The 144,179-nt window shown below is 30.7% G+C and overlaps 10 protein-coding genes across 13 annotated transcripts in view; 5 read left to right on the forward strand and 5 right to left on the reverse strand.

Annotated features, from left to right (window-relative positions):
* Nucleotides 1-3,432: 3,432 nt before the first annotated feature.
* Nucleotides 3,433-8,285, reverse strand: LOC119679563 (alpha-mannosidase 2-like). Of its 2 annotated transcripts, none has more exons than XM_038091990.1 (11): nt 8,052-8,285; nt 7,546-7,776; nt 7,331-7,478; nt 7,105-7,276; nt 6,745-7,046; nt 6,497-6,683; nt 5,846-6,431; nt 5,402-5,784; nt 4,785-5,298; nt 4,136-4,717; nt 3,433-3,766 (listed from the first exon to the last, which is right to left on the reverse strand). In XM_038091990.1, the coding sequence occupies exons 1-11, from the start codon at nt 8,160-8,162 to the stop codon at nt 3,611-3,613; spliced, it is 3,372 nt and encodes a 1,123-aa protein (XP_037947918.1). In that variant the 5' UTR covers nt 8,163-8,285; the 3' UTR covers nt 3,433-3,610. The 2 variants fall into 2 exon arrangements, with proteins under 2 accessions (XP_037947918.1, XP_037947919.1); XM_038091991.1 differs by having other exon boundaries at nt 7,546-7,743; nt 8,052-8,284.
* Nucleotides 8,286-10,001: 1,716 nt separating this feature from the next.
* LOC119678963 (transcription factor Sp4) lies at nt 10,002-13,608 on the forward strand. Of its 2 annotated transcripts, XM_038091096.1 has the most exons (3): nt 10,002-10,842; nt 10,910-13,028; nt 13,119-13,608. In XM_038091096.1, the coding sequence occupies exons 1-3, from the start codon at nt 10,195-10,197 to the stop codon at nt 13,418-13,420; spliced, it is 3,069 nt and encodes a 1,022-aa protein (XP_037947024.1). In that variant the 5' UTR covers nt 10,002-10,194; the 3' UTR covers nt 13,421-13,608. The 2 variants fall into 2 exon arrangements, with proteins under 2 accessions (XP_037947024.1, XP_037947023.1); XM_038091095.1 differs by having other exon boundaries at nt 10,910-13,608.
* Nucleotides 13,609-17,828: 4,220 nt separating this feature from the next.
* Nucleotides 17,829-52,910, forward strand: LOC119677752 (CCR4-NOT transcription complex subunit 6-like). Of its 2 annotated transcripts, none has more exons than XM_038089233.1 (8): nt 17,829-18,229; nt 19,296-19,327; nt 19,549-19,677; nt 19,743-19,929; nt 20,001-20,176; nt 50,482-50,550; nt 50,623-50,935; nt 52,061-52,910. In XM_038089233.1, the coding sequence occupies exons 2-8, from the start codon at nt 19,321-19,323 to the stop codon at nt 52,836-52,838; spliced, it is 1,659 nt and encodes a 552-aa protein (XP_037945161.1). In that variant the 5' UTR covers nt 17,829-18,229; nt 19,296-19,320; the 3' UTR covers nt 52,839-52,910. The 2 variants fall into 2 exon arrangements, with proteins under 2 accessions (XP_037945161.1, XP_037945162.1); XM_038089234.1 differs by having other exon boundaries at nt 18,120-18,213.
* Nucleotides 52,911-57,354: 4,444 nt separating this feature from the next.
* LOC119679781 (NFX1-type zinc finger-containing protein 1) lies at nt 57,355-60,995 on the reverse strand. Its single transcript, XM_038092320.1, has 10 exons — nt 60,767-60,995; nt 60,494-60,712; nt 60,033-60,427; nt 59,901-59,972; nt 59,384-59,833; nt 59,156-59,323; nt 58,391-59,039; nt 57,955-58,298; nt 57,744-57,893; nt 57,355-57,694 (listed from the first exon to the last, which is right to left on the reverse strand). Exons 1-10 carry the CDS (start codon nt 60,897-60,899, stop codon nt 57,407-57,409), a joined length of 2,868 nt encoding a protein of 955 aa, XP_037948248.1. The 5' UTR covers nt 60,900-60,995; the 3' UTR covers nt 57,355-57,406.
* Nucleotides 60,996-63,005: 2,010 nt separating this feature from the next.
* Nucleotides 63,006-64,368, forward strand: LOC119680925 (GDP-fucose transporter 1). The gene is made up of 4 exons (XM_038093949.1): nt 63,006-63,151; nt 63,242-63,446; nt 63,507-64,025; nt 64,090-64,368. Exons 1-4 carry the CDS (start codon nt 63,075-63,077, stop codon nt 64,297-64,299), a joined length of 1,011 nt encoding a protein of 336 aa, XP_037949877.1. The 5' UTR covers nt 63,006-63,074; the 3' UTR covers nt 64,300-64,368.
* Nucleotides 64,369-65,244: 876 nt separating this feature from the next.
* Nucleotides 65,245-66,581, reverse strand: LOC119683746 (50S ribosomal protein L1). Its single transcript, XM_038097577.1, has 3 exons — nt 66,293-66,581; nt 65,929-66,238; nt 65,245-65,872 (listed from the first exon to the last, which is right to left on the reverse strand). The coding sequence occupies exons 1-3, from the start codon at nt 66,457-66,459 to the stop codon at nt 65,306-65,308; spliced, it is 1,044 nt and encodes a 347-aa protein (XP_037953505.1). The 5' UTR covers nt 66,460-66,581; the 3' UTR covers nt 65,245-65,305.
* Nucleotides 66,582-68,764: 2,183 nt separating this feature from the next.
* Nucleotides 68,765-81,147, forward strand: LOC119680645. Its single transcript, XM_038093569.1, has 15 exons — nt 68,765-68,935; nt 73,703-74,287; nt 74,341-74,471; nt 75,397-75,639; nt 75,941-76,104; nt 76,165-76,460; nt 76,518-76,674; nt 76,751-76,933; nt 76,994-77,305; nt 77,615-77,780; nt 77,840-78,066; nt 78,122-78,443; nt 78,532-78,793; nt 78,850-78,970; nt 79,028-81,147. The coding sequence occupies exons 2-15, from the start codon at nt 73,730-73,732 to the stop codon at nt 81,070-81,072; spliced, it is 5,187 nt and encodes a 1,728-aa protein (XP_037949497.1). The 5' UTR covers nt 68,765-68,935; nt 73,703-73,729; the 3' UTR covers nt 81,073-81,147.
* An 18,383-nt stretch (nt 81,148-99,530) lies between these two features.
* Nucleotides 99,531-100,821, reverse strand: LOC119684822 (protein atonal-like). The gene has a single exon (XM_038098953.1). It carries the CDS (start codon nt 100,722-100,724, stop codon nt 99,756-99,758), a length of 969 nt encoding a protein of 322 aa, XP_037954881.1. The 5' UTR covers nt 100,725-100,821; the 3' UTR covers nt 99,531-99,755.
* A 24,016-nt stretch (nt 100,822-124,837) lies between these two features.
* On the forward strand, nt 124,838-126,986 carry LOC119681060 (phenylalanine--tRNA ligase beta subunit). The gene is made up of 5 exons (XM_038094127.1): nt 124,838-124,951; nt 125,009-125,064; nt 125,129-125,286; nt 125,346-126,694; nt 126,750-126,986. The coding sequence occupies exons 1-5, from the start codon at nt 124,894-124,896 to the stop codon at nt 126,899-126,901; spliced, it is 1,773 nt and encodes a 590-aa protein (XP_037950055.1). The 5' UTR covers nt 124,838-124,893; the 3' UTR covers nt 126,902-126,986.
* A 2,498-nt stretch (nt 126,987-129,484) lies between these two features.
* The window catches only part of LOC119676834 (ankyrin repeat and KH domain-containing protein mask), a 27,862-nt gene continuing 13,167 nt past the window's right edge, over nt 129,485-144,179 (reverse strand). The window contains exons 4-19 of the mRNA XM_038088093.1: nt 144,049-144,179; nt 143,588-143,690; nt 143,163-143,322; nt 142,781-143,080; nt 140,552-142,483; nt 140,381-140,492; nt 140,008-140,325; nt 139,399-139,813; nt 138,348-139,333; nt 138,028-138,278; nt 137,688-137,960; nt 136,898-137,632; nt 136,481-136,826; nt 131,349-136,357; nt 131,112-131,273; nt 129,485-130,289 (exon numbers count right to left, since the gene is read on the reverse strand). The exon at nt 144,049-144,179 is cut by the window's right edge and continues 224 nt beyond it. Of these exons, the coding sequence (XP_037944021.1) occupies nt 130,263-130,289; nt 131,112-131,273; nt 131,349-136,357; nt 136,481-136,826; nt 136,898-137,632; nt 137,688-137,960; nt 138,028-138,278; nt 138,348-139,333; nt 139,399-139,813; nt 140,008-140,325; nt 140,381-140,492; nt 140,552-142,483; nt 142,781-143,080; nt 143,163-143,322; nt 143,588-143,690; nt 144,049-144,179 (11,260 nt within the window). The 3' untranslated portion in view covers nt 129,485-130,262. The remainder of the gene's footprint in view (nt 130,290-131,111; nt 131,274-131,348; nt 136,358-136,480; nt 136,827-136,897; nt 137,633-137,687; nt 137,961-138,027; nt 138,279-138,347; nt 139,334-139,398; nt 139,814-140,007; nt 140,326-140,380; nt 140,493-140,551; nt 142,484-142,780; nt 143,081-143,162; nt 143,323-143,587; nt 143,691-144,048) is intronic.

Below are 144,179 nucleotides of genomic sequence, written 5' to 3' on the forward strand. Positions count from 1 at the left end.
TTGTATTAACAAATTTTGGAATCCAGACTGCTTGAGTATGTAAGGCAATGTAGGACTGTGACCGAATGGATCAATAGACCAGGAATTAATAGGTGTAATATTAAAGTTTTGCTTTAACCAACTTTGTCCTTCAGTAAGTTGTATTAATAAACTTATCCAATGTGTATTAGCTTCATCTGGCATTACCCAACCGCCAGTGACAAATTCCAACTGCCCATTATGTACGAGTCTGTAATATAAATTCCCATTATAGAACACAACATGTAAAAAAGTTTTTTATTAATTACTTTTTAATTCTCTCTTTTGTGATAAGGTCTTGAGTATCATAAAATCTGGAAAAATAACAAATTTCAGCCCAAATAAATTTCAAATCCGGAAAGGTGAACAAATTTTGAATAATGTTTTCCAAAAGTGGTTTCGTCTTGTGGTGGTAATAGTCATTAAAAGTTCTCAGCCATCCTATGAATTGTTAAATCATTGTTAAAAATTTTCTAGGAATTCATTCTTATTTATAATAATTAATAATTACTCTAAACAAAAAAATTAATTAACTACCGAACACGTCCTTTGTTAATTAGATGGAATCATATCCTTTTAAAATTTTCGTAGACACGTGATTCTAAACACACTTTTAAATCATAAATATGAGAAATGAGATAAATAAAAAATGATGATAAACTGACCATGTATAATTAGCGGATCATTAGAAACCATTATTAGTAGAAACTTGTGACTAAGTCCACAAAATGAGAACTATGATCATACATGCTTTATAGGGAAGATTGACAAATATACCTAACCTATGGCAATGTATAAAATTATATACAATTGTCATATGGAACAACTGCAAACACATATATAGCTCCATATATAGATACCAGCATATGACATGCTTCACTACGACATAAGCAGGCCTGTGAACTGTTTCAGAAACCGACAGGTTTAGAAATCTAGTAGAGCTCTAGTATGAAATCTGGGTTGAAATCAAACCCATGATTCGAGGTACAAATTCAACTAGTTCAAATTCAGTAATGTATGCGATTCACAGTTGTCAATACATGTACTTCTATTTATATAATTATATTCTGAATATGCAATTATGTAAAAAATACCCGGATCATTATGAGAATGTGGAACCACAAAAACTTCAAGTTTATTTTTTTCATTAAATCGTTGTGGATCATATTGTATATTCCAGCCTTTGTCCCAGAGAAAGCGTTCGTCTTTCGGAAATGATAGATTTTTATAGAAATCCAGTAACTGTAAAGAAAAATAAAAATACGTTTTTATTCAAACTTCTAAATACGTATCAGTAACCCACTTGTATATATGTCTTTGGTGGCTTTTCAAAATTAAAACAACAGTTTTCAGTATAATTTTCATTATCTATAAGTACATTATGTAGGTCACGTCCGCGACTTTTAGAAAACAGTCCCTCAAAATCGTCTTCGTATCTGTCTTCATTTTGTTGCAGTTTATGGGAACAAGCTTTCAACAATAAAACCTTTTATTGACGAAACATATTACGATATATTTTATATTATATTATATAAATGGCATTGTGTATATAAATGGTTCACCTGATCTTCATCCGTATTGTAGAAGAGTTCATTATACATAACAAAATATAAACAAAAAAATATCAGAACGCTAATACAGCTGTAATACCACATGGTTCAGAGAGCTAATATACTGGAAACGGATTAGTTGACATAAATTTATTTTTTCACAAATATAACAATTTATTTAGATTTCAATTAATTTTGATTGTTAACTCTTTATACATGATTAAAAGTAGCTTGCTTTGCTGGTGATTAAATATTTGAACTGAAGTAGTCAATTATGCAGAATATCACTAAATTGCATATATTTAATGTTAAATATGATAACTTAAGCCTTTAAACTTCCAAATATTATTAATATTTGTACAAAAAATTGGTTTGTATAACATAATTCGATACCCTATCTTATCTACCCTATACTTTGGATTATCAAAAAGTATTCAACGATTTGTGTTAATAGATAACTTAATAGATAACTAAAAATGCACAAAAGTAATAATAACATAACAACATGAATTTACCTTATTTACCTCAATCAAATTCATGTAAAAATTGACACTCCCAGTGAGGGTTCCAAGAACGACCGGATCTACGTACCGAACCACTCGTCGATTCAGACGACTAAGTGCCGTTGGTTTCAAAAACAGCCGGATCTACGTCATAGAGTGCCGTAGTGATATTCTTATTGTTGTAGCCAGGACTTGTGACCTTTCTATCTGAGAAATTTCTAATCCGATTACTCTCTCACTCTTGTAGTGAGAAAGTGTCTTTTTTTTATTTATACAATTAGTCTTTAATCAATATAAGACATTAAAGAAAAACTTTATGATCAATGTTACGATAAAATGTGAATATGACTGATTTCAAACCGGAATATCTGACTATTCAGTGTGGGTTCCAAGAACGGCCGGGTCTACGTACCAAACCACTCGTCGATTCAGACGACTAAGTGCCGTTGGTTTCAAGAACGGCCGAGTGTACGTCTCGGAACCACTCGTCGAATGCAGTTCAACACTTGCCAAAGAAACTGCATAAGCAGGTCCCAGCGGGTTACTACAACAACAAGTGCCGTTCAACAACCCCCAAAGGGATCACACAAGCAGATCCAAACCACAATCAGAATTTACAAATTCTTTCTGAAACCACAGATGCAAAAGCTAGTTCAACTGGCGTTTGTATTTAATCAGTAATTCAGAGTTTCAAATCATTGTACTGAACCACTTCAAAAATATATGCGATTATACTTCTAAATAATGAAATTGGAAATTTATATTTTATTTTATTTTTATTATTTTATTTTATTATTTATATAATATATTATTTTTTATAGGAATCATATAATTAAATAATGAATAATATTGAAATGTAAACAAAACTAGAAAATTTGTCACATAATGTTTGTTCCCATATTTACTCTTTGTGCATTAGGTGCAGAATACTTGAATTAACAACTGTTTATAAATTATAAGTGGTTATAACACATAGTGGTTATAACTCACTTCCAACACATATTCGCTAGTATAAAGATTAATAATTCTTTGCAAAGGAAAATATTTTTTCGTTTCAGCTTGAAGGGAAAGATTTCTATATTCATACTCGTGATTTTAATTATTTATTTAATTTTAAATATTTTTGATATATTAAATCTCAACAGATAATAAAAGACAAACAGCATTTTGGAATATAAAAGCTGAAATTTTATTGCTTATGTTACATTAAAATATTTTTAGTCTAGTTTATTAACCAAAAACAATTTATCATATATGTATATATATATATATATTTATATATCATATTAAGTAAACAAATTTATTTCATATATATTTAAAATAATAATTTTAAAGAATATCTGTTACATTATCACAAAAATAAAAAGATCATTCAAACAAATCACACAAAAAATGTATGCAATTGTAGTTACAAGTACGAAGGAACGGCATAAAGTGCTTTTAAAACAAAACAATTCGAAAAGTAACTTAAAATTAATAAATTCTAAATATCAATTCGGGAGATTACTGTAACAATTATTATTATTTTACTCAGTCAAGTCAACTGCGATGGTGTACAATAAAAGCTTTTGCGTCCATTGGACACAAAGGCAACTCATTTGCTTCTAGATTTTGCAGATGATGTAGGAATGTTAGTGTTGTGATATCGATTGATGTTATATTCTGACCAAATTGTAAGAGATTCCGCAGATTCAGCTGAAATAAATATAAAAAAATGTGTTAAATATATTTATAAAACAATAGAAATTTTCTTATACTTTTAATTAATCAACGAGGTATAAAACTGTCTTTATCTTTTTTCTAGAGCAAGAGTCATAAACTTTCGGATTTTGCTTGTCTACATTACATTAAAAATGGTATTAAGCTCTACTAATAATAACTCTACTCATAGCAAAGACTCTTCTTTATATAAGCTGATTAATCCTTTTCTACATATAATCCTATTCTTATAATTTAATGCCCACGCACAGTCAATCTCAATAATATGTGTGGAAATACACACGAACAAAGGTTTTAAGCAAACGTTGAAAAAATACATTAAATATTTTTTTGTACAAATCTTACCACTCCCGATCGATGTCCATCTCCTGGGCATGCTAAGAGATTAGTACGATGAACTACAATTCCTGTATGAAGCAATACTTTTCCCTTTCTATCTCTCGGTATGGGTACACTAGTATTTGCTGATAAAGTACGCATGGTCACCACCTCAACATCATCTTCAGCAGCTATATGATCGGCTCCAAAATCTCTCTGTACACCTAACCAATCGTTTTCAGTATATATAAATTTGTTAATGGGATTTAAAATTATTTTTGAAGCATAGTATGCAGCTGTAGTTAAAGCACCGGAGGGATGTGTTTCTACTAATCTTTTACAACCTTTAATTTGTTCTAAAATTATACGGAAAATATGTAGTACAGGCTGATTATCTAAAACTCCTTGACCAAGACCACGTTCATCGTCACGTGCTAAACGACGATCTTGCATTATTTCTAATTCTCCTTCTGCTAAGGAAGTTCCGCCTAAAGGTTGTGCGCTAACTACAGTTAAACGTGTTTCATCATCCTCAATGTACATGGCAGTCGGCATTGGGTAGTAATTTGCTTGTAGTGGTAATTTAGAGAATCGTTTACGTTTAATCATCTTAAAACAAAAATTTTAAATAAATATATTTATAATACTGACTCTCAACTCTCAACTCGCAACTTACTTGCAAACCATTTAAATCGGTGTAGAAAACATCCGCATTTTTGATGCGTGTGGAAAACCGCATAGCAATTTCAATATCATCCATATCACCAATATCCACGAGATTACGTATTTCTGGTGCTTCACCTCGTAACACAGTCTGGTGAATCACAAATGGAAGGCCTGTAGTAACACTGGCTTCTAGTGGACCTTCCGTAATTAATACAACTGGTGGCTGTACATTAAGAAAAGGTGTAGCTGGACCATTTGGTATAAAGAGATAAGCACCAGAGCGATCACCATTAATTCGAGTGCCATATTTGTAGAATTTTAAGTGTATTGGAGTATTCGATACGAGTTCATCAATTTGTATAGATTTCATTAGACCATCAGCACTAAAAGTAACTTTAGGTCCATCACCTACTCGCAGTGAGATTTCGCGATGTTCACCAAATTTGACTTCATGCTGATAGTCTCCGAGATTCACAGATATTGGATTAGTATTCAATATGAGATTCGTAGCTAAGGTAGTATAACTAATATAAAAACAAAATAAAAACAAAAATATATCCACTATACTTCGAATAGCTGAATTAATGGCTCAAAGTGAGCCACAATTCATATTTTCAGTATACTTACGTTAATTTTGCGTCTGGAGACTTAATATTTATTATATACGTTGCCAGACCAAGAGGTGGTACTTTCACTTTAAAAATTAAACGGTATTTTGTGGTTGATGCCTGAGGAGTTATTATGTTTGTTTGTATATGTCGGTGCCAAGTCCATACGGGGCTAACTTGAGCATGCACAGGGTTATTGTCAAAATCCATAACAGTCATAAATGGGCTAGAAACGTAAAAATCAACAAGTTCCTCCTTCCATTGCGGAAGAGAATTATGAAACACAACATGTTTACTAGGCAATTCGTCACCAAGTATAATTGTTGTTCGACTGTCATCTGGGCCGGGCCAGCGGGAATCGTCCATGTGAAAGTAAGTGAATTTGTAATCAACATTATAAATCTAAATAGATTTTTAATATATTACTATGACAATATAGAATATTTATATAGAAGTTACTTACAGCTGGTTTAGTCAATAACTTATAAACGGCTTGCTGCATTACAAATCGGCATGCTTTTATGCCATTCATTAATCGTAGCGCATAATCGGCTACTACGTGATTTTTTGCGGTTCCAGTTATTCCATCATGATGCTGAAACAAAGATAATTCTCTTCGCGCATCAAGCAACTTTTCTTTAAAATTACTTTCATCATCCCATGCACTCCATGCAGTTAACATTTCTGCTGATCGAACATAGTGCAATAATACACGATCCATGCGTTTATGATATGGTCTAGAGGTATAATACCCACTCCAGTAGTTATCAGCTCTGTCAGCATATGTAAAGAAATCACCACTTAATGTAGGAAAATCACGTTTTTCCTGCTGCACCATATCAAAATATTCTTGCAACGTGCCAAATTTTGCTTCCACAAAAAGATTTCGCTCAGCGTTTATATACTCAAAAAGTGATTCATAATTAATACGTTGCACTTCCCATTCTGTACTCTGACTATAACGAAAATCATCACCCAGTGGAATTAGTACAACATTTGTGCGATATAGTTCGGCTTTCTTTTTCCATTGATCAACGATCATTTCAGCTCTACATACGATAGATATTCATTAGAAAAATAAATCTGAATAAAAAACAGTTTCCACAATATATACCTTTGTGCTACATTTTGTTCAGAAATCGGCTGAGGTGGTACACGCCAAGGACATGAAAGACCGAATCCCTGGATGCGCTTAAAATCAAATTGGCAACAAATTTTAGGATCAGGTCCGCAAGTATGTGGTATATCATAAGAATAAAATGGCATCATATGAGTGAACAATTCCGTATCACCTGTGTCATCTGTAAGTTATATATTACGAGTATGTTACAAGTCAGCAACACTGTTATGTTTAATTATTACCCCATAGCTGTCTCCAGTTAAATTCAAGATTTTTATTTGAAGCTAATTCTTTTTTTACTGAGTAATGAGTACGTTGTATTAATAAATTTTTGAAACCAGATTTTTTTAATACATAAGGCAAAGTGGGACTATGGCCAAATGGATCAATGGACCAAGAAGATGAAGGAGTTATATTGAATGTATTTTTTAACCAAGTTTGTCCTTCTGTTAACTGCAACAAAATACTAATCCAATGGGAATTGGCTTCATCTGGCATAACCCAACCACCAGTAACAAATTCAAACTGTGCACCTTGTACCAATCTAGTAAATGAATACATAAAATTTTAAAGCAAAATTTTTTATTAAGAGTATTATATACTTTTTAAATTCTTCTCGATTTTTGTGTCCCAAATCCTCAAAAAAACGTGAAAAATATGAAATTTCCGCCCAAATAAATTTCATATCCGGATTTTGGCGTAAATGGCGTAGTGCGTTGGAGAGAATATGCTTGGTATCGTGTTCATAATAATCTTCAAATGTTTTTATCCAGCCTAAAAGCAGATAAATATTAAATCATTTTTTAAGTGCTAGTTGGAAAATAATACCAGGATCGTTATGAGAATGTGGCACTACAAAAACTTTTAACTTATGATGTTCATTAAATTGTAATGGATCATATTTAATATTCCAGCCCTGCTTCCAAACACCTCCATCAATATCGGTAAACGTCATCTTTTCGTAAAGATCTAACATCTAAAGCAAAAAAAAATATATAATAGATTTTATATTATAATATGTAAAGATTAAATTTTAATATTACCTGCACATCTGGCTGCGGCGCTAATTGTGTATCAAACGCGCATTCTGGAGGTGAAGTTCTCCCTGTTTTTGCAGCCACATCAATATATTTCTGGAAGTTTTCGTCTTTTACAATCATGTTGTCTTGGAGATTACGTTCAATCTTGTTTTTAAGATGACGCATTTCTTGTCCATGACGCTTTAGACCCGTTTCCAATTCCTGCAATTTTAATTCAATTGCGCCAAAATTCGACTAAATGTAATATTATTTTTGGAATCAATTTTAGCATTTGAATTGAACATAAAACATTATGTAAAAATTTAATTTAGATATTATTAATATTTTAAGACTCTATTCCAAAGCACACGTTTGGTAAAAAGGTAAATATTAGATCACTTATTCGCAAACATTAAATTAGTTTATTGTAGGATACAAATGATCTTACTAAGCAAGCCACGTTTCACAGTTGGTGGTCAATCAATATGGAAAGCAGAAGAACTATTCTTTTAGGCCGAAGCCAAATTTACCTGTTTTTCTTCCGTCGGCGCTGCATAATTAATAAAAAAGTAAAAACTTAAAAATAATAAGATACAAGTAGCACAAACTATTATCGCGATACGTCTTCGAATCCTAAACATTTCATCAAATTCTTTTAACAAAATTTTGTGTTGTTTACTAATTATGCATCCTCTAAGCAAGCCGATTTTGGTAAGAACAAATCGACAAAGTGAAATAGATAAAAATCAGCTGTAAACATTTTGCGAGGGTTACCATATATATATATCATCTATACCAATGACATTTCATATATATTAGGTGTATTTTTTGCTCCAATGCCCCAATGATGATCAAGAATAACTTGGCATCACTGCATAAACCAGTAAACATATAACAAATAAAAAACATTCAAACAAATTTGCGTTTGAATTTTATATAAAAGTTTTTTGTATAAGTATATATATAGCCAATACGAAGTCGTGAATAAATTCGTTAATATACATTTCAACCTTCTAACATCACTAGTTAATGCTAAATTAGCGTTATTTAAAACTGTTTTTTCTTAAAATTGTCTTATAACTTTATATTTTTATTTTAAAGATTTCATTTTATATTTATTCATGCACTTTTTAATGAACACAGAAATGAAAAATTCCTTAATAAATAATTAACTTCTTCACAATTACTAACCTGTCAATAATTTTCACAAATTTTATTAAAAAATTACTGTTGTAAACAATAAACAGCTAACTGTTTATTTTCATTTTCTTCCAAAAATCATTCAAAATAGATCAATTTTAAATTTGGCACCATTGTAGTGGGAGAGGCTTATTTGTTAAGCACTTTTAGCAAAGAAGGCGAATTTAGTTTTTGCTTTGCATGTTAATTTTTAAGCAACACATGTAATAGTGAAGTATTCATGCCTAAAGAATACACCTATTACAACGTTACAACCTATTATAAAGTGCTTTCGGTAGCTTTTAAGTGTGGCAAAAAATAGCAAGTTACTATAAGCGTTAAGCGAATGTTGTGTTTACGCAAAAAGCAAATCTTATATATGCGCACATAATGCAAGCAAACTACATTTTGTATGATAATAAATAATAAAGCTAAAATTAAAAATTAAAATGAATAATGAATTAAAAGCAATGTTCAGAACGCAGGAAATTTTGAAATTTCCTTTTATAACAAAATTAAAAATAGTTTAGAATATTTATTCATTAATAAGAGTAAACTTGTTAGCAACTATTGAGTTAAAAATTTTAAACCGCGTTTTAATTATACGTTCTTTAAGTACTCGTAAAAAATTTGATATATATATATATTTAAAATATTTATTTTCTAATTTTGCATATTTTAGATGTTCTTTTCTTTATAAACGATGAAATGGTTTACAAATATTGTGAACACCTATTTTAGTATTGTCATTGAATATACACATATTTTTATGAGTGGTCTTATACTACAATATATAATGTATATTAAAACGACGCTTTTAATTAAGAATTATAATCGATAAATAAAAGAAAATTAAACAGTACTGATTTTTCTTTAATTACCAACACATAACATATTTGACGCCAAATATAACATGTTAAAATTTCAATTTTTATATTTAAAACTTATTTAAGCTGTTAGTATTTATTATTTAGTAGCAGCTATAGATTTTGAAAATTATTTTCATCATCATTCATTCTTAAAAATTAGTAACGAATTGTTAAACTTTGTTGTATTGAATACGTGTATAAGAGACGATGCAAAACACACACGATGTGAGTGATGATACAGACTAACCATGTACGGGAGGTTTAACAAATGTTATGTGTTGGGTAGCACTGGTACGTATTTGACAATTAAGTGTATGGCACCACTATTCCAATAAAAGTTTTTCCATAATGGCCGACCAAAAACTGTAAACAATTTATTGGAGTAAAAATTGTGTTTTTAAATATTAAAATAAATATTGCAACGATAAATGTGTTAAAAAATATAGAAGACGTATTTGTTTGGTGACTTAAAAAAAACATTTCTTGTGTAGAGTACGTTAATATATGTTTACTATCAAATGGTGATAATACTGTAGGTGTATAGAAAAAAATTTCATGGAATATGAAAAAAAAGTTCAGCCATAATTCAAAGTCAATTAAGTGCAGTTATAATTTGTAAATTAATATGATACAATATAAAACGAATGCTTTAGGAGTTAATAGCTCAGCGAATAATGGAAACCATACTACTCAAGCGACTCCGACGACGGCCACGCCTACTGCACAAGTTAAGGCCACCTTTGTAAATGCGGGTGGTGTGCCTACTACTGGAGTCAGTTCAGGCGGAGCACCATTACAACAAATAATTAACTTACAACAGTTACCACAGAATTTTGTTCAAGCGACTGCACCACAAGCAGCACAAACCACACAAGGTATGCCACAAAATATGTTTCAAATTGTTCAGCCTATGCAAACAGTAACGATTGATGGTCAAGAAGCAATATTTATACCAAATTTAAATGCGCAAGCAGTTAATTTTAATGGGCAACAAGCTTTTATTACTCCAACGGGACAAATAGTACGTGCTCCAACTGCGACACCTGCTCCTACTGCCGTTCAATTACAGCCTGCACCACAGTTCATACAAGGCATAGGGCAAGCAGTTCAACTGCCAGTTGGTCTTGGTGGTGCTGAGCAAACGCTCCTTACAATCCCAGGCACAAATATTCAAATACCTGTAGCAAATGTTGCAAATGCGCACCAACAACAGTTACAACAAGTTTTGCAACAGCAACAACAACAACAGCACGCTCATCAACAACAAAACCAAGTATAACATTTATACATTAAAATTTTATTAAGCTAAGCTACATTTATCAATATTAATATTATTTTAGGCATCTAATACTAATTCAAATCAGTCCTCAAATACCGGAACAACAACATCTCAGCAACAGCAGCAGCAAACAGCTTCACAAGCTACAAACACCTCGACTACATTACCGAGCACAATAACGATTCCTGGTACAAATCTCCAAATACCAACAACTGTTGCAGCTGCGAATGGGTTATTGGGCAACTTAAATAACATTTTAAGTGGAGGAAACACTATTAAACTGGAAAATGGTCAAACATTACAAAATATTCAAATACGCCCTGCAAACGCTGGTAGTTCAGTACCACAGCTTATTCAATTTCCTCCAACACTACAACAACAAGCGCCAGCTTTACAGCAAACAGTTGCGGTTCAAATACCAATACAAACAGGTGGTGGCCAAACAATATATCAAACTGTCCACGTACCTATTCAATCTTTAGGGTCTGGTGCCTTACCGAATATACTACCCCCACAAGCACTGCCTATGCCTGCTACACTTCCAGCATCAACGCAAATGCAAATAATTCCGCAATTTACACAAATAGCACAAATTGTAACACCCAACGGACAAATACAGCAAGTTCAGTTAGCGCCACTTAATACTTTATCATATCCGCAACTGCCACCGAATGCTAATATAATACACATACAGAATCCTAATCAAAACAGTAATAATCAGCAACAGCAGCAACAACAAGCTGCCGTTGTGGCAGCCGCGCAGCAACAACATCAACAACAACAGGCTGCTCAACAACAAGCGCAGCAACAACAGCAAATGCAAATACAACAACAGCAGATCATAAATGCCATTAATTCGGCAAATGAGTCGGGAGCACAAATACCAACAAATCAGCCAATAACAATTACCAACGCTCAAGGACAGCAGTTAACAGTAATTCCTGCTCAGCAATTACAACAACTACGAACACAACCGACCACATCAGTTCAAACTGCTGCTACTCCTACTGCAGTTAGTCAGGTAGCACCTAACTTAATACAATTGCAACAGTTACCAGGTTTGCAGGCGTTACCAATACAAAATATACCCGGAATAGGACAGGTTCAAATAATACAAGCACAGCAATTGCCTCAGAATATGCAAAATAATCTTCAGCAAGTAATTACTGCCACACCAATAACACAAACACAACATCAGGCACAGAATTCTATACAAATGCAAGGAACAGCACCTACAAATCCACAAGTTCCACAACCAGCAAACGTTGGACAGATCAGCGCTACTGTACAACCGAAACAGGAGCCAACAAGTCCATCACAAATTACTCAAAATTTAATTACTAACATTAAACAAGAACCGGTTGAAGCTGTAAGTAATGGATCTAATCAAACTACACAAAATATTAAATGGGTAGTTCCACAAAGTATTGCAGGAAACCTAAATCAACAACAAATTCAACAATTACAGCAAATTTCACAGCAAACACAGCAACATCAACACCAACACCAACAATCTAATGATGCAGTGTCCATACCAGTTTCTATTCCACCGTCAATACAAATAACTGCCGTCTCCCAACCACATAGTTTTACAATAACTCCAACCAGCACCAGTATAGCAAACACACCACGTAGTTTACTCAAATCCGAATTCGCTAACAGTGCAAATTTAACTACTCCCAATACAACAGCCCAAATCACTATAGCAACAACTCCCAATACAAATATCTCACAATCGACTACACAGCAAACGCAGCAACCAACCTCAGCCACATCTACAACTGGTCCACAGACTTCGGTAAATGTCAATATAAACGTGAATGATACGGGTGGTTTAGATATAAAACCTCGAGTTAAGCGTGTGGCATGCACCTGCCCAAACTGTACGGAGGGTGAGAAGCATGCCGATCGTAAACGACAACATAGCTGCCATATACCAGGTTGCAACAAAGTATATGGTAAAACATCTCATCTTCGAGCCCATCTACGTTGGCATACTGGCGAACGTCCATTTGTTTGCTCATGGATGTTTTGCGGAAAACGCTTTACTCGATCTGATGAACTGCAAAGGCATCGTAGAACACATACTGGAGAAAAACGTTTCCAGTGCCGTGAATGTAATAAAAAATTCATGCGAAGCGATCATCTTTCGAAACACATTAAAACTCATTACAAAGTCCGTTCATCAATTGATGGCTTTGAAGTACGTTCTCCAATCGAAGTGATGGATATGCTTAAGCAGGAAAAATTAGAACACGAATCTGGTGCAGAAAGTGATAGTAAAGGGACTGAAAACACCAGCACACCAAAAAGTATTACAACAGCAAATGGCATTGTCACTATTGAAATACCAAGCGGCGTAACAACCGGTACAGCGGCAACGGTTGCAGGTTCAACTGCTATTACGGGTGCTTCTGCGCAAATGTCTAGTGCTAATAGCATGACAGATGTAGGTGATGAAGGCTCTTCAGATAGTTTCATTGATGATGATGAGGATGACGTTGATGATGACAGTGCTGACGATGAAAAAATGACTATCAATGTCAGTGAGTTCTTGGAAAATTCTAACTAACATTCGGAGACCCTGTTCATGGAACAGTTATTATTTAATCAGTTTTAAAGCCTGGTGTGTACATAATTTTAAAAGTCAAAATAAACAATTTTAAATTTAAGAATATTATTTTTAATTAAACTACTTTAATATTTAGTCTATTCAAACTACATTTTGTCTGTATATATTTATTTGTTGTATGTAATTTATTGTAGCCTGTTTTGCATATATATATAATTGGAATGTATTTGCAGAATAATAATTTTAAAAATATGATTGTATTTAGGCATTTTACGTATTCGTTATTTTTTAATTGTACATACATTTTAAATAAATTTTAAATGTTTACAATTCTTTTATATATTAATTTGATAAACATATTTGTAACAGAAATAAATTTTTTTATAAAATATAAAAATTGTCTGTATTAAACCATATCAGTCCAGCGCTTCAAGCGTGCTTTAAATAAAACACAAGTTCTTTTATTTTTAGAGACAAAAATTATTTGAAATATTATTTCTTATTTGTTTCGGAGACCCCATGCCCTTTAATTTTATAATATCTTAATATCTATAGAAAAAAGTACTTTCTTTCAGGGAAAGTGTATATATTTTTATGTTAATTTGTGTATTGTTATTAATTTAATGTTAATGTACGTATGTAAATAAAAAAGTAGGTTTCTTCAATTTCAGGCTTTAATAAAATGCTTGAATTACAAACGTTATTTGTTGCAAATTTATTTATGTATTTATTTTTTTTCTACACGTGGTCGAACATAAATTGGCATATCTTATAAACCCATTATTTTCTTACATCTCTCACTTTAGCCCTTCAGGTCGAATTTGCATAGTTTTTTTTTTTAAACATAAATATTTTGGATTTGTATATTAATTCTCTAGACTAATAAAGCTTCGAACCTTGTGCCATTTCCGCATTCAGCTCAATATTTTTTCAAGCAGATCCACAGCTGTTAATTTTGATAAATTATAATAACCGTATTGTTTAATTTATTTTAAGTTCTTGTTAGCTTCATTCTTTATACCAGGGCTGTCCAGAGTAGATGCGATCGCGGGCCAATACAAATTACTGTGCAGCTTGGAGGGCAGCAGAAACAAATACATCCGTTCATAGTTGTTATTATACATACATTATAACATTATAAATACGGTTATAAATTCAATTTAAAAATAATGTAGTAATATAATGTAATAATAATAATGCGAAATTATAATAGATTAAAAACATGTTGCGGGCCGCACAAACATAAGCCGCGGGCCGTACTTTGGATAGCCCTAATTATACGATCCAATATTATACAAAATTATTAAATCCGGTACAAACCAATTAAATCCAACACAAAGAAATTAGTTCCGATATATACTAATTGGATCCAACAAAATCAGGTTCGCTTTATTATGTTATGGAATACGTTAAGTACAAAATTCAAATACAACTCGATGTTTCCAGTGTAATAAATCTATCATTATTATTCGAATGCAATAACAATAGCACTACGTTTATTATATATTATAATTCAAATTGTAATAAAGATAAAATACTTGCGGCTCCTAAATGGAAGATTGTTACTTGTAGTTTTCGGAGCCATTCAGCACAAGTTTTGTTCATGATTTATTTAATGTGGACAAATTAAATATGTAATATTATATCAATATCTTGAAGCTGCCCAGATAACTCATATTACCTATAATTAAAATTAGAACCAAAGTAGTTAATAATCTAAAAGTTAATTTTGATTCCGTTAAATATAGAATACCTCGCAAACTAGATCATAAAACTTTTGACTACTTATTCTATATTGAAAATTTAATCAATTGGGACAAGTTATCAATGTAAAGAGGGAAAGTGAGAAAGAGCCAACATGAACCGGGTAGACTAGGTACATAGAAGCGTTACTTCTGAAAAATTTAAAACTGATTGAAAAACATTAAATGTGGCAAAATGTAATTGAAGTATTGTTTAATGTACAGGGCAATTCTGGCGAAGATCAGTCAAATACTCTAGAATGCTACATTATCTAAAATCACATCAAATAACTTAAGGTAGTATTGCTAGAAGTGCTCTGGTAAGTGATTAATTTTATTGTCAATCAATTACTCTAGAGTGAAACATCTAAAATCACCTCAAATAACTTAAGGTAGTATTACATATTATTTATATATTAAGTTTACATTAGATTCGTTCCTTAACATATTTGTATCTTTATCTGAATTTCAATAACTTACGTTTTCTTACTTAATAATGAAACACAGTTGTAAGTTCATAGCTATAATTAAAGCTAAAACTAAAAATATATATATACATATATTAGTTTTATTAAACATTGTTTCTACATTCAAACAAAGTAGTCATTAAAAACGAAAACATTTGATTAATTAGATTTATACTTGAAGAGATTTTTATACTCTGTGCTTAAAGTCCTTCCTCAGAATGGAGGTATAATTCTATTCCATATAATGGCTGTTAAGCCACACACTGAATATTTTACTTCTTTTGCTACTAGCTTTAATAATATTCAAAGACAATATTCAAAAATTGTTTTTAAAAAAACCAAAAATATAGAAATCCGACCATCATCAACCGTCAATATCAATGATGTAGTTTTAAAATTTTGAATTATATAATATAAATGGAAATTCTTGTAAATAAATAACCATTTATCTGTATATTTATATATATTATAATATATGTTATTTTTTTTAATAATAGTTTGTTCTGCTATAGAGAATTTGAACTAAATCCGTTTGATTAAGAAAAGATTAGCTAATTGGTCGATTAATATCAATATGGACAAAAATTTTGATGATTATAAATTTACAAACTTTCAAATAACATATGAGAAACTTACAATTTTGTCTTACTTGTTTCTATATATATTTAGGCTGTGTGCGAGGTCGAGGAAATTGATGGTAAAATGAGGGAAATAGTAAATTTTGTCGGTATGGCAACGAATGTTGGTATTTACGAAGTAAATTAGGTATTACCATTGTAAAAATTTTAAAAGATGTTTATTAAGGTCGTATGCGAGTTAGGCTAAGTTGCGTTCTAAATAAGGGAAATTCTAAGTTGTGTCGATAATGTATTGATGTGTCGATACGTGTTGATAAATGGCAAAATGTGTGCAGTACAAAAAATCCCAAAAAATCTCCCATTTGGTTTAGCATCAACTTAGCCTAACTCGCACACAACCTAAATAAATAAATAAATTTAAAAACTTTTAACCAAAAATAATAAATAAGTGCATTAAATCAATAAATAAATATTTACATAAGTGCAGTGCAAAAAGTTCTTAGGAAATTTCAATTTAAACTTAAAATATGATAGTATTCGGCTAACTATATTATGAAGTTAATGAAGGACTTAATGTTTATTTATATTAGATTCACACGAGAGCTTTGTTTGTAATTTTCGCTGTAATAAGTTTTCATTTTGCATGGAAAGCAACCACAATTGACAGCTAAAAATGTAAACATGACAGCTTAAATCACAATCAAAACTCTGGTGTGAATCCAGTATAGTACATTCACACTGTCTCATTTAGGTACTTTCTCATTTATATTAATGATTGAATGTTCACATTATACTGAGCTCATTTATGCAATTGAGAACTTTTGTAAACTTAATAATATATCACGCAAAACAATTAAGGTCGTGTTCCAGTTCTAGTAAATTGAGGTAAAGTTAATTAAAGTTTCCTAGGGATTTTTTGCACTGCACTTATTTACACTTATTTATTAAAGTTTTCAAATTTATTTATTTATTTATTAAACATCTTATAAAATTTTTATAAGGGTAATACCTAATTTATATAATTTTTATCTAATTTACCCTACTCAAAATTATTGTAAATACCAACATTCGCTGCCATATCGACATAATTTACAATTTTCCTTAATTTACTATAAATTTACTCGAACTCGCACACGGCCTAAATACACTATTGATATATTAAGTCATTTACATACATTTTATATATCATTTAATAATAACAAAGATGTTATTAAATTCTTACTTCCTTAGTGCCTTGTTTACATCTCAGCTGCTGTTTGTTCACATTTTACATATAAAACAAATGACACACTTCAAATTTTAATAATTTTATTTTTAAGAATCGCATTCGAAATTTTTCGCCTTAAATTTATATTTAAATAAATTTTTCGCTGATTTATTAATAACGAGCTCATTTATGTGAAAATTTTCATAGTAAATCATTCTTGTTAGTGGCTATAATGAGCAAAACCGCCTAAATGAGACAGTAGGATTGTGCTATAAAGCTGTGTGCTGCATAATTAACGTTTGCTTAATAATTTGAACTGTCATTTCGCTACTGAATTTTACCAATAACAATATATTAATTTTAACGTTGTACAACACTATTATATTGAAGTGAAAATTTTAAGAAACAGAGGAGGGAAAGCAAAGTGTGGTTAAGTTAAACGCGAAAAAGTGTAATCGTCCAATAATATACATATAAATGAATTAATTCAAGTTTAAATTATTCCATCAAAAATTTAAAAAAAAATATAGTAAACAAATTTAATGTGATTTACTAAATTGAATGTTCTTAAGAAAATTATTTAAATTAAAGGAAGAGAAAAAATTTAGTGGAAAAGAATAAAGAAAATTTGCTGTTACTGCTGCTGCTGCTGTACCTATACAAAAAAATTGGAGTGGCGTTGCTAAATAAAGGGATTATAAATAAATCTTGCATATATTCTGAAGATTGTATTCCTAATCAAAACTTCAAGACGTTTGCGGCGGCGATTTCTAAGCTCGCAATTTACTTGGAACATTGGGTAAAATTAAATGCAGGCAGGTTTGCAAGCATATTTTGTGTGTTTTGTTGATTGACGCCAATCCGAATTTTTGTTTTACTGCGCACTGCTTGAATTTGGGGTCATTTTTCGCCATTCACTGCATCGAAACGAGGGTTCGCTCATAAAGTTTGTTGAACTTAAAATCAAACAAATAAATTCAAAATCTTTTATTGTTTTTACTAACGTCATAAGAACCGCGAACTTTTCAATATCATAAACAAAACAAATAATTTCCAGTTTCTAGTGTATCTCAAGCAATTTTCATACACTTTAATAGAATGCCATATGTTTCACGTTGCTTTTAAAAAATAAGTTCAACCTTTCCATATAGAATATTAATATCTAGCAAGTGAGTTAGCGAATATATATTATATTTTAAGTCAAAATATTGCAATTTTCTCTTTTATATTTATAAACGCATTAGTAATCAATTAAACTACCTTCAATATATGCGACTAAATCGCATCTTTTAAAGTGTAACGATATAATATAGAAACTATAACACAATGTGTCAAGAGGTCTAAGTGGATCTTTAAGATCACCATAATAACTTAATTATATAGAGGTTATAGAAGTGTTTTTTATATCGGTTACAGCTGTTTGTTAAGCAAGTAATTTGCTATAATATTCAATTAAAGTCATTTGCAATAGAATTGTTAATTTTTTTATATTAAAAATCACTTTTGTTTACTTACCAAAAAAACTTGCCTCTGATTAAAAAGTTGATTCTGTGTTCAATCGATTCATAATATATCCATGTCCAATTGTTGGACTGCTGCTGTCCTATAGCTTTAGCAGTAATATTTTGCATTTGGTAGATTCATTTATAATATAATATATCTGCTTAAAGATAGCATATAGCATAAGTATGTACTATATATTATACTCCATACATTTGCTTATAGTTTTGTAAGAAGACTTAGTATGTGCACGATTGTTTCATGATTGTTTGCGTTCATTTGGTTTTGTTTGTCTTCGGTTTATTTGTAAAAAATTTGTGTTTGCTTAAAATTATTTTCATTGTTTACTAATAATAAAACAACTTTATTAATATTTTGCAGAGACGCTTACCATCAGGCTGTTATTATGAAAGGTTATAATTTATTTAATAAAATAATAAAAAAATAATTAAATAATAGCATTTTGTCAAAACTAAATCATATATATAATAATTGAGCACTTTTTGAAATGGGGTTTTGTCTCTAACACGAGCCTAACTGCCTAATTTTTAAGATTAATAAGTTAATAACACAAATACAATTAACAAATGTTAGTTAACAATACTAATTACTTAAAACAATATTATATCTTTAGGAAATTTGTACAAAATGTCTCGTAATAAGGACAAATACGAGAGTGCAAACAGAAGGCAACAGGTTTTTATGAGTCCAGAAGATGTAGCTGCTGGTAAGAAATCAAATTGGACGGGCATAGAAATAACTGGTACAAATTGAAATCTGTGAATATATAAGTAATTTTATAAATGATATATTGTTTTTTTTCTTAAGGTTCTGTGAGGAATATTAGTCCTTCTCTTTGGGAATTTGATCACCTAACTGCTCTTTATCTTAATGACAACCAATTATTGCGATTACCTGCCGATGTAGGTTTACTAGTTAATTTACGGACCTTAGATATATCTAGTAACAAATTAAGAAGTCTGCCAGCTGAGTTAGGTGAACTTATACAACTCAGGTAAATGAACGAAATCTAATCTCTTGAATATCTGATGTCTGATATTTTATCTATATTTTTTCATTTTACAGAGAACTATTACTCAATAACAATTTTTTAAGAGTTTTACCATATGAAATAGGTAAACTTTTTCATTTAATTCATCTCGGACTCTTAGGAAATCCCTTACAAAAAGAGTTTCTATCAATTTACAATGAACCAAATGGCACCCAAAAGCTGTTGTCATACATGTTAGATAATTTATCAAGTAAGTTAAAATACAATTTTCTAAAAATACTAAACTATAAAACGCTCACTCAGTATAAATGTACCATAAAGTGTGATCCAAAAAATTTTTGTGTCTATAATAGTGCAACCATTTAGTTCTCTAATGGTTTCTCAGTCATTGATCCCAAATCGTTTGAAATCAGTTCTCACCCTAATTGTAGCATTTAGTTATATATTAAGTAACAGTAGTAACTTTCGGTAATCAGTACCATAGTATCCTACATAATTGAATCGTCTCTAAGTCTATATCAACCTAATTTATAGAATGAATAAAATAACTAAAATATTTTAAATATATAAAAAGTTATTACATAACTTTGCTGTAAAGCAAGTAATATACATGGGCTAGGATGTAGGAAATGGTAATGTGAGAAGGGGGGGATTATTTAGGAGTAAAAATGGATAGAAGATGGGTCGGATTTAAATTGAAGTCAACCAGGATAAAAATAAAGGAATCAGGCCAGATCGATACACTGAAATTTGTGTGTGCGTTGGGCAGAAAAACAGAAGAACAACATAATGGGATGTAGAGCGGCAATTGGGGCATGTATTTGGAATTGAAATATCAATGCGTGACAAAAATATATTTAATACATGGCTTTATTCTGAACTAAATTGAGTTACGATAATTCGGTTTTCGGAATGTCAACGTTTTCTTGGGATATGTTAGACGCGTGCTTATTGGTTACTGTGTGGATTGTGCATCTGTGTGGTCTTCAATAGGTGTCGATATATGCATTATATAAAACAGGAACCAACGAATGTATCTTAAAGGCAGGTTGGGCAGCATCCAATATAAACTATACTCTTCTATGTGTTTTTATTTTTTTAATATCTAAAGCAACATCATCGATAAAAATATAACTGAGAAATATTTATTTGAATAGTTAATGATAAAGATAAAAATTGTTGAAATGTTATTCTGATCAAATTTGGTTCTTCAATGACTGAACTTATAATATATAGTGAAATTAACACTCGTAACATAAAGTATTTTGTAATACCAAATATTGTACAGGGCTAACAAATCTTTCAGTTTTAGTAATTTAAATAAGTCAATTATATTCCTTTTGGGTTATTTACGTTTTCCAGATTGCATTGTATATTATTGAAAAAAATTCTTAGTAACAATTACTTGTACATTCAATTTTTGTATGTATAAACATAAAAGTTGCTTTAAAATATTTTTTTTTTTAAAATACAAAAATGAATATCAGTAAGCGATTATAAATTGTTTTTGTTCAAACATAAATAAGTCTGTGATTTTGATTTTGTTGAAACTCTCTTACTTCAGTTTGATTTAAATACTTTATCATTGCGTTTTAATTTGCTTCAAAAGATTAATATTCTTCAGAACCATCTTAGACCTTTGAATGTAAAATTATTCCTACCTGAATTTTACATGTCCACTTTAAAATTTTAATTCAGAGCAATACAGCAAGGTTTCAGGTATTTCTTTTCTTTCATTTTTTCTCTGCCATTTCTTTCTTTTTTTTGTCCAAAAAGTTGTAACTACAAAACCTCGACTTGTACGATAAATGTGTTATAGTCGGTTAAACTGTACGTTAAGTATTATCAGAGTATATGTATCTACTCTTTGTTATAAAAAGTAGTTAGATGCAAAAAATCCTTTGATTTTTGTTCCTTTTATGGCCTTTAAAGTATAGATATCACAAGTTCTTTAAGGGTTTGTTACAAATCTTCATCTAGTAGGGTTTCTAGGTTCCGATTTTTAAGCAAGTTTAAAAGTATTAGTTGTTTGCAATAAAATAGCTGCTTATACGTTGCATGATAGCCACTACAATAGTAAGAACAAAAACAAGACAAACAATTTTGTCTTTCAATATGGTTATTAAACTTGCTTTTAGATTCAATCAATCACTCATTCTAAATCTATTCGTTTGCTTGCTATTCACAGATCATTCAGTGTGTTTTAAAAATTGTGTATTATATTTAATTCACACTTACCGAGTTAATATTCATTAACTCGGATTTTACTGTGTGTTTGTTGTTTTCAGAGCAAAACTATAACAGAAATTCTCACATTATCACAGAAATTGCTTTATTATTTCGTTATTCGTTTGCACACTCTAGACTCCTTCCGTAAGAAACCTTAAATATGAATCGTGAAGATCATAATAGTTATACAATAATAATGAGCTTTATTTAACTAGCAAATAAATTAATTTATTAGGTATTTAAGGTTTGGTCCGCATGTTCAAACAATGCACAATTTGTTGTGTTCTTATCTTTTTCTTTGAGCGTTCCAAAGTTTTTTTAAAAACATTTATACACTATATCGAATAACCCATATCTATAAAATAATATGAAATAGTCTAATAGATAGATTAGGTATTTCCAAGACCGGACGGGTGTAAGTTCCGGAGCTTCTCGTCGAGTTCGACGACCAAATGTCGTTTTACACTCCCAAAAGGAACTACACAAACAAATTCTTGCGAGCTACAACAATAAAAAAGTAGATCTGAAGTACTTTTTCCTTACTAATCTAAAATTTTGGATTAATTTATTTATTTTATCTAACGTAAATTAATAAAATGGATTGTAATAAAATCAGATTAGATTACTAGTATTTGGGATGAATTTTGTATAGTATGTCTCTTGACTTGCAGAGAGCAATTACCTTTTCCACATTACTCTCTACAAAATGGATTGGAACGTTGAGTGTAAATATTTTATGACTTTTTATTAAAACGCCTTGCTCTCGCTCGTTATTTAAGCCGAACTTTGAGCTTTGTAAGTTTTTGTGCAGACAGGCAGACAAAAAACAACACTTACGATGTCGTTTGTTTCATGCTTGTTTGCTCTTTTTCTTCTTGCTTCTTTTCCACATTGTAATTTGGTAAGACCACAAGCTCAGTACTTGGCTTGGCTTAAACTAAAATTGATTTTTTAGTCTGCAACAAGTCTGGCTTCAAAGCAGTTGTCTACAGTGGTGAACGGTAAATGGCAACATTGACGCGCGCGTATTATTCGTCGTTAGATCGTTGCCTCTCCTCTTATAAACTCTACTTTAGTCGAGCGCGACGCTTTAAAGAACCTGAAAGAATTATTGGCTAAAGATTACGATTTCGTAGTTGAAACATTAAGTTAAAATTATTAATTTCTGTAATAGATTTTACAAAATATGCGAATTGGCAATTATAATCAACACCTGTACGATTAAATAGTACGCGATATTTTTTGAGTGTTTCACAATTGTGGTAATAATGCAAGTTTTCTTAACATATTAATTACTTTGGATTTCGAACTCCGGATTTTTACTCTCGATATCTGCAGAAATTGTATGAAAAAATGTTTGCAATTTAAAAAAAAATGAACAAAGAACAGTGAATAGTGAATAGTTAAAAAATTTTATATTAAGTTTGGTTTAAAAGTGTGTTAATTATTTAATATTGATTGATAAATAAACTAATTTAGACATAATACTTCTTATGAGTTATGTACCTGCCATTAGACAAGTTTATTCCGCCAGCGTATATTAAGGATTATGAGACCCAATGTTACTGGTTACTGCGTACTGGACAACAGTTTACACAACACAACGAATTCAATTAGAAATTTAACATCATATCCGAACGCACACATATTGCAGCAACCGCAACCTTCACAGCAGTTTGGTAATTGTCATCCAACACCAAGCTGGACGCAACATGGTTGCTTTAATAACTCACCACATCAACAGCAAACAAAAAATATTGCACCATGCCATGGTCAACCAACGAAATATGCACCATTACAGGCAACAACGCCGCAGCCAGTAAGCTATATTCCTTCACATTCACAATTTCCTACGCGACCGCATAGTTTACACTCTAATCATCCGCACAATCCTCATTCTCAAGAAAACATATTCCATCCTGGCAACAATAATTATATGTTTCAACGTCAACAATCAGCACACTCAGTACATGAGTTGACCCATAATTATGCTAAATTACCTCCAAATGTTATTAATCAACAACGCATTAGCGAATGTGCAGGTATACCACTCATATCCAGTTCCACCTCACATCTAACACCTTCGCAAAGACAACGTATTTATAAAAAAACAACCCGTCCCGGGTCACAACCAACACAAACGAAAAGTATAAACGATTCAAATCTCATATACAAAAGCAACAGCTTCAATCATCATGGTAGTAATACGTCTTATGTCAATAATGGAAACTGCATGTCCCAGCTTGCGGTGCACGCTCAGGGCTTACCACTGCTATTAAATAAACATCAAAAACAACAACATATTACGCACAATTCTGGTAATTCTGGTAATTGCATAAATTGGAACTCTTCTACTTCAGGAGGAAACCTCAATAAGAACATTACACAGCAACAATACGGCCAACTATATAAACCAGAAAAATCACGTCTGCTACGCTATCAAAATTCGGCACCCGCTGCAATTAACACACGTCCCAAGGATACTGTTGCATATACCCAAAAGGATTCTGTGAAGACTGCACTGTCATCAACTTGCACGGACTCAAAGGAATTAAATGAAACATGCTTGCCACGTATTATTAAACCGCGTAAGAGGCGCAAAAAGGATCGTAAGCCGCCAAATGGTGTATTTTTAAAATTGGAGACAGACATAGAACGAAATATACCACAAATACCCATAGAAGCACAACATGTAAAGTTACACAAATCTACAGAAAATTTACTTAGTGCTTTAACTTTTTATAACAATAATTTGACATATATGTCCCTAAACAAAGGCGTTCGCACAGCTAATGATACAATACAGCATTTGCACAATTCCGAGGCAAATCCAAAACCGTTATGCTTGAGTAAAAACAAAAAATCCCAACATGCCTCCTACGGTGTATGCTTTTGTGCAGAATGCGATCCTATTCGTTCGCTATGGGACTACCCACTTAGACGTTCCCTGTCTGACTCATCAGCAACATCAACTAGTGAAAAATCTTCCACAACTACATCGGATACATCTTCGTCATGCTCGTCTACAAACACATCCGATATCGATAGTTTCTCCCCTATTACTACAAAAGATTCGCGTGCAGATATTGTAGGCGTTATCGGTTCAAATCGTCTCAGTCACGATATCAATCACAGCAATTCTCATAAGCCCACAATCACCACTTTCCAAACTGCAACGCACAACTGCTTTAGTGATTCGAACGATTCCGGTTACGGTGACATATTAAGTGGCATAAATATTGCAGATGATTTCTTCAATCACAATAGCAACTCCTCTGTCACAAACGCGGACACACACAACTTATTGTTGACACACGAAACAATGCCGATAGGCACTTCAGCATTGTTATTGCTGCCAGAAACGGCAGAAACTCTATTGAACGAAAGCATTAACGAGATTTCGCGTAAATTGATTGAAACATGCGGCAATGATTTACCAGAACTGCCAATGACTGCCTCGTCCTCCATGAGTTCCTTCTCCGCATGCAGTGATTTCTCCGACAGCGGCATCGATAGCGCTGGCAGCCGTGGCAGCCGTGGCAGCGGTGTTGGCAACATAAATTGTGATGAACTTGTCTTTAATTTTGATCACTTGAATATCTCCGCAAGCGACTCTTTAGCGACATCGCCTACATCAACTGGTTTGTCTTATGGAAACGAAATCGTTAATGGCAATCGAAGTGAAAATGCAGCAGCGATTATGAAAAAAGTGCATGCAACAATAACAACAACAACAACAGCAACAACAATAAGAGCAGCTCAACCATCAAATTTTCTTATTTCGCCCACACTTGATTTATGCCTGGATTTAAATAATAACCATAAGGGACCTATGAAGCTAAACAATCATTTTCATTTGGAACAAAAGCAGAAAGATTCAGTTGAGCTACAAAATCAACAATTTCTCATTAATTGTTTTGATTTGATGTGGCAAAATGCACATGGAAACAACAATAAACATGCAGGCAACTACAACACAAACAATAATAGTGACAGCATCAACAACAACGAAGAAACTGCAATGATATTCAATCCTCTAGGAAAGTTGAAAGAAACATTTTCAACAATTTCTTGAGGTACTTGAACCCTGTTAGCTGTTCGTTTTCTACCCACACGAAAGTCTTTTGGAGAAAAAGAGATTATGGTTATGGGGATTATAGACTATGCTGTCCAACACGTTTGAAGCAAGTTAAATAAAGTTTTAATTTATGTACCGATTAAATTAAGTTGGAGAACAATGAATCCACCTACTAAAATAAGACAAATATGCTAATAAGCCCCAAAACACCTTCAAAAACACTGAGAAGTGTAACGAAAGTTTAATTATTAAAAAAAAAATTAAACAGGAATAATATTTTAATATAAAGTAAAATATTTAAAATTCAATTAATAATAAAAAAAAATCCGAAATATAAATTCCGAATTTCGGAGTGAAATATTTTAATACATAAAATAAAAAATTTAATAACGACAACTATGATTAAATCTGAAAAGTACTAAATTAATATTATCAAATAGTAAAATTAATATTAACTTATAAGAGACAGTTAATGGTTACCGTTAAATTTGGTGAAAATATATCATACAAATATCCGGTTAAATTGTATGTAAAATGTTACGGAGTATTTCGTCGGAGTTGAATGATTAATAAAGGAGTTTTGTCAACGACAACTGGATAAAAATCCTTCGAAATTTAAAATTCAGCAAAGATACAATGTTCCAACGTGTTCAAAGTTTTCGACATAAATCAACAGTTGCAAAAAAATAATATAGAAATATTCAATTAAAAAATATATGTAAAATAAAATATTATTCCTAATGATTAAGTGAAAACATTTAAGTCCGAAAAGTTTTATGTTTCATATATTAAACTTAAATATTATTCCATAATAAAATAAAAACTATAAATGGAATAACAATTCGGACAAACTTAAGATTACGGTATAGTAAATCACTTCCATTTGTTCAATTGCTATAAACACTTCCAAATAATCAACAACTACTACTACTACTATTTTTTAATCCATAAATCCAGAATCCAGAATGATCAAAAATTTCTCCGATTATCAGAATCTGATTAAAAAATAAAAATCACTAAAAAAAATATTATGGATAAGATATATTATGAGAAAATAAAATAATAATAATATCAACATTACATTAAAATTACGTTAAAAAAATATATTCAAATTTTTTCGAATAAATACAAATAAACGATTTCTTTATTTTAAATAGAAATAACATACTCTTATTTAAATAAATTACATAAAGTTCTAACAATAACATCTTTATGTGAAAAATCTAAAATTTAACTAATAAACTTATTATGTTATAAAAATTATAAGAAAACTTAATGAAATTGTGATACCGTTAATTTTAAGAAACAATTTGATATTTTCGGAGTAAAATGCATAATATGAAAATAGTGAATTTCAGAATGGTGTATATTGGATATACATAAAAAATTTTAATAATGTATTATTATTATATTAAAAACAAATTGATAATACATCAATTTAGTTCAATTCAATTTAGTTCGGTTTCGGTTTATTTCGGTATTTTCAAATTTGGAGTTAGAAATATCTAAAAATGATTGATCAGCCTTTGTCGGAATGAAATAAATATAATTAATCAAGTATTCCTGGAGTAAAATATATATATTAAAAGAAATGATAACATTAGAAAATGTACGGATAGTTATCTTCATCATTATTGGTATTGGGAATTACTAAACAAACACATCAATAAATTTTCGGAGTATTTTTTTCATCAGTATCGGTATTGAGAATTATTAAAGAAATATTTTCGAAAAATAATATATACATTTAAATGAATGAAATGTATATATTTATAACACTTAATATTTCAACATTATCAATTTTAATGATGTATCTGGAATAATTGTGAAATTAAGTATTGTTGCAGTGAAAAAGCAAAAATCTCATCAGATATCAATATATAAGATTTTTGGTACTAGAACTTTTAAGTATTTTCGAAATGAAATATATATATATATCAAATATATGGATGTCAAATATATCAGACATGCAGTATACAACATATTCGGAGTACGCATCCATTGAATTTGTATTTCATCATTATTTGTTTCAAAGATGTAACTGGAATAATTAAATTGAACTTATATCTACAATATATTTCAGACTGGTACATGTTAATAAAAAAAAGTGAAATTAATAAAATCGAACCAATTCGCACAATTCGGAAAACAATTGAACATTTTCGGAATAAATTATATGAATAAAATACAACTAAATAAAATTGTTATCAGAAATCATATTAGAAAAAAAACTTAATTAAGAAATATAAAGTAAGCTTTGCTTAAATTTCGCAAAGAATTGATTGCTAAAAAAAGGGTTCGAGAAAAGTTTTCAAAAAACAAAAAAAAATAAAAAATAAAAAAAATAATCTCTTCTGTTACGCTTTAAAAATAATAAACAAAACAATACAACAGTAATGGAAACGATTTAAACAAAACAATAAACAAAATCCATAACATTAAAATTCAAATAATAGCCAACAAAAGAGAAACAAAGAAATTGTAGGCCCGTAGGGAATGTTAACAATACATGACAACAACAGCAGCACCAACAACTACATCGGCACATAACATGACAACCACAACCACAACTACAACCACAATAACAACAACAACAACGACGATGTAAAAAAAAAATCAAAATCCAACTGCAAACTTTCACTTTCACTTATTACGGCAGTGACGTCTACTAAAAACGTTTCAAATTCACAATCTTTTTGTTTTCAATTCATCGAGCAGCAAATCCAGCAAATCCAGCCAAGCTAAGCACTGACGCTAACTCATCCATTCCGGCATCGGTTACAGCGAAGCACCTAAATTACCATAACAGAGCGAAGCAGTCGTAGCGATGTGTACGAAGTTCTACACTTAGAAAATATTCAAATGTTCATTTATATGTTAATTTATATGTTAATTTATATGTTAATTTGTACGTGTATCTTTTGAATTTGATTGAACAGTTACAAAAGAAATTGACGGCTTGAACTTTAGGAACTAATACAATTATAGGCACCTATTACAATAGTTTATTTATATATATGTATATATAAATACGTTTAAAATTCTTTTTACTTTTATTTCTATGCGAAACGATTGAACGTTTTGTGATTGTTGTTTGTGCATAAAAGTAAATTTTTTAGAAAATTAGAAATCATTTCTTTATTTCACAACTTAATCATATTAATTAATTACTACACATACATACATGAATCACATATGTTAGTTAAATTTTATATTATTTTTTATCATTTCAATATGTAATTAATACTTAATATTTATGCATATCATATATTTACTGAGAGAAATATTATTAATTTTTTATTATGCACATTAATACATAAATTATTGGGTGTTTACTGGAAAAAATAGTAGCAGGTTTTTAAATCAATAAGTATTTATTGTAGATAATATTCAAATATAGATTTTTATTATATGTTAAAATTAAGAAAGTTTTCATTAATTTGCCTATGGTACTTTGGGGGACAGTTGTATCAAAACATGGTGTTCTATAATTTCCCTCACAAATATATATTTTCAAAGTTAACTAGACTCTAATTTAATAATTTGCTTACTAAGTATTAGTAATGAATAATATGTCGCAATTGCAACAAGTTACTATAAAAATAGTATCTTATCTAATATTGTTAAATGTAATTAAGTTCAATAGGTGTGTCCATTTGCATTGAATCGAATTTGCGTTGACTATTTGTAGAGAATAGAATTTTTTAGAATACATGTATATGTAGAAAATCCATTTCAAAGGCAAATTTTTAACATTTTCATAATAATTTTTGTTTGATGTAGATTACAAGGACTTCGTTAAATATGAAAAAATTGAGATTTCAATAGTTTTATTTAATTTAATAATAATTTTGTTATTAATTTTAATAAAAACATAGACTAGGCAAAATAGAAGGGGTACTTATCTTCAACTTATAAATGCCTTATAAACCTTATAGACATATAAATTTATCTGCTTGATAAATGAAGTGTCAAACTTTGTACGAATAATAGTTTCCATAAAGTTGATAGATTTACACTAAAATTTTACCGATTAAATTTATATCGAATATATTTATATCGTATAAATTTATTCGTCATTCACAAAAATAGGTATTTTATTTTATAATTTATTGATAGCGACATAGCTGATCAATAAAGTTTGCATAAGTATTTAAAATTGCATTGATATTATGATAATACAATATAATGATAATTATTGCTGATACAAATAGTGCTATTATACAGCAGATTTATAAATTTACACAAATATTTCACTGTGTTCAAATAACCATGCACGTTAACGCATAAAATTATACGTTTGATAAATATTTACTTAGATGAGTACCCCTAGTAATTTAATTTGTGGTGACCAACTAAAAGGCCTGATGAAACACAGGTTTTATTAAATGATGACGAGTAGTTTGCTTCTAGAAAAATCAATTCTTAAAAATATGATAAACTCTTAAAATTATTTTTGTTTCTTCATAATTAATTGTTAGTTATTTATTATCATTTGTCTGTAGCGTCAATATAAGAAAATGCTTTACACTGCCAATGTTGTCTATTACTTAACTTTTCAAAATGAAACGTTTTGAAAATCACGTAAAAATAAAATCTGTCCGTTCACATGAAAACGTCAGTGTATTCCTTTTCACTCAATAATTTCTTTAGGTTTTGGGGTCTATTGCTTATGAATAGTTTGGTTTTTTTTGCCTTCGAACTGTTGTTTAGTATATAAAATAAAATGGGTTTGGTGAATGAAGTAAGGACTATGTAAATAGTTCTAACCAAGTTAATAATATATATTATGAATTGAAATACGTTATCACATGTTTAAGATGATAAATTTTAAATTATGATATATATATACTAACATATTATATGTTATTATTTTATTTAAAAAAGGGTTATTATAATTATATTATATTTTATTTAACTATATATGATAACTATCGTATTATTTTTTAATTGATATAGATATTTATATAGTGAATTTTGTTTGGTTTATAATATGCTACGATTGTATGTAATAGATTATAATTATAAAAGTCTGTTATGACATATATATATATATATAGATTATATTTCTATATATATATATGTTTTATAGGATAAAAAAAATTTTCATAAAATTAAACTATTTCTGGAAATATATTAAATTTTTTGTGTATTTTTTTTTATTAATTTTTAATTTAGCATAATTATTTATTATATACTATAACTGTTTGTATACGGTTAGCTTATATCATACTACATGAATCACACAAAGTACTCTTTGTACTTTAATGGATTTAAAAACAAATTTTTTATTGGAAAAGTCTATTCTTAAAGTTTATCAAATAATAATTTTAATTTAATATGTTTACTTTTATATTATTAGTAGCATTTTTTTAGATTTTTTGCTCTTACTTTACTGTCGTACTTCATATTTCACATTTTACGATTTTTATCAGTACATCTAAATATATATTATTATATATATATATCTAATATTATTTCGTTATTAATTAGTAACTATTTACCTAAAATAATTTATACATATTTTTCGAATAGTTTGGTTTGGAGATTACTTTTACTTTTACTTTAACTATTTTAACGTATCTGCACCACACTCTGTAGTTTACTCATTAGAGTGCATTTATACTATAATAAGAAAAAAATTAGTGTTTAAAAAGAAAGTTCTTAGTCCTTAAATAATAATTAAAAATTTAAAATTTAGAATGTCATAAGAAAAAATATATTGTGTGAATACTTTGCCTGCCTGCCTGTCTGTCGTATGTGACCACGAACTTTTCTTTCAGTTTTCATTTTAGTTTGAAAAGTTTCATCACTTTCACGTTTTCTATTTTGAGTGGTATTTAACCATTTTTTCAATGGAAGTGTTTTATCAATGTAGGATTTCTATTTAATAATAATTTTTAGATTTTACCGGAAAATCTGCCAACACAATGCAGCTTGCAATAGCTCCAACGTGAGAATTTTTCACAGCCTCACAATGAACTCGAGTAATTCATTAAATTGGGTCACAGGCGGTGGCAAAAGTATTCACACGATTTTACTCATATTTACATTGCTTAAGAATTTTATAATTAAAAATTTTTAAAGAAACTGAAAACTTAATTTAATATTATTTATTGCATTATTTTGAAAAAAAAAAAAAATAATTTATTGGTTGGTTCTGTCATTTAATATACTTTTATGCACAAAAAAGAATAAAAATAACAAAATAAACTAATATTCATATATTTAAAATTTACAAATATTATTTAGTTTATAGTGAAATTTAACTTTATTTGTATAATTAAGTTTTTATTTAATCAATAATTTTCAAAAAAATGATCTTGTACAAATTTATTTTACTTTTGTTAAACATATACATATATACTGATTGTATCAGAAAAAAAAACAATGAAAGAGTATTTATTGAAAATAATAAAATTCAACATTTTTAAAAGCAAAATTTGTTTAATTAAATTTATTTATTGTATATATTTTTTTATTATTTTAACCTCAAAAACTTTTGCACTGAAGTCTTAATTTTGTTTTGATAACATCGATTTCGAATGAAGTCTTACAAATTCGTCTTAAAAATCCATTGAATTGGACTTCGACATACGAAAACCGTAAGAAAGTGTATTTTTTTAACGAAGTAATTTTTTTCTTTCACACAATAGACTTTTTTCTTAGTATTATTCTTTATAGTTCTGTTTTCTATCAATATGAACTTTTTACAATGTTAATATATCGGCAGTAAAATACTTTTCTCGCACCAATTCTTATTATGGAAGACATAACAACATGCTGAAAAGGTATTTTAAATCAAACTTAAAGAAAGGTTAATATATTTTAAGATTCTGAATTTCCATGGGGTCAATAAGATTTACAAGAAGGTGATAGATTTATTCCTGCCTTCCAATTCCGAGACACGATCAATGTAAATTGTTTTATCATCGTTACAAAATGGATATACGTTAGAATATTTTAGTACTAGTTTAGAAAAGTAGTACATATATTAAATCCTTTAACTACTGGCAGGACCATTAACAAAGATCTTCCACTCGGTAAGCTTGTTGGCTAGTAGCTTCAATTCTCCTCAGCTTTTCCGCATGTGTGACATTTCCATGTAAATTTGCCTTCTCCAAGTGTGTGCAGGTCGGCCCTGCTTCTGCTACCCATCGAGTTCCACGCAATCGCTATTCTAAAAGTAGTACATACTATAGTTAAATTATTTATGTCGTTAAACTATTTTATTTCGGTCTTTTTGTTATTGACTTAAATAAGCCACATAGGGTTACCTACACTATTGGCGTTTTCCCTGACTCTGCAAAAACAATTTGTGTTTGCTATTGGATAAGAAGTCTATAAAACTGTTGTGGTTATAAGTTTCAAGAACCTTTCAAATATAATATACATAAACACTCATTTATGAAAAAATACCTATAGTAAGTATGAAGCACTGGTGTTATGATTTAAACTGCTTTAATCTAGGCGTGTTTTGCTTTATGGTATATTTGTAATTAATTCTAGATCTGGATTGTTGTACTATAGTAAATAATTATAATACATACATACATTTTTTTTTGTGACTACATTTGTTTCTAAGTTATTTATATAATTTAGTTGATCCTACCGTAACTGGGTATATTTCTAGCTTCTAGCTTCGCATTTAACTAACCTTTAATCTATTTGTTTTTAGAAGGATAGATGTAATTTTTTATAATTTATTTTATTTTTTTAATTTTTTACAAACTTCTTGACTACAGATTGTTGTTTTGTAAGTTATAGATTAATGTGATATGCACAACATAAACATATAAATATAGCATATCATTTCATTCCTTCAATTTTTTAAAATTCTATACAACTTGGTAAATGTAAATTTAACTTTTTTAGACTGGAATAAAATATTTAACTTTAAGATCAAACTAGTTCAGTTTATAAAATAAAAAATAAAAAAATAACTAAAATACTGGGCTCTATTTTAATATATCTCACATTACTTTTGATTTTTATTCGAATAATAATAATATTCTAATTTATGTCTGATAGCTCCTTTCAGATTACAGCAATCACTTTTAGAATGAGTAATAAAAAAAAATTCTTTAGTATAAGAAAAATGAATAAAAACATTTTTTAAAATTTTATATAAATAAATTTTTCACAAAAATGAAAATTAAACAAATCACTATAAATTCCGATCCATTTAAGTATAAAAATAAATTGAAGGACTGAAAATCGATAGTATAGCTTAAGATATTTGCTTAAAAAAATTTTGAGATTAGAACCTTTTTTTATTTTTCGTTAAACGTTAATTTAAACCCCTTTATTTCGGTTAGTACTGAAAATTTTTAGCATTTATACTAAGAATGGCTAAATAAGTAAGAAATATCTTGAACATACCCTATCTAAAAAAAACTGTTCATATTTCATAGACAGAATTTTAAAAATTTCCAAAAGTAGAAAGCATATTTTTTTTCATATTTCTCCTAAGGCTTATCTTAAGAAACGTTTCGTGATATTATTAGAAGTCAAATAGGGTCAACTATGCGTTTGATTAGAAATCTTAAGATTCAATTAATTGCCGTGACCACCAATTTATCTCAATCATACTTAAATTTTAATTACGAGCCGCTTAACTAATTAATGTCTTCATTTATTACGTCTCCCGTCTGCTTTTCCTAACAGCAGCTCCACTATATGAAGACCTCTTAATATTGTCGACTGCTCTTCGTATGCGTTGATTTCGAGATTGAGCAATGCTGTGCATTTTATTTTATGGAAACACAGTTTAGATACTTAGACTTAGAGATTGGAACCTGTTGATAGTAGACGATTTGTTGTTGTGTCTTTTGTATTATTAATACCCACTTAAACGTTTGTTTTTCTTTTATTTGTTCTTTAATCTCGGTTATTCAATTACTTAGCTACAACCGGCTATTGTATAGAGCGAACGAAGAATGGAAGAAGTTGATGGCCAATAGCTTCAACTGCTTCAACTGCTCCAACTATGGTCAACAACTGCTTACTTTGTGTGTTTGTTGCGCTTTGAGCACTCTTTGTTTTGTTCGTTGTTCTATGTGCTCTGTGTTCCGTGCTCCGTGCTCCCTATTCCGTATTCCGTACTCCGGCTCCGTGTCTGTTTAGTCTTCACAGACAATGAGTATTGTAGTTGTTGGGAGTGGGTCACTAGACAATTGGGTCAGTTACAATGTTTGCGCCATTGAATATACTGACGAAGCCGGCTAAGCAACTTGACTAGTAGTTAGCATTGCAGAACTTACTTACGCATACAGGTGTGTTATGAAGTTGTGCTGAGTGCAGAGTGCTGAGTGCTGACTGCCGAGTTGTGGTAAAATAAAATCATTTTGCTTTACTACATCTTTTTGTTTCTTCGTTGTTGGTTTCGAGTTAATCATCTTCAACTGTATTTCTTTGGTAGATAAATTGCGTGTATTTAACTCTTTGCTGCTGGTGTTTTTCTTAATAGTTCTCACTGGATTCGTATGTCTGTCTGGGTGTCGTATGTTTTGTCTGATTATCTCTTGGTCTGTTGGTCTGTTGGTCTATCATGTGATTTGTTGTCGATTGTTTAGTCAAATGTTTTGCCAACACTTTTTCTGGTTAAATATTGAAATGGAAATTTTTGTGGCTTTTTTTCTTGTTAAACTTCTTTTTATCATATTTTAGTAATGAAAAATCTACGTGGAAATCGTAGGTAAAAAAGAAAATGGAAAAAAATCAGTACAATCATGAGGCATGAAGTTGTTAAGTATCTTGGCGCAATGCAATTTTCTTGTTCAATGGCGTTTTCTTGTTAGCTTCTGTTTCGCTTTTTTCCTTTAAGAAATTGAAAGTTTTTTTCATATCTTTGGATGCGCACTAAAAAATTTTTATTTGCGAGGCAATTTGCATTTAATTACAATAAATAAAAAACAAATTTTTTTTAAATAAATCTGTATTTTGTATATTTTCCATGGTGTTAAATTGAAAGTAGTAAAAATATTTCAAGTCTACTTGCACTAGTTAGATTTGTATGATATAGAAAATATGGTGAAAATTATAAAAAGAAAAACATAGGAATATTAACATGTGAAATAGTTAGTTTCTGGTTTCAAAATCGGGAAATAATTCATCTCATATCATTTGGTGTGATAGTTTAGGAAAATTTTTATTGCTCACACACACAAAATTCATAAAATTTTCTTATTACCTTCGATTATCAACTCAACAATAGATATATATTAATATATATTATATGTTTATATTTTTCCTTTGTGTACGATCATGCTACAGTGTCCTAATAAGTAGGACTAATAAGCTACTTATTCCTTAGGTTTTGTTCCAAATTGACTAGTAATTTCAACATAAATAGGTAGATGCAGTTGGTAGTCAATACATAAGGTTTAGGTTTAGTGTCTGTATATGTGAGTCGGTTGTAATAACATGGAGAATTATTAAGGTACGCTAGCTGTCTGAAACCATGCTAAAGATAAGTAGCTTATAAGTCCTAAACTGTGCGATTGAAGACTTTTTGGATGGAGGTACTTCTGTTTTGGATGAAAAACCCACGTGTCGTTTTAAAAAAACAAGCACTGTATTAAAGATGTCGAATAGACATTTATAAAATTTGATATTAATAGTGGATAATAAAAGAGAAGAATATGTTCCTCTTTTAATTTCTTAAAAGACAACCTTAAAAGGAACTGTTATTAGTCAGCATACACCTATTAGAGAATGCATTGCTAAAACTACATCGTACAGTGGAAGTTTAAATCTTTGTTTTTACGTAATTGTTAGCGGACATTATTATATGTGTGGTTTGGCTTGGCTGTTTTACATATTACCTACGGTCCGCCATTTTAAGGATTTCTGTTCTATTAAGGATTTCTATTTCTGTTTTAACAAGGTTTGTTTTTTATTCGGTAGTCATTCAATACTATTTATTACACTTTTTCGAAGTTTTCGTCAGTGGCAATAGTTTCTGGTCATCAAGAACAGTCTAATCTAATAAGATCAAGTTTAGATGTCGGATGTCGAAATTTACACACAACCTTCGTAGAATTAAGAACTAATTCAACGAATGTTGCTTATAGTTCAACCAATTTGGACGAATTTGTAAAACGACTTTTGTTAATGTAATTAAATCCTAAAATCTATTGTTCCTTTTTAAAATTCTAAAGGAGCAGATGGAATAAATAAGAATCTATTTTGTTTGTTCAATCTAAACAATTTTAGAGTAAAACTCAACAGTAAAATTCAACAATTCATACTTTGTATTTTTTTTAACCGGACAAACTTTCCGTATTCGGTACCGGTTGTATCTTAAACAAAATAAATATTGCTTTTTGTGCATAACGGCAATTAAAAAATATCTATAACTATAACTTGCATCTAACAATAAAACTAAATCATAAAAAACCAATTAAAAAGAGAAGAGCAAAATATGCCATCAAACGCTGAAACGCTCAAATACTTAAGCCAATTATTCGATGAGGTAATATTTATGTTATGGCCCAGATTCGGATGGCTCAGTAGACGAGAAAGAAGCGGAGGTACTAATGCGCATGCAGGTATTAAACGGCCAATCTCTAATACTCTGAACTATAAATCTTTTTAAAATGAAAATTAATTCATGCTGTACTACTTTCTGTATCGTCGTTCCATTGTTGGCAGTAACTGCTTGACATTTGTAAGCCATTCGCTGCTGTAATCCGGCGGCATTGTACCAAAATGTGACAGCCGCAATAGTCCAGATAGTGGCAGTAACAGAGAATCATTTTGGCCGTTAAATTCTTAACTGTTTGACATTTTACATAACCTTTACCAATTTTTTCCTCATATTTGTTTCTGTTTTGTATTTATTTTTGTTACGAATATTTAGGTTTTCTATTTTGTATTGTATTTTGTTTAAAGGCATTAACTTAACTGCAACTCTACAGTGATACTTCAGCAGAATCGGTTTTTTTTTCGTTTGGCCAACAGCTGAAACCAACAGTAGAGAAGCCACCAAAATAATGGCGAAAGCAGCATCAACTTCGATATTTTGATTTTAACATTTTAATATCTTTTTCTGTGAATTTTTGGAAAAACTATTTTTATATTCATACATACATACACATTTTTTTTACCATTTTTGGCGAATCATCATTTGATTTATATTTGTATAAATATATAAATAACGTTATTATTATTGTGCGTGATTTTCATCGAAATCTATTTTTATAACAAATTTAACATTTTTTACATAAATTTATTGCTTTATTTATTTATTTATTCATTGCTTTGCATCAAATTTGTTATAAATCCACAAAGGAAACGGATTTATGACGATTACAAATATTTTTATTTATTTATTTTAATTATAACTTTCATATCTTTACTCTCAGAGAAATGCATAGAAGTTAATTAGATTAATACATTTTTACTGAACGTAAGCACGTCTTCAATAGTACAAGAGCTACTGCAAATATAGTTCAGCCAGTATGACATACTAATACAAAATCAAAAAAAATTATTTTAATTTATTTATCGAGCTATTTTTTTATAATAGTTTTTATATTTTTTTACTTTATATTTTTATTATACTCTATCTACATCTATATTTTATATACTCTATATTTTTTACTCTTCTTGAGTCATCATAAAGATCAAGATCTGACAAATTAATATTACTAAAACTATACGTCATCCTCTTTATTCTATCAACTATATTGCACTATATACGATATGCAATATAGACGATAGATTAAAGAGGATGACGCAAATATAGTTTTAGTAACATCAATTTATTTCAGATCATGATTGTAATGATGACTGTCAAGGAGAGTCTGAAATAAAGAGTATTATAAAAAATATTAAACGTTGAATTATTTAACAAAAAGGGACCTAAAGCCAGATTAAAAAATATATAAAAACCAAAAAAAAAAACTATATATCTAGAGAACAATTGTTAAATAAAAAATATTTAAAATATCAAACTCTTAAAATCTTCGTACAATTATTTCAGAAATATTTTTGTTTCTACTATTAATTTATAAATTTTTATAAATCTATTTATGTATTTATAAGTCCATCTTATTTTTATTAATAATTTTTTTTTGCTCCATTTGTCTTTTTATCAAATACAGCTATACTACAAATAGACAAATGATTTTATTATTTATTTATTCTTTTCTTGGTATGAGCTGTTAGTCGTACATTCATGCATTGGTCCGTAGGGGTATCGGAATGAGAAAGACCTTAATGAAGATTTGTATGGGATATCATCATATGGGATGTTAGCGCTTTTTGCAAATCTAGGGAATGTTAAATCATCAATAATATCGAGTGTATTTTTTTCGTTTAATATACGCGTGACTTTTGCAGATTAAACTGCTACTCTCATCATATGTTCGTAAATTTCATTGTCTAGATTTTTAAGATGTTTCTGTATAATATTTTCTGTTCAAGTCCAAGCGGTTCAAAACTTTTAACCATCTTATCTACTGTTTTGTTTCCTTCATGGCCTGGGACCGACTACTTTTTAGAGTAACTTTGAAGATAATTAAATTAAAGACTTTATGGCTGTTCTCCTAATCACATAAATGTAGTGTAGGCTATCTCCGCAGGTGTTAGAAAATAAGTTATCACAACATTTCAATTTCATTATGAAAGCTTCATATTATTATTAAAACTTGAATTGCTAGCGCAGAGCAGTACCATATTATATCATATATATTCGTTGTTGTTATTGGATCACTTTTTTCTTCAAATAAATTGAAGAGTACATGTTTGCTCATAGTTATGCTTATTAGCACTACACAAAAATATAATTCGCAAGAAATGTTCATATATTTTCTTGGTCACATTCTGTTTGCACGTGGGTAACACTCAAATATTACGTAATAAGTAGCAATATTATGTACTTATAATGTTTGTTTAACTATTTCCAATAATATAAGAGACGATAGCTGCAGACTCCGGTATTTCTTCACGAAGAAGAGGAAACAGCAGAACGCATTCTATGTCACTGTGATAGTCTCGTTAGATTCAGACTTCGGCACTTATCAACTGGCAACATCTCTTTAAAGGACATGTCATTTTTAACTGTTATGTGCCTATGAAATTAAAATGGGTGTGTTACGTGACGTGGTGACAGGGTTTCCAGCCCCATCTTAAATCTAAATTAATCTAATTTTTAATAATAATCCTTTTTCAACCTTAAGATTATGACAGCGATTATTGAATAACAACAACGAGCAAATTTAATTTAATTATGTCTCCCAATTAAGGCAGCTAAGAACCCTATATAATTTCCTGATTACCTAAGATTAAGACAATATTATCAAAAATGTCTTGATTGCTACATTGTCTTTATTAATGACGGAAGTAGTGATATTCTGAAAGAAATGTTTTGAGCTGGCATAGAAGTTTTTATGATCTTTTACTTGATCAAATTTATAATGATCGTCATTCTATTACTGCTTAATTGAATTATGAACTATATACCTAAAGATTTTACTGCTTAAGAAGAATATAACAACAGCAGTACAAGCCAATATTCGAAATGGGTCATTCTTGCTTAATTGGCTTACAACCCGAGGGGGTCATCATTTAAGATTGTAAACCTATTTTATTCTAACTAATTAGAACAAAAGAAAAAAGGTTTGTAGAAACACGCAAAAGACGTTGCTTATGTAGGTATGATCACGTATGTATAGAAGTCAATCAAGTATGATTTTTTAAAGTGTTTACATACTGACTTAGTTTATATTTATTTGCTGTTTTTGTTTTTTTTTTTTTGCTGTTTGGTTGTTTTGTTGTTTTGTTAGCACTTTGCAGTTGTTAACTGAATTTTTGTTATATTTTTGTGGTTGCTGGTATTGTTAACGTTGTTGTAAGAAAACATAAAGAGAGAATATTTAACTCAAATAACTGCATAACAGATAAAAGCGTTTTTATACAATTTTTTTGTTTCTTTCAAAACGGTTACTCCGATGACCGAACAACATTTAATTTCTAACCAAAGTTAACCAACCAACGGCAGACCATTCATATATCCGTCATCATCGTCATCGCCATCGACATCGCCATCGCCATCGCCATCGCCATAGTCATAACCATAACCATCATTTAGACCAACATCTATTGTGTTTATTGTGTGTGAGTGTGTATCTTTAAGCCACTTTTTAGTAACAATAATTAGCGACACACATATCAACCGTTTGCACGTAGTTCATCATAATGAGTTTCATTATAGTTCAAAAAAATAAAAAAAAAAAACAAAAAATAATAATAATAATAATACTATTTAATGTTTTGTGCCAGCTTGAATGGAGTAACTGTTATTTTGTTACGAAACATTTTGACGGTTTTTTAATGTTTCCATTATGTTGAAGTAGTTTTTTCTTGTTTCTTATTAATAAATTAAGAGGCGATTCGCATAATTGGCCCACATTCTGTTAACTAAAAATAATTAAGGTTTTATTTTTGCCATAATTTATTTATTTTATTTTTTACACATAAAAAATGTGTTTTAGTTTGATTTACGAGTGAGTATATCTTTGTCAGTTCGAAATGAGGAAGAGAAAAATCAGTTAACAATTGAGCATCAAGGTTATGAAATAAGTTTTTAATTTTCCTCTTCCCCTTTAACAAATAAAATTTAACTATTTTATTTTTATAATATATATAACTTTTGTAAAAGAAAATTGTTAGAGATTGTTAAAAAAATGACTCATTATGTAGTTTCAATGAAAAAAAAAATAAATAAATAAATAAATGTATCTCTTAATAATAATAAAGAAAAAAAAACTCCAAGACTTGCTTACTGAAATTAAATTAAAAATAAATATATCCTAAGACTCTTCAAAGTGCCATAGTACATTCGCACGAATGACATGCTAAGAGACCTTAGAATAGACCCGGTCAAAAAATACATAAGGCACAGCGCCCTGAAGCTATACCTTTGCGAACACCGGCAGACTGTCCTACTTAGCACTAGCTAATCTCAGAGTAATCACTAACCACACAAGGCGGTACGGAGATCTTAGATCAGTCATTGAGTAATCACGAAGCTATAAAAGAGTAAAAGTGCCCAGATGCACTAACCCGGAAAAGGCTCAACGTAATAATACAAAGTATACTTTAGGATTAAAGATTAGAGGTAATAATAAATAGTTTATAATAGATTAGAAGATATTTGAAAATATGCAATATCATACAGTTGCATAATACAAAAACAAATCGAAAAACATTTTGCATTATGTCTCTAAAACGGGTACACATCATAATTCTTATACACATCATATCCGTAACACCTTTTGCCATATAAAAGAAAATTATGGTATACTGCTACTGAAAAGTCTTCAAATTTTGTAAAATCACGATCTCGATTATTAAATATAAGGTCAGAAACTGATAGAATACATTTCAATTTTTAAGATGGTTAGATCATATACAAAAAATGCACCTCAAGCAAATTGCTTGATGATTCAGGAAAGGCTTATTAAAATTGATATGAGTGATTGGAGAACTCTCGTCTTAGATCAGTAAAGATGTTGGGTTGCTTTGTGTATTGGATTATCAGTTCATTAATGACTAATGCTGAGATAAAAAATAAAAATAAAAAACTATCATTAAAAATTGAAATGGAAATATGTTCTAACTGCTATATAATAATTGGAATGCTTTGGAATTACTACAATCATTAGAGTTCTGATCCGTATTCTATCAGGAACATTAACTTTTAATATGAATCTCCGGTGTTTGTTGCATGTTTTCTCGGTTTTATTTCAGATTGTTCGCCTCCATGGAACAATTGGTTTCAATCTAATGTTACATAATTTCATTACAGAACCGCTAAATAGATTTACGTCTTTTAATTTGAACATTAATGTCTAAATTGTTATTCGATTAATATCACATTTTCAATGTATTACATAGGCAGCGATTGATAAAGCTCTGCACTTTGTGTTTAATATTTCAGCTGATTAGTCACTTTTCGAATCAGTCGTATATAGTATTATAATAAATAAACTTTTGGGTAAAATTTATATATCGTTCGATTTTTCTATGTTTCATCGATAACATCGTCTCCCATTCTGTCATTATACTACTACTTATTATATATGTATTCGTCCGTCACTTCTATATGAATGTATAGCGTTTAGCAAAGCTTCAAACACTACTATTTGTCAGCTAGAAATTGCATAAAGCCAGGCTCTGAGAAGACTTTTCAAAGTACCATGGTACATTAGGACGAATGACATCCTCAGGGATCTCATGATTGATCCCATCAAAAAATACAAAAAGGATAGAGCCCTGAAATTATTTGCGAAAACTGATAGACTTATCTCAGGTCAATTATTGCTTAGTCTGATGAAGTGATAAACAATAATCCAGTCAAGGCGTAAAGGGGGGTTCAGAAATTACCTCGAGTTAAGAAATTGTAAAAGTGCTTAAGTGCTTCAACATAATTAATTATTATTAAATTACTTATTTTGCCTTTGAAGCATTATCTATAAAAAAGTCGTATTGCCGTTAAAATAATTAAATAGAATAAATATGGAACAATTGTGTACAGAGATCGACTTTTATTAGTACAGTCAGTGTAGCTACTGATTGCGATAGGTGAGACTTTTCGTAGTAACAATTCTAACAATTCGGCATTATTTATTATTTACATCTATCAATTATATCTATGTTCTGTACATTATGAGCTTCAAACTACCAAAAATTTTTATTCAAAATAATATTGTTAGTATATGGGAGAAGCCGTCACATCACACTTTATTATGATAATACTAGATTACATGCTGCCTTGGCAAATCAAAGAGAAGGATGGAGAAATTTTCCGAATTTCCTATAGTATACAGATTTAATATTATCGATTATATCTTTTTTTCTTCTTGATAAAATTTAAAACTAAAGCAGATGTTGCTCAATTATAGCACCTTTTCATTACATTAAAAAATAGTTAAAATGTATTTTTTTTTTAAATTGTGTTTGACAATAAGTGTTAAATATAGTAAATGATCGTATTCTGTGGTGTTTTGAACTGTTAGATAGCAAACGAGCAATTTTTTCCCTTTCTTCTCTAACTCACAACTTCAGATAGAAGTGGTTGAAAAGAATACCTAGCAATACGTATCTAAATTCAGAACAAAATTTTCATATAGATCAGTTATATTTTGGACAATAGATCATATTGTATGCAAAATTAAAAATTATAGAAACGTTTGGAGGTGAACCAATGTGTGTGGGAAAATTTATTTAAATTATATAAAAATAATGATAAAAATTGAAAAAAAATACAAAATACGAAATAAAATTGTCAAAAAAAAAGACAATTGTACATTAAAACGATTTCACCGAATTTACACAAATTTAATAAGTGAATGCGTTTCAACTATCTCAACAGCAAAATACAATAGCGTAACATTGCGTACGACAATCTCTGCTATGCCCACCAAATCCGAGCCATACACCATAGCACTTATGTCGACGGTTAAGCGTTTTATGTAAATTAGCCAAGGCAACCAAGCGGTAAAGCCGCCTCAAGAGTTAGACTCTAAACCAAAAGACACAACATACACGTACACGCCAAGCTGAAGCTGAAGTTTAAGTTTGGGCACAAAATCAACTACCCACCGCACGCCAACTGCTCCCCTGTACTGACCCACAATACGATTTAATCAACGAGTGAATCGAAAAAGAAAGTGAAATCCAAATGGAGATTTTCAATTTTACATGTACGAAGCGTGCAGACTGCTGGGGCCTTCACAGCTGTGAAAAATTGGGAAGATTTGCAGCTGCTTGTCTTATTTTTATACAATGGTATTTGTGGTTTATCGTAATTATTCTTTTATTCCAAACAGCAATTAGGTAACTCGTTTTTATGATTTTTTTCATTATTATGGCTTTTATGTACTTGTGAGCAACGGCAAGATTGGCTCATACGTGCAGCAGCACAGTTAAGTTGAACTCCTCTTTATAATAAATTTTTATTAAAAAACTATTAAAAAAAATTCAAAATCACACTAACTACTGCCAAGCCATGGCAATGTAAGCTGAAGCAGTAGTTTACCATCGCAATTGGTTTCTTGGTTTTATCTGTGCATGTCCATGGATTGTGCCCAAAACCAGTTAAACTGCATTTTTGTGTATAATTTAAAGAGCACTACAATCGGTCACAAGTGTCTCAATTACTATAAGTTAAAGGAAATTGATTAGTTTATATATATGTAAAATATATTATATGTGCGCTCTAATATCAAATTATTCTAAATACTAAGAGTTAAGACCAAAGACTGAATATTACTTTAATATCACAGAACTTATTGTAAATTTACTTATTGTAAGTTTTTGCAATTAAGAAAGTTCTTGATAATTGACATTGCGTTCTTCATCAGCGCCTAAAAATGATTAGGATAAAGACATGATAAAAAAAAGAGATGATTATATCATGTTGAGATAATTTATCTCAAATCAGAAGGTCCCTGAGACAGATAGTGCGATTTTTATTAAAGCTGTAGAACTTCTAGAACACAATTTAATGGGCTTGTATTGTAAGATGATATTTCGATTTTTCCACTATGTATATTTTGCTAGAATTTCAACATAAAATACGTTAGTCAACGCTGCTAGTCAGAAACGTTAATATAACTGCAATGGCTAGATCTGTTTTAGATCGTGCTAATCATTTAAAAAAGGTTATTAAAACTTCAAGCTCCTCTCCCCTATTGATTTCCGATATTAGTACGAGCTTGTCATTATTGTATAATGTTTACTTTCTGTATAAATCTTTAGTTCAATAGATATCATTCATTTTGTGAGAAAATGATCTTGATAAAAAATATAGTAAGGGCTTACTTTATACCATAAACTATAGGAAAATTTTTGAGTTGTTAAATCAATAAAGGCATATAAGTTTTATTATATGTATATACGTATCAATTTTCTAATTCTTATTGTTCAGTCGTATAATGGGAATTCTGATTTGATGCTGTCGTGACACTTATCACAGCTCTGATGATGATAAGAAATGTTTATTATTTCTATTATGTCATTGTCCAATGCATGTGCTATGTAGGTTAAACTTGCTAGGGACATTCTTTCTATAACACCTAAGTCAGTTACAAGACCAGACGTTTACTAAAAGATTATCTTAGGTTTTATTAAAAGTTTAAACTGATTTGTACTTTGAGATTTATATGGCAATATCATGGATCAACAGGCTGAAGTGGATTTTCAGATTCACATTTATAATCTAACCTAATCTAATAATTCATTTTAATACCAATAGTTGTCACAACCGTTTTAAAAATGCCAATCGAATCTTATAATAAATCATTCTAAATGTAGTGCTCCACGAAAGTTTATACTGTCATAAATAATTTTTTAACCTCTTTTAACATCTTTAGTTTAATAATATTAAATTGAAAATAAATAAGAGTCAGTGCTTAAGATAAAAACTATTTAAATAACAATAACAACAACAACAAGAGAAAAATAATATGAAATTGCAATTATATATACGTACTTGTATGTATATGTATGTTTTCATGTATTTTGCAAATCAATTTAATGAGTTTTTAAAACTTTAACTATCGATTGATTTCATCTTTACATCCGTTAAAGAAAATGAAAGTAGCTTTTGGGATGCATTGCGACTCGACTGATTGCGCGGGTGGTTCTTCGAATTATTAACTGAAAAATAAATTGAAAATAAAAAAATTAAACAATTTCGTAGGCCTTTGTTTTCTGATTAAAAAATTTCTTTTAAAAATAGATATACATATATAAGTATATCTCGAGTGAGCCACACTTAATACTTTCTCTATTTAATAGTTGACATTGACTACAAAAAAACTGGAATTAATAATAATTATAGACACTAACTCATAGACTTACTAGTAATTAAAATATTAACCTATTATTGGATTAGTCTATATACAATCGATAACTGTAATAATCATGACAGTGTTCTATAATAGGTTTAAGCTATTTTAAAGCTGTTTTTATTAATTGAATTACTACATTAAACAAAACATTCTAACGCCAATTGACATCAGAAATAATATCAGTTTTTTTTGTATTAATTTAGCGAAATTCTATCGATAGATTTATTCTATGCTACTATACTATTTAGTACAACAGAGTCAATCTATTGTTTAAAAAGAACTTTTTTCAATAAGTGCATTACGTTGTTCTGGTGTTTTATTTGCTCAATTGACTCATTAACGAGTTCTCATTTGCGTATATGCTAGACTAACTGCAAATTTTTCTATTATTTCTTTTCTAATGAGTTTTGCTTGATATTAACTTGATATTTGTAAACTAATTCAGAGGACAACATATGTTAACGTTACAGTAGCTTTTAGAACAGCCTCTTCGTACGCCCTAATCATAATGCTACATCTCCTACCTATTGATCTCCATATTTAAAATACTGTTTGCAACACCGCTGTCAGACTGAAAGTAACAGGCGTCTGGGCACAAGGTAGATATAGACATAACCGGATTCTAGGACAGCTCCAAATGACATCGGATTATGTGAACCTATAATTATGCCTTGAACGAAACTTTCAGACAATATTTTATTCAAGAAACAGATGGAAGAGAAGGAACTTTCAAGCCAACTACGATATTTCAATTTTTACCGATGGTTCGAAAATGGACTGCGTGGAGAAGCAGGAATTTTTGCGTCATTTGCAGAGATGAATACAGGTTGACATAACTACCAGAGAGTTATTGTGTGATGTACACTACACTGAACGTTTGTACCTTGATGCATAGTGATATTGAATGATAGAATGGATCTATATTGTTTTCAAAATACTTTTTAAGAATGTGTGAGAAAGTAAAAGTAAATCATTTTCAAATTAAAAAATATTATCTGACTTACGCACCAGACTTAAATCTGACTTATATACTATTTTTAAATCTTTTTTAATATTCTATTTAGTTCTTGAAACTCTCTTCTCTTCCAGTCGCCATAGAGTAGCCAGACGATATTATATTAATTAGTTTTTTATTTTAATTTTTAATAATAATTTTAATTTAATTTAATATTAATAACAGAGAAAAGCATTTTTCTGAACTACAGGAAATCGTATTCATATGTTACTTTGAGAAAAGATAATAAATAACTTTTGATTAGCACTTAATCACCTCACCTCCAAAAGAAAAGGAGAACTAAAATTATTTTCAAAAAAAGTGAAAGTTTTCCCGCTCGTCTCGTGCTTGCAAAATGAAAAAGAAAAAATGCAAAATTCAAAACTTGTTTGCGGTGCGCCATCCGCCAAAGACGCTGATTCAATGTGAGAAACATTACAGTTTTATTATGGTTAGGAGCGAATTATAAACAAAAACGGTAAAAGTGCGGTGGAAAGTAAAGGTGCGTGCCGAGAGAGAACCAAAATAAATAATACTACAACATCTAAAACCACAATATTAAAAGGTGTGAATATTTAATTTTATCAAAATAGGCTTTATTCAACCAATCCATCTTTGTATCGGGAAATGTCTCCTGTACTTTTATGTTGATTATATATGCGTATATAGAGTACATAACCATTTGTAATATAAAAATCAAACTAATAGACAGCTGCACTTTCTTTTTGCAGTTCAAAAACAATAAGTTCCCTGACTTTGTATATTTGACTGACTAATTTTTCAGAGAATAATCCCTAGTTGGTGTATTGCTATAATCAAATAAATGAAACGTATGTAATAATCACTATCAGACAAATTTCGATATCATGATTAAGTGTAGAACCAAGTACTACACTTAACTTAAGTTTTTAGATTAGGTAGATTAGGTTAAAATGTGGTTAATTGCTTACTTTGATTATTGGCAGAGTTTTCTTTTCTTTCCAAATATCAAATAAACACCAATCAGCCGGATACAAAATTGAGGAGAAGCCAGATTTTTTTAAAGCCAGATGAAGACGATTATACATGAACTCTGTAAAAGAACTCCATAGTTCTTAGATTTTCATAAAGAAATATTATCCTTTCTCTAAATATCATGTAAGCAGCATTTTATTACCAATCAGCCGAATATAAAATTAAGGAGAACCCAGATGAAGAAGATTATTCATTTAGTCTGTAAAAGTACTCATTAGTTCTTAGATTTTTATAGTGGCATGCCCTAATGTAGTTTGCACTGCACATTTAAGGTTAAGGTCATTGTTCAAATATCTCTGCAGAACTGATGCTAAGTGCTATAAATAACAGTATTTAAATTGAGGTTATGGTCACAATTGTTTTTTATAGCTAAATCTTTCTTATAGCTATTATATATTGTAAATATAATTACACCACTTTGCAGTTTAGCTTATTATACATTAATTTAACTACACAAGTTTTCTAAAGATTATTCAAAATTATTGTTTTAAAGTTCAACTAATGTTATGTTAAAGTCCGAAAGCCGTGCTTATTTTCATTTTCTATCATAAAATGCTCACTCTTTTGCATATTGCCTACTCGATTGTCTCACTTGAGCAACATTTGAGCAAAAGATAAGAGCTGAAGAAAGATAATCACTGTCGCTTTCAATGAAAAATGAAAATAATGTAAAGTTATAATAGATATACAATATAATAAATAATATGTAAAAAATTAAAGAAAAAAGTTGTTATAATTATACAAGCAAACGAGTTCGACTTGTCCAATTCCTCAACTGCGTCCGGTTGGCAGTTTTTCCAACATTATTGTTATTTTGCTAATAATGATGCTAAAACAAGCACCTTAAAACTAAAACAATGCAATGGCATCGCATGATTCGAATGGAAAGGTAAACTTAGGAAAGGCAACAAGACCAATGTTCGCTGCATTGGTTGCGCTCAATTAACGCGTTTCTTTGCACATTCACAATCGTCCGTTCACAAATGAAGCAGTGGATGCGCGATCAAATGGGAATGGGAATGGCTTTGGCAATGGGTAATCCTCACGCTACTAGTTTATTTGGAATGATCGCGTTGTTATTAGTCACACGGAAGTAATTTGTGGGTCACTTTCACCAATAAACGTCTGATTTCAGTTTCCACCTGTTCATAAAACACAAAAACAATAAATAGTTAAGTTAATGTTTATTATCAGTAACACACAAAATGCACACATTGCAACATAATTAAATATCTGCATATGTTAATATATACTACACCATAATAATAGTAATAATTGCCTAATTTTTTTAAATACACTAATCCATATACATATCTATATATCTATATTTATTATCTATATCTATATTATATATATCTATATCTATTAAATTTCAGTATCAGTAACTCCACCACCTCAAAGACCATGGATACCATTAGCAAAACCAAATAAGTCTAGACCAGCCTGTATGTACACTTTTAATTAAACCATTAATTAATTATATGTGTAGACATTATTTATATTCTTGATACTTTTAGGCATTTTTACGGTAATGTGCTATAATGTTTTGTGTGATAAATATGCTACACGACAAATGTATGGCTACTGCCCTTCTTGGGCTCTTTCTTGGGAATATAGGAAGAAAGCGATACTGGATGAAATTCGCCATTATTCAGCCGATATTATTAGTCTTCAGGAAATAGAAACTGATCAGTTTTATAATTTCTTCTTACCTGAGTTGAAGGTTGACGGTTTCGAGGGTATATTTTCACCAAAATCACGTGCAAAAACTATGTCTGAAGTTGAAAGAAAATATGTGGATGGATGTGCAATTTTCTTCAGATCAGCAAAGTAAGTTAGTAGGAACTATAGGATAATGTAAATATAACTGCAACATATATTAACAGTTCAGAGGATGACTTCGACATCCTGCATTTAAACTTTTAAGCAATAATTGTATGTTCTTAAGCAATAATTGTTCTCTGTATACTGAAGTTTGTGATATGAAAAAGTACATCTGTTAAAAAAAAGATAAGGTGCTACTAGTTGTTTTCAAGTGCTTCTTCTTTCACATGTTGTGAGTATATCTGATATAAGGTCTGTTCCACGAGCCACTCGTACTAAAACTCGAATAAAACACAGGTTAAGTACAAACTAAGAACTCTGAACAAATATCTAGCCATTTCATGGAACAGTTTTGTCTAAAGTCTGATGTCAACAGCTGTTTTTAAATGAATTAAACAATTAATAATTTAAAGTTGAAGTTTTCACTTATTTGTTGTGTTATTTTACACTTTTACACAAATAGACTGAATTTAAATTCGTAACAAAACTGGTAATTTATACATCAACACCAATTTTACTAGAAAGAAAATGTTCGAGCTAAGTCTGTGCTTCGTGTTATTATATCCACAGGGATGTTACGCTCTATCAGGCGCTTTCTATAACTTGAAAATTCGCTAGTGAACGGACTTATGGAGACTCGTAGTTACTCAAAGTTACTACCAAGTATCTCATAATAAATTGATTTAAATACTTAAAAAGGGTAATAATTTTTAAGTTGTTACGGCATAAAACCATTTGATTATTATTCAGTTATTGATAACCAAGACGATTGCTTATATTGTCTTCTAGTTGACAGGCCGAAAACAGCATGTTTATTCACTGAAAAATATCAATGCCATGATAAAGTTCGTATTGAATGTGGAGGTTCGTGCTAAGATGTACAGGAATTAAGATCGTAGTGCTAACTTTTCTCTTAAAGTATAAGTAGTTTATTTATAAATAAAAAACTACCAAGACTACGCAGCATCTACGCAGTAGTCAAATATATTCAACATATATATATGCTCTCACAACAATTGCATATTAATACACTTACAATATATACATATATAATGTATAAATATAATCATATTTTATTAAATTTATATATTAATGAATTTTAATAATATTTTATTTTATTTGTTTTTACAGGTTTAGTCTTATTAAAGAACAGCTTATTGAATTTAATCAGCTAGCTATGGCTAATGCAGAGGGTTCCGATAATATGTTAAATCGTGTGATGCCGAAGGACAATATTGGTTTAGCAGCACTACTTAAAGTTAAAGAAACCGCTTGGGATCCGATGACCGAGGTAACACAAATAACACAGCCATTGCTTGTTTGTACCGCACACATACATTGGGATCCAGAATTTTGTGATGTTAAACTGATACAAACAATGATGCTCAGCAACGAATTGAAAACTATTATCGATGAAGCCAGTCACAGCTTTAGACCAGGCCATAAGAATGATGCAAACAGTGTACAGTTATTGCTATGTGGGGATTTTAATTCGTTGCCAGATTCCGGAGTGATTGAATTCCTTGGTGAAGGACGTGTTTCGATGGATCATACGGACTTTAAGGACATGGGCTATAAAGCATGCCTACAACGTTTACTCTCAAATGATACAAATGAGTTTACACATTCGTTTAAGTTGGCTTCAGCATACAGTGAAGACATTATGCCGCATACCAATTACACATTTGATTTTAAGGGTATCATTGATTATATTTTTTACACGAAAACCGGAATGGTGCCATTGGGTTTATTAGGCCCCATTTCGAATGATTGGTTGCGTGAAAATAAAGTTGTTGGTTGCCCCCATCCGCATATACCATCAGATCATTTTCCATTGTTAGTGGAATTAGAGTTAATGCATACGGCTGGACAGCAAGCACCGCCAAACGGACTTATCAATCGACGGTAGCAATAAAATTTAAAGAAACCATTGCATAACTCTAATAAAAATATAAATAGTGTTAAAAATCATTATAACAAAAATAATAATAATGTTAATAAAGGCAGCAGTAGAAATATTAATAATAATTACAACAATAATACAAGTACTATCAATAACAATAACAATAACAAAAATAAAAACATTAGCAATAGTAATATTGATAAAGTTGAAAATGCTGATAACAAAAACAATAATAATAGAGATGATAATAATATTGGCGGTAGTAATAATAAAAATTGTAACAAAAATAATACTTTCAAATATAATAGATGTTTTTATAACAGAACTAATTATTATAATAATAATAATCATCAGAATAAAATAAATAAAAATCAAAATACAAACTATGGTTATAACAAAAATTATAATAAAAATACAAGCCACAACAGAAATCATAGTAATAATAGTAATAATAGTAATAACAGAAGTAAAAAAAATGATAAAAATAATAGAAATATTAGAGAAAGTATTGATTACAGCAATGATTATAATAAAAACAAAACTAATAACAACAACAGTAATATTAGAAAGAACAGAAATGATGAGAACAATAAAAATAATAACAATGCCAGCAGCAGTAATAATAACAAACCTCTAAATAATGAAAATGATAATCACAACACTAGTAATGCAAAAGAACCCGATAATAGCAATAACGACGTTGAAGACAACAGCAGCTATAATAATAACAGCACCGGTAACAATAACAGCAAATGTAAAATTACCAACAAAAGTAACAATAACATCAAAATTAACAATACCAAGAAACTTATTTTTAAATACAATACAAACAAGAATAGCAATAGCAATAGCAGTAGCAGTACCATTAGCAATAATGTCAACAATTCAAATAATGAAACCAATTATAGTAACAGCGGATACAATCTTAACAGCGATAACAGCAACACTGGTAATAACAGCGATATCAGTCAGAAAATGAGCAGCAGTAACAGCAGCTGCTCTCCAATTGAGAGTAGCGAAAATTCTTCAAGGACCATAAGAACAATATTATATGACGTAATAATGTTAGATGAATATTTATTTTTTACATACATACATACATAAATTAAACGTGTAAATCTAGTTCTAAATATAATTTATTTAGAATTAAATTAAGCTATGTAAATTTTTATGTTTCCATCTAAATATATTTTGATATCACAGTTTTATTGGCAAAAAAAGAAAAAACCGAAAATTTTAACAAAAAAAACCTTAAATTATTTGTGTAGTATTTAGGGTGAAATAACTTTAATTATTGTATATTATATATGTGAATATCGATGAGATTAAGTAATATTAAAGTGTTTGCAAACTAATCCGATTGCTAATAAGATATTTTTTACTAGTCGGAGTTTGTACATATAAAGATCTCAATCATATAACCAAAATCGACTTACTACAAAGTAGTAGTTCAAGATAAAAAATTATATATGTTTTCTTAGGAGAGTGTGGGTTTTTCCTGCGTTAATAATCGATTAATGTTCTCAACAATACGGTACTCACTAACTTGTACTCAATAAATTTAAAAATGTTGATATAGTTATAAACTAAATATCGTATTTTGATCAAAGAATATTAGAGACCAGCTGTATTATTTAAGTTGTATAAATTTATAGGAAAATAAAAAATTGTATATAATTAAAATAAAAATATTGGTTGGAAATAAAATCTCAAATTCTTTATTCAACTGGTACTTGGTTGATATACATTTAAGCAATATGCATCATGTTCATTCAATAAAATAATACTCTTAAAGTTTCATAGCAAATAAAAATAAATTATTATAAATTTAAATAATAAATTATTTTAATTTGTATAAAAACAATCAAAAATTAAATGTTTGGAACTAAAAGAACAACCGCAGATTAACGTAAAATGTAAATATAAAATATTGGATAATTTAATAAATTATTTATATTAAGAATATATAATATTTCATTAATTTTATTATTGTCATATTAAAATTGAATATATTATTTATATAAATATTTCTCATTTTCGTTAATTTTTTCACATCTTTTTAAATGATTCATATTCATATTCTACAACATAAACATTTTAGTTTTGAGTTCAATTACATAATTTTTATTATTTATATTTTACTTACCATATATATATATTTTTTTTATTTAAAAAAAAAAAAATAAATAGCTGGTATATACTTTTGCATTTAAAAAAAGTAAATAAATTAATTTTTTATTCTCAACTCCAACAATTTTTAAATAAGAAGCAAAATATATTTACTATTTCATTTTTTTCCATATATATACATATATATATACATCGATATTTTTACAAAACTATTTTGAATTAAATTATGAATAGTATGATAATAATAACAATAATTTATAATTATGAATAAATTAATTTTTAATATAATTTTTTATTTAAATTTTTAAATATTCAAAACAAGAAATTTTTAATTTATAATTATGTAATTAATTAATTTCTTTATAATAATTTAAGACTGGTTTAGAATAATTTCTATTTTTGAATAACATTAACAATTTACACAAAATCTTATTTTATATATACATGCATACGTAACATAAATATTATATATTGCATAATATAACTTAATGAAATTTTAAAAAATATTTCAATTCATATATATATATATATATATATAATATGTGTGTGTGTATAAAAGTAGAACCTCTAAACTTATACATAAAATCAAATCGGCTTAAAAGATAATCAAGAACCCAACTTCACTGCAGCTCTCAAAAATTAATTGACTAGCAAATTTTACAATATTTCCTTTTTTTCAATTGAGAATAATAAATGAAAGTCATTGTTAATGCAATATGTGTCACGAAAAACTCCAACCTACTTTTCGAGAAAACTATATATCTAATATATGATTAACAGAGCGAGTATCTGAGAATCAAACTATATATAATACAATATATTTTTAAGTATACAAACGTCATTTTATAACCTAACACAAATAATGTACTTTGTTGATCAAAATATTTACATACATTTTTTTTGTTTGGCTAAATATGAATTAATATAACGTAATAAGTTTACACATAAAATAATAAAACAAAACTTAAATGTATGTTTAAAAAATTTCACTCTTAATATCTTTTTTAAACAATTTGTAAACAACTATCAAAAACATTTGTATATATGAATAAATAAAAAAATAAATAATAAAGATTTTAAAACCACTTATCTATCAGATATATGTCTAACAATAAGATAAAAATCAATATTATATTAATTTTTTGCTACATTTTTTATAAATAATAAATAAACTATTCTGCAATAATATTAAAAGAAAAACTTTTCATTTATTTTAAATATATAACTTTGGTTCAATAATTATATATATAAATAATACTTGGTGTTAATACTTTATTAAAAATATATATATTAATAATTTCCAAAATAATGTTGCTGAAATATTTTTGAATAATTTATTTTTTATGTTATTTATATAAGTAAAAAATTAAATTCTAATTTTAAATATTAATAACAATAATTTTAATTACTTTTCTGTTAAAAGATATGAATATAATTATAAGTAATATTCAATACAGTTCAATAATATAATTGCAATATTTCACTTAAAATATATTAAGGTTATTTATATATTAATAATTTATGTATGTATGTATATAAATTGATGTAGATTTATGAATATTCAGACAAGAAGCAACATAATTTTCATTAGTCCTGTTTAGTTTTCATTACATTTATTTCATAATCATCCTAATCGTAGTTTACACATAAGAAAAAATAACAGAGATTCAAAATAAAATAAAGTATGATTGTAAAAAATTATGAAAAGCTGTCTTTATTCGAGATCAGTAATGTTTATAATCTATATTAAAAAAAAAATACTGTTACTTTTTAATAAATTTCTGCTGAGAAATGTCATTTGTCTTGTTGGTGTTAAACAGGACAATGACGAGTGAGATAATATATGTATATCAACCATGTAAATATTCTAGAAATATTGAATGATCATCGTAGCTGATATACCTGTATGTACGTATGCTAGAAACGGCTGTAATCACAATTCGTAAAATATAAGGTACAACATACAAAGTTCTTAAATATACTGGTACCTTCTTCTAGCCTTCTTTCCTAACTACGACTCAAAGAATTAAACGTTGCAAAAGCATTGGTTTACATAGCAGGTGATTTTCTGATTACTGCTCCCTCTCAACTTATTAATCAGTACACCAGAATTTGATTAACTTGATCCTGATTAAAAATGATTTAGTTCTTCAAAGCATAGATGGTCATGATTATATTTTCAAGAGCTCGTCACAAAATACAATAGTTAAGATATGGAATCACTTTGATTATGCTAATTTGTAATCACAAGTGGTTATAGGCAACAAGATGATATTTTTTCCTTTATAACAGTTTACATATAAAACCATCACATTTTTTTTTAGAATTCAACAAATTAAAATATTTTATTTTCGAAATGTTTAACATTTTCAAAATGTATCAAAATATTTTTAAATAATATTGTATATTTTTGCATATATATATGTTACAGCGATATATAGATTTTATTCATATGGAAACTCAGTTCCAAGGGATTCATTGGTTTGTAACTTGTTACAAATAGACTTCCATGTGGTACTACACTTTGCTAACAAGGTTGCATTCCCTATAATATACATTCCGTACTTTGCTCGCGATAACGCCACACATATGCGATTTGGCTGTGTTAGGAAACCGATGTTATTATTACGATTATTCCGTACAAGTGAGAGTAACACAATATTAGCCTCAAGTCCTTGGAAACTATCTACAGTTCGAGTCCTTATATTGCAGAGCTGCTGTGTGCTATTTAACTGAAAATAAAACTTGAATTATAAAAATGTTAGATATTCAATTATTCACCTTAGCTTTTATTAGATCAACTTGTTTAGTGTAGGGGCTTAAAATCACAATGTCCTCACACGTATATTTTGACTCATTTACCAAATAATTAGCTAATTTGTATAATTTTCTTACTTCAAATTCATTACATAGCGAGCTCTCCCAATTCGACTAACCATAATTTAATAACAATTATTTTAAAATTATTAATGAATGTTTAATTAAAAATTACCTCTGGCTTGCTTTCAGCGTGATCGTGATCGAGAAAATATAAATTCTTTTTCATTTTTCTTATGTCTTCTAAATTTTGAACTACTTTTGCATTTTCAAGATTTTTGTAAATTACAGGTTGCAGTAGATCGGCTATAATTGGACGCATGCGATATTGGGTTGTAAGTATGGAATACTGAAAATTATTTTTAATTAAACGTTCAAATAATGATATGCATCGAGAATGATTTGAGATAAAAGGTTTTAACTGCATATGGTCTCCAATCATAATAACATGTTTTGTATATGGTGTCAGGCAAGCTACCACATGAGATTCCAAAATTTCGGCTGCCTCTTCAAATATAACTACATATAGGACGGACATAATATACAAAATAAAGTCATGCTATTTATCTTTCTGTTATTAATATTAATACATTACAGATGTATTCACTTACCAACTTCACATTTTAACAAGCGGAAGAGGAAGTTAATTCTCGCTGCACATGTGGTTGTCATTGCAATAACAGATTTGTCTTTTGCTACATAATAATGAAACATAATTCTGATGGTTTGTAATTTTCGTTTGACGGAATGTAGCTCATCTTGTGCCTTCAATATTTGATAGTAACTTTCATCAGTCCCATCAAATTCGATATAACTTTTCTGTAGGATATGAAATTTCTCCTTAAATTCCATTTTCGTTACATAGTGTAAGCGTTTTAATTGCGGATTAAACTCAAAGTTATCGGTGGTATAATTCCGTATATTGTATTTATCAATTTCCGGTAATCGGGTTTGACTGCCGAAACGAACTATATTTTTAGTGTGTGTAGAAAGCTTTAGTAAAAATTTGTCTAAAGATTCATTTGTGTAAGTAATGACTACAACAGGCTTAGCAGAATTTTGAATAAGAGTCAATACTAAATGCAGTGATAGATAAGTTTTACCAGTGCCAGGAGGTCCTTGGATTAAACTAAATTCTTGCGTTAAAACACTTGTAAGCGCGTCTCGCTGCGCGGTATTTAATGATACTGAACTACTCGGTATATTTTTTAATGATTTTAATGTTGCTCCGTTTAAGTAAACTGGAGTTTTTGGTTGTATCTAAAAGAAATACCAAACATTTAGCAAATGAAACAATCAATAAACTTAAAAATATAAAATATTAATATACAATACAATCCATTAATATAAATTAATATAAATTTAGATATATTTACCTCACCATCAATAATATAATTTTTCATTCCAAAATTATTTAAATTAGATTTTTTAAAAAAGTTGTATACATTGTAATAGGGTTCAAAAAATGTTGGAGCTTCAAACATAAGAAATTTCTTTTGGTATATATTACCAATATTATACTGACGCACAATTTCAATAGACACCTAAAAGAAAAACATAAAATAATTAAATAAAGTTTTTCTATAAATCATAATTTGTCTTACAAAGCCATTATTTATAAACTTTTTATCAATATTCGCCACTGTTGCTAATACTAAGTTCTCGAATTGATTACTTGCTGTGAAACAAAGTAGAGACCCAGTCTTTAAATTTTGTAGTGCGTTCTGGCTTTTAATCGATTTTAATAGCTTTCTACCATTTTTTTCTTTCCGCTGACTACCAAGAATATCGGCAAAAGTCAATTCTTGATCAGAAAACTCTAAAAACTCTGTATTAAGTACAATGCAGACGTCATCAAATAAAACTGACGGAGCAGGAACAGTATTGGTAGCCTGCAATTGTTTAACGGCGACATGTAGTGTTCGTAAGAAATCAGTACGTAAAAGTTGTTTCTGTTCATCAACATAATTACAAACATTTTTACAGGATTCTTCTTTCAATTGCGTAGTACAAGTATTGTTTTTTATATTTTGTTCTTCTAAATTTACCAATTCCTAATAAATAAATTAATATGTTTATATATTATTATCGAGTCTTATCAGACATACAATATAAACAAACCTCGGAACATAATTCAGCTTTGTCATTAATTTCTTTGTTTTCAGATAGAATCTCTTCAAGTGTGGGGTAAATCTTAAATTAAACACAATGATTTTTTTTATATTATTGTATTTATATGTATGTGTCCCAAACCTCAGAAGTTGACATTTTCTCGCTATCGTCTGAGCAGTCATTTTCACTTAAATTTTCTTGCAAAAATTTTAATGTGCTTGCAAGTTCGATGCAAGTAGTGCGTTTTACAATGTCAGCAGAATCACTGACAGATATAGATTTTATGATTTCGTTTTTTACCTGCACTGCTTTTACAGATTTAAATATGACACCAGTTAGAAAAGATTGCAAGTAAATTTTCTGTAAATCACTTAAGATTTGATCAACATAAATTTCATCTTTCCACATCGAAATGTACTTCCGCGTAAATAATTTTGTCGCAATAATACGTAAATGTTCCAAGAACACAGTATCATTCATTACACTTCCCAATAGGTCGCTTTGAAAATCTAATAACTCCAAACTACATATTTTACCTGAGAATTTATTAAAGCAAATCATATCTTAATTACTAATTTATCTCTTATATTAATAACTAATACCAACAATACGTAAATATAATACCGCTCTTTCCAATGAATCATTCGGAGTAATTTGATCTATGAAAAAACTTGGTTCACAAGTAAATGCATATAAAAATGCCTCATGATCGGTTAAATTTGCCGTTTTTCGCAAATCACTAGTAGCAATTTTTTTGGAATGTTTTTTGTTATGAGATTCGTTAACGGAGGCATTTAATTGGCACTGTTTACTGTAATCAGCTTAAAGAAATCAAATTATTAATAATATCCATAAATAATATTTTACATACTTACAGACAGTGTTCGCAATCGTTATATGTTCAACCTTATTTTCATTCTCCTCTTTTGTTTTTGTGTTTATTTTATTGACCAGTTCATCCTCATCCTGATTAAACCAATCGTCATCAGATAAATCGTTCTCGGCCATGTTAGCTTATTATTTGTGAAGTCCCAAGTTCGCTGATTAAACTGACTCATAAACTGATCTATATTAACTACGCTCTATGCGTTGTCCACCGTTTTAAAAAAAACCATTTTATGACTTTGTATATATACTGATGTGAAACTTATTGTCTAGTTTTGAACTTATGGTGGACAATTTGTTGTATTTTACGCAACCATGCACACAATAAATGCTTATATTTTCTGATATTACTCAACTTCTGTTCAGTTGACAAATAATTTATTAAAAACAAATAATTCATTATAAACTTTATCATTTTTACAAATCATTATAACTTAACACATTTATATAAGTACTACAGTAATACAATTTACAAAATGGAAACTACCTCCATGAGTTTATTTACGGTACAACTCTACGGTTCAAAGCAGAAGAGCTTTTAATTCATATATCAATAAATTAATACATATTTACTTAATTTCAAGTTTCATTTAGCGGTTGTACAAACTTGTGAAATTTTGTTTGGCATGTTTAGCGTAGGTTGGAGTGGCAATCTTCAAGTACAAGCATAACAGATGTAATATCGCCGTTATAACTAAAATTTTGAATATTCTTTTAGTTAATGATGGATACTGACACATGAGGTGGGGGATACATTACTGCGTCAGTTCCGATTTAGTTAAAATTTCTGACTCACGTGATATATGTTCAATTTGGACTAGGTGAATTTTGTGATCTGACAAGAATGTTATGCTTGATTTGCAGTTTAGCTATCGCAACAGTAATATTAAGAAATTAAATATAAAAGAAGATACGTCTTCTATGGCAAATTTTTCTGGTTTAAAATAGTGGCTTCTGGTCTGAAGCCACTATATCAGATACTCATATAATTCGAACACCGACAAGACCAGACGCTGCCGAACCAGATTTAGATCTGAACGACTTTTGGTACTTATCAAATTATTTCTGTTCAGCATCGAAAAGACGTCGCAAGAAGCGTAAGGTAAGGAATTACCTCCATCTTTAGTAGAAATGGTGCTGATCCCATCGTATAGGTTTTCGTTATCGGAAGAAACTTCTTTGAAATTTGCAACTTCTTTGAGTAATTTTATAGCAATGTGGACATCTGCTTTGTAAGCTCAGGCTGAGCGACTCGAAATCGCAGTTTAGAACATGTTAATAAAATGTCATTGACAAGTCATTGACGTGATTGAAATACTTTTGTTTTAATTTTTCAATATAAGATAATAACACGTTTTATAATTTTTAATTATTTTCTTTTAAAGAGGTTTTTTCGAACAGTAGTGAAATACAACAACAAAAATTTATTTTTTATATTATTTTAATTAATTGAATTTTTGGCTGACCATACAGCTGTTTCGAGTATTGCCAAATACCCATCATCAGTGGTCTTTTCTTTTAAAATAGCGTTTCCTTGAGTTAATTCTTTTTTATATACATTATAGCATTCAACTTTTCCTCTTCACATGATTTTCGATCTCTTTTTCCTTAAGAGATTTTAAGTCACTATCGTAGTAACATTGATGTACGATAGCACGATGGTGTAGGAGGTGATGTTATCAGAGCAGGAGGTGATAGTGTTAGTGCAGAAGATGACGATGAAAGATGATGACCGTTAGCTGTAAATAATATGTTTTTATATTTGTCAGGTTATAAAGTCAGGCATATAAAAGTCCATTTGAACGGAATGTGTGCCATTTTCATCATCATCAGTTTACTAGAAAGCACACATTCAGCTTATTTTGTATTAGAAAATTTTAGATGTTTTTTCCAATATAATATATTATTGATATATATTATTGGTATTGAATAAATATGTATATAAAACTTACTAACAGATAGGAATATTATATGGTGAAAATTTCAGTGATTTTAGCTAGTGTTAGTGCATTTTTTACTAACTTAACTTAGTAAGTAAAATTCATTAACCATACAAAGAACTTTCGTGCTTTTTCACTTATTACGATACATAGTTGTATTTTAATTTATTAACGAAACGCGAGCCTGTAAGCGGATTTCTTTTGAAATATGAGTGCGAGTGTCACATACACTGTGCTCTTTGCGCTTATCAACAAAAAACAGCTGATATTTAAGATGCCACTCAAAGATTCTTATTTACACATGGATACATATTCTGTTTATTGTACGTTATTTACATTAGATATATAAACAAAAATAATGTATCAGCAGTTAGAAGAACATAACCGTTTAGTTAATAAGTATTTAAAAATAACATTTGTAGTAGCATTGTACTGGTAAGCAAGTTACTTCGAAGCTTAATTCCTTATCGAAAGCAACGAGAAGATCGCACTGGATTTTGGTTTTATTTGTTTTACTCATTTTAGGATCGTGTCGATATTGACTGTTTTCGTTAATAAGCTTTTGCTAAGCAGCGATATTGTAAATTTAGAGGCCCCGCTATTCGTAACTTGGTTTCAATGTGTAGTCTCAACTACTATATGCTTCACGATGAGTTGCCTTGGCAAAAAATATCCAGAGTTCATAAAGTTTCCTGATGGTAATCCTCTTGATATTGATACAGTGCGAAAGGTACGATAAATTTTTATAGCATAACAACTACTCTATAATTTATCCAAACGCAACTTGCAGGTAATACCACTTTCTATACTTTTTACATTAATGGTAGGCACAAATAATTTGTGTCTTAAATATGTTGGAGTGGCATTCTACTATGTAGGGCGATCGTTAACAACAGTATTTAATGTAATATTAACTTATATACTTTTACATCAACGTACAAGTTGCAAGAGTATATTCTGTTGTGCAGTTATTGTGTTTGGCTTTCTTTTAGGTGTGGATCAAGAAAGCCTAACTGATAGTTTCTCTTGGCGAGGCACTGTTTTTGGTGTGTTAGGTTCACTGTCTTTGGCATTGTATTCGATACGTACAAAAACAACCCTAGCGCACGTTAATCAAGAAATATGGTTATTGAGCTACTACAATAACTTTTACAGTTGTTTATTATTTTTACCATTAATAATTTTAAATGGGGAATTGGAGGCTATTATAACATATAAGGATCTATTTGCGCCATGGTTTGTTGCAGCTATGATTGTTGGAGGTATTTGTGGTTTTGCAATCGGTTTTGTAACTGCATTACAAATTAAAGTAAGTGTTTGATGTTTGGTTTATTAAAACTTATTTTATATGAAAACTATTTTCATTGTTGCAGGTTACCTCACCATTGACGCATAACATATCAGGAACAGCAAAAGCGTGCGCACAAACTATTATTGCAACACAATGGTTTAATGAAAGCAAATCATTTCTTTGGTGGGTATCAAATGTAATTGTACTACTAGCAAGTGCAGCGTACACACGTGTAAAGCAATTGGAAATGCAGTGGGCGCACAATCGCAGTAATATAGCACAAAAAGCCTAATGATTAATAATAAAATTTATGGGTATTAAATAGACAAATTAATAAAATGTTAGTTTTATATTAAATAAATTATGACTTTTCTGTACAGATGCCACAGTTTACTTGTTAACTCATATTATAACAGCAATAAGATTAAAATTTCATTAACATTTATAAAATAATATTACATTTAATGAGACATTGAAAATGGCAGAATCTATGCTTGTAAACAATTTTGTTTTAATGAAGCACAATTTAAAAGCAACAATTACGAAGTAAACCGATTTACTGTAGCTATGCACGCAGTCGGTGTTTCACTTAGTTCAAATTTATGTATAAAAATATGTTGCTTCATTGATTGTTACTAGTTTTGGTCAAAGTTTAAAAACCGTTGTCCTTTTTTACACACTCCTTTTAATTTTAGTGGTACAATATCTTTTATTCAGGAAAAACTACGAAATTGATCGACATTACTACTAATATTACATATACATCACAATCTCGATAATATTGACCTCTAAAATATTTACTAAGAACTAAGAAAATGCTCTAATAGATACTGTAAACTACTAAGTATTGAATATATGTGTGAAGAATGTTTGTAATTCGAATATGTGAGATTTTATTAAAGCATATCTTAAGCCCCAGAATTTATCCATTAAGATATAACTTGTCTGTTTTTAATCAATTTAACCAATTTTCAGTAGTTGTTTACTGTATGTACCATAAAATTTATGACCAATATAGTAGAGATGAGGAAAAAGACTTTCGAATAGCGTTTACATATTACACATATTTTTCAAAACATTATTAAACCCTTAACCATTTTCTATTCCAGAACGATTAATTACTTTAAATTTGATCTTAATTCGCACTCTATCATTCACTCTTTCATTCTCGTGTCGTTCTCAATTCTCAATTCTCGTGTAAACTGTTTAAAAACAAATCAAATAATAATCAATGACGTCGTAGAAGTTATTAAATTAAAAATAACTTTATTTAACAAAAAGTTCACATATATTTGCCATTAATTAACAGCGGCTAATTGTTGGTCTTCGTTTGTATCTTCAAGTTCAGCTTCAGATTGAACAGTTGAATGCGTGCTGCCGGATTTTGAATATAATTCTGGTACATACAAAAATGGATTAATTTTTAACAATTCGCTACTAGGCGCACTTTTTAGAAACACTTGTGTTATGAATTTGCCGTCACGTTTTGGACGTACAGAATTTACGTCCTGTAGTAATGCACTTAAGTTTTCTTCTAAGCATTTTGTTTCCATATCTAAGGTACCAACATTTGTTGCAATTAATGCGAAATTCTGTTGATGTTCATCTTTAACAGCTTTATAACTTATGCCATTTGAAAATTTTGTTATCATTTCACCTAAGTTAGTGCCTAAAGTCTCACTTTTAGGATTTGGAAATTTACGTTTCATTAAACCACGTAATGCAACTAATTCAGCTAGTATGTTGGGATGTGCTATAACAAACTGGTAATCAGTGAGTAGTAGTTCTCCATCGGTTATATCTTTAATTAATTCAATTCCACCAACAAGGGCAGCACCAGCAGCTCTAGCTTCAGCAATTTCTTTCTGAAAAGAACAAATTTTGATACCATATAAAATAAATAAAATTATTTTAAACCTACTTGGCCTTTCGTAAAAACCATAATTTTACGATCTTCGCCATGATTGAATTTATGCTCTATCATAGCAATGCGCTGAAAGTTATCTACAAATCGTGTGCTTTTCTCTGCTTGCATATTAAGTTGAATATTAACTTCTAACGGCGCGTTTGGAACATTATAAATTGTAGGATGATGCGTTTCTCTATGGCACTGTATAGCCTCTGCGACACTATAAATTGGTCGCTGATAATATTTCATAACATACACGTTATCCTTTGGTATCTGCTTCCAAGAATCACTTATATGTTTATCGAAACGTTGTATATTAATCCTAAAAAAAATAAATGTTTCATGATGCGAAAATATTTATTTCAGTTTTATTTACTTTTTTGAACGTTGATTGTGTGGTATAAAACCCACTTTTTTAACTTCCACTTTAACTTTCTTCTTACGAGCTTTCTCGCGAGTACCTTTGCGAGCCGCATCACATACAGCCGACGTAAATAAAGCCCGTCGAGTGACTTCGGCAAATAACGTTTTTACTGTTAACATTTTACTGATAATAAATATGATAAGTACGTAATTTTAATTATATATTCCTATTAAAATCACACACGAGTTGCAAGAATTGTATAACTTTGTGATACTTCCCGTTGTGCATCCAATTTATTTATCAGCTGTTTGTCTTCACACATTTTAAACAGTTTGAAAGGTACTGTATTTTGTGAAAAGTGTTCATAAAAATTGTAATGTACTTGTGATTTGAAGTATTCGGTTCTATTGCGGGTAATTGTTATTTATGAGTGGTTTTTGAGAACATTCGAGTTTTTGACTCGTTTTCCTATCAATAATATTTTTTTACTTTACTTAAATCTAAGTATATTCTACTATTCCAAACCAAACCCATGTTATCTATTAATGTTCAAGTCAAGTCAAAAGAAATTATATACTACATAAAAGGTCTGTTCCACGAGCTACTCGTAGTAAAACTCAAGTAAAACACAAGTACAAACTGAGAGCGTAATACAAATAAAGTGTCAAATTACGCTCTTTATACTGATTTTCATGAAACAGCTTTGTGTAAAGTCTGGTGAGAACACCAGTGCCGCTTAAATAAACAACACACAAATTTAAATTGAAACCAAAACAGCTGATTCATGCATCAACACAAATTTTACTTGAAATAAAAGTCTGTGTAGCATTTTCAATTTTCGACAGGAATGTTACGCTTTCTCAGAAGCTCTCGTTTACTCGAAAATTTGCTGGTGCAACGAAAATTGTGTTACTCAAAGTTACTACGAGTAGCTCGTAGAACAGACCTAAAATTTACGAGTACAGTCTGTGTAGCATTTTCAATTTTCGACAGTGATGCTTAAGGTTTTCATAGGATTTTTAAGGTTACTAATATTTAATCAGCGTTATTATGTAGAGCAAATGTGCTATTAAAATGTTTAATTTAGTGGCAACAAAAATGATAATCAATATCTCCAATAGTACTATGATTACTTAATTATACTTCTTGGTTTTAACAAAAGAAGAAAAAGACATGGTAGTGTTGATTTAAAAAAAGCTGCTTGTTTATAAAAATATCTTTGTATAAGTACATTAATTTCGCTCATTTTAGAACTAAGAGTATACAATATGGAATAATTCGGCAAATTCCTTATTACTTTGGAATGTATGTTTTGTTTTAAGAGAAGTGAACAGCCAAGTGTAGTCTCCATATGCGTAACTCGGTAGAGTTCCTATGTTTTAACGTGTTTTTATAGTTTTAACAAAAAAAAATTATAATTTTCATTAACTTATTCTATTATTTATTTTAAAGTAGTACATAGCCTATTTGAATATGAGCGAAGGTTGTTGGGGAATCAAAAAACATGCTACAAACCAAAAAAATAAATGTTTCTGTTATGTTAGTATATCACCTTCCTTTTCTTCACTCATGGTAATCTTAAATATGATTATGAATCAAGTGCCTAGTTAAGTTTTAATTGACAAGAAAAACACACTTTAATAATGCAATCATTTAAATTAACAATTAATTGTAAAACAAAGTAGAAGAAACCTGGTCCCGCCATTATCAGAACGACTGTTAGTTATTCCTAAAACTAAAAAAAACTCTAAAGACTACTGAAGAACTTTACAATATCCTTTAGTTTAAGTCAGCAGAATCCTTTTGGTTTGATAAAAGCCAGTTAGAGTTGCTAGATTCGTATCAAAGTTGCTAAAGTTGCTAAAGTTGCTAATAGAGAATCAGAGGATACGAGCAGAGAAAATGGGGACATAGTCCACACTTCTTTGCACAAAATCTGCAGATGTCAGCATTCTTTCATCTTATCAACTTCATTCTAATTTTTTGAGAATTTTATTTAACATTTGATAAAAGTAATTAAATTAGAATAAAACAATAAATTTGTACTTTACTTATTGGATTTATGTTGGAAGTTAGAATGACATGTTCTGGTAGTAGACATAATTAAATGTGTTTATCAATAGTTCAGTTAATACTGACTGGTATATCGAAGAAAATCACTGAAATATTCAAATATTTTGGTTATTTAGTATATACTCGTATTACGCCAAAAAAGTTGTTAGAATGAACATATATAAGTAGCGTCCGATCAGATAAACCGAATCACTATTATTGAAGCCTCACAGTCGAAACTCATTTATTTTTAAATCTTTATTGGCGAAGTACTTTAGAATGGAACGCAAAGACTCGTGAAAGCTTTTTGCTTTTGTTTAATGTTTTTCTTTTTTATAAATAAATTCTTTCGGAAGATACTTCTTTCTCTGAAAATCTGACGGAATTTACACAAATCAAATCAAACCCATGGAGACGGTGATGGTGAGCGCACCAATTCGGATACTTTTGAAATCGGAAAGATCGCGATATATTTCAGCGTGGTGAAGTACTCGTATCAGAAGTTATTAGAATATATTATTATGAGCAAAGTGTTTCGGGAATTTACACAATCTCTTCATGGTTAGATAAACCGTAATTATTTAACGAATTTATCACATCGAAGTAATTATTTTTTTAAAAGCGTTTATTACATATTTAAAAAAAATACAAAGTAAAGTGAATACAATTCTAAAATAAACGAATTTCTTAAAAATAATTGTGTTATGCATGTTTCAAGTATCTATACATTTTTATTTCATTTATAATTTTTTTGGTTCAGTTTCTCTGTGTACGTGTGTGTGTTCTGTAAAATGAAAGAAAATTTATGTGATTAGTTTTTCTAAAAGTGGAAACTAAAGTGTGTGTATTCAGTAGAGACCGCGATGGATGGAGGCAGTACAAATCAACTATTGAAATTGGCTATCAAAGAGAGTGGAACAGGCAGCAAGTGGGAGAGGAAAGTAGAGTGAAAGTGAGGGACTCTTCAGCAAATAGCGATATTTTGTTTGATAGCATTTTACCCAAGTTAACCCAAATCTTTTATAAATTATATGCCAAAGACATTTGTTACAATGCAGAAGGGGTGAGAGGTATTGAGACTTTTAATAGGTGCAAATTAGCAGATAATGTATTATAAATGATTTCATGCATCATTTCTGATAAAAATGCTGTGGCATTTTAGTGTTATTTGCTGCAAAGTCTAAACAATGAAAATGTATTTACTTAATAAAAAATTACTTAATAGATTTCATTTTCTTGATAAGTCCTTTTTTGCTCAATGGCCGATATCCAACTGATTTTCAAAATAACACTTAAGTAATATTTTATAATCATTCGTCATACAATATTTTTACAACTCGTAAGTTTTATTCTCCTTTGATTACATGGATTTAGAACGCAATATATTTATCGATTCTTTTATCATCGATAGCTTTTCATTATGTCGTTTAAAATTATTGTTATTCGACATCATTAGAAGTCGAAGTGAGTTGTGACTTTATTGTGTTAAATACATTTAAAGCGATAACTATATATGATGTTATATATCGACGTGTAAACTTATAAACAGTTTTTATCTCTATGAATTATGACTATTTATAAATATATATAATTGATTAGTTTCAACTTATCTTATGTCCTATAGTCAGATAATTATTAAAAATATGGCATATCAAAATCATAAATCCATAACTTGTTATCTCTATTAGTTACTATAACATTATAATACTGTTACATTATTGTTATAACTGAATACTGTCTAGAAGTTAGGTATATCGACGATTAGGAACTCAATTGAATAACTAATTGTCCTATTTGTGGGTTAGGAAAGGAAGAAAAATTTGTATATGGAGAAAAGGTTTAGGATATGGTATGCCCGATTTGCACGAACTAAAAGCAATCCCTCTCGTGTGCCAGACCGTCTCTACCCTGGAACGTCCCTGTGTTAGTTACCCATTAAAAATTGTTTTCTTCGTTAGCCTACGTCTAGGCCTCGCTTAGGTTTATTTGTTTGCCTCTTTGCCGAAATTAATCATTGTAAAGACCATATTTTTATATGGTCTATGCCGATCCAGTTTTTTTCAGATAACATTATCTTCGTTGTATTATCTTCGACGTTTATTTCACCAACTTTGTTTCAAGTGATGTTTTTTCGGTGTTCCATCTGTTGCATTTGAAGATGGTATGTTCAGCGTTGTTTTCGTCTTAATTACCGTATCTACATTACGGATCCTTTCCTTCGGCAATGCAGAAAAGGTGTTTTTGAAAATATTCATGACCAGAAAGGAATTGGGTTAGATAATACTTTACCTCGCCAGTTTTCTTATTTGACCATTTCGCTACATGTGGGATCTTGCTGTCCAACTTTCAATGCTTTATAATAGCTTAGCCTAAATTGAATCAATTTAAATATATAACCCAACCATTTAAGTTCAACCTGCCGCTTTCATTTTGGCCATACAAAACAGGAATAGTTAACCAAAATGACAGTTCTAAATAGTAAATCGGAGCTTTAGGAAGAAATCACAAATTTCCGTTAGAATCAGAATCAGAAGTAATTATAGACTTTACAAATTTTTGAAAAAATGCAAGTGTTTTAATATATTTTAGTTTATTTTTAATTGAAGGCAATGGTACGGTTTTTATGAGTATAAATTTCACTCCAGCGTGAAAGCTATTCAACCGTTGCCTTAAAAATGAGTATTTGAAATATTTTTGCGCATTATTATTATTACATATTATATAAATATTGCATATATTTGATACAAACTTGTGTACATCTATTAAAACGTCTAAAAGGCCTTTGAGTCACGTAACAAACTCCTTTTATTGAACTCTTTTCAGAAATTGTTTATTCAATAGAAGAATAATTCGGTTATTAAATTTCCTACATTTTAATATATATTTTTATAAATTTTAGAGAAAGCACGTCTCCATGAATCAACTCAGCAAAGTAAAAATTATTTTTAGTAAAAACTGTTTAACATTATACCCGTGCAATTATACAGTTTACACTAGGAAAAAATAAGTTTGTCATGACGTTTGTATAAACGAGATGTCAGAAACTATAAATCATATGATATATTCTTGATCAGATGAACTACATATCCGTCTAACAATCTATCAGCCTAATCTTTTAGATTTTTATGCAAGGTTTTATTTGTAAAAGCAAGCAGATGAAGTCGACTATATAAATTCATAAGTCCACTATATCTTATAATTTCCATAGAAACGGGCTTTTTAAATGGGATATTATTTATAAATAAGTACTTATACATTAGATCCAATTTCATATTCTTAAAACTATAAAATTAAATATGTAACCCATATATATATATATATATATATACCATTTGATTCGATAGCCATTAACTAATCATTAGGATGTAATAAATTCGTTATCATGCATTTAAATAAAATTTGAACAGTACATCACTGAAACATATATCGTACGAACCCATGTAATTCACAAATACCTATTTTATTTAGTTCAGAATAGAAAAATTCCTATTTACTTTGCATATGAAATTATATGAAAGCATTTGAAATCAGTGTTTAGGTTAAAAAACGTCAGTCTAATTGGATGACTCCAATAAATTCTGAAGAACCTGACAGCGTGAAATAGTTAATATACTAATATAAAAATAAATTGTAGACATATACGAGTATTACAACAGAGATAATAACATATTTTAAATAGTTTGCCACAGTTACAAATGGGGTACTCACATTTATAATCAAGGTAGGTTTAGTGACACAAACCTTTTGCATATTAATATGGGTTGAGAGACTTATGAGCTGTCAGCAGAAATTCAGGACTTACACAAAACTCGCAGTTAAATTTTTTCATAAAAAAAGTTAGAATCTGCATTAGTTCATGTATTATCGTTGTGATTATCGTTTTATTTCCATATATCCTGTCAACTACGCTTTACAGCCAGCGAAGAAATATTTCCGTCACGTCTACATTCAATATCAGCTTCAATCAATAATACGTGACAGTAACATAGTAGTAGTAAACCTTTTTTTACATTAGTTCAGTGTTCTCAATCTGTTCAAAAGTGGAGCTCGCACCAAACCTGGCATTTATAGATTTGCTTCATATTTCTATTATGACTTAACTAGTCACTAGATATTAATCTTAAAAAAAAAATAAAAAATAATCTTCATAACATATTTGTCAGTGTAGTATTTATGACTGGCTAAATAAAGAGTGGACGTCAGATCAAGAAATCAAATGTTGAATAGAGATAAAACTGGTATGCAATAGCAACATCAGCATCAACTTACGTATCCGCTACGTTAAATCCCATGTCTGATCCATTCTATACTATGTCTTAGAATCTTGAAATTTAAAAATCCTAACAATGAAGAAAATCGCATCGTTTAAAATGTGGTGCTACAGGCGTATTCTGAAGATTCCTTGGACGAACAAAATTTCAAATGAAGAAGTTCTAACAAGATTAGGAAAAGATAGAGAACTCTTAAAAACTATCAAAATAAGAAACACGAAGTATATTGGTCATATATCATATCATCCGGAGTGATATACTATGATATAGTATATCATCCGGAGTCCAAAATATGAATTGCTGCAACTGATTGTGGAAGGCAAAATCGAGAGCAAACGCGGCAGAATGAGAAGAAAAGAAATGTCTTGGTTGAGGAACATCCGACACTGGACAGAGTTAAGAACGATTAGAGACTTGTTACATATTGCTAGAGACAGATAGAACTTCAAAAACATTATTTCTAACATATTATAATTTATATGATTTTATAAGATTCAATTTTTGAATAAACAATTAAAAAAGAAGAAGAAGAAGAGTACCTATGACTACTGTTTATATAGGCTTTTGTTAATCGTAAATTTTTCTTACCATTAAAATTGATCCAAAAAAATTTCTTTACTATGAAGACATTTTTTAATATTTTCTCTACACTGTTTCCTCTAGAAAATTTAATTTTTTTATAAAAAAAAAAATTTTAAAAAATTGAATATATGTGTTTACATAAAATTTGTATACAAAATTAATGTTTATACAATATTTCAAATGAAGCATCCCAATTCAAATTCATAATTGAACACTCGCAATGAAAAAGTTGTACAAATTGTTTGTGTTTGTGTTCAACAAATTGCGTACATTTTCGCAACAACAAATTTAATTTGTTTAATTTTATGTTTTAATCGAGTTAAAAAAATTATGAAATGAATTATATGTATATCTATATATACTTTTGTATAGACATTTTGTATGTAAGAAAAGTATTTAGCACATGGGTATGAGGTTTGCGTGATTGTTCGGGTGTTTAAATTTAGTGCCATGAGGGTGAATGACTTACGTGGTCATGATCGACTATTCGTCAACTAATACTAATATTATTTTTTAGGTAATATATTAAGGGTAAAGCTTCTAAATGGATAAATCAACTCCAGCTTATTCAACTGTGCAGACACATTCCACATCGCGCACACCGTCGCGTCGATCATCCAAAACATTTTACCGTACTGAGTCATTACCGTCTCCGCCACCGCCACCAGATCTACGTGAGAAGAGTGAGGAAATCTTTTTCAAGTATCCACCAATCAGAAAAGATTTACCTGTAACTTACGAAAAGCTACTTGATTTTGAGAAGCGACAGGATGAATTCAACAAAACCTTGAATAATCTGATAGAGCATGGCTGTCAACTCAAACAGAATGTTGTGAGCCATGACACATCATCTCAAAATATTGATGAAGTATTAAAGTGTGCGTGCTGTCACCAAATACGTGAAGAGTGTACTAATTTCATTGAACCATTGCATCGACGATTGGAGAACTCCATAACAGGTGCGTTAGCTGCTTATGGGGCCGTTGAGCAATTATCACGCATGTACTCAATATGGGATAAATTTCTTGATGCCGAAAGGAAATGGCATCGACAGAAAGAATGTTTAAATTATGTTAATTTACTACAAGAGAAAATGTCAAGGGTATGTATTTACGGCGTATATTCATATGTCTACTACTAATTGACTTCTTAAAGGCACAATCAGTCAAGGACGCAAAACACAGTAAATACATCGCAGAAGCCGATGCAGACTTTGAAAACACTTTGGCTCTATTAGAGACCATATTAACGAAGAATCCGTCTATCAAGAAAGCAGACTTAAAGCAGTAAGTGTATAATTAATAACTAAAAAACTATTGTCATATTGTCATAAAAACTCTATTGCCATAGAGCCTCTGTTCTAAGTTTGAAATGAACTTCGTTATGGAAATAGGCAACCAAACCATGTCAAGCATAATTTACGTTGTTCTACTATTTGTTAGTTATGTTATTATGTTATACTAGCTGCTTTTCGTTCCATTATTCTTTTAAATATCAAACTGCTCGGAAGAGACCCCAGCGATATCACATTCATAATTTTTCATTTCACAATCTAAATCAAATCAAATAATTCCAGCTATTAACGTTCTACCATAAATAGAAACATTTGAATAGTAAAGCCACCGGCTATTAGTCCTAAAAATTATTATATTTTTTAATATTGAAATTATTTATACAGATGTTTTTTTTTTAATGCTATAGCACATCTGTCTATCCTATTCTGTCTATTGATACTATTAGCTAGAAACTTTACTCCGTTTAACCATTTTTGAAGCTGTTACCTAGCACTTTGATTTAACTAATTTGGCTATATGTATTCGTATACGAGTGCATAAGCATATATTGCTTGTGAGTTTAGGGTAAAGAGATTTACTTCGCATTCAACAATTCCTGATAGTAGTTCTATAACTAGATCTTTCTTGACATATACAATATTTAATCTAGCCTCAATCTAGTATTCTTTTAGTTTATGTGTACCAACGTTAATTATATAAGTTTGCTTTATCTTAACATCATTATTATTATTTTTGTTATTATTATTATGTTATTAAATTGTAATTAATATATTCCAAGAGTCGAAGGTCTTAGCTGCCATTACTTTCTAGTCCCTTAAATATTTTATTTTGGTACATCTATGTTATATATACATATATATATATTTAGTAGAGCAAACTTTTGTAATAATCACATATAATGATTTATTATTTACAGACAACGAGAACGCAGCAAGTCGGTCGCTTTATTAGACGAGCACGAGACCAAAAATGTGAATTCCAGACAACGTTTACTTCGTCGTCAAAGTACCTACAGTGATGGTAAATCAAAAGTTTCGAAGTGGACTAAAGTAAAGGCAGCTTTTAAATGGGAGCGAGCCAATGTTCCTGCATTAATGGAGAGCAATAAAGAAAGCACCAATAATGTTGGACTATTGCCCATTAATCATGAAGTTGCAAGGTAAAAATTTGTTCTAAATGTGAAATTGAATAAATCAATATGACCATAACCATTGTAATTATTGGTGATGAAATTATTTTTTAAAAAAATTAACGAACTCTTATCTCTTTCTTACTTTGAAGATTAATTTTTATATATTATTATAACTTCATATATACTGTCATTAATTCCGTCAATTAAAAATAAATGTTATTAATAAATTCGTATTTTCTTAAATAAAATAAAATAAAATAAAATAAAATAAAATAAAATAAAATAAAATGAAATGAAATATAATCATTATCAATTATATTTTTCTTAGATATTTACGGGTACCAACAAATCAATGTGGCGGCAGCAGCTCTGCTGATAGCATAATGAGTTCATCTTCTGGGCATATACTAAGCGAAACTGGCACACCAGGCACAATTAGTTCAGCAAGTTCAATGGACGATATAGAAAACAGTTGCAGTGGGAACACAATCAGTAAGTATTTCTGTTTGTATTTGTATTTTTAGAGTAGCAAAAAAATTATATTATTTAAAGGACGAGATTCTACCAAAAGTAATGTCACAACAGGAGACGATGGTGAACTAATTGCATTCGAATATCAAAAATCGGAATCATATGGTGAAAGTGATAGTCAAAAAATTGGCAAGAATGAGTCAAACATTCGTAACCTAGTGTTTCCAAAATCAAATTCTAATAAATCTTTACGAAAAGCAAAAGCAGTTCCAGAAATCGAAGTTTTACCTGAAGATGTCGCTGTGGACATAAAAATTCCAACAACTAGAAAGAAAGCTAAGCTACCTCCAAGTCCACTCAATCTTAATTTAAAACAGGTAATATAGTCGCAAAACTAACTTTCGAAAAGAAAATCTCGAATATATTGATTTCAGGACTTAAGTGATGTAGATTCTTACTACTCACCAAATTCACTGAGAAGTCCAAAAGAAGGCACACAATCCTTAAACCGTAATAGAAAAGTTCATTCTCCTGGCAATTCTTCCGTGCCTAGTAGCCCGTCTCGACACTCCGATTTTTTTGTAGGATTTGGTAAGTTAATTACTTAGCCAATGCTTAACAAATTGAAATATATTAAAACTATATATGAAATGATTGCATTTTTAAGAGAGTGAAGATTTATCAAGTGGTGATTTTTCTGAACCCGTCACACCTAGCAGAAAAACTTTCCAACAACAACAAGATGAAATCAACCTTAAATATCAAACATTGCGTGCCAAGTTGGATATGGAATTTGAAACTAAGCGAAGAGAATGGGAAAAGTTGAAATCAAATCCAAATACCTGTCGAGGTATATTTTCATAAATATTTTTCAAAGAAACATATTCCACAAAATGTTTTCAATTTCTAGCTTTAACACTGATCAGTCCTTCAATATCAGAAGAACATTCTCCCAATCAAGTAATAAGTTCAAATTTATCAGCGAAGTTATTGGAGGAAAACTTAACACCCGATTTTAAGAAGAAATTACGTAAGTGGCGGGTAAAAAAACAAATCTCAGTTGGTGGCTCTCATGCACAACATCAACCCCCGACTTCACCAACACAAATCCCGAAAATAGATTGGAACTTATGGAAAACAGGTCAAATTAAATTAGAGGGCCAAGGTTTAACTCCGATGCCTGATCAAAAAGATTTACCAGAAGATTTTCAAAAGAAATTAGGTATGAAGAAATAAATCCATAAATTATTTAAATTCTTATGTAATATATACATATATGGTACATATTATGGACGATTTTGCAATTTAGCAAGAGGCAATGAAATTATTCTCGTTGTTTTTAAAAATAATAAAAGCTGTACATAAGAGTAACGAATATTTACATAGCTTCTTTCACAAATCTTATATTTTCACTAACTTAGAGTTTATCATTAATGTTGCGGTAATTGTTTTTATTAAAACATATATCTATAGAGTTAATCCTGTAGACGTGTTGTAGATCTCTTCTATAATATTTGAAACTTAATTTCAGAACAATGGAACAAAATAAAGCGTAGCGGTGGTAATGATTCTCTTAAACGACTTACTAAAGTTGATATTGGCTATCGAAAAGTTACAGATGAAGATCGTGGAACAAGTGCAGAAAAAGATAAACGTACGGATAAGCATAAAACACATGAGAAGGACAAATCAGAAAAGTAAGAGTATTGATTTAATTATATAGTAGGAAGCATTAACATATGTATCTGTCAATAAGGTTGGCAAAACTTAAAGCAATTGTGAATGATCATCCCGCTAAGAAGATTGAGGTTAAGACTTCAGCAGGTGTTATGAAATTTGAAGGAATATCGAGAAAGTTCACACGCAAGTTATATGAATGGGAGAAAGCGCGTGGTATTGGACCAGAAGCTTCAACATTTGCACTTTTACATCCCGGATATTGTCCGATTGATGTTGGCAGAATCACAAAGGAAACTCATAATAGTAAGAATTAATAATCCCCGACATCGATTGTATTAATAAAATTTATTTCAAATAGTTGCTGAAAACTCTCCTACACTAAGTCGTTCACTTTCACTGGATAGTATTGCGCCCAATATGAATTTGCCGATTATTTCACAACAAGCCTCAAGTCTATCACTCAACGATGTCAATGATCTTAAGGAAATGGAAAGCGGTATAAGTAGTTCAGGTCAATTACTAGAATCTGAATTTAAAAAGTTCGAAGAACCTGAAGCAGTTATGGTTGAAGTTGAAGATCATATAGTGGAAACAGCTTCACCGTTGATAACTGCCAACACTTTAGTGGAACATCAGACCCCTGTGTATAAGTATGAAGAAGTGGCGTGCAATGATTATTGGTAATTAAAATCTTTTGTTATTATTATAATTACATAAGTTATTTCCAAAAGTATTTGTAACCTGATTTCAATTTTGTATTAACAACAGTAACACAAAACGTATTCAAAGCTACGAATCTCATACAAATTTAGCGCCTTTGCTGGCTGCTCTGAAACGCACAGATGAAATAATCGCTCACTTAGAAGAAGCAGCACATGGGACCGGTGAATTAACAGAACTACAAAAATGTAAATGTTCACTTCTGTACATCCGCAGTGTGTATCCATATTATACTGAGAATCTGATGAAGTCAAGTGTTTTGAATGCGATATCCGACGTCCAAATCGAACTAGGGCGCTTGAGTGAGCTGGTAAAGCATTACCTATATATATGTAAGAATTTTTTAACAACTTATATGTTTTGTAGAGTGAAAAGTCCCCATTGAATGAAGCATGTTGTCAGGAAATTATGGAAGAACGCTTTATCACATACAAGGAAGAAATAAGAGGTTTGCATGAATCCTTGGAAATGCTGCATCAAAACATAAGTAATTCTTTGTAGAAATTTTTATTCAAAATTCGATATAACCATATTATTATCACAGCTGTTGGCATTAAACGCTATCCTAAAGACATAGTACCAGATATAAATATAACATCTGATGATGGACATAACGCTCCGATTCATGCAGTTTTTGTTCTCGATTCTAGTAATCCAGGTCAAGAACCTTCAGTTGTAACAATGTGTAGTGCAGAAACATCAAAAATCGATCAAATGAATAGCATTCGTTCTCTACGTAATGTAGCTGAAAATTCTGTTTCCAACAACAGTCACAACAGCAACATCAACAGTAACAATAACAGTAACAGTCACAGCAATGGTAATGTAATAACTACTCCCAGTAGTTCGAGTGTCGCAGTGAAAAAAAAACTACGTTTGCGTAAAATGGGTTCACGTCAAAACAGCAAAACCGAAAGTGATAGCAGTGATAATGAGACGCAGAATATTGCCGACACACCCCGTCGTCTAAAGCGGAAAAACTTTCGTTTGAAACAAAGGTCCCTAGATGAAGATAGTAGAAAAATTGATGAACAAAATTGTAATCCCATTGCAGACGATATGGTTTATGTTCTAAAAGTAAAACCTGGTAAGCCAATCGAGCAACTTCAAAACGTCTTAGATACTGAAAAATGTAACTATAATGTCGCTATACCCACTTTAATGGAACCCTATTCACTGCACCCAAAGCAAATGGAAGGTGAAAAGGATATCCATAATTCAAACACAAACATATTCGTACAAACCAAGAGAAAAATATTTACGACAATCGACAATTTACCGAACACCATCGATGGTATAGCAGTTATATCGGAGGATATCGACAATCCTTCTCAATCTGACAAAAATAATATTGACATTAATCGTGCAGAGCATCAGAGTGACAAAGAACTGATCGGTACAATTGGTAAAGGGAGTGAGTCAAACAATTTTGAAACCATACAACCGCGTCTGCTACTGCGTAAATCCCTTAGTCTAATAGAAATCGGAGCGAAAGAAAATGACGATGAAGTCAAATATTACAGCAATGAAGATGTGAGAAATCAAAAATCTAAATCGAAAAGCAAGGTCCGCCCGCCATTGGCTTCCGATAGTTTTAGAGTTATAAACAAAAGTTATATTGGACTTCCTAAAGATGTATTAAAGCTTACGATTAATACAGTGCGAAAACCTCATCTTTATAAGAAGAACTCAGATAAATTTGCTTTACTTCATGCCAGGCATAATAATGGCGGTACAATTAAAAGAATTGAAACTAAGTTTTCTAAATCTAATTCCGGTACAGCTGTGGATCAAATAAATCTACTAACACCAACCAAAATCAATAATGGCACTTTAACTGACTGTCGCACACCAGAACGAAAGTCTTTAACGCCAACAATAAATCCCGTAACATTTGAGTATCCAACAACAATCTGTTCGGAGCCAACAACTCCACTTTTGGAGCAAATAAATCGACCACATACGCCTTTGTCAGAGCGTGCACAGCGCTTACAAAAAGCAAAAGAGGACTTTCTGCAAGGTACCGTACCACGTGTCACACCACATTATAAGCGTCGTGATGAAATTGTGCGTAACGATACTTGGGAACAGTACAGACGCAGTGATCACAGTTTAAGTTCTGCGACTGGAGATGAAAATAATCTTGGTAAAAGTCTAAGCGTCGATACAATAACAGCAGAAACAACGACATTATCGGATGCTGGTACAGATCAGGATTTTCTTGGTTATGACTCATTACCACGACATTCATCTGTCAGCCGCTCAGGAAAAATTTCTAGTAAACTTGGTTTTGCTACGCTCGCTTCTAAGTTTCGACGGGTAAAAGGTAAGAAGGAACCATCAACTGGCAATGGATCCAGTAGTGCGCTTTCAGCTTTATGTCGCCAAACGTTATTGGCTGATGGCATAGCAATACCACAGATGATTAGTACCAATGCGAAACCAGGAGAATGTGTTATTAAATCACAATCTTCACCACAAGCTATTTCGGCCACAGCTTTAATGCCCCATCAAAGGCGTGAAAATGAACGTTTAAATAAATCACAAAGTGAACAATATGTTAAACCCCAAAAGGAAAGTTGTGTCTAGTCATTATAGGTAGTCAAAAACTCATAAGAACATTTTTGTAAGAAAGAAATAAAAAACTTGTAAAAATAATTTATACAGTCGATATAAACGATATGTAGGTATATATATATTTCTTAGATATGTGTAATATATGGATAGGTATTATCGCGCTGCAAATAATTTAGTTTGCGATTAGAAATTAGTTTAGACTGCCTACCAGTTTCTAATACAATAGATAATGTTTTTCAATCAACAATATTTAAAACACAAATTTGACAGAAATACGAAATAATATTTAAAGTTTTAATGATATGCTCAAAATCTAGTCATTTATGTAGAATTATATATCTATTTGCTATTTTTTGTATGTATTAACTTTTTGTACAATGTTTAATGTTTTTTTATTTAATATTAATATTTTTATATTATACGTATAATAAAAGTGAGTTTGTTAAACTCTTCCGAAAAGTTAATCATTCTGAAGCATTTATACAGGTATTAAGTTTAATAATATGGAACAATATTGGCAAAGATAGCCACGTTAAATGAAGATTCTTTTCAGATCCCAAAACTCACCTGGTGCAAATTGGACAGGATTCTGGCAAGTCAGCTATTGCAACTAAAGCGGACCAACTCAGTACTATGGTATCAGGTACTGTAGATTTGTAGATGAGAGGGACACTGCTCTGTACCTCATGTGTCAGGGCCCATCATTGGTTAAAAAAAGATTTAATTTCTTTATGGCTCGTTTTCGTACTGCCCTGATAAGGCTGTCAAATTTTTAGGTTGGTTCTGTTTTATTCGAATGTGCGCGCCTTGTCATAGCGACGTTGTTTACGCACAAAATGTTTGGAAATTCTACCTTTAATGTGGTTCTCCAGGTCTAGTCTAGGGGCGTTTTCAATCGAACTTAATCTAACCTATAGCACGCTATCTGCCTTCTTGTTGGGATTTTCGCAATAACCAAACAAGAGAACCCGAAAAACTACATCGACTGAAAAGAACAAAGCCAATAGATTTATCTAGAAAGTGTTATATTGAAACTGATTAATATATAATGGATTGTACCATAATCCATTATTGCGAGAAAATGTATTGAGTACTGTATATGTATTATCATATATTGACAGATGTACACATACTATTGGAAGTTAAATAAAAAAATATTCGGATTTTCAGTCCAAATATTTGTAGTGTAGATTTTAATATCGTCGTGTCGAGAATCTTTCATGTATATATCATATATTCATATACATAAATATCTGTGTTAATAGATTGGTATACTTACATAAATTGATACTTACACTTAGTTCAAACGATATTCAATATTAACCTTTTTTTGATCGTTAGTTTAAATTAATTTATTTCATTTAATGGTCATTAATAATAATGTACCTGAATGTGCCTTTTGCTTCGGATTAAACATCAAAGCATTCACAACGAAAATAGCAATTTTCAAAATTTTAATACGTTTTCCTGACCATCTGGCACATCACGCGCGCAGGATCATTTCAAACACGTGTTCACGACAAAATCTAAGGTAGACATAGACACTTAAACTTAAACTTTATTAAGATTAATAAAAAAATACTAATACATATATTGAAATTATGATATTTGTAAAATAACTGTAGTCATTAGTATTAACTATTAGCAATAGTTCTAATGATTTTTTATGAATTGTAATATTTATTATATGGGAACATGTATATATATACTCATTATTACTATGTTGAGCCTTTTCCGAGTAAGTGGATCTGGGCACTTTTACTCTTTGATAGCTGGGGAATTTCTGCAGAGTCCTACCCATCTCACTGACTAATTTGTGTATTCCTCATAAGCTTCGTGATTATTCAATGACTGATCTAAGATATGCGTACAGCCCCGTGATTACTCTAAGATTAGGGTATACAAAGTAGGGCAGCCTGTCCGTTTTCGCATATAGCTTCTGTCCCTTATGAATTTTTTGACCAGATCTATTCTAAGGTCTCTTAGCATGTCATTCGTGCGGATGTACCATGGCACTTGGGAGAGCTTTCGAAGAGCCTGACTTTGAGCAACTTGTAGTTTCAGGGTAGTAAAGTCGGCAGCGACACACCCATAAAGTAGTACTGGTCTAATTATCTAATTATCTGACTGTATATCAGCTTTCTGTTCTTTGCGCTAAGGTTGTTGTGTTTGAAAAGTGGTTGTTAGCATTGCAGTGTTTTTTCGCAACTATTTCTTTCGACTTGTATGTGCTTGTGCCAAGTAAACCGCTTATCAAACGTGATTTCTAGGTATTTAATACTGTCCTCTCAATTAATCGCAATGTCATCAACTCTCACTCTCGGTATATAATCATAAAGACAACGTTAAATTTGTTTTATATATAAGGCCTTTTGCACTAGTTTATATGTAACGTAGTTTCAATGAAATTTGAGCACTAATATTTAAGTTCTTCCCTTATTTAGGCCTAACCATTTTAGAAAGCCCTAAGCGTGTTTCGTGAAAGTTTCCATCTTCCATCTTGCTTTTTTTTTAGTTTTTGCTATCAGTTGCTAAAAGTCATTATTTTTTATTCGTATAGATCTTTCGTTTAGTATTTGAATTTCTATATAGATTAAAAAAAGTAAGTACTGCTCTTAGGCATACTCTTCTTCTTTGTAATTTCTTTAAACTATGTATCCCAGAAAGGCATATAATATGATTTAAAAAATTGTACAGATATTTACTTTTAAAAGGTTCCTTTAAAATAAAATATCTTCTACGTTTTTATTTGACTACTTCATTACATTTTTGTTTTTTTGGAGCGTTATCTCCTCATTTTCAATTTTGAGAACTTGCGCTTCCTACTTTGCTCCTTTTCTTCTGTCGCTTGATCGGAAGCCAAAATTACTGAACTGCACTGGTGTTTATTTCCTTGAAGCATACATGCACAAGTACATGTCAGTAAGGGCAACACACAACTAACAAAAAATAAGGATATACCATTTTTAAGACAAAGTAGCACCAGATGACGGCGTGCGCCTCCGTTTGTGATCCTTCTAGCATATGTTGCAGTTTTGACTTGAGTCCTGCGTCCCAATAATTCCGTTCAATTTGTAGTATTTGGCGTTTTTTTCTTTTTGGTTTCATTATTTTTGTTTATAGAAAAAATTATGCTTATGTTTTGAAACTAACAGTTGGCCAAAATTGAAGAGCTGAGATACAAATAAAAAAATTGATAAAAAATTATTACAATCAATGATGAAAGCGTGCCCGTTGCCTGTTGAGTGTAAACTTACATATTTATTCCGAACTTTAGTGTATAAAAAACCAATCCTATATTACATAATTACATAAAAATTATAGCATAGACTGGATACGTTTTCAGGCCACAGGATGCATTTCTGGTATACCAAAAACAGCAAAGTAGAGCAACTTGCTGCCATATTCAGTAGCGTGCCAATTAAAGTTACATCAATCAAAATTTAATAATGAAATGACATTAAAAACTTGGAGAATACCGATTTTAAGCATACGTGCTCCATCAGTCATCGAAACAAGAAATGGTCTTTGCTTGCTCCCGCAATAAGTTTATAAGCTTATAGAGCTAATGCCACTGATGAGTTATGAAATCATACGTAAATGCTGTCTTCAGCTTGGTCGAGGGAGTACAGCCACTTGAAAGGTCAGCATAATTAAAACAATATTAAATAAATAAAGGAGCAATTTAGTCTCATGCAAGGCATTTCTAAGGAACAGTTATGCAAAACACGGTTTCTTTATTTTTAATTTACATTTTAGCATAAAAAATTAATTTATCTGAACTTTGTTGCAATAATGATCTAAGTTGCAATCTTTAACAATACTAAAAATAATGTATCTGCATATTATACATATATATATATAAATATATTACACAGTATACATAGCATAACTGCAATAGTTCGAGCAATTCAACATATGGTAGCAAACATTTCCAATTCAGTTTAGTTTTTGAGTACATAACAAAAGATACCTCCAAATTCAAACGACAAATTCAGTAGGCAATATTGACTTATATGGTCGCTATAAATAACACATAGATAAATTTCTAATTTCTAATTGAATTTCTAACTGATTTAAGTAAATAAAGTTAATACCGACAGAAATTTAATTAAAAATAAATTGTATAAATAATTTAAATCTTTTTGAATTTAGTAAGGTTATGTTCGTATATTCGTAACTCCAGATAGAAAAAGAACAGTGGGTTGCTGATTTGTTAATACTTTGCTTCCATAACATGGAAAACATTGTCACAAGATTTGAAAGAGTGTAGTAGTCTTGTAAGAAAGAAGAAATAATTTCTATTATATTCATATAAGAAGTTGATTATTTTAGTTGCTTTATCTAGTCCTATTTTCAAATATTCGTGTTTACATTTATACTCGTCTGTTTTATTATTTCTTACATATGTATTTATGGTACTTACTAATAGTTTTAGACTTATAGATGGGTATAGGTATGTTAAATTATAAAATTCCTTAACATCACAATAGAGAAAATCTGCTGTTGATTAGAAATTGTTTTGAGCGTGGTCATGAAATCATATTTTGCAATAAAGAGAGGATCTGTGTTATTTTGCCACAATAAATAAATCTTCCAATAAATAAATCTCCCATACATTCAAGTAGAGGCGGAGGTTTGGCTATATGTATGTTCTGACAGTTTGTACAATAACAGATGAATTCGAATGTGAGAAACTTTTAAAAGTAAAAAAAGTCCGTTTTTTTTATAAACATTTTTAATGCTAAAACTTTTAAGAGACGCGACAATATAAACCGATATTGCCATCCAAAAGTGTAGTTTCTTGAAAATAGTTGAACAAAAACAAAAAGTAATTGTTAAGATACTTTTTGTATGGAAATACGATATATAATGTTTAAAAGAAATTTGAAAATTCTTCGTCTTTTCTTATTATCTCCTATACATAATGTCGTTCCCCCTATTGTAGCAACATGCTGTTGTCATTACTGTTGCCACAATTGTTGTTGCTTTCAGTTGTTGCTGGCAATAAAATTTAAATGTTGTGTGCATATTTGTATGTCAGTACGGACATCGTACATCTGTGCAGAATCGTAGAAGTTAGAATTGCCTGGGTCAACATGAACAAAATTGCAAAGTGTGACTGCCACGTGCCTCGATGATAACCTGACTTCTAACTGATATTCATATTATATGTATATATTATAATATAAGATATTTTTATTCGAATATATACCGTTTTAAGTATTATATTATAAATTCATTTAAATCATGTATTTAAGTTTAGAAATTATATGATAATATGTCCTGCTCATTCATGCCAGCTGTAAAATCAATCAAAAACTTGTCAAATAAAAGTCAAAAATGCATTCTCTCAACTTTTGGACCCCCCTTCCTATGAAATGAATGTTCTGTTTTCGATGCAGTTAGCAATTTTATTATTCACTTTTCCCTTCAATTTTAAGTCAAGTGAGCAGCTCAATGAATTTTAAATTTATTTTGTATGCATAAATAATGAATCAGCTGCGTGCATGCAATAAGGCAAAAGGATTGTCGTACTTCGAGCAAAATTATAGTGTCTTTCCGAAACTTTGCGGTTGGCAAGTGCACGCAACTGGCAGTTTGCTTTACCTTTTATTGTCGCTTATGAATGACAACTCTTAGCCGAAAAAGAACACTTTATATATTTCCACATCCACACATATCCAGCGTATAGTTTTTTACAACTTATAACTATAAAATGCTTTTACACAATGCTTGATTTACAAGTACCTATACTATAACTTTATGTACGATTTTTTGTAGATCTCTTCTCTATCACATTTTTAGGAACATTACTAACTGGATCCAGTTAACTATAATAACTGGATATTATTTATATATATATATTATATTATTATTTTAGGTTAGAAAATAGTGTCTAAACATCCGAACCACAACTTCATTTAATGATATTCGAGAATGATGGTACTCTGTCTTCTAACCTAAATATTTATATGGATTTACATTCATTAATAAAAACAATTAATTGTAGTAAAATTAATGTTTTCTAGAAATTATAAAGAGTCTTTTCGAACAAAATTAATTTTATATTATTTTAATCAATTAAATTTTTGGCTGACTATATAGCTGTTGCGAGTATTGCCAAATACCCATCGTCAGTGGTCTTAGAAATATTTCTTGTATTTTGGTAATTATTCGTAAATAATTTTTTGAGACTGCAAGTACCAGGAATCAAACTCATATCCTGCCAAATTTAAAGCTCAGAGTCAGAAATTATATTAAAAATATTTCGATTTTTTTTAAAGTATAATAACTTATAAGCAACTACTTTCAAAACCCGACAATACTTAAATGAACAATTCTAATGAAAAATGATTAATTTTTTGGAAACCATCTATCTGCAGAATGTGTTTACTCTACACAAATTGAAACTGATCTAGTCAGAAACCACTGTTACTAAAAACTAATTAATGGTGTTGTCAACTGTCAATTTTCACTCACCTATTTTTTAAAAACCTAGATAGATTTTAATTTTGTAGCATGTTTTGACAATTGACTATTTTGGCTATTGAACTAGCAATCTTCCTCATCCTTGAAAAAGAGATACTTTTTGTATAAAAGTGTAATCGAATCAGATATGAACTCTTTGCTCAAATGCTTCAGATATTTCAGTTAAAACTCAACTGTAAATGGTCAACGCTCCTTAGTACGCAAATGATGCGTCTTTAAGATTCCTTCAGTCAACTTAAATGAACTTAAATATATATAGTAAGATGATATCAGGAATACATTTGATTATTTTAAATTAATTTTACAATTTAATAGTTGAGTTTAATGAACCATAACTCTAATAATAAATTAAAAATACGAATATTTATGTGCATTTCAGAAATTAATTATATTAAATAGAGAAATAAATAATGATATTCTTTGTTATTATAATTTTTAAATATTTAAAATTTTCCAGCACAGCGCAGTGTCCTGCAAAGGATTCAATTCAAACATGAACCGCAGTTCATAGGCAATCATAGGTATTTGGTGAAGTTAGTTTCTTTTTTTTATATTCCACCATTGGAATTAATGTGCAATACTTTATAAATAGCGGCTGCGGGGAAGAACACAAAGAGTTTATTAAAAGAATTAAGCAATAAAATTTGTTTTGGTTCACATGAAATCAAAAGAATGTGTTTTGTGGTTTTGGATACATTGGCAAAATGAAGTAATGAATCAATCCTATCGTTAGAGCAGCAATAAAAAATTTGGAAATTTTAAAAAACAAGAACAATAACCACATCGATGAAGTGGTTTTTTAGACACGTTGAAGCAAGGACTTTCGTGTGATAATGTGCGGTAATATCCTGCACAGCATATTATGCTCCTATGCTCATTTTGTTTCATTTATGCACAATTCTATTGTTAAATGGAAGTAACTTACAGTAAGGACTACAGATTATGGAATAAGGATCAAAAGGCATTCCCATTGTGTGTGTGTATTGTTCTAAGTAAAATGACCGTGTGATGATCGTATTGTTGTGAATCCATTGCAATGAAGTTTTGCTTTTTTTTTTTATAAAATTTATACAATTTGACGACCACCGGCATTAAATGTTGACAGGCATAACACGCCCCTAACATAATAAACAAGCACTATACATACTATACAATAATATGCTATTAATGTACTGCATATGAAAATATTAATAAAATATTTTGGACTGCCCTAATGACTTTGATGAGATCCTCAAAGTTGTATCTTGACTTGGTACTGTTCATCTTGAGAAATAGTTGATGGTGGTCGTTTTTCGAATTCTTTAAGGATAATGCGAAATCAATTGATATTTTATTTTTATATGGTTTCTTGACAGTTATTGCAATGCGTCAATCCTCTTTCGAAAAACTCTTAAGATTTCAAATTTAGCTTTTATGGGATAATATAAGAATTAATTTGAAAAATTAATGATAAGGCAATTTGTGTTTTAAAAATATCAAGTATTTTTTTCCTATATAAATGCGTATGTTATATCGAATTTTAGATTGTAAAAGGTTACTTGTCAATATATAGAAAAAAGGTAATATTTGAAATGCGGTTTCATATCTCTATTTAAAGAAATAGTTAATCAGTTTTTATTTGGAGACCATTATTCACTTAATAATTTTCATCAACATTACCCATAGATTGTTTTCTTTTCGTACATCTACTATTTAGCCTAAATCGAATCGTTCTTTGCGGTACATGTATTTGTTTTGATGTTTTTCGCATTGATGACATGGTTGAATTCCTAAGAATCGGTTCAGACTAGAGTTTTGTGAACCGTAGGTGTACTGATAAACACCAACTCTATCGGCAACCACCACCAGTAACGTCCGAATTTTACAAGGTTTTGTCAACAGCTTTCATTGTTTATACTGCGAGTATTCAGTCCTAATACTATATGAAATACCTCATTATAATTAAGAATCACTTAACTTCCAATTACTCAGGAGATGATGACTCAAAATTATCAGTGACTTGGTCACATTTTTTGAAGACCAGTTTAAGTTATCACTGATCAAATTCTTGACTATAATACCCAAGGCTGCAAAAGTCGTTGAGGGTTTAAATCGAAGTAGAGATGAGCTTAATGGAAAATTAAGATAAACTATTGTTATATGGCCAGAGCTCTATGGATATTATTTGTAACAACCCTATGTACCGTGTAAGAATTTTTAAGATTAATTTAAAAATATATATCTTTATTATTATCAATGAAGTAAGGGCCTACTACATCTTTGCATCAAATGTAACTTTTTGTATCTGCAATGGTTTTCTAAAAATTATTTATTAATTTTTCCCAATTTGCTACTGATTCGACAATTTTGTTTCGTGATATATCCACTAATATATAGTGATCCGCTATACCCGGACAAGACTAAATTACAACCGAAGGGCGCCAGTTATTCAGAGGTCTTTCTTTAAAGACACACTAACATAGTGCTATTCATCTCATCGGCACGGGTCGACTGCAAGTAACAGGACACCGGAGATTACGGGTTTTATCGAGTTTTCCTCTCTAGACCCATGATGTTTTGTTACGTCGACGTGATAGTCAACATGAAAGAAAAGGTTCACTTCAAGAAAGATGTGCTAAAGTATCACTCATCATGATCTTGATATGGTATAGGCTTAAGATATTTACATACTGTCTTATGCATAATCATATCCCGTTCAAACTAGAACACGAACCCGTGATATATATTAAATGATCCAATTTGTAAAATAGCAAATCTTAAACTAAATATATGATACCCTTATCGATAATTCGGAAATATTTACTAAAAAAGTGTGGATCAAGTATGTACTTAATCAGTTCGATTGTTCAAATCGAGTAAATTATAAATTTGTGTTTATCTGTCTGTTGGTTTCTGGAAAGTCAATATTAAAAATATTACTTCTTTGTTTAAAAGATTCTGTTATACAATATATGGAATGATATGGCATAAATTTACAACATATTTTTCATGCTTTCGATAATAACACATTTTATATTGTGTAAAAATTAACACAGCAATTTTAGATCTCCTTTAGGATTTCTTACACAAAGTCTCCAATATATTTATATTGCCTTCTAAACAACACATTTTTTAATAAAAATCTTTAGTATATTTCATTAGGAACTTTTAGTTCAAAATATATTTTTTAAATATCAATGACAGTATCCTTACTTACATTATGCTATTTTCTTTAAGGAAAATCTTGAACTAATCACAAGAAAAAGTACAAGCTATTGAAATTAGTGATTATGATGGATTCTGTACGCACTTTTAGCTGCGAGTACGGATTAGTAAATATTTGCTTTGTAGTTTCCTGCAATTAAGTAATAAAGCACAAGCGTAAAATTCGACTCTGTAATTAGCGACACCAAATCACTGGGGTCACGCCCAAGAAAGCAATAAAAAGGCACTCAAATTTGTGTGAGGTCCTCAATTCTTTCTTTGTGCACTTCGAGTAAACCCAAATTAATAAGAGAAAGAAACTGTGTACCTGAATGAGCAAAATCAAACAAATAAGTAAATTCTGTATTTAATTTGTTTATTTAAGGAAATACTCATGGAAACGGAAGAACATTATACTTGACTAGATGCAACAAAAAAAAAAAAAAGGAAATTAGTGCAAAAGTATAAACTGCTGAGATCTTGAAGTAGCAAAAAGTAGCGCCAAATGATCTCAAATAGTTAACCGGATTAGAACGATCACAGTTTTAGTTATCAAAATCCATTAATAATGAGGAGAACTGGTTCGACGACAAATTCATTTAGTTTTGCTACAGTAAACAGACGAAAATAATTTATAGTAATATTTTGCTCAATCGTTAATGTAGTTTATTGGCTGGTCAAGATGAAGTTAAGGATCCGATTTCCAAATACAAGCCGAACGTACCGTTATGGTGTACCAAAATATTTCGCACGACTGAGACTCAATTAGCCACACAGTATACAAATCAAAGTAGGTGGTATGCAAAATTGAAGTAAACCATCAATTATGAAGCCCACCGGCAGGAGCCAGACAACAGTTTCAGTCACAAAGTCAATAAACGAATTGAACTCATATAAAAACTTTGTGTCAAAGTATCTACTTATACTTATACTGATAAGTATACTGATTATTAGCAAGTATCTCACGATATATGAGCAGTGTAGCGCTGACGATACTAAAAGGTTGATCTGTGGTATTTTAGGCTGTGGGATCAGTAAATGTAGTAATTGAGAGGTCCTTCTTCTTCGCCTGTCTGGACAAGTAAGTTCTGCTACGCATTGTGTTACTCCAAAAATCACTGAAGCAATTACGAACTTTTAAGCACAATAGCAACAAAAATGCCAGAGAAAGTCAAATTTTGAATTTAAGTATCTCAAAAATCAAAGCCTCTTTAATGTAGCTAATGTCGCCCGTATGATTTAATACAAAATTAAAGTTCAAACAGTTCAGAGTAACAACACAGAAAGAAAGAGAAGCTAATGCTGCTGCTGAGGTCCATCAAATTATCACAAAATTCATTTAAAAAATAAACTAAATCGAACAAAAACCTTTAATATTTTTTAACTGAAATTGCCACACGCAAGCCATCGCTTTGTCACTTTAAGACTTTGTCCTGCATAAGCTGAGCTTGTGTTTGAACCTGTACCTTAAGCTGAGCCTGTGATTTTACTGGCATTGGGTCATTTGATACAGTTTTCCAGCTCATTTGCTTGTAATTGGGCACCGCAGTTCAGAATGCAATTTTAGCATTTAAGCCTGGTTTACTGTTCGTTAACTTCATTTTCATGCCTCTTAATGCAGATTTTTTCCAACTCGTTTTTGCTTGTTCTTCGCATTTTGTTCGCGTTACGCCAATAATTTTTTGGTTTTTAATTTTATCGAATTTTGATACTCGTTAATAATTATTTATTTTTTATTTTAGTTTTTATTTTGATGTTTTTATTTTTTATCATATGTTAGCAGGTTGACGACTTTAAACTGTTTTATATAATAAAAATTTTGGATTATTTTTTTCTTCACTTAAAAGTCAACTTTCGTGTGAAAAATACGCAGGGCATTTGTCATATGCAACAACTTCTTCAACGTCGGTGGCGTGGACATCAACAGTTCCAGTAATTCCCAAAACGTTTAAGCTTTGGCTTATGGCCTTTCTTTTTTCTTTTTTCTGCCCTGATGCGCTTCTGTGTACGGCATTCATTTTTTTCTTGTTCACTTTGGGATGCATTTTTACATTGTCACATCAGTTTACACTTTCGAAAGCGGGGCACAGGGGTGTTCAATAAATTCAATAAATTGTTCCCAATTAGCCAAGTAATTAAGTATTATTGTGCGAAATTGTATCACCGTTTGGAAGGTTGTCTCGAAAATAAAGATGATAACGAATCAGCATACATGATTTTCCAATCGATTAGTACTAAAGCGATTATGAAGAATTTTAGAAGTGTTAAACGAACGCTCATCGAAAATAATGTCCTTTGGATCATACATATAGTATGGAAAGTTAATTATATGAAAATAATTACAGTTAAATTAAATTGTACCTTGAGACCATTAACTATGTTTTATTATAAATAACTTCATTATAAATTAATTAATCTAATAATGGTAATAGTCTTCCCTAAAATGTTGCTTTTAAATGTACTCGTCCTATAATAGAGAAGATGGTCAAGATTGTTTCAATTTTATAGATTCCTTTCTTAACAATACTTCTTAGAACCATACTTCTTTTATAACTCTTATTTAATACAAATAATTTTTATCGATTTTATTAGTTAATCCCTGAAATCAGTTTTAATTTATGAAGCCAATTTTCATCGATGTCACTAGTTAATCTATGAAACTTTTTTTTTTTTCATGTTACTTATTAATATATGAAACCAATCTTTGTTGAGATAACTATTTAATCTATGAAAAAGATTTTATCGACTTAACTATTTAATTTATTGTATTAGTTAATATATAAAACCATAGATTAACTAATGAAACCATTATATCAATTTCATTAGTTTAGATATGGAAACAATTTTACTAATTTTATCCCCTAATTACGAAGCCAATTTTATCGATTTAACTATATAATCTGTGAAACCAATTTTTTGTAGTTTTACTAGTCGATCTTTGTGACCAATTTTTATCAATATAACTAGTGAATCTATGAAATCGATTTTTATTTATTTTATTATGACACTAACTTTTAATGACTTTATTAATCTTAGTTAATCTATGAAACTGATTTTTATTTATTTTACTAGTTAATTTATGAAACCAATCTCTATAGATTTTACTAGTTAATCTATAAAATAATTTTTTCCATTTTAGTAATTGATATATCAATTCAATATTATTGATATTATTATATAATATAATGTAATGATATTACTTGAATCGATTTTTTACTTAAACTATGGAACCGATATTTATCGATTTTGTTAGTCAATTTGTAAAAACCAATTACTATCGATTTTTGTTTTGCTAGTTATAATACTAGTTACTCTATGAAACCAATATTGTCAATTTTACTAATTCTCAATCCCAATGAAAGAAAGAAATATGTGAGACTATATAGTCTGTCTGCAAGACAAGCAAATTCATTAAACAATGTTCGTCTATTTATCTGCACGTCTTTATGTTATTAATAAACTATTCATATGAACTTTTTGTAAACCCAGATAGATTAAAGCAGTTGCAATTGAATGAAATTGATTGTTATTATGTACACTCAAAAAATATATTTTAAATTGTAGTTAAAAAATATATTGTAATTAAATAATAATTTATTTACATCACAACTGTTTTTCAATATTTTATATTAATTAATTAAGTACATGACGTCCTTTATTAACATTTATATCAAAAACTATTATTTAGTAAAAATAATTTAAAAAAAATATAATAGCAATTTTAAAAAATAACTGTAAATTAAAACCTTTACTGTACTCGGAAAAATTTAATACAATATTAAATCTTATTATGATTCATTGTATCACTAAAAAAATATGCAGAGAGTAATTGATTATGCTCCGTTTAAAGTGTGTATGTTTTGACATTAATTTGTCTAAATAATTTATAAATCATATCAATTTAATATTATTAAATACATGTGTATATATAAAATGATATACATAACTCCAAACTTACATTGGTCTAAACCCAAACCATATGAAGTTTCATTTTAAATCATTTAAATTGACTTCAAGTATTTCTTGTTTTCTTTATAAGATCCTGCTTTGTATTTATTTTTGTTATTTTTTAATAAAAGGACATTAATGAAAAAATATTATCTCGAAATACGAGGTATAGCGAAGAATCATAGACATGCAATAATTCTGGTGTCTACCTAAAAACGACCACAACAAATTTTGTGGCCCTGTCAATTAAATTGCAATAGAGTGAGTGTAATTATGGGATTAGCAGAAGTGTTTCACACATGAGATCAGGCGAAGTTGCGGAAGTGGATATAAAAGTAACAATCGTTACATTTGTGGTTGAGATAGAATTGTGCCCATATCAGGCAGTGCCGCAATTGCATTTTGGTTAAATTTTTTCTTTTTTTTATAAAATATATTTTTTTTGGTATTTGATTTCTTTTATAAAAAATCGGAATTTTTCTGCTTGAACTTCAAGTAGCAATTAAAATGCGTAGGATTCACATAAGTAAAGAAGATGAAACACGAGTAAGAAAAATAAAACAATTTTTGTAAAACCAAAATTTTAACATTTTTTTTAAAACCCAAAAAAAAAATTTATATAGCGAAAAAAATAATTATTATAATTTAGTTTAATCTTACGTTCATATTTCCTTGCTTAAGTCAAAAAAAATAATTTTGTATTTTACACAGGACTTCAATGATTTCAATGAAGCCGCTGTCTCTCTTCATCGTGGCTGTTTTTGTCAAATCCAAAACTTGGACCAACAATTGTGGCTTCGGGATTAAGATTTAATAAGGAATGACAAATTGTTGGTGTTAAAGCTCATTAGCTTATTTGGGTAAATGTCAGTGTCATACTGTGAATAAGTCGTTGTAGTCCAATTATCGACATGACAAATTTCACATGTACTCCAAGCTGCAGTAGAGAAGAGCAAGGATTAAGCACAAATAAAACAAAGCATGCGGTGCAAAAAAAGATGAGATAATATCCATAAAAAAGTGTAAAATGCATTTCGTGCAAATTTTGGGGGTCCACTGGCGATGCTATTGTCGTTCTTGCTGTTTATTTTTAAAATGCACAATAACAAGCGTTAATAATATGTTTCAAAAACTTATAAAGAATTGTAAATTGTCAAAGACATGCGATTTAGTAGTTCCCAATCGGTTGGGATTATCGAACAATAATTGTATCTTACCATTCATAAGTATTCTAAGTGCCTCTGTTCCAGCTTCAGCTAAAGCTTTTTTGTATCTTTGTTTGTGGTATATTTGCACCTGCATGCAGGTGGCAGATTTAACTCTTCTTATTAAGTATAAGTTCATTTGTATTTTATCTTGGTTAACCCAGGTTACCAAAGACTGTATGCAGTTCAGTCTCGTTAACTCTGCAACAATGCAAACTGAAATGTCGACATTTTTGTGAAACGGGAGGAAGAAATAATTTGTTTAATTGACAAATTGACTGGTCGCTTTGTAAACGTTTGCCGAACATACGTAAGTTGCTCACCACTAACAATCCGAAAAGATCAAAATAAAAAATATATATAAAAAAAACTGCATGCTACTACGGAAGCTCAGTGTTTATAGGGGACATATAGACTTTTGCCATAGTCACCGTGTTCACATAACCTTAGAAAATTTTCTCTTAAAAACGACAAACAACAATTTTGCATATAATAATTTTCAGTGTATTTCTAGAGATAAAATAAAGACATTAAATATAAACTTTATGCTATTACGAAAGCTCAGTGTTTATAGGGGATATATAGACTTTTCCCATAGCCACCGTGTTCGCATAACCTTAGAAAATTAACAAACAACAATTTTGCATATAATAATTCTCAGTGTATTTCTAGAGATTAAATAAAGACATTAAATAGTTTGGCTAACCGCTTATTAAGCTTGGTGGTGCGATCAATACACACTACTCAACACTTTATCAAAAAAACACGTATATTGGATCTTTGGATAAGTAATCCAAAGAAAAGTAGCAAAATTTGATCACAGAAGCGAAACAAAAAAAGCACATAACACCCAAGATTAAAACTAATTATGTGAATTTCCTCTTGATCATTATTATTACGATCAAACAGCAAGCAACATAAACGCGTTTACGCCCACCATTCAGCGGAATAATGCTTCTTTTATATAGCAAATCGAAATCTTAACAAAAAAGTGTTTTCCTAAAACAAACAAAACATCCTCCAATTGTCTCATTCCCATAATCACACATCTGACTGATCGACCGGCTACTTTTAATTCGTATAAGCAAGCGCCGGAACCAAGTTCAGTATAAAGTGCCAACAAATTGGGCTGATGATGGTAAGTTCAGCGATATCAGCAAATTGGTTCAATTTTTTTTTTGCCCTTTTTAAAATAATTTTTAGTTTTTAGTTTTTTTTTTTAATTTGGTAAATATTTCGAAGTGGAATTAACTGAAATTTTTGTGTGATCTGCGCGCTTAAGTTTGTATGGCTGAGGTTTCATCACCGCTTATCCTTGCAGTGATCGACACATAGTCGCAACCAAAACTGACGATGAAGATACAAGCACACACGACACTAACTCTTGAAATAATAAAATCTGTGCAATTTATTTTGGGACTCACACTTCATTTTATATGTATTCTTGATTTTGCCTTTTTCGGTGGAATAAGTTGCTTTTACTCATTGTTGTGGATGGATCAATGGCTAACTTAGTTTGGCATCATCCATCAGTTAAGTCGTACCCTGGTTTCGGTTTAGTGTTATTACCACAATATTGCACTACTTTGTTATTGTGTTGAGTTTATTTGTTTTCCTCACTTTTGGGTGTTTCCTTTTCAGCGAATCCTATTTATTTTACAGTCCCAAATCGATCACGAAGCGCCAAATCGATCACCTCACTAAAGTTAAGTGCAGAGGCGCTAAGTATTGTGCCGATATTTGTACACTGCAAATATTTGCTAACATACAAAAGTAAAAAATCCAATAACAAAATCCAAAATGAAACTAAATAAGTAATAAGAAACATGAAACTAATAATTTGATAAGCTCAATACAAAATAAAAGACGTCTAGGAAAATTTACCTATCTTTTATCTATTGAACACTTCAATTGAAATAATTGCAATTACTTTCGATATAAGCTTGTAATGGCAAGCATCCATATTCTTATTAATTACTATCAAATATCTAAATTGAGAATAGAATAAATAATTGTAAACATTTTGGATATATTCCCGGTAATAACTTTCATACACACTTTGCCATACCGCAAATCCATTCTTCACTAAATGTATGCGGTTATATGTTATATGACCACTTCTGTTCAATTATTACCGGTCTAATTTTCTCATTCTTTGGCCCTACACAGACGCATATTTGTTATTTAAAGTCACTTCTAGGAGCCTTTGTCAAATATATAGTGCTTGTCTTACTTTACATTTTTCTCTATTTTACAGTTATATATGTGCCTTGATACATTCACGCATTCTTTTATAATTTGACATTCTTAACTTTCGGAACAGTTCTAAGTAGTTATACTGGAAAAATGCATTTATAATAATATCTCTATTATACCAAACAAATTTATTTTGTTTCAATGGAAGTACCTTAGTATTTTACTACCAGTTCAAATATTCTTATATACGAGTAACCTCTAGTGTTTGTAATAATATAATAACTAAGTAAAAACATGGGAAAATTAACAAGGACATAAATCCTTTATATATAGTATTAAATGTACTGTTCATTTCATGGGAAAATTGACAAGGACATATATCATTTATATATAGTATTAAATGTACTGTTCATTTCAATAAATTGAGATGTATTTAAAAATTAAGTTATTGCAAGTAGATAGCACTACAGTACCATCTAACGCAAATTTCAATCAAGAGCAACCATACGCGATTTAAGAGGAAGTTAACAAGAAGTATCTTCCGTTGATGATATATTATGAAGTGTCTATATATTAGATATGAAAATAATAAGTATGATAATTAATGTTTATCATTTGTACCACGAATCATTTTACCATGGACATCATAAAAGTTAGTCCAGGAAGACAATCACTAAGTTATGACGACTACTGAAAAATTTGCAACAAACCAAAGGTGACAATATACGTATTATGTTTTTAAAAACCTCACAACTGATACTCAAAAAATAGTTGATACAAATGATCTAAACGAATCCATTTAATAAAACTAGTGGAAACTCTTGGTAATATCAAATGTTTTAGCTTTGTAAATTTTTATTATTAAACTTAAATAGCTCAAACTTAACCTCGTAAGTGATAACCTCGTAAGATGGCCAAATAAACTACTGAACTACTATCTTCTTTCTAAGATATCTTCCAGCTGACAATAGCCTAATATATATAATTTTGCTATCCAATGAAGGTCTTATCAACAGATGTTAATATAATTATTTTTGAGGTGGGATAAAATTAGAAAGTGTATGTTTCGTTAATGCTAATGTTTTTCAAAAGTCATGCGGAAAACTTTTAGCTAAGATAGTTTTACAAATTATAACGTGAAAATTCCATTATTGTTTAAAAGTTTCTCTTCAAAACACCGTAAATGTGGTTCCTGTTTTTAAAGATGATTCGTTACTTTAATTTATTTTAAAGTTTGGTGAGTAAAAAATCGCTACTATAGCAAGAAGATAAAATAACTATATAACTGTATTTGCGAGTTCTTTCTCGAAAACCAATGGGAGAATTTTTCAATTAAACGAGATCAGAAGTACAAGAAACTATTTTTAAGAAAGAAAAAAAGTAAGTAGCTTCACCCAAAATCAATTAATTATTAAGATTATTAAGAAGTCAATTTAATTTAGTTAAGTAGTTTTTTAATGAATTATCTTTTAAATCGTTGTCTTCCGGAAAAATATCTTACACATAACAATTAAACATTACTAATTAATTTACTAATTAAAATATGAATAAACTATTTTAAATACTATAAAAATATAATACAAAAGAACACTGGTTTTATGTCTAAAATATAAAAATATTTTTGGTTATATACATTTTTCTAACAAGTGCAACTAATTATTCAACTAAAAGTTAACGTAACAAATCGCCTAAAGCTGCGATATAGCTCTGTGCCATTTGTAAGGTTTCATGCTTGGAGAGTTGGCGGTCATTTCCCAAACAAGGTAAGTACTGACGTAGCCTATCAAATGCTTGATTCAAATTCTGCATGCGACGACGTTCACGTGCATTTGCGGCTAAGCGGCGTTTGCGTTTAACTACAGGTGAGATTTGTTTTCCGCGCTTCCTCTTGCCTATTGTCTTCTCTGTTTCAATATTTGATAACAGCGCATCTTCGGCTTCCTCATCGGCGATATCAAAATTAGAACTCCCACTGAAATCATCCTGTGCGTGGCCAAATAGTAGCATATTTTCATCATCATCATCAACGCTATCGTCGACATCAAAAAGTGCGGAATTATTGAAGTCAAAATTTTGAAATTCTTCGTTATATAGGTGAAGACTCGTCTCGCTGGTGGGACTTTGTTGTGCAGGCATCATTGAAGTAGTAGCAGGAACTGTGTTGTGTTGCTGTTTTCGTGTATATTGACGTTTTGGTTTAGTTGCGGAAGTTGTAGGTACAGTTTTGCATGTGCCCATATTTGAAGAACCCATTATGGGGGTCTGCTGCAGTTCGGCTAATAATTGTTGTGGTTGTTCTAAACTGATGCCAAATTGATTAACTGGTTGTAGCATTTGTTGGCCTATAGTTGTATTATAAATACTATTTAAATCTACATATTCTGGACTTTCGGAACGATGACTTGCAGGCGACGAAGTAAGCCAGCCATCCGAGGATGCTTGCTCAAAATTGATGAATCCATTTGTTGTTAAAAAATTGTTGGAGTTGCTGAGCGAATTACAATTATATTGGTTTTGTTGTTGCACTGGAGGATTATATGCTGCCATCGGATTAAAATAATTTTCCATAGCATTTGTTTTAAACGCCTGCAGATCTTCTGTTGTTTTGTAATAATAACGATAAACTTCACTGGACGACATATTTAAATTATTTGTAAAAAAATGTTCGTAATAAATTTTATTTAAACTCTTTTATATCCACAAACTCTTAGCGTGCACATCCACTGCGAACTTAAAGGAATCTGACACATTTCACATCCCGCACTGCTATTTATACCTCGGCAAACGCATTTAGTGAATAAAATCTACCTCAACAGGTACGAAACCAGTTACTTCAATCGAGCGAAGGTATTTGTGTTAGTTTCTGATGTGCGATATACGATGTAGTGGTGAATAATGCAGAACTCGTTTTGCTGATTTCTCAACGGTGGTTGGCTTCAGCTTGAGCGGTTTTATGTGTTGGAATCTCACAGAAACGGCAGCACGTGCTCGCAATTCATGGCATAGCCAATGGAATGAACATAGTTACATGTTGTTTGTGTGTGGTGGAAAAGATTTACTTATTTTTGATTGGCCAATAAGCGTGAGAAATTAATTGCTTTTCGTTGCAAATAAAATAAACAGGAATTATTGAATTGTTTTCACAAATTTTAACAAAAAAATTAAAATTAAAATAAGTTTGTATATATTTGCATTAACTGTTTTTAAGTCTAAACTTTGTTCAAAGTAATAAAAAAAACAAAATTATTTTTTAATTAATAAAGCCTTAATAAAATGCTTTGATTTTAAATTAAAATTAATTAAACTAAAATACAAATTAAAATAAAATGCAACAAACTTGCCAATTTAGTAAAAAAAATTTAAATATATATTATATTAAGTTTTACGAATTATTATAGTTTATAGTGAAGAACCAGTTAACCTCATACAACACTTTAATAAAAAAATTATAATTAAATGTTCATCAATATTGATTTTTAAATTTTAAAGAATATTTTCCTTTTACTTGGTATAAGGAGGTGAAATAAACATTGGAGAAAATTTTACTTGTGGTGAATAACTTGTCTTCCATGCGTAAAGCTTAGAGTTGTCATGTGTATCAAACGCAATTGTATAATTGCCAACTGCAATATATTTTTTTTGTTGAAATATTGTCAAACTTCTATAACTCGACGTACCATTTTCATATGTATGTGTATTAAACGCAATTGTATAATTGCCAACTGCAATATATTTTTTTTTGTTAAAATACTGTCAAACTTCTATAACTCGACGTACCATCAATCAAATACAGCACAGATGTTATAGTCAAGTGAAACATTCAGAAACTAGGGTTTAGGAGTTTAATTCCAATTTAAAGATTCCAATTTATTCCAAGCCTTATAGTAATCGTCATTTGGAGTATCAATCGTTTGGTTTGGAAAAAGGACTTCCCTTAACACCAATTATGAATTCATACTAAACACAAAAATTCGACTTATAGAACGCACTTTCCTACATTCCTATTGGCACGTGACAATATATTTATTCGAGTTATAGAGAAATTCGAGTTATAGAAGTTCGATTTTTGGAAGTTTGACTGTTTGAAAAAATAGTTTAAAAAAAAGAAAAATAATATATTTTGAATTAATTATTTATAAAAGAAATTAGTGTTTTTTTTATTTAGTTGTATTAATCTCACTGTTTATAATCATTTTCAATATATTTTTCTTAATATCATGTGGGATATCTGTTTCAACACTCGGCTTTTATCTACTTTGCTTGTATTTGTCAGAGACGCACATTTAACTATCTTGAAGAAGAGCTTGCTCTTCCGCCACGCATTCAGCTCTATAGCCGAGGTTACTATGACCCGGAGTATAGAGTTTACACCTTGCTAGACACCCCGCAATCTGTGTCATCCTTACCCACTTCACATATAAACCCATCCCTTACTAAATTAGAACGACCATGCCTTCTGGCTTTGATAAATTTAGCTTGCTAAATAATAAGCCTATCTTCTCTACTCTTTGTCTCTCACTACTGGAATGGCGTTGCATCTGCTAAATGTGGTTGCAATCTTCCAATAATTCCTGGTGGTGAACCCACTAAGTTCAAGTCTCAGTGGCTTTTGATGCTTTCCACCACCACAAAAAAAAAATCTACAATGATAGATCAATTTACAATAGTCATACCAAGAACAGATTTTTTCTAATGTAAACCGTTTAACATTGATAGATAGATTTTTAATAATTGTTCCAAGGACAGATTTTTTTTTACATATTGAAATCTAATTACATGGGATTATTAAATTATAATACGAGAGGTTTTTTCGAACAGAAGTGAAATACAACAACAAAAATTTATTTTTTATATTATTTTAATTAATTGAATTTTTGGTTGACCATACAGCTGTTTCGAGTATTGCCAAATACCCATCATCAGTGGTCTTGTATACGAGTCTTATAAAACGAGTAAATTAAAAAGCTATAATTCATGATTAGTTATATATAGACTTTTTCTTTTGTAAAACGTAAATATATATATGCATATATATTCCAAGTTTTTTCTATTTATATCCTTGTCGAATTGTTGATAATATGAATGGTATAGCATATAATGCACATCTTATTTAGATACGATCTTGTTTATATGTGATAAAATCTCTAATTATGGTTTTCTAAGCATAATAAGATGATTATAGATTATAAGCAGAGTCAAAACAAAACGGAACATTCTAATCTTAACGCTCTTCTGCTAAGACAGGCGGATATGAGAAGTAGGCGCTTCCTGCATACTGCCAAAATAAAGAAAAGAATAACGAGCTTAAAATTATCCTTGAAAATCATTAAAATTACAAGAATGTTAAGAATAATCCCTACTTTAACATCAACAATAACAATATTTATTGAATATTTGAATGATCGCATCAGCAGTTTGGACACAAGAACTTCGCTTAACAAAAATTTGTCAGCGAGAAAGCAGGATACTTTTTAGATGAGAACAAGATTGCAACCCACAAAAAGAAGATAGCAACCAGACAACACAACAGGTTACTTGCAAACTCATAGATAAAACACTTTTGAGCAATTTACAATTTGCCGCTTGAAAAATAGAGGAGAACTCATCACAAACCGACTGACCAAGCAAATTTGCCATTGAGTATGGCTTGACTACCCGGCCGAGCGTTCTTTGTGAGCATTTTGTAGATGCGATGAGCAAATGGAAACAAGCCGATCGGTAATTTGTTACCCTTGTTTAGAAAATATCGCAATGGAAAATCTTGTTTACGACCATTACAACTTAGCAAATTTCCCAATTGATATGGGTGACGGTGAGTTACTTTTGATTTCACCGCCTTTACTGGCGCTACCTCATTAGACATACCAGCACGTTAAATAAGCGTGCCGAACAAGTCAAGAGCACACTGTCGATAAATTCATAAAATTCTATTGGAATTTAAACATTTTAATGAAAGTTTCATAAGAAATTATGGATGGAAAATATTGATGTGGGTTGTACCAATTTTCGAAAAATAATCTATAGTAGAGAATAGTACTTGGAGTAGTCTTTAAAAATAAAAATGTTTCGCGTGATAAGGCAGAAATTAGCGAATATCATTGTACACTTCTCCGGTGGTCCTTAAATCAGTAGGTTGTGCTACAAATTAGCCGAAATTAGTGGAAAATGAAATTAAAGTACAGTCTTAACAAAAGCATAAAATAACTACAATGATGTGAAACCAAAGAAATGGAAAAACATAAAAGTACTAAATGCAATTTAAAAATAATTTTGATGAGTGGGTTTAACTTTTAGCCGTTGCAGGAATTGTATTATATTCTTCATTTAAATTGTTTTATGGTACCATAAAATCTCTAAATCCACAAATGATATTTACTATGCTTATATTTTTTATAACCTATATTTTGAAAGAACTACCACAGACTTCTTTTTTTTTCTTCTCTTTGTCCTATAGCACGCCCCAAAAAAATGTTTATGACAAATTTGCAATGCCTCGACTTTGAGTTCCTCACAAAAAATAAAAACAAAAATTAAATATCTGAATGAGCATCTACCGAAACATTGTCAATTAGATAAAAATGTCACACAACAAACCGCACCAAAATATAAACAAATTTATTGACGGCACTGTCGAGGAGAACGACGACACCCTTAAAATGTATTGGGATTCAAGGTAAAATGTGCTTGTGCGTCGATCAGGCGATTAGGCGATCAGTTAAACCGACGATCGATATCGTTTACTGAAGGGTTTCTTTCGATCCGTTTCACCTTTGATGCAATTGTACAAGTGCAATTTACGATTACGTATTGAAGTACATAAAATTATAAATTTTTGTTTTGTTGGTGACAGTTGCATAAACGCCTTCCGTTTACACCTGCAGTCTTACACGTCTGTCCCTTTTCCATTTGAAGGCTCTAAGAAACTTTAAAATATGTAAGAGTTTAGAAAGATCATACCGATCATTTTTATGCCGCTGCTGTTTTAATTTGCATAAAATTGTATCTTAAATTTCAAAATTAAATAAATGACACAATTTTAAATAATTTTAAATATTTTTAAAAAACAAATTTTTGAAAAAAACTGTTCCTAATATCTTTATCTCTAATATCTACACACACAAAAGAGCTAGGTCTAACTTCGTTCAGGCTCAACTATGCTTCGCATAAAATTACTGACAATTTATTAACATATATTAGTCAAATTCACAATAAGCACAAGTTTATATATCTTACATACCGTTTTCAATATTTATATCAACACCATGAATTGGGTGCCAAAGAGTTTAAGCTTGGCCCTTGATAAGCATGGACATAAGCACAACAGATTCTCTGATGTCTTCGAGCACCGGTAGACATGTACTACAAAAGGTACAACAGTTCAGGTCGAGCCGTCCTATATACTTCCGATTTGATTCAGAGTACCATGTCGGAGGTTTTATATTTAAAGTAAACTGGCTGGTAAGGAACTGTAAGCCCACTTTCTATTTGTTTTTTATAAAAGATGGTCATAAATTTATTATAGTCTGTGACTGGTATCAGCAGGAATGGAAACATGAGGTTCATTCAAGAGCTATAAACTGTAACTAGCTAATCTGCGTACTCGTTCGCTGCGATATTATTAAGTTTTTGATGGATTTGATGTTTAATTAAAATATGATCAACTATTAAAATACAAAATTATTATAATCTATCATAATTATCGGTAATACTTATCTTTGGTTTACCTATGTTGACTATGGTATTAAACTAAGGGCTAGATTACAATTTCTTAATCGAAATTGAAACAATAGTTTTACAAAGTTGGGTCAGGTAATGAACTCTAACTCTCAGGTATGCTCTCAGGTAGCCAAATAACTATTGTAGTTTCTGGAATTAAATTCATTTAATGGATGATTAAAATTTTAAAGAAATCATTTAAGTATAACCATGGATAAATATTGAAGACAATAAATGTTTATGGATCTACCAAAAAGATATTTATATTCCCACATTTAATATATAATATAAAAATTTTCCTAAGAAAAATTTAATGAAGTAACTTCTATATTTGGCTAGCAAAATGTCAAACTATTTCAATGTCATAATCTATATTGTTAACATACTTTAATATAATGGAGTGTTATATATCTAAAATTTATGTAAGAAAATATATACCATGAAATCAGTTTTTTTTGTTTAGATTTAGTTACATTGAGCAATATTTTAAACTTTTAAATAATAATTTTTGAAATTGTTATAATAATAATTTATAGATAAATGATATTTAAGCAATTTACATCTTTAAAACTATAGTATATTAAATTATTATAATGTTATATTTATTATGCAATATTAATAAAATTTATCCATATAAAATAAAAATAATAACAAAGACAGCTGCAGTACCAGTGATTTATTCTATATAGCAACCAACAACATATCTACTGACATTCTAAGTACTAACAATGAGACAACAAGGATGGCAAAAATTTTGTTAAATCTTATATTTAATATATAAAGTTTTTAATATTTCAATTTCAATTTTTTATTATATTCAATGTCTTGTAAAACATCATTTTGAGTACTAAAAGAATGACGTCAGTTTTTATGCCAGTATTATTTGAAATCATCAAGATCGTAAATAATATTGAAAATATTGAAAAGTTCTCCAGTGACTAGATTGATTCTAACGACCAATCTGAGTTTACAGTCAAGATATGATTTATTAAAGACGTGATAATGTTTTATGAATTATCTTAAAGAATGATCGCAAAATGTTATAAAAACTTCACCATTTAATTATTATTCCGATAATCAAATACTATTGATATAAGTTAAGCTACCTATTTTAATTATTTGGTTTTGTTTTAATTTTATTATATATTTATATATATTATATATAAGCTGCATTGGACCATGTTATGGAGAACCAAAACGCTAAGGTGCCCACTTTTTTAAAGTAACATATGGTATGTGTAATTTATGTGTTGAAAACATTGTCCTTTTTACCAAAACAACATAATAGTTTCTCTTCTTCATATAGAACATCCATCATTCCTTGGATTATTTATCATAATTTACAAATTCTTTGTGGTATAATAACGAGGCTACCAATTGAGTCCTGGAATCCAATCTATGCGATTGGATGTCACTGGAATCTACCACTCTGTATCAAATAGCAAACTTTGACAAGATTCTAAATGAAGTTTTAGATTTAGAGAATGGTAGATGAGATCAAATATGTATTATCACATATCACTTATCAGTTCTAATCATATATAACTAGAATCTCACTTTAAACTATGATCACAGAAAGAAAATTGTACAACAGAGAATAACAGCACGTGCTTCAAAAAAACTTGAATTTATATATGTTAAATTTCTTTAGTCCTTAATAATTTTGAATAAATATTTCATAACGCAGTAAAAAATAAAAACTAAACGTAGAGTTGCCATTTCCAAATTTCTCACGTGAGAATTGCGTGTCTGTCAGTTACAGCTCCCAGCACTGATAACCATTTAATGTTAATAAAATGAACTTCTCTTCTTCTTATTTATATTGTAATTAGAGGCTCGAAGTGAAGCTCATGTAAATGAGCTGTTTGTTTTTTTGTTTTTTTGTTTTTTGTAGTAGGTTGGCAAGAAAGTTGGTAAGTAGGCAAAGAGTCTTATCTTTCCTGTACCTATTAGTAAGTCGCTTTGGGCCGTGAAAGTGATGTTAATTTCTACATGATTTGCATTTAGAAAAAATAATTCTTTTTCGTTTTCAGGACAAAGGCTTTGCGATTATGCACTTACTGTGCATGTATGAGAAATGAACGAGAATTTTGACATATTCGGAATACATACGACAATCGAAGAGCAAGATTTATTCAATATTTATTTTATGACCATTTAACACTCCATTATGGGGAAATTTAATTGAAAGCGAAAGAAATAACAACGAAGCCAACATTGCGTGCAGAAAAAGGTTACATTGTAAAAAAAATTGTTGGTGGTCTTACACCCTTCGGATATATTATGTAGATTGCTTTTCATGCTGGTTAAGCATATACCTGTGCCGATATGCCGATATGCCGATATGCCTTCAATAAAATTCATAATGGCCTGATATTTTCACAATTGTCAAGTTTAAAATTCATTAAAGTCGAATTAAAAATGCAATTGTTGTAAAATTTTTATCTGGAATTTTTGCACTCTGTTATTTACTGCCGTTCAATGTATGTTCTTCTAAAGGTTTAAGGGAAGAGCAAGTATGGTTAAGTTAAATGAATAGAAAATGATGTGTGCAGTAGCACATTCACATTCATTCAGTAGTTCAGTAATTCAGTCAACAAACGTTAAAATATTAAATTAAATTAAAATGTAATATAAAACACAACAACAACATTTACCAAAGCAATTAAGCCAGACATTAAAAATTTCTTCATTGCAAACACCAAAGAAAAAACCAGACTTATCATTTCTTACCTGTCACTCCCAAGGGCGAAATAAAAGTTAAAATATTAAAAAACAAAAACTGACTTTAAACTAGACTTGCTTAAATTAAAACGCAACAGACTCTCCTAATATTAAGTTGATTTTAATATATTTGATATTAATTACGAATCGTATGTACTATAATAGAAAGATGAGAAAATAAGCGAGATACTGTCCTTTACGGAGCGGAACACTGCGACCATGACTGATCTTTATATTACTTACTAATTCACTTTGTGAATAGAAGCCAAAATACAGGGCTTCATATAGGGATAGGAATCCCTGACTTCCTCTTAGCTTCCTCTTAGCAGCAGATTCCTCAGAGCCAGATAGTCACAGAGAATGTGACTAAAGGTCTTCTGTCTTCTCTGACATACCCATCATGTAAAGATTATGCCCGTCAACAGCTTCGTTATACTAAGAAGTAGAGTTCGTATTTGCGTACCCATGAGCGGCTCATTTCGGCTCATTCTGCTCACGGCTCATGAGCCGGCAAAAAACTCTTTTCATACGATGGCTCACGCTCACGAGCGAGCCCAACTACAGAGCTCACGCTCACGAGCAAGAGCCGCCTTTAAGTTATAAATGGGCTCACGCTCGTGAGCAAGAGTATGAGCTGCGGTTCATGAGCTGCGGCTCATGAGATCTTATGCGCCCAATTTAAGATTTTGTTATTATTTTTTTTTGTGAAAACATGTCATTAAAAAGATTAAAAATATTAATAACCTTAAACTAACTAAAATATGGACATAATCAAGTTCCTAAAATAAATAATAAATATATTTTTATTGTTTATTTGTGAAAAATAATAATATTTTATAAATTTGTTTTTCAAATTCAAATTATTGCTTCGTTATATTGTTTTAATATGAAATTATATATTTTTACATATAACGTTTATAAAAATAAATAAAGCAAATAAACTAGTAAATCGCTTTTTATTAAACAGTTGAGCTTGTGAGCTCTTTGCTCGTGAGACCTCATGAGCAGCTCTTCAATATGAGCAACTTGAAGGCTCACGCTGGTGAGCAGCTCTTTAATATGAGCCAATTATGGGCTCACGCTCATGAGCCCATTTTGGGCTCACGTAAGAATTGGCTCTTGCTCATGAGCCTGAGCTGCTCATGAGTGTGCAAATACGAACCCTGCTAAGAAGTAATGTCTTACTTACCATAACAACCCGTTATCGGGTTTCGGTCTGACGCAGCATGTCTCTCCAAGCGCCTCTGCTGCGTGCGCGCCTTATCCAGTCTCATACAAGTCCGATTAGCGCTCCATCACTCCTCTTGATCACTCCTCTAGAGACATGATCCACCTCTACGCCTTCTTCCTCCAAATACTGCTTTAAATACTTTTTTCGCTGGAGCATCTGGAGCAAGGAGGGATGCCTTACGGTAGTTAAGCGGATGCACCAGATTTTTAGACTGTTTAGACTGGCGATTACGTGGAGTGTCGACTTCATTTGACTCTAAATCATTTTTCTATTAGAGACCCTTGCAAGAGTATTATGACTCGTCGCCTTCAATTTCTGTGTGACCACGCATGTTGTGTTTTGTTGTTTTCTCGTTGCTAAAGGTTGTCATAGCAATTTACCAGAATTTTCGAAGAACACTTCCAAAAGACCACTGCCCTCCTTTTGCTAGACTATTTGTATAGATATTGATATGGGCGCAATTTAAGCCTTTAGTACCGGTAACTCAAGCACAGACTCAGCATAAGCCATGAGCGATTATGATATTGGAGTCGAAGAGTCCTGCTCATACTCAGCTTTGGAACGCGTATGTGGTATATGCTTACCTCATATCGAACACTCAGCTATATTGAGAAAAAAATAATATAGTTAAATTGACATTATAAAAAACACATATGAATAAAAACCTAACGCAAATTCGCTACTGCCTCAAGGCAAATAAATTTCAGTTTACTAGGCATCTCATGGTTTTATTTATTTGACCAAGCATTGATAAAGTTAAATCGCCAGCATAGAATACTTTATGTATTTTTGAGTAAATATTGACGTTTATTATTGAAATGTTCCATACAATATTTTTAAAATATCTGTACGTCCTCTGAGCTACGTACGAGTTGGACTGGCTATACCCGTTCGCAGCAAGGAAAATGTAAACAAAAAAGGGTGAAACGCAATTTTTTGTTTGCTGCAAAACGTTTAATCTAATAAAAATTGCATGGATTGAAAAATCGCATTTTAAAGAAATACGATATTTAAATTGTTTAACACAAATTTTATCTTTAACATATTTTAAAATTTTATCAAATAAATCTATTCAACGCAGTACTTGCGAAACAAATTTCATTACAAGTACGAGTTCAAACATTTAAATTCCCACAAGGCGACTAAGAACCATAGCTGCACGATATATCTAAGTGTTATATACGAATACAGGTATAATGGAAAAGAGCATAAAGGTAACAAATGTCAAAATTAGAACTAGATTATCACAACCGAAGCAAAATAAGTAGGAGTTTACCTTTTTTAATGTCAATGTATAGCCTACTGTGTCATTGTTTACACGACGGACAGACATTTCTACAGAAGCAGAGACCGACTGACGGACAGACATATTTTACTTGGACTTGGGATTCGATGGACTACAAAATACTTTGAAATATTGCAACCATTTAAAATCAACACATTCCTGTACAATACGGACTTTGTAGTTTTGTCAAGAAAAAGGATGAAAGCATAGTCTAAGGCGCAACCTTGTTTGTTATCAGCTTGTAATCTGTGTTGTCAAATATGAGATACTTTTTCATTCACATCGTTATGGCGCCTCAAATTTTATTATGTATTTTTGTGTAATTCTGTATAATATAAAATCAAATTAAATTAATCATATTGATTCCCTTAATTTTATATTGATTAATTCCTGTTTAAAAAATGTGGATTCTCCAATTAATAATTTTGTGTCAGTGCGTCATATTAATCACCCTAAAATAGAGACTAATTTTAAAGGACTTGTAAATGTATAATGTTTTTATGTATAAATACTTTATCTTACATATATTTTATGCTATATACAGTATATTATACAAATAAGATATTTTTATTTAATAGAGAATCGTCTATGCAAATTTGGATCAAACTTATTTCACTATTCTTATCTCCTTAAGCTCTCACATATTTACTGTATTACTAACTTTAATTTTACCTTTCCTTTTATGTACAATTAAAAATATGTTTATACCAGCCTGATCGGGAATTTATCTTCGCAAAGTATTAGTTCCGAGAGCCTTTAAATTATAAGTAACATTGTTTTTCCTGCGAAAAAACACGTTTCCACAAATACGTACCTAAGCGATCACCTTTTTCGTCGAAATAGTTTTACCCGTTCTCACGACATCACCAAGCCAGCGAAGCTATGCTTAGCTTTGTCAATGCCACGATATAACGGTACTCGTTGTCAATCCGTACTTTCCTTATGCGTTCTTAAAACTGTTAATTATTGCCCATGCTCGTGCACCACATAGAAGAATAGAGATAAAAGATAAAATACTTACAAACCGTGATTTTCGTTTATAAAGAGAAGACTTTATAACACTTTTCCCTTTTTAGCCCGAAAATGTATATATTGGCGAAAGTCCCTATTTGTTGAATCTCTACACCAATTTTTAAAGTTTGTACTGATTGATTTTCTAAATTGAAAGAAATCGTGAATATTTTAGCCAGCAGTATAATACCTTTGTAAAAAATTGTGTCAATAGGGTGTAATTTTGCTGGCCTAACTATCGTTTCCAACATTTAGTAATGGAAGGTACACGATAAGAATACCACAATAGCACCATCATCGTTATTCTAGTGCATTAAATAACTAGGAGAGTTTCTTCCCTATTCTAATGAATCTGAAGATAGGGCTCAACGTTATAATGTCAGAATCGACCTTGAATTCAACAAAAGAATTATGTGTTTTGTTTTGTTTTTTTAAGCCTTCTTCAATTTTCAGGACTATGTGCGCCTGGGCAAAGGTGGGTTAACCAGAACTTTATCCACATTGATAAGATTGAATCAGTTCGTGTACGATTGACTTCAATATTTTACGTTGTACATTTCACAAAAATGTCTTTAAGATAACGTTTTGATGAACCTTATCAAAAAAAGAACTTTTGTTCTTTACTTTCCATTCCCCATTTTTAATCGCCTGTTATAACCTCGTGGAGGCAAGAAAAAATAATAATCATAATCGGAAGTAAAACTCATGTAAATGTCAGATAAATAATTATTAACATTAATAAGATTTGTGGACCATAAAAAAGATACATTTGAAAGGGTCAAAAAAGTGAATTGCACAGATTAAAGTTACCTAACAAAGGATTGTCCAAGTGTTCGTCTATTCATCGATTTCAATAGGAAGCAAAGAAACAATGGAAACGCAAATCATATAACAAAAAAATAAAAATAAAAAATTTGATTTTAATGATGCTGCAATCACTTGAGAAACATCAAAATGATCATAGAACAGGAGTCGGTGTAACAATACCACTGCATCACAGCAAGGATAACTTTGTGTATATGTAGCACCAACGGCAGGATTCTTCCTACTCTTCAACCAATAATAATAACAGGTGGCACGGAAACCACATAAAATATAAAAAAATTGTATTTATAAGAAAAATAACAAAATCTTTTAAATATAATTTTAGTATATTTTTATCGTGAACCTGTACTCCTCTCGTTGTTGTTGTTAATTAAAAATGTTCGATCTTTGCTGAAGATCAACTTCCGATTGCACAGCGGGAAAAGTGTGAGAACATTTTGCTATTCGCGCACACTCGTACTTATAGCCTGTCAAGCAGTTACAGCATCGACCGATGGTCACATAAAAACTATCAGCACAAATCTCATTACTCATGCCGAACGAAAAAAACGGAAGGATGAGGATGTGGATGTGGATGTGGATCTGGGTACGGTTATGGTAGCAAAGAAAACATTTTGATATTTTAACTGATATTTTAACATTTTTCGTTTTAATATTTTACTTTCTTTCTTTCTTCTCGATTATAAATTGTGCGTAGCGAAAGGCTTAGTTTAGCTTCAGAACCCTTAAAAAGGGTTGCTTTTTATCACTTTGTCTTTGATATTAAAGACAATTAAAAGGATCCAAGAAAATGATGAGCATGTGCTGTCATTGCTTAGAATCATAATCCGAAACACGTGGTCAAGGTTTAAGATACATGAATTCAAATTTATTATGAAAAGTACAGCCCAACCGGAATGCAATGATCTTTATTAAATTGCAGTTTAATTTTCGTCTGAAAACGAGTGCTCAATTTCATTGTTAGAATTCAACAATGAAGTTGAACGCGATCGTGAATTCAGTTTTTTCCCTTAGTTTTATTTAAGAAGAAAGGATTTTTATTCTTTTTTAGGAAGTTTTCAATGCTAATTGTAACAATTTGTGAAGCACACTTATTGTATCCGCGACTCCTTCATCTCTAGTGTACACTGTCCTGGTTTTGGTACTATAGTTCTGGTACTGTATTCGATACATTTTATTCGCTATTCTTCTTGTTTAGTTTTCGTACTGCAGTTTCCAACATAAAAATGAAATAAAATATAAAAACATGAGTTTTTAGCATTTTATGATCAATTATTCACATTTATTTCAAACATCTCGGTTTAATTGAAAGAAAAGTGTTTCTTTAGAAATTTTGAAGATCACTTGAGATTGTGCGAACAATTAACAAGTTTTTAAAGAATTTTATGAATGTGTTTATTTCCTTGAGTATAATTCATGAGACACAATTATAGGTGCAGTAAATTAGCAATAAAATTAATTTTTTATAAAATTAAATACTTTACAGTCCACCACAGAAGCCTAATATCAGAAGCAAACCTATAGAACAGACGAATTGCAGTCTTCTCCGATAGTTGAGTTGCTGTATTTGCATTGTCTTTTTAAAATATACAATTGCACTCATCTGCGATCAGTAAGCAATCAATGCTTAGAATTATTATTCGGAATGAGAAAAATTAAATTAAAGCAAAAGTCGGAGTTATTCTCGAAAGAGTCACCAATACTAAACTTAAAAAAAAGATGTCCAAAAATATAGACGAAATTATTATTAAAGTTAATCCAAAGATTTCTGGAAATCCACTAATTAGTCGCTTTTATTTGCCTAAATTTATGAAAAGTCCCTCTGCAAAGCGTTTTTCGATTAACTAAGATATTAAGACACTAGTTTGTATATTGACTGGTAGAGAGATAGTCAGGCCAATAATAATTATTAACTAAATTTAAGGTTTCATGCTATACATATATATGCATATATATATATGAATATATCAAATTATATATATTAATATATGTTTATTATTTGAATTTTACTATATTTGTTTAGTACGAAATAACGTTTGGCTCTCATACACTCTCTTTCCTCACCAGTTGTTGAGTTCGGGAATAGAAATTATGAAAATTAAAGCCATCTTTTGTTTCAATTTATTTACAAATACATAAATATATGTGAGAACAGACATATAGTATACTTTTTAAAAAATATTTAAAATAGTTCTGCTAATATAGTGATATTGGAAGCAGTGCGGCACGGTTAGTCGTCTTAATTGACGATTGGTACGGGGCATAGACTCAACCTCAAATAAAACTAAAAATCATATCTGCAGCATTTTTTAAATTTTGTTTTACTTATATTTAGTTATGGAAAAGAAAGTGTCTGGAGCACATAATTGTAAAATTTATTTAATATTATAATAATATTTTTAAAAGCGCCACAACAATGCTTTCTAATTTCTTTCAGTTCAAAGGGTTCCAGAACTAAACGAGGAATTATTTTTTTACCCTCAACAACTATCCACTACAGCCTGTCTTTACGTTACCATTATCTATCTGTGTAGATGTTGGTGGAATTTTTTCCCCAATGTCCTCACTCAAGCAGTAGTTTTAAATTATAGTAATCTATACGGATTGGGTAAGTCTAACTAATCGAGTCATTGCTCATTGTGATTAATAGACTTATCACACTCTACATATTTGCTAAAAAAATTTGTAAATATTTTTTAAATTATCATAGTTTAAAAGACAATTATCATCAACTAAATAGGTCACAATTTATATATCTCCAGAAATATGTAGTAGGGGTGTTTGTAAGATGGAAATCAACAAATAAAAATTGTTTTATAGTAGATTTAGGTTCGCTCTTTTGTTTTTATTTTTTTTTTTTGTGTAATCTTAAGTCAAAAGTCAAATGGTTTCATGTCGTTATGTAAATTGCGCTTTAATTTAAAATTGCACTTTTCGTAAAATTCGAGGCATTTGTATTCATCCAACCAAGAGAGTAACTTCATTCATAAAAACTAATCCGGATCTTTTTTATATTCGTATTTGCAGAGGAAATGCAAAATTACATTTAATTAGGTAAACATAATCGCGAGTTAAACAAAACTAAGGTCGAATTCGGTGAGGAAAAAAATTATCGTAGACTGGATGTGTTCTACTGAAACCATAAGTGCGCGCCTTCGGTGAAATTCGCACGTTTAACCTTTTGGGCAAAGAACCAGAAAAAAGATATTTTAACCGAAAAATTGAGCCTGCAGCAATTTTCACATCACTTTGATTGCGCTGAGTTGTTGGTTGGATTGATGGATGCGAGTAAATGGACAGACAAACGATTGGATGGACGGATGACACGCGCATGCACAGTGCAATACCATTTACTGCAAAAACAACTATAAAAAAAACGAATCATCAAATTTCCGAAAATATATGAATATATAAAATTGGTTTAACATAAAATTGGTTTTGGTCCATCGAGACCAACCAAATGATACTCGTTTCTCAAATTTATTACAATAGGTATATTTAGTAAAATAGGATCTTCATGATTGAGTCTCAATCGATCATTTTGGAAGATATTGAGTTCATGTATTACATTTTGTGTGTATTAATGAGTTATAATGTTTACAGTTTCAAATTACAGTTTTTTTAAATTTTCATAACTAACTAACTTTCTATCTACTGTCTGACTTTTACAGTATTACAATCCAATTCTCTTAACGTAGTATAGAACGTTAAGCAGTATGACTAGTTAAGGTATTCCTTCACAATGCAGTTTAAAAGAGCACTTAGCACGCCTTCACGCTAGGACTTAAGGTTTTGAATATGCGTATTTGACTTTAAAAGTTTTAAAAGTACATAGAAGGTTCTAATACCTGGCTTTTTGATCTGTTTTCTTTAATTTAAGGTACCATTCCCTAAAGTATTAAAGTTAACTTCTATGATTGTGTGTAATTATGAAGAACATGGATTCACTTAATAATGACGTACCTATATAGTTATAACATTTAATGCCAATCTTCTAGTTCTCAATAGACTCTTATATAAATTGGGAAAACAGTCCATCGGGCCACCATAGTGAATTCTATAATTTTGTTATTTTAAGTTTTTCGATTGGTACTTAACTTTCACTTAATACGAAATATGGATACTATTTTCAGCAGTGATATAATTTTTTTATTTCATGATATATTTGACTATATTTCAGATATATTTTACATAAACCTACACCGGAATCCACTGATACTAACTATGAATATCGATTGAGTTATCTGTTATTTTTCACAATAGTTCTTCTTTGTTACTCTATAATCCAGAGCTATGCAGACCAGATGCGATCGCGGGCCAATGCAAATCACTATACAGATTGGAGGGCCGCAGAAATAAATACATACGTTCATAGTTGTTTTCGACAAAAATAAAAATACGGTTATAATGTTAAACTTAGTTTTATTAATTTACCAATTTAAATTCATTTATTTGGTATACTATTGAAATAAAATAATGTTGTTTAACCAGTGCACCAAAAGAAATTTGCGTAATTGTAGTAGGTTAAAATCATGCGGGCCGTACTTTGGACAGCCCTGCTCTAATCTATGTCACATCAATTCGGCTAGTCCAAGTAGCATTTAGTTTTGAGAAGCGGCCCAAGGCTTATGTGTATAATAATAAGACGTGTAAGTATGTTTCAAGTAAGTAAATTTTAATTAATATTAAAAAATAACTTACAAAAAACTTTTCTACCATAAAAAAGTATTTTATGTATTTATATTATTCCCCAGATAGCCCTTATGCGAAGTCTACTTAAAAGATATCAAAAGATCAAAACACTTGTTGCTCCAAAAACACTTCATCTCTATGGTAACTTACACTGATGTTGAGAAGTCAAGATATTTTGTAAATAATTTTTGTTGTTTTATATTAAAAGCAAAAACAGCAAAAATAAATTGATTTGAAAATAATTTGTATAAAGATTAAAAATAAACAAATACCAAAAAAATATGCGTATATCACATGTTGTCCTTCATCCTGACACTTCGTCCGACTATAGTATTGCTTATACATACTCTTATGTGGAAAGTGCCAGCAATTAACATTTGAGAATTACTTTCTTAGAAGGGCACCTTCTTCATTGTGAGTTGTGGGAATATCTTACCTGTCCGTATCTTTAGCTGAACTCGTATATTGTTTAATAGATGAGTTCATATGCGCCAGATTAAGATACACGAAGTCAATTCAGGTAATTGATATGTTTTGATGCTGAGTAAAAAGACGAAAAAAATAAAAATTCAAAATAAATTTATTTTTATTTATTTTTCTTTAATGAGCAAAAGTACCAAACAGTACCAAGCAGTTTTCGCTATGAACTCACATTTAATTCGATATTTCTTGCAATGAAAAATTGTTCAATGTTCATATCCTAACGTCGCCTTTTCCATAAGTAGCTATCCTTTTTGTTGTTTACATAACATACGTAATCCGATAAGGGCAATATCTCGATATTTAATTTCGAAAATCAAAATAACTTGTTGATAATTTTAGCTCCTTTGACACTTTTACTTACTTTTACTTACTTACCACTCACCACTTACCGTATACCATATAAAAGTACTTGTGAGTAATTTTATCTCAATCAAGGACGAGATGCGTTTTCATTACTTTCTTTTGTCTTTATTAAAAAATAAAAAATAAAAAACAAATAAAATAAATTCATGATTTGGGTTGGCGTTGACAAGTACCTTTTATTCTGTTACGGAGGTCTTTATTTATTAGAAATTAAAGAAAAATGATATTTTGTTAGCTTAAAAATAAAAAAATATTGACCACACAAAACTTATGTTAATGAATTTCATTTCATAAATTATCAAATTGCATTATTAAAAGTTAAAAAACGTTTCTCAAAAAATTTTATTCTACTGAAATATATACCATACATATATAATATATGATTTTATATAAAAACAAACAATTTATTTATTATCTTCAATAAATATATTATTTATTAAAACGTAACTTAAAATGACCAAACAATATCTTTCTATTTTAAAGATATAGAAAGGATATCAAAATTCTCACCGGATAACTGATAGGTCAATTTAGGTACAGGTACCCTCACAACAATAGTAGACCTTTCACAGACTACTATTTGCCACAGAGACTACTATTTTGAAACGTTTGAAGATGTTGTCTGTAAATATTCAAAAATAGAATTATATATAGAATTATATAATAGAATTATATATCTTGGCGACTAACTCCCTTCCCAATATAACATACGACACCAAACAAAATCATTGAAGATGCTCATATTCATTTAAAGCTAAACGATTGGACAAAGAAATCGGATTTGTATACTAGACCACATGAGTCGAAAAATATAGTATTTACTATTTAATAACAGGCGTTAATAAAATTTATAATTTTTATATTTATGTATAATTTTTACTTACAGAATAATGGAAATGCTAACCATATACAGATTTTGTGTTGGAAATATTATTACTACATTGCTTTATAACGGTATTTTATATTAAACAAACATTTCCAAATCATCATTTTGCCTACAAAAGCCATTCATAAGCTTGTTGAATGAATATATATAAAATGCAGTCTACAGTTCATCATTATTTTTGGATATATTTAAAGCATACAAGCAAGTATGACATCTCTTCCAAATTCAAAAAGCTCTTTTTTTATTGAATAAATGGGAATGTGCTTGTTATATACCATCGAAGCTGGAGTTCTACTAGGCAATATATTTGTTTTTATTCGTTACCTTTTATTTATGCATATTCCATTGAAAATATCTAGAATCCTAACTGATACATTTGCAGATGATACAGCAATTCGGTTTACTGCAGTAGAGTAAGTTCTTTCAAAGTTTAAGTCGACCTCCAACAAATTTCTATTTGGTTAAAACAAACTAAATCTACTCAGCTCACATTTACAATGAGAAGAAATACTTGCACCCACATTAAATTAACTATTATAACGATTCCTCAATCATAGTATCTGATACCTCGGTTTGCATTAGAATAGACATCTAACATGAAAAATGCTGTTCCAAAGCACAAAATGAAATCCTTCGATACTTGATTTTGTAACTGAACAAGTTATCTTCCCTGTTCTTAAAAACAAAGTTTCTTTTGATTGAAAGCATGGGGTAACCAATGTGAACGACAGAGCTTCAAACTCTTATATTAAAAGTTTTTATAGTTTATATCAATACCTATATATGGATGAAGATTGTGTTAAATTATTTTTGCAATATAAAATATTATATACGCAGTAGTAGTCTTTAAGGCGATTTAAAAATGTTGTGGCTCTTGGATTGGGAAGACAAATCGATGTTTTGATATAGCAGAGAAATTTATAGAGACTATTATTATATACAGATATGACCCCTGCGATAGCGGTTCGGGTGATATCGAAAGAAAAAATATAACACGCTTTGCTTATTAACCTTAAATTTATGATATTATGAATAAATATTTGGAGTTTTAGATTTCACATAAAAAATATTTAAAATTTTGTTGCTCACTTAAAGAAATGATTTTTCTAAAAATTAGTTTTATCAAAAAAAATTAATAAAATGAACATAAGGTGTAAAATATTCCTTTTTAAATATTGAATTGTTAAATAATTTCTATATCTAAAAGTCTTATAGTATAAAAAATATAATTAATTTCTTTTAAATAAAATTTAAATTACCACACATTATGTTTGTTTACGTTTATAAGGATTCAAGAATTACGAAAAAAGTATCTGAACCATCTGTGGTGTACAAAATGTTGAAAATAATAATTTCCAAAAAAATAAATAACTTCATGGATAAAGTGTTAAAGCAAAAAATGTTAAAAAATCGGAAGTAAAAAAGTTGCTCTCTTTTATTATCAAAATTTTGTAATAATTTATTTTTTATAAATTTTTTATTGAGGGAATTTAATATGAAATAATTAAACATTTAGGCTACTTTTGACGTAACTTAAGACTTAAGGCACATGGGCCAAACAAGAGGTCCGGTGAGTTTAATTTTTTTTTACATTTCTATTACATTTTTTTCTGTAATGTGTTATACAATATCTATAATCATACCTTTAATTGTTTCTTTTAAATGCTTAGAAAAAATTCTTAACATAATTTCTTTATTAATTATTTAAATTCGAGAAAATAAATCTAATTTTATCAAATAAATAATAATTTTACTTCTCAACGGATTCGGTATTTACTAACATTTATATTAAAAGATACTCGGAAGCATTGGGAAGGAATGTAACCATTTTTTAAGCGGTGATATACGCGATAGATAAATGCGACAGTTTCAACCTTGAACGCAACTACCAGAACCATTGAATTGACAGCTAAGCAACTATAATAGTACTCAGGTCTTACCAGGTGACATATTGAAGTGCATTGAAGTGGTATTGAAGTGCATTCACAAGCTGAACATACTTGGCAAGAACAATCAGGTGCACTTAATATGGATTGCGAGGTACGCTGAAAGCCTAGGTAATAAGGTGGCAGTTAAACTTGCAAAGAAAGACGCGGCTTCGATAACGATGAACCACTTTAATTGTCTTTAAGAAATTGGTACTATTGTGCATATACTTGAACGGTGATATATCTCGACAAGCGGCCTGTGACTGTGAAGAGTTTGCCATGACGAAAGGGGGGCGAAATCCAATAAACTGTTGCTATATCTTTGCTCATAACTACATATAAAGGTACTTCTTTTGCTAAAAGAAGTTGTGGCTATTGCGTTTATAGTTCAAAGTTAGTATGTTCCGGCAAGCGAATTGTGGAGGAGTTGCCATAACGAAGATTGGGTGACACCCATTATTAATTTTATGTTTCTGCCTCTGTTTAGTTGCTTTAGTTTCCTTATCGGCATAATAATAATAATAGCTTGAATTATGGAATCTCCTTAACTTTATTTGGTTGACCACAAATCTTACCAAATAAAGCACATGAAGTTATAGTCAAAAAACAATATTTAGTGAAGCTTACCTCCACTGGCAACTTGAAGCCATCGCAATGGGTTATCGATGAAAGTGTTGGAAGTGTTGATACTTATATTAGCAAGCTCCCTCTCAATCTAAACTATCCTAATTTCTTATTAAGTTGTTATAAGTTATGCGGTAAATGTTTGAAAACTTCCACAATCTGAAAGACTATAATAACCTAATTTTATGAAAATTAATTTGGAGGCGGTAAAGTTTTCCTCTTCAAATTCAGTTTATGTAAAATATTAAAACATAATCACATTTCGAATTATGTAAATTTAAAATTGTGATTGTAAAGATATATTTAATATTTGTATAAAAATTGAATTTTATCGCCGATAAAATATGTTACGGAACGCATAATTAACTTCATTTAATATGTGCTCTTATTTGTATAAAAATTTTGGCTGCCGGTACACTAAATCACTCAATTAGAAAATTCCAAGAAATTGTTAAAGTTAAAAAAACACATCTCAAACGGTTCAAACTCGTGTCTGACTTCACGCCCTCGTATCGTGTTATAATGGATACAGAGATACAAGCTAATATACATACAGCCAGCCACAATGATAATAATTGATCAAATCAAAGGGTAAAATAAATTATTATCGGCGACTAAAAGAACAGCAAAAAAAACCTAACACAAAAGGAGTAAGAGTAAAAGTTTTTACCACGTGTATAAAAAGTTGACTAGGATTCATGAGAAGGCTCATGTTTGCTCGATGCACAATAATCAATCTTTTCAAGGGTTAAATAAATAGAACACCATATCTAAGTATTGGCCTCTTTAATTCGAGTTGTATAAGACCATGTATCAGAGTGCAAATGCAAGCAGCATCCGAATAAGGAAAATATTATTGTATAATGTATGACGCGGACGCAAGGACTTAGAAAAGGATGTACTGGATAAATATAAAGAGGAACGTTACTTTAATGATTTCTCACAATGCACAATGAAAGAAGAATGTGTAGGCGTTTTCTATTAATTATATAAAGAAGAATTATTATAAAATTGTATGTTTGTTATTAACGCATTCAAAATATTCATAAATCCTAAAATTCTAAGGATTTTTTAAGTTCATAATTAAATTTTTTTATTCCTATCAAGGTATCCTTAATGAAATAGATATTAAAACTCCACTACAAATTCGACTACTGCGGAATATTTAGGTGCTTCTACCTAATTTGCCCTTGACTCCTCTGCTGAGTATAAAACACCTTGCCGTGTAACTGTAAAATTTTGTACCTTGGCACAAATTATAAATGCTTAACGCCTCATTAAGTCTTATGACCACACGCGTGTCCTTTTTTGCAAGTTTTTTTAAGAACCACTTCGAGCTCATTCAAGCTAAACTGCTACTTTCGGATTGGTGTTGATGTTGATGTGGTTGCTGTTGTTTATGTAATAAGTCGTGAGGTTTTCGGTTGATAAATTTGATGAAAAGATTTTATTTTTGAGATTTTTATTATTGTCAAAAACATATATTAATATATTTTTAATAACAGTTCTAGATATTTATTGTATTAGTTCATATCTATATTTGATGTATTTTATTGTATTATTGTTTTGTGGATGAATTATAGAATTTTTTGTGGTGAAGAGGTGAAATGCTTTATGCAACGTCAAACCAACCGTCGCCGGAATGGTGTGTCCGACTTCTACTTTGTAGTAGGAGTCCCCCGGGATTGCTTTCGCATTACTTCAGGGAGGATCCCTTATAAATTGGCCATCCATGTCATATGCTTCTCGTAAAACTTGCGCCCAGGCTCCCACTCCTGATACGATTTGGAAAATCATCAGATTGCACTTCATCCTCCATGCAATCTCTACAAAGCAAAGAGTTCCTGTATTAATGTTTGTATTTATGATCAGTTTATAGATATTTCTTCAAATATAGAATTCTGTACATGAAAAAGAAATATAGGTGATATACTTTAACTATATCGGATTAAAATTGAATTAAAGTTAAACTATTAGAGCATGATTTGACGAGAGAATAATTTGGTACTAAAATTTTCTATAAAAATATAGTGTCAAAACTAAAAACATTGTGAGACATTGTCAATTTGCAGACAAACATATAAAAGCTGAGCTTTTCAAAATTTTAGACGATCGAGATATCTCAAAAAGTTGGAGAGTTTATATTTGCAGGATATTCGTTTAATAAATTAAAGAAGAGAAAATTTTACTCTTCATCATTTCTAATTTGTACTGACAATAATGTTGACTCATAAAAATTTAAACCAACTATTTTTAGACACTAATATCATTTCACTTTAAATATCGAACACGAATTATTTACTAACTTTTCGATCTTTTAAAGAAACTCATACAAATTATTAATTTCTATTACTGCATACATACATACATATACGTACTATAAAAACTTACATAACATACAGTATTAAAATTGGAATTAATTGAAGTAAAAATATTCACACGTTTTTAAAACAGTTTTCTACTTCAATCATCAGTACTAATCCAATTAAATGATACGCCTTTTACAGACATTGCAAAAAATTATATGTAAGTTATGTTCATAGATCATTAATCAAATTCAAAAACAACTACATACATATGTACATAAATTTGTTTCCAAATTATTGGAAAGAGATTATATGAAGTAAATACGAAACATATGAAAAAATCAAAGATGATTCTCAAAATAATTATGGGTTTAATTCAATTGTTGTGAAATATATTATATGGTACGTTCAGTGAAAGCAGTTGCACAAATTTTACAAGTGAGTTGCTAAAAGTAAATAACATCAATAAATGTGCTTTCATTTTGATTGAATCAAAATTTTATTAGTTTTATTTATTGATTTCGTTTTTCTTTTGATATCGAACACTACGTTTACGCTAGTCTTAAAATCACTTCTAACTATTGATATTAAAGATATGTTGTATGGTGTTTAATGCAGCAAAGCAATAAAAGAAACGTTGGCAACTCTATACAAACACAACGTGTACGTTGCTTTGATTCTTTCTACTGTTGTGCGGGTCTGCTGTTTGTGTTGTTTCGATTTAATTATCGCAAAATGCCGACAATTGGAGTTAAACGTGATTTATTATTTGAAGCGTTGGGGAAGATTTATAGTAAATTTATTATATTCTATGTATTACAATTGAAATGAAACTACATTTTCCTTTTAGCGGATGATGAATTTCAGCAGTTATGTTTTGCATTTGGCTTGGAATTGGATGAAGTGGTATGTAGTTTCAAATGTGAAAAATACTGTATATTTATCTCAAAAAAACAAATAACTTTTCCAGACATCTGAAAAACAAATGCTTACGAAAGAACAAGGTGATGTTGCTGCCGCTGCCGACGCATCTGAAGAAATTATTTACAGAATAGATATACCAGCAAACCGTTATGACTTGTTATGTTTGGAAGGTTTAGTTACTGGCTTGTTGGTATTTCAGGGCAAGTAAGTTATTTCCATGTAATATTATATTTTATTCTTTTCATAACATAATATTTATGTAGAATTAAACCACCTCAATTCAAGCTGACGGAACCTTCAGCACGACAAGTACTTAAAATTTCACCCGAAACAGGGTTAATTCGCCCCTTTGCGGTAGCTGCTGTTTTGCGTAACATAAATCTTTCGCAAGCAGCATATGATAGCTTTATTGATTTGCAAGATAAATTGCATCAGAATATTTGTCGTCGACGTACGTTAGTCGCCATTGGCACACATGACTTGGACACCTTACAAGGACCATTTAGCTATGAGGCTCGCAAACCGGAAGACATACAATTCGTGCCTCTAAACCAAACGCGTCAAATGAATGGCCATGAATTAATGGACTTTTATTCAACACATGCGCAACTAAAACAATATTTACCTATTATACGTGATTCACCAGTTTATCCAGTAATTTACGATGTCAATGGTGTAGTATTGTCATTGCCACCAATTATAAATAGTGATCATTCGAAAATCTCGATAAAAACACGTAATGTTTTTATCGAATGCACTGCAACTGATCTAACCAAAGCAAAAGTAGTTTTGGACACTTTAGTCTGTATGTTTTCAGCACATTGTGCAGAAAAATTCTCTATAGAACCGTGCGATGTTGTACAAGTTGATGGTTCTACTGTAACTTATCCTGAATTAAAAGTACGCACTGAACTCGTATCAGCAAAAAAAGCAAATGCTGCAATTGGTTTGTCTTGTGACACTACCCAGTTAGCGGATATGCTAACACGTATGTATTTGGAAACTAAAGTCGATGGTGACGATAGCTTAGTTGTTAAAATACCACCTACAAGACATGATGTTATACATGCGTGTGATATATATGAGGATGTCGCAATTGCTTATGGCTATAATAACATTAAAAAGTCATTACCTGCCTTTATGCATATAGCAAAACAATTTCCATTAAATAAACTGACGGATTTACTGCGTGAACAAGTTGCTCAAGCAGGATTTACGGAAGGGTTAACATTCACACTTTGTTCAAGAGATGATATTGCGAAAAAGCTGAATAAAGATATCGATGCTATAGCAGCAGTACATATATCTAATCCAAAAACACTTGAATTCCAAGTTGTACGCACAACACTACTACCGGGTCTATTAAAAACTTTAGTAGCCAATCGTAAAATGCCGCTGCCCTTAAAACTATTTGAAATAAGTGATGTAGTCATTGCTGATGAAAATAGCGAGGTTGGTGCACGTAATGAACGTCGATTATGTGCTATCAATTGTAATAAAACTGCAGGCTTTGAAGTAGTCCACGGTTTGCTGGATCGTGTAATGCAGTTACTGGAAGTACCATGGAAAAGTGGTAACACTAAATCTGGTTACTACTTACAATCGACTGAAGGTAAAGTTTACAAAATTTTATAAGAGTATATAAATTAATTTTATGTTTCTTACAGATATTAGTTATTTCCCTGGCCGCTGTGCTAACGTAATGTATAACGACGTAGCAATTGGTAAAATTGGCGTGTTACATCCAACAGTGTTGCAGGCTTTTGAATTAACGACTCCCTGCTCTGTGGTTGAATTTAATATCGAACCATTTGTCTAAAGATTTAAAACTAACTATATCAAAAACATAGTTTTTGTATTCAACACATATGTGTTATAAATAAATAAAATCTTAACTTATTGAATTATTGTAGTTTGAGTAATTAAAAACCTAAATAATAATTTTGTATCTTTTTATTTATAAAAAAAATTAATATCTATGATTTAATTAATTATATATTTAATGACTTAATAAAATTTATTGAGTCACTGTCAACAGGCGTAAAAGTCTGAAAAGACGTCAAGCTTTCGTTTACAGAATCGGCAGATCCAGTAAGCCTAGTTTATTTATCTTGAAATGCATTTATATTCACACTTTGTAGTTTTCCTATGTGGGATATGACACAAAACCATAATATTTATATCGTTTTACTAATCATGGTTTTACTGATTATCTATGTAGAACTTTTAGTTGTGTCCTATTCAATTTGCATGTAATGAATTAACAGAACAATTGACTTTAAAATGTAACCAAATAAAGTAAGGAAGGGGTAATTTACTGTTATCTTATTTCTTTATACAACCACTTAAATAGGTCAGAACCTTGAATCTAGATGAAAGGCATTACATTACGAATATATCAGTGAGATATTAATTGATTTTAACCAAGATCAAAACGAAGAAACCTGACCAATTCTAAAGAGTGGATAATGAGTCAAAATCATCACGAATGGTTTCATAATGCTTTAAACTATTAGAATACAATTATATCAAGACCTAGAACAATTTTTTTCTTCTAAATTATGGTCACGAACACGTGTTCTAATCCAATCGGCAAAATTCAGATATCAACAAGCTAATGCATTTGCTGAATAGCATATTCTCTTCACAAGATCATCATTAATAACCTGTTTGTTTTAATAGTATATATTATAAAAATCTTAACGAGAAAGAAATGGACAATCGATTATGAAACTATGATAAATTAAACAGTAAAGTCAGCGGTATTAACATGAACTCTTGAATTAATTAACGTACCTAGCTAAGGTACTAAGATATATCAATATTTGTTTACTATTTTTTCTCAATCTGTCGTCTGTTAAGAAACTTGCAAATTTTTTTGTACTCTTATTCAGTTCAGCTAAGCTTATAAACAAACAATGAGCTTTCATTGCAATGATTTATTATAATCTTTAAATCTGCTAATTTAAGTAAAGAGAATTGATTTATGCCTTTGATTGATGTAGATTATAGATATCTAGAAACACGTGTACGTGTAATATTTATTTATATTTTAAAAGCTTGAAACATAATACTTCCAATATATAAACAAGAATAATATTATTGTCGAATATAAGAAAAATCGTTCACTTTCTGTTCATTTTATTATAATTCATTTTATTTATTAATCAAATTCCCTCATTTAAATCAAATCAGTCTTCAACTTAGCATAAATATATATGTATATCCAGGTAAATAACAAAGTGCTACTTAATAGTACTTAACCGAGTATAGAAAAAGACTATATATTAGAAACTTCTACCAAGTAGTACTAAAAAAAAAAACAAGAGAATATCATAAAAACAAATTTTGTGTAGAAAACTTCGATGTAAATGTTCCTAATTTTAAAATAAAATAAGTCATAAGGCAGTAACACTAATCATTTCTGAAGAACCATTTTCGCAGACTATTAAATTTTTAATGTAACCAATATATTTACAAAATCAAACTTCTTTGTGTTTGAAGGTGAGTATCCAAATTGCCGCATTGTCTTCATGACTATTCGAGGGCAGTCTGTCTCTGGGTTTCCTGACAAATCCGCAAACAATGCCAGAAACTGAGTAAACGTAGTAAAGAGTGAAAATAAAGCATAACTACGTTACGATCATTACGATTAATTCAAATTAATCACAAACGTTGTGAAAGGCATGTTCTTATCCAGTACAACCGAGCACAGTCCATGCCTACAAGTCACAACGAATTGTAGGCCTGCGAATTTTACTTAGAAAAAATTAAGTAAAAAACACTTAATTTAGTGTTGTTTTTAAGTCCAATAATTTTAAATATAACTATTGTAACTATTTATTAATAAATTTCAAACAAATGTTTTTATTCCATATAATCTTATAGGCATATTTATTAGTTTATTTAAATATGTAATATTTTTCATATTGAATTTTTTATTTCTTCTTATATTTTTGCATAATAATAGTTATAATAAGAATAAGCATGACCATAATAATAAAATGTATTTTTATATAAGATATTTTGGGCATAGTAATAATAATAATATTAATAATAATTATAAATGTATTTCTATATTTTATTCACTTACTTTTGCATTTTTTTTTTATTTTTAAAGTATTTATTTTTATATGCATACACGTACGTAAATTAATTTACGCGTTAGTATAGCATACATATTTCTATTTATTTAATTATATTTTTAATTGATGTGCAAAAGATTTATATTTCTTTTTTCGTATTGAAAAATAATATAAATACAAACTAATTCAAATCAAAAATATATATAAAAAATAATAGTTTTTTTTTCAACAATTTAGCGCAACATATTCGTTTTTGATGTATATATACATACATATATATATTAGAAAGTATGTATATATATATATATATATGATTATATATATATATAATTCATGTATAATAGGTCTTCAAATCACTACCTTCTCGGACAACTTCAAATCGATTTCAGTATTTAAATATGTAACAATTATATCTTCATTAAATATATATCAAAGTAGCGAATTATTCAATTACTGTTTATAGTTGTGTGTATAAGGTTTAAGTATACATACAGTACTATGTACCCTATTCATAAATAAAGTAGCAGTAAAATTAGTGTGTATGCATGTGTGTATTATATATACGTGTTTAGGTTATAATAGTTGATTGAATATATTATATAATATAAAGAGCAATAAATTTGCAGTTTCGTATATTGCATTTTCAGCTGCAGTTTTTTTTTTAAATAAAAATTTTAGAACTGTTTTATGTTTTTCGTTTTTTTAAAAGCCTTAAATAATGTTTAATTGTGTGTATGGTTCTTGTGTTTCCAAACATTATTTCATTATCTTGTTATTAATGCGTGCAGCGTGATTTTGTTTTAAATATTGTATAGTTTTCAAACTTCCACCTTCAATTTTCAATCCTTGTTAAATTTATAATAAATCCATTTATTTTCTGTTCATTACAATTTTCTTAAAATAATTTTCTTTACTAATTCAAATTATAGAAGAAAAAAGAATACGCATAACGCATAACGCATAGACAAGAATGGTTTCAATAGTCATCTTTTTATTTTTGTTTTTGTTTTCGTTTTTGTTTTTGTTTTTCTATGTTGATAGGTTGTTCGCTTCTTTTTATTGTTGAACGCTAATGTTCCTTTCCTCCATTTGCCATTAATTAGTCCAATTGGTTGGCCATGACTGTGAATATAAGAAATTAATTGTTGAGTTTTTAATACAATAAAATATAAATATATTAAACTACATTCTAATTTTCAACACATAAAAATAATAATAAAATATTAGAGGTGCTCTCAGAGTTTAGATAGATCTTAATAATTTTACAGAAACTTTCAAGTTGCCCAAGGAAAGAAATACTTTTCAATATTTCCAGAAGAGATCATACATTACAACTCTTACGAATTGGTTAAGTTTGTTAGTAGTTGGTAGTCTCTCAGTCAATTTGACAAAATCACGTGAGTCCATTATTATACCAAAAATTAAAACGGGACGTTAACGTTAACGCTTGATGTTATTTTATCTTAGAACTGCAAAGTTCTGTAAGAGAATTGAACATCTAATTGTCCAAAAAAAATTGATTTGACTTTTGCTAGTACTGAATAGTTGCAGAAAAGAAGTTTTACTGTTTATCCTTTCCATTCATCTGCACAAATTCAGCAATATTCATGTAGAATATTGTGAACATGTAGATGTCTAGTATATAGCCAATGTGTGTCTAAACTGGTCACGAGCTTAAAGATATTCTCCCTTGATAGACTGGGAATTTTACTTGATTTCTGTTTAACAAGTTTCGGATAAGATGAGAGATGTCTTCGATTACTAGATTACGTACAAGTAAATTTATTAAAATAAATCACACTAAAGACTTTCAAAATCAGTTATAATGATTATACATTTTATTTATTTAAATTTCAAAAGATAACGAAGGAACAGACAGACGAGCATATATTATATTTTAAATTGATTCTACTTAAAATAATAATAATAAAAAATATTTCTTACATGTTTATCATGCTGATCCCACATTTCTCCTTTATCCGGCATATGACTCATGTCAGTTGCATGTCCAACAAACTGTGGATATTGATAGTTTGGTAATAAATTCATTTGCTGTGTTTGATTTAAATTTGGTGGCTGCATGGACATGTGATAATCCATTGGCATCTAAAAGTGAAACAATGATTTTGTGTATTTCTTTTCATATTTCATATAATTTGGTTGGTTTGATTGGATACTTACATGAAAGGGATCTTGCTGATGATGGTATTCAGTAGGACCCATTCCCAACCCTGCTCCTGGTGTTATATTTGCACCTCCACCATAATAGCGATATTGTTGTTTCATAAGCCAATTTGAATGTTGAGATGCTTGTTTTTCTAACAGCCACTGTGGGACGAGTTGTCCTGTGGCACCCATAGCATTGGGTCCGCAAACACCAGATAAATTATCTTCAAGTGATAGACCGGAACCTGGAACACCCATATTTGGGTAATTAAATTTCCAAGTGGCACGTTCTGTACCAATCGGCCGTGGCATCTTGCGTAAATCTTCTGATTGTTGTTGTTGTGATGGTTGCTGTGCTTGATTTTGTATCAAACCATTACCTTGCGCACCGGAACCCTGATTTGGAGACATTGCAGCTGGAGAACCACCACTGCCAACATTACCAGGCATTCCATTTTCTAAATTAATCATATCTCGAGCATTTTGTACATAGCCGCCGTATTCACTATTGCTTCCAACACCATACCAACGTTGGTTTGGCATATGGCCGCTTGGTGGTTGTGATTGAGGACGTCCTGGTGCCAATGATTTACCAGGAATAAAATTTGGATTTGCTTGCTGCTGTTGATGAAAAATACCTGTACCAATGGGTGGTTGCTGCGAGACTGGCTGTTGTGTTTTCGGTTGTGAAAATGCCGATGCACGTGGATTTAAACGTGATGTTAAACTTGTTGGTGTAGGATTCGTTGTGTTGTATGCTGCACCAACATTTGCATCCATATGATAATTCATTTGATGCGTATTAGCATTCATATTTTGTTGTGTGGGTGCTACAAGATGATCGTAAAAACCAATTGCACCAGAACCGTTTGCACGACCTGGAGTATTTGAACCAATTGGCCCAAAATTCATAGGTGTTGATGAAGCGTCAAGTGAAGCAACGGGAGCAGTAGTAGGCGGTGTATGTCTGGCATTTGTAATGTTCGACCCGACTGTGCCTGGTCTGTGCTGACTACTTGCTGGCCGTTGAATTGCTAAGCCGCTTGGAGGTGCTGTACTCCCTGAGTTTTGCCCAATTGCTTGAGGAGGTTTAATGACACCAGGGGAGATTGAAGCATTACTAGAGGCAGATGTTGACTGCGATGCTTGTAAAGAATTGGCGTTTGTGTTTGTAGTCGAGACATTTTCAATTGTTGAAATTGCAATAGTTGGCGATATAGCAGAAGCATTTCCAACAGTTGTATTCACAGGCATAATATTTATTGGTTGCTGACCCGAATTTACACCCGATGGTAGAGATCCAATAGGTGCTGTAATAACACTACCTGGTGGTGATGTAGAAAGGCTAGATGATGCTTTCGAACTGCCCACTGGCGAACTTAAAATATTTCTATTGTAACCAGGAGCTTTAGAAGCATCAGCTTTTGGTAAATTCTCATTAGCCAACCCAGTATTCGATGAATATATCTGTTTATTTTCACCTCCCCATTGAGATTTATAAGTGTTATCATTAAATAAAGAATATTCATTGCTAAGATTTGTAGCAATCTGTGTACCAAAGTTTGATGGTTGTGCAATTGAAGCGTTATTAGCGTTATTTGCTCCGGAAGCTCCACCAGCACTATCGTTAACACCAGCTTGATTTTGTGAAATTTTAGATTGACCTATAGATGTAGTTGTTTGTTGTTGCGTCACATCCTGTGGAAGAGTTTGTGTATTTGGCATTGGTGAAACATTACGTTTTGGTGGACCAATGGGTGTAACTGGGCGTGTTGTGTTTACATTGTTTTGGGATGCTGCAGCCGCAGCTGCAGCAGCTGCATTAACAGCAGCAACATCAGCTACATTAAATGTGCCAATAGGTCCAGATAAAGTATTGTTATTACTGACAAGATGTGATATTGACGATAAAGAGCTTGGTATCGGTTTACCACGTCCATATGGCGCTGTGGTACCAACAATTCTCCCTTCGGTTTTCTTAGGAGAAGCATTATGAATTCCACCTGTTAATTTCGCTGCAAAAGTCTGAGAGCTCACAGTATTGTTACCATTATTGTTGTTGCTTATAAATGCTGTGGGCAGTTGTTTTGTATTTGAACTCTTTTGCGATGCTATAACGTTATTAAAATTAGGAGTAGTTTTTGTGACATTGGGTAATGTTTCCAGTCCACCAGGCTTGTGCTTTTGAGTACTAGTAATACTGCTAGTACTAGCTTGAGTACTGCAGCCACGTGTTGGTGGTTGTTGAGAATAAAACGCTTTCGCAGATTGACTACGTCCGGTTGAAATTTTAGAAGAAATAGCTGTTTGAGATTTTGGAATTAAGTTATTATGTTTCGTGCTAGCAATACTTGTCTTGGTAACAGTTGTTGTCATTGAAGTTGAGACACTTGTTGTGACAGTACTTGTAGTTGGTGTAACCTGATATGAGCATGTTGGAGCAGAGGGTGTTGATGAAGTCGATGAAGAAGAAGACGATGTTTGTAATGCAGTTTTGTTGTCCCACGTGCCAACAGTCATAGGTAAAGTAGATGCTTTTATGCTTGTATTCATACGTGGCAACATTTGTAATATATCGACATCGGGATCTTTAATTAGAGCTAAAATAAGCATATGAGCTTGTTTTGTTGCATCAGGAAGACCTTTTATTGTTATGCTTCTTTCTGATTGATTTTTTCCTTGTTTTTCAACTTCAATGTGTGCACCTGTTGTCGCACGAATAGCATTTATATTACTGCCTGCTCGTCCAATTACCCGAGAAATTGCATTGACCGGCACTTGAACTTTCTTGCATGTCATTTCTGGTACTGCTGTCGTAGTAGATGTGACAGAGGCTAACACTGTTGATGCATTAGTAGATGTAGTAGTGTTTTGTTGTGTTGAACTTTTTCTTACTACTTCCTTCCAACCATCTTCACCACGTTTAGGTGGACTCGGTTTGTTAACAGTTTCACGTGGTAATAAGCTATCATCTGGCTTTTTTGTGTCTTCAGTTGTGTATGTTGCGTTACGTGAACTACAAAAAACTAACGATTTGCGATTGCCCGTTTGATTTGGGTTTGTAGGTGGTGCATCAAGTTTTTCCAATTTTGGTTTTTCAGTTTGTGGTGGTTGTTGTTGTTGTTGTTGTTTAGGAGCAGAAGTTATTTCTTTAGGTGCTAAATTTTCTTTTTCGCGCTGTTTATTATCTTTTTTCTTATTTGACATGGTTTCATCTTTTTGCTTATTTGTACCATCACCTTTTTTGGTCACAGATGCAGGATTAACTTTAGTGGATTCTAAACTTGATTTCTTAACGTTTTTCATTTGCTGTTCTTCTTTTCTAGATTGTTTAGGTGAAGCTTTTGTAACTGCCTCTTCAGCAACAGGACTACTGTTGCGAACGTTTCGTGTATTACAATTTGCTACAGTTTGTGGTTGTTGAATGTTCTGTTGCGCATTTTTCTTCTTTTTATTTTTATTCTTACCACTTTTTTCTTGATTGGGTACCATACCAGCTTTTAATTCTGCACTAGAACACGAACCTTGATCAATACCTGAATCACCTTCTTCTCTATAATGTTGGGGATTTTGATTATCTTCATCATCCTCCGCATTATCTTCTTTATCACTATCTTCATCTTTATCAGAATCTTTTTCATCTGCTTCTTTATCGATATCTTGCGAACCGCTCGCTCCTTCCAATTGGCGGCGTTTTTCCTGTTTCTTTTCCATTTTTTTCTTCTTCTTTCGTTCACGCCGCCTTGCTGCAGCAGCTCTTCGACTCTCTTCACGTGTACGTTCTAAATCAAGTTCTTCTAAAAGAATAGAAGCATTCTTGTTTGCTTTTACAGCTTGTGCTTCTTTGGCTGCACGTATAATTTTCATACAATCATAACATTTTTCGGAAAGCTCTTTATCGCTTATAGTGCTAATGAAGCGGTTCATTTCTTGGTCAGATGGAAATTGAGTTACATACTGTACCATCCATTTCACAACTTTAGTATGTCCTTTACGGAATGCTGCCATTAAACAAGACACACGCCGATTATCCTGCGAATCAATGTCCGCATTATTATCAAATAAAATCTCAACAACCGCAATATGACCACCGTGAGCAGCTAACCAAAGTGGGGAATTTCCTTTCTTATTTTTAACTTCCACTGCTGCTTTTCTGGATAAAAGTAATTCAACAAATTTCAAATGACCTTTATCTGCTGCAATTGTGAGTGCGGTATCACGTGAGGTTGGAACAGGGGCAGCATTTACATCAGCACCTTTATCTAACAATACGCGACCAACATCTATATAGCCTCCGGATGCTGCTTCCATAAGAGGTGTAAGCCCAGTTTTTGCTCTGTGCTCTACATTAGCTTTGCGGTCTAACAATAGACTGACGACCTCGTGACGTCCTTGAAAACATGCTAATGTTAATGCAGTATTGCGATTTGTTTCAATTTGGGCGTTTATGTCTGACCCTTGATCTAGCAATAATTTCACAGCTGCTGCATGGCCATTCATAGCCGCAAGCATAAGTGGGGAAATACCTAGCTTACTTCCTGTTCGAGAATTTATTTCAGCTCCATTACATAAAAGTAGTTTAATTATATTAACATATCCACCACTAGCTGCTAAACTCAAAGGTGTGTAGTCAGATACATTACGATGTTCTTTATTGGCTCCAACATTTAAAAGTAATTCAACTACTTCATAACGACCTCCAGAACATGCCAGAGACAATGGTGTATCTTTGGTTCTTTCGGATTGTGCTTCAAGATCTGCACCATGTTTTAAAAGTATATCAACAACTTTTTCATGTCCAGCCGTTGCTGCTAGTATAAGTGGGGTAAAACCTTTTTTATCACGATGCTCAATATTGGCACCACGATTTATTAACAACTCCACTAACTCTTCGTGTCCACCAGCACAAGCTAATGTCAGTGCTGTGTCATGATTGGAATCAGTTTCTGAATCGACATCAATAGTCTTATCTAGTGTAGTAGTAGGTGCAGTCTGCTGGTATTGATGTTGAGCAGTTGTGTTCGCTATATTATAAAAATTTGTTAAATTTATGTATATATATATATACATATTAATATATGAATTATACATAAGTTATAATTTAAATGAATAAATTAGCTAATGCTTATTTTTTATTTTTTACTCACCTTGACTTCCTGCAGGAGTTTGACGTAAGAGTGAATAACGATTTCGCTCTTTGCGAGATTGCTTATCAATAGCTTTTTTAGCGATACCACCTGGCATTTTAGCTGATGACGAAGTGCAGATTGGCGGAGCAGGTATTTGTTGAGCTGCAACTGCAGCAGCAGCTGCTGCCATTTGTTGTTGATGTTGTTGCTGATTATTAATATTGCAACCATTCAAATCTATATCTGCTCCCATTGGTACAGCACAATAACGAGACGCTCCACGCGCAACTCCAGCAACATTAACTCCAGCATTTGGATGTGGTACTACAACTGATGGCTGAGTTTGAGTAGCAACTTGCACTTGCTATAGGAATAAAATAGATTATAATATATTAACATATTTTTTATTGTATAAATAATTTAGTTATATTTTACCTGTGTATGTTGAACACAAGATTGTTGCTGCTGCTGTTGATGTTGCTGTTGTAATTGCTGTAGTTGCTGTTGTTGCTGCAGTAATAATTGCTGTTGCTGTTCCAATTCTTGTTGTTTTTGTTTTAGTACCTGCTGATTTAAAACCTCGAGTGCTAAAGCAGCTTGACGCTGAAGTATATTATTATTATATGCTACCTGATCGAGAGAAGCCTGTTGTTGTTGGTGCTGGATTAAAGTTTCTGTACTTTGTTGAGACAAATCCTTTAGAATTTGCTGTTGCTGCTGCTTCAAAATTTTAACTTGCTGTTGTTGCTGCCTTTGATCGTGCATTTGGTGAAGTTGGACTGCATCAGGATCTTGTACTGCTTGAGGCATTTGGAATAAAAGTTGTAGAGATTGTGGCGGTTTTTCATTTCCTTCAACATTAAAAACATAGTTTCCAGCTTGTTGTTGTTGCTGCTGTTGACCAACTGTGACAGATGTATTAGTTTTAATCATACGCGCATTTGACTGCTGATGTATTTGCTGCAGTTGGAGTAATTGATGTTTAAGTTCTGGGTCAGTTTCTATATCAAGTTGTGTTTGTACCTGTTGTTGGTGTTGGTGTTGCAAATGGAAATCATTTGGATTTGGCAGTGTTTGTTGCAATTGTTGCTGTTGATGTTGATTTTGCATTGCAGCTGCTTCTTCAGGAGAAAACGGTAACAACGACAATGTCGCTTGTTGTCGATGATGCTGAATATTATTCAATTTAATATTTACAAATAACAATTTTTTAAATAGTACAAACCTGCATTATATCGCGTTCACCCATTTCTTCTTCAACTAAACGTTGCTGAAGTTGTTGTTGTAACTGGTAATCAAGAAGTAATTGGTTTGCTTGAAGTTGCTGTTCATGCTGTTGATCATCAGGTGAAAGCATATTCTGTTGATGAGCAGCAATCAGATGATCTTGACTTGTCCACTTTGCTGTTTGTGCCCAGTTACCGTTCCAACGTGTTTTACATATTGAATTTATTCCAAAATCTGCTAATTCGGCACAATTTAAGTTAGAAGTCAAGTCCTAATTTAAAAATTTTAAAAAGAAAAATTAAAGATCACTTTTTCAAATTTTCTATACATCCATGTACCTGCAGTGTTGGATCGTTAACGTTATGTATTACTTGAAATATTTCATCCATTTCAACGGCTATGTCATACATTTGTTCACGTGTTCCATCATCTTCGTTGCTAAATTGTTGTAATGTCTCATCTAATGGAGGGTACATTTCACCGTTCCCACCTTCAACCCCACCTGCAGCACCGATCATTGATCCGTCATCTGGATTTTCGTATAAATAAAATTGTTGATCAATCTGAGCATCATGTTGTATAAGCATAGCTGTATGGATATTAAAAACGAATTTTACATAACTAATTATTTGCTACCCCCCACTCAATTGCCCATTACCTTGATTAGTTGTAGTTGGTTTATGTTGATTCACTGAAACTGCAGTGCTTTGTTGCACATATTGTTGATGAAGTGCATTATTTAAAACATTTCCATTAGAAGCTTTGTAGTTACTTAGTTGAGGAAAAACATGGACTGTTCCATTGATATCTTGACGAAAATCGCAAAGACCTTGCGATATTTCATCATGTTTTAACGTTACATTAGAAAGTATTAAATTCTCTAAACGATGAGATAATTTGCGACTCTTGCTTGGAGAGTTCAATTCTAAATCATCGTCTGTAAGAGGCAACTCAGTGCTATCAGAATTGTTTCGCAAACATAAATCATTTTCATTAAGGTGTTCATCAATATTTAATGACGTTGAAGAGTCATTATCATTATCATCATCACCTTCACCTTCACCATCTTCTTCTCCTTCACCTTCCCCTTCGTCATCTTCATCTCCTTCTTCATCTTCATCATTCACAACAATCTCTGTCTCTTCTTCATCATTAATCAGCTCACTTATTTCAGTTGGTTCTGGTGGTAATACATTGACTTCATTTTCAATATCTTCATATATTTCATTGATAACATCTTCTACATTGAGTTTATTTGGATTATTGTGGCATTCACTTAATGAACCAGGAGTAGATGCTGCAGCTACAGCAGCTGCGGCAGCTGCAGCAGAGCATAATGTCGCTAAGTTTTTCATTTCAGCATTAGACTCAGATTCGTCACCGGAAACTCCCATTGCATTTGTGTACGCTTGTTGCTTTTCAGGAGGAGTTTCTGTTGGTGATTTTGGTTGATCATCAAAAAAGCGTCTTATACCAAAAAGCTGCCAACCTTCTTGCAATAATTTCATTTGAGTGTTCACATCTAATTTTTTCAGATACTCCTGTTGCTCAGCAGCATTCATGCTGCAAGCCGTAGCAATAGCTGCAGCAGCTGCTGAAGCAGATCCATTATTGCCCATGGAATTAAGTGAATCAGTTGAACCTCTAAAAAATCATTACGAAAAGTTAGTGAACAATATTAAGTGAATATCAATATTTTTTATATTTACCGTATGTCCTGCATAATTGACGAAGCTGCTTGACAACAAACTGCTTCAAGTGCCTCATGCAGATCATGAGAAGCTAGAACTCCACCATTATGAGATTGTAATAAAGCTGGAGACAGATTTACACTCATGTTAACATCTGCTGAGGTTTGTGTGTGTTGTTGGTGCAATGTCGTAATAGTATTAGGATCAGGAACTTCGAGTTGCTGCTGTGTAAAGGCTCCAGAAGATGAAGGCGAAGCCAAAGGTGAAGCTGGCGAATTGCTCAATGCTATTTGTCCACTCGATGTAACATCCAAGCTTGGGGGAATTTGTTGTTGTTGATGTTGTTGTGCTGCAAACACCATATGATTCATAATAGCATGCTGCGTTTGTAAAGTTGGCTTAACTTCATTTGTTATCAACAAGGGCTGTGAAATGTAGAAAAATATAATTAAAATAAGAATTCAATTAAACTAATTACTCTTAATAACTTACAAAAAATTATTAATAAATGGAAACCATTTAATTTTGTCTATGCAAAGCTGGAAGATTTCATAGTACATATTTTTACGAATTTAATTTATTGCTTTTGAATTTACCTTTTTGCCAGATACTGGAAGATTTTGCATCAATTTGGTCGATCACTTATGGCAGTACTTTGCAATACCTCCGATGGTGTAGTAATCTGTGACCCACTACTTTTTTGGTTATTACTAGTTGCATTATTATTGTTAGACTTATTTATATGATAGTTAACAGTATACTGCATGTTAGAATTGATCATGGTTTTATTTTGCGATTGCTGTTGGTGATGACGTGGTGCTTGCATATCTATTGCAGGAGTGTTTCCGTCAATTAATTCAGTGATTATATTGTTTGAATTCATATTAACACCTTGGGGTAAATTTGTAAGTATGACTGTTTCATTTGGATCTATCATTGGAGTTCCTAAGTAATAATATAAAATTATATATTTTAACGTTCAATATATATATATATTTACCTATTGGTAAATTGGAGTTATCCACAGCTTCTTCTACGACCTCCGCATTAGCTAAATCCATATATGTGACTGGTAGTAAAGATGTCGTTAACTGCTTATTATCATTTACATTCTAAAAATAAATATATATTAATAAAAATGTAATAAGTAAATAAATATATGTAGTTAAACCTTTTGTATAATCACACGACGACGTTTATAGCAATCTTCATCAATAAGGCAAGGTATTTGCTTAAATTGATTTGGTGTTACTGCTGTTGCCCCTGTACCGTCGTCACCAAGTGGTTGCGAGCGAATTTCCTCTATTTCTGTTTGCTGCTGCTGCTGCTGTTGTTGTTGTTGTTGCTGTTGCTGTTCTTCAAGCATATTTCTAGCTGCAAGTAAATTAAGCTCCAAAGACGCAGGTGACTGCCGATTCTTTCTAGCAACACTTTTAATTTTAGGCACTATATTTCCTGGAATTACTGGCGGTGCTGGAGGAGCTTTTTGTGGCGGTGTCAACGAATTTATATGAGTCATGTCTAATTCAAAATGTGTTCGCGGAACAGGCGGATGTGGTTTTTGTTGTACTATTTGCTGCTGCTGTTGTTGTTGTTGTTGTTGCTGTTGCTGCTGTTGTTCCCGTGTAAGGCCTTGCGTTAACCCTTGCTCAAAGCCTGCCTGCAGGTGAAATAAGCGTGACTTGGCAATCAGAGCTTCCTGTTGTTGAGCACTTAGTGAGTTGATATCAATAGCAGCAAACTCCTCACCAACAATATTTCCATTAGACTGTGCCAGTTGTAATTGTTCATCGAGAGATGGTACTGCAGTATTAGGATTTCCATTAAACTGTTGTTGATGAAATAATTGTTGATTAGAGGCTCTTACGGCCTCTGACACCTCATGTAAACCAGGTGGTGCGCTCAATTGCTGAAGTTGTTGTTGTAACTGATGTTGTAGGTGTTTCTGTTGTTGTTGAAGTTGTTTTTGTTGCTGTAAGTTAATGACACGCATTTGTCCAGCCGTTGGTGGATTTGTTGTAGCATTAGGAGATGCAGACGCGGTTGCTGTTGCCACTGTCGCGGATTGCATGTCATTTTGTTGGTTCTGTACAAACGGATACTTGAATAATAGCTCTACTACTCTAGTATGTCCACCTTTAGCTGCCTCAATTAACATAGTGCTGTTATCCTTTAATTTATGAAATGGATCTGCACCACTTTTGAGTAACAACTCAACAACTGCTTGGTGACCTCCTGCACAAGCAAGAGAAAGAGGTGTATGATCATTGCTACTGGTTTGTTTGTTGACATCAGCGCCTTTTTGAATTAAAAATTTCACAGTACAAAGGTGACCAGCACGACAAGCTTTCATAAGTGGAGTACGTCCACCCTCAGATTCATGTTCTAATTCTGCACCGAAGGATAGTAGTACGTCAGCAGCATCTGTATGACCATTTTCACAAGCATGCGTTAATGCTGTATCACCGGTCTGAGTTTCGGCATGTACATTAGCTTTATTTTGCAATAAGAAGCGTACCAAATCCGTGTGACCTTCTTGAGCAGCTTCCATTAGTGGTGTTGATGCGCCTAATTCTAAGTTGGCACCCTCCTTGATAAGAAACTCAGCTACTTCGCTAAAACCTCCACAACATGCTAAAGTTAATGCAGTTTCTTGCGTTTCCTCTGTAGTTGCGTTTATATTAGCGCCTTTACTTAACAGCAGTGCTACCATTTCTTCATGACCTTCTCGTGCGGCTTCCATTAAGGGTGTATAGCCTTCATCGTTTACTTCTTCAATATTTGCGCCGCGTTCGATTAGCAAAGTAGCCAACTCTACATGCCCTCCACATGCAGCCAATGTAAGGGGCGATTCAAAGGAATCAGTTGGCATATTTACTTGTGCACCAGAATCAAGTAAAAGACGAGCGACTTCCACATGACCGTCCATTGAGGCTTCCATCAAGGCCGTATGCATTTCATCAGTTTTATGTTCCTGATCAGCTCCAGCTTGTAATAAGAATCGCACCATATTTAAATGCCCTTTATAACAAGCAAGTGTTAATGCACTTTCCTTGAACTCATTGGAGTGTGTATTAATACCAGCACCACTTTCGAGGAGAACCTAAAAATTTTAAAATATACATTAAAAAAACGATTAAATGTGTATGTTACATTTATTAAAATTTTTAGATACTGCATCAGATAAGATCAAAAAATATCAATGAAATTATATAAATGGCATGGGACAGATCAGTAACTCAACCCAGTCCCACCATATGCAACAAATTTTCTCAAATCTCGGATTTTAATCATTTGCAATAACAATTCAAATAAAAAAAATAAAACAAAAAACAAAAATAAAATATTAAAAAATGTATCACTGAAAGTAAATAATTTTTAAACTAATGCATATTTTTACCTTTGCTACTTCAACGTGGCCAGCAGAAGCTGCTTCCATCAATGGCGTATGGCCATTTTCATTTTGTTCCTCGACATTGGCGCCATGTTTCAGAAGTTCTTTCACTACTTCAACATGTCCACCAGCGCAAGCAAACATAAGCGGGGTATTTCCAGTTGCACAATGCGCATTAACATCCGCATTATGACTAAGAAGGAGCTTAACAATGTCCAAATGACCAGCTGATGCAGCTTCCATAAGTGGTGTACAGTCCTTTTGACCTTTGTCTTCAACCTGAGCTGCTGACATAGCTAATAAAACCTTTAAAGTTGACAACAAAAAAAAACAACAAAAAAAATGTTTTTATTAATATCTTTCTTTCGTTAACGTTAATTAAGTGTACCTGTGCTAGTTCATAATAACCAGCTGAACAAGCCATTGACAACAATGATTCACCATCATCTGTAGACTCATTAATATTGACGTTTCCCTTGCCAAGTAAACGTCGCACAGTTGGTACGTCATTATCAGTGCAAGCAGCGATAAGTGTGCGAGAAAATATTCTGCGTTTTGAAGAAAGAGACAGATATTATATTAATATATATACATAAGCATATTTAACATATCTGCAAATTAACTAATTTAATTTATGATATTATCAAAGTGTATACTATATTATAATATAAAATTTAAAAAGATGCAGAAACAAGCCGGGATGACAGTTTTAAAACTGTTGATATGTTTCAAAAGTTCTTTCAAAACTACCAATGAACCTATTTCAATCAAAAGTTTTAGAACTGGGTTTTAATAAAATTTGGCTAAACTTACGTTTTGTCTCGTGGACTGTTTGCACATCTCATTTTGGTTAAGGCTTGCTTGGTCTCATCGATAGCATGAGTTGCGTGACGAAGAACTGGTGCTTTCTCATTTGCTAAAAGAAAATAAATTATTTAATATAACTATAGAGAGAAAGGTGTAAGAATTGATAGATTTTATATTACAATAGATGCTAGTAATATAAACTTCTGCTAAAATTTTGTTAAATATGAAAAACTAGTTTGTTTCTCAGATTATTACTAATATATATTATTAGAAATGTTTTACTTTTAAAAATGCCAGTTAATTGTTTTATTAAATGTATTAATAATAAATAAATTTAATTCAACCAATGTTGAAATAGTTATCTATGTTAATCAATATAATCAATTAATTACAACTCGCTACAAAAAATATAGATGCACACAAAATCTTATCAATTATAGTATTTATAATTTCATATTATTAATTACCTGCAGCCTCAAAAAGAGCATTGAGATTACGACTACGATCATTGCTGGAATCAAGAAGAAAATTACCGCTCACTTCATTCGGATCTTGAATCTCTTCATCCTCATCTTCTTCATCGATTTCCTCATCATCA

The sequence above is a fragment of the Teleopsis dalmanni genome, chromosome 2, assembly GCF_002237135.1.
Source record: "Teleopsis dalmanni isolate 2A chromosome 2, ASM223713v2, whole genome shotgun sequence".
Classification (NCBI taxonomy): domain Eukaryota; kingdom Metazoa; phylum Arthropoda; class Insecta; order Diptera; family Diopsidae; genus Teleopsis; species Teleopsis dalmanni.

Bases quoted from the DNA above. Each gene is read 5' to 3' on its own strand.
- LOC119679563 (XM_038091990.1), bottom strand. From the start codon at position 8,162: ATGTTTAGGATTCGAAGACGTATCGCGATAATAGTTTGTGCTACTTGT. The intron at 5,785-5,845 runs GTAAGTAACTTC...AAATCTATTTAG, and splicing joins AGTTATTGACTAAACCAGCT to ATTTATAATGTTGATTACAA. The intron at 4,718-4,784 runs GTAAGTTGCGAG...TTTTGTTTTAAG, and splicing joins CCGATTTAAATGGTTTGCAA to ATGATTAAACGTAAACGATT.
- LOC119678963 (XM_038091095.1), top strand. From the start codon at position 10,195: ATGATACAATATAAAACGAATGCTTTAGGAGTTAATAGCTCAGCGAAT. The intron at 10,843-10,909 runs GTATAACATTTA...ATATTATTTTAG, and splicing joins CTCATCAACAACAAAACCAA to GCATCTAATACTAATTCAAA.
- LOC119677752 (XM_038089233.1), top strand. The intron at 20,177-50,481 runs GTAAGTTAAAAT...ATTAAATTTCAG, and splicing joins CATGTTAGATAATTTATCAA to TATCAGTAACTCCACCACCT. The intron at 50,551-50,622 runs GTATGTACACTT...TGATACTTTTAG, and splicing joins AAATAAGTCTAGACCAGCCT to GCATTTTTACGGTAATGTGC.
- LOC119679781 (XM_038092320.1), bottom strand. From the start codon at position 60,899: ATGGCCGAGAACGATTTATCTGATGACGATTGGTTTAATCAGGATGAG. The intron at 59,834-59,900 runs GTTTGTTTATAT...TTTATTTATTAG, and splicing joins AAGCTGAATTATGTTCCGAG to GAATTGGTAAATTTAGAAGA. The intron at 58,299-58,390 runs GTAAGTGAATAC...TCCTATATGTAG, and splicing joins CTTGTTAAAATGTGAAGTTG to TTATATTTGAAGAGGCAGCC.
- LOC119680925 (XM_038093949.1), top strand. From the start codon at position 63,075: ATGTATCAGCAGTTAGAAGAACATAACCGTTTAGTTAATAAGTATTTA. The intron at 63,152-63,241 runs GTAAGCAAGTTA...TACTCATTTTAG, and splicing joins TTTGTAGTAGCATTGTACTG to GATCGTGTCGATATTGACTG. The intron at 63,447-63,506 runs GTACGATAAATT...CGCAACTTGCAG, and splicing joins ATATTGATACAGTGCGAAAG to GTAATACCACTTTCTATACT.
- LOC119683746 (XM_038097577.1), bottom strand. From the start codon at position 66,459: ATGTTAACAGTAAAAACGTTATTTGCCGAAGTCACTCGACGGGCTTTA. The intron at 66,239-66,292 runs GTAAATAAAACT...TATTTTTTTTAG, and splicing joins CACAATCAACGTTCAAAAAA to GATTAATATACAACGTTTCG. The intron at 65,873-65,928 runs GTAGGTTTAAAA...TGTTCTTTTCAG, and splicing joins TGGTTTTTACGAAAGGCCAA to AAAGAAATTGCTGAAGCTAG.
- LOC119680645 (XM_038093569.1), top strand. From the start codon at position 73,730: ATGGATAAATCAACTCCAGCTTATTCAACTGTGCAGACACATTCCACA. The intron at 76,675-76,750 runs GTAAGTTAATTA...TGCATTTTTAAG, and splicing joins CGATTTTTTTGTAGGATTTG to AGAGTGAAGATTTATCAAGT. The intron at 78,971-79,027 runs GTAATTCTTTGT...TTATTATCACAG, and splicing joins AATGCTGCATCAAAACATAA to CTGTTGGCATTAAACGCTAT.
- LOC119684822 (XM_038098953.1), bottom strand. From the start codon at position 100,724: ATGTCGTCCAGTGAAGTTTATCGTTATTATTACAAAACAACAGAAGAT.
- LOC119681060 (XM_038094127.1), top strand. From the start codon at position 124,894: ATGCCGACAATTGGAGTTAAACGTGATTTATTATTTGAAGCGTTGGGG. The intron at 124,952-125,008 runs GTAAATTTATTA...TTTTCCTTTTAG, and splicing joins AGCGTTGGGGAAGATTTATA to CGGATGATGAATTTCAGCAG. The intron at 125,065-125,128 runs GTATGTAGTTTC...TAACTTTTCCAG, and splicing joins GCTTGGAATTGGATGAAGTG to ACATCTGAAAAACAAATGCT.